We start from the raw sequence: 144,179 nt of genomic DNA, 5'->3' as shown, positions 1-144,179 counted from the left end.
AGTGTTAACAAGGTTTTTCTATTTTTAGCTCTGGTGACCTACTTTTTCATCCGAGATGACCCATGTTCGAACTCATCCAAGCTATCAACTAGATAAGCATCCTGACCAAGTTTGATGATGATTGATGCAAAAATGTGACCACTAGAGTGTTCACAAGGTTTTTCTATTTATAGCTCCGGTGACCTAGTTTTCATCCGAGATGACCCATATTCGAACTCATCCGAGCTATTATCTAAACAAGCATCCTGACAAAGTTTGATGATGATTTGTCAAAAATGTTGACCACTAGAGTGTTCACAAGGTTTTTCTATTTTTTAGCTCCTGTGACCTAGTTTTTTTCATCAGAGATGACCCATGTTCGAACTCATCCAAGCAATTGACTAGACAAGCATTCTGACCAAGTTTGATGATGATTGGTTCAAAAATGTGACCACTAGAGTGTTCACAAGGTTTTTCTATTTATAGCTCCTGTGACCTACTTTTTCATCCGAGATGACCCATGTTCGAACTCATCCGAGCTATCAACTAGACAAACATCTTGATCAAGTTTGATGATGATTGATGCAAAAATGTGACCGCTAAAGTGTTAACAAGGTTTTTCTATTTTTAGCTCTGGTGACCTACTTTTTCATCCGAGATGACCCATGTTCGAACTCATCCAAGCTATCAACTAGATAAGCATCCAGACCAAGTTTGATGATGATTGAGGCAAAAATGCGACCGCTAGAGTGTTCACAAGCAATTGTGGACGGCATGACGGACAACGGACGGACGGACGACGGACATTCACCGATCCTAAAAGCTCACCCTGAGCAAGCTCAGGTGAGCTAAAAAGTAAAGAAGTTCAAAGAGAGATAAATCTGTAAATATTGCTTCAAGAGTTATGAACCTCTTTTGGGGACCAAAACTCTGTATTTAATAATTGGACCATATCATTGTAAATTAGGAACCAAACTTTACTGGTTATACAAATGGAGTGCATATGTAGTTCAAATTAAATATGAAATTACTTCCATGCGGACATGGCAAAGCAGGCAAATAATTTGGCTATTTAAGGGGACACAACTTTATCATATATTTCATTATCAGGCTGATTTAATAAAGGAACCGCGATCATTTGAGGATGGTCCAAATTGTACACAAGTTTGGTCCAAATAATACAAACTGAAAGCTGCTTTTAAGCTGACAAATTGTGGACAACAAACTGATAGAAAAAGGATTACAGACAACAACAAGAGCACCGCTAGGCGGAGCATTATATGCCCAAAAAAGTTTTTTACTTTACTAAGGATGAAGCATTTGCAAGACATAACATAAATTAAATAAAGTATTACCTCCTTCAAATAGCAATCCTCCTATAAAGTTTGAATATTGTGGGCCAAATGGAACTTCAGTTATGCTCTGGAAACTGCTTTTAGTTTTGAGGTAATAGCTACCTTGAACATTGACCGTTTGACCCAAAAATCAATAGGGGTGTTCAACCCAATATGGACAATCATCCTATGAAGTTTCAACACTATGGGCCAAATAGAAATTAAGTTATGTTCTGGAAACTGATTTCAGTTTTAAAGTAATAGTAACCTTGATCTTTGACCGTGTGACCCAAAAATCAATAGGGTCTTTTACCCAATATGGACAATCATCCTATGAAGTTTGAACACTGTGTGCCAAATGGAACTTAAGTTACGTTCCGGGAACTGTTTTCAGTTTTAAGGTAATAGTGACCTTGACCTTTGACCTTGTGACCACAAAATCAATAGGGGTCTTCTACCCAATATGGAAAATCATTCTATAAAGTTTGAATACTGTGGGCCACATGGAACTTAAGTTATGCTCCAGAAACTGTTTTCATTTTTAAAGTAATAATGACCTTGATCTTTGACCTTGTGACCCCAAAATCAGTAGGGTTCTTCTACCCAATGTGGAAAATAATCCTATGAAGTTTGAACACTGTCTGCCAAATGGAACTTAAGTTATGCTCCGGAAACTGTTTTCAGTTTTAAGATGATAGTGACCTTGACCTTTGACCTTGTGACCCCAAAATCAATAGGGGTCTTCATCCTATGAAGTTTGAATGTTTTGGGCCAAATGGAACTAAGTTATGCTCTGGAAATCAAATTGCTAACGGACGGACGGGCGGAAGTGCCAACAATTGGGGCTTTGATCTTTATGTGGCATTTTTCCCCATAAACCAGTAAAATTACCACATAAAACAGTCGGTTTATGGGATTACCTTCTTTTTTTAACCAAAATTATGGACGGAACCAAATAATGTTCGCCAGGATAGACGGACGTACGGTGGGACGGACGGACGCCAGGGGGTATAACATAATATGCCCAAAATTCTTTAGGGCATATAAAAGTTGGCTCAATGCCCATGAGAGTTGAACACTTTCTGTGATATAAATTCTAAGGGGATAAATGTTTTGTAGACAGCATTGTCTAGTTGACCTTTACTAAAGCTACATAAAACCTAGAGTTTAGTGATCAAACTTTTTGTAATGTCATGTCTAGTATTCCATAAGATTCATTTCATACATGCATCTTGTTAACAACCTCTAAAAATCCAAAAATAGTTTCAAAACAAGTTCATAGTTGAGTTAGTTATAAAGTACATTTGTAAATACTTCTTTTTATCTTTACCTTTCTTCATCAAAATATGTAAATGTAATATATAGATCTATTCGTGATTTGTTTATTTTATTGTCTTTAATCATAAACAAACAATGTACAAGTATAGATAAATAAATCAAGTTGACTTATTGAAAGAAAGAAAAATAATAATATATAAATAATTAATAATCAATATTTTTTCATATAAATTCATCTTGGTTACATTATATAGAAGGTGTCCAAGAATTCAATAATGTAGAAGTGGCGGATTAACCCAGTGTTAAAGGCCAAATTTGCCTAAAAATCAATTAAACTTGTTCATATTTCAAAAAATCAATTAAATTTGTTCTTATTTCAAAAAATCAGTAAAATTTGTTCTTATTTAAAAATATCAATTTAGTCTAATTAAATTTGTTGTTCTTTCAAAAGGGCAAATATGAGTTTAGATATTGTTTAAAGAGCATGTTAAATATTTGTTACCCTTAAAGTAAAATTATTTGTCATAAACGTAGAAAAATGTAAACAGAGTTGTATTTTGACTTCCGTACAAAATACTTGATAATCATGATAATTATATTCATTGTCAAAAAGCAAAAAAAGCAAAATATGGTTCTGAACAATTTTTTTGGAAACTATAACAAAATGCACAAAACAAAAAGCTTTTGAGAAAGTAGAATAAAGTATTTCAGAGGAATATTGGGCCTCTTGTTATTTGTCTTTATCAAAGTTAATATGTGATCTCTACATTTGCAATGAAGGCAAATAATTCCTATTTGAACCAAATAAAGAAATTGATGAACATTTAAGAATAATTCACAAACAATGGAAACGGCATAGAAGCACCATTTCTTTCTACATGTATATGTCTTTGCAATCAAGTTTTTACACCTTCATCAACAAATTAGTTGCTAATTAAACTTACTTAAATAACAAGTTCATCAACATTTTCAAATAAAAACTGTTAAAAAATATGAATTAAAACAATGCATATAATGAAGGGTACAGTGTCAAGACACCCGTGTTATGACCAAGAACGCATATTGGGATGTTTTTTTGTTTTTTTTTAAGTCTTACAAATATCCTTCAGCAAAAAACATGATTTCTGTACTGCTTCATTTTACCAATGTGTTTACAAGAACCTGAGTGATTGATCCCAAAATGTGGGCTTTACAAGCAGAGTGAATGACTAACATAACAGATAGATAGCTGGACTCTGGCAGCCTGATGAGCAGGGGTTGTTGGTTCCCATTCCTTGAATGCTGTCGACTGTATGATATTCCTACTTTTTACAAAGGTCAAAAACCAATTAAGGTTTATTCATAAAGTGCTTTTATAAGAATGAAATATGTCCTTTATTTTCCAAAAATATATATCACTCTTAAGGCAGCTCACTTCTAAGACAGTCTTCATCATAGTGTAGATCTAACATTTATCTAATGCCACTTCTCTCAGTCTGTTATATTTTCTGTATCAACAATCTACAAACAACAAATTCAAACACTGAGGTTAATCAGAATATATAAATTATTTCACATGTACATGACTTGTAATATTAGAATCATGTGAAAAAAAAAAAACTTTTTACAAATCATACTATGAAAATGATCGGCCAAAATTGCATTTTCTATTATCATTGGTGGAAGAGAACCATAGGTGTTATAGTTGATGACTAATTTACTTTTTATTTATTTTTTTTATTTTTGTTTTTTTGTTTCTTTCAACATTGCACCAACACAGTATAGGTCATATGGCACCATTCCAGGTTTACTGGTGGAAGAAGACCTCAAGTACCCCTTCGTACATTATTTCAGGCACAAACAGACACCTAAGCCAGTTTGCTTTCTCGCATAAAGAATCCAAAGACGTTGATGCGGCTCAAACCTACAGTGGTGAGAGGTAAGTGATTTGAGGTCAACTGAAACTTTTTCCCAATTTAAAAAAGAAATCCAAAAAGCAGCCAAAAAAATCAAATTGTTTCTGTTTCTGCAAATAAACATTTTTAACTTTTTATAAAAAAAATGACACTTGTTAAAAACGTTATTCATGTAAAAGGTAGTTTATCAATTTTTTAAAGGGACTCCACTGAGTTTATTTTTATATGATGGTGCTGGAAATATTTTTTCAAGATTACTGTTCCATTTATAGAGGATATTGAATGAGTGTAAGTTCAATACTGAATTTATTGCACAAGTTGAACTTGAATAAAATTATATTATGCGAGCCTCTGGCGAGCATAATATTACTTTATTTAACAGGTGCAATAAATTCAGTAATGTACTTACACCAATTTAATATTCTATTGATCACATACCCAAAATAAAGACCGTTTAAAGTGAAATAAGAGTCATTTTTCATTGAGCGCCTAAAGTATAACGCTAACATTTAGTGTGTTTTTACACTATGTTTGTATAACGCTAATGACCTCACGTCAAAATATATGCACAGCTGTGCAATACCATTTTTACAGAGTCGCAAAATCCGCACAGGTATGTGATTAAACCCATTACTGCATGAGTTTTTTGTGAAAAACAGCTGTTTTCATTGAAAAGTCCTTCGTTACAAGTTCAAATTGCTATAAAACTATAAAAACTGCTTCAATGCTAATTAAACTTGGCACAAATGTTGACTGGACCATTGCCTTTGTAACAACATGCTCAGTCCTAATTTTCCTGTTACCATTGCAATGAGGGGACATCTCAAAATTGCCAAAAATCACTATTTCGCGTTGATTTTTTCCATCAAAATTGATTTCAATGTGCTGCAACTTCCCAATGGATTGAGACAGAGTCAAAGGCTTTACAGTGTTGGTTACACATTACTTTATGATCAATCTGGGGTCATTTTTAGCCTTTCACAAGCCCAAAATTATCTCGGCAATGAGGGGGACTCAACCGCCACCCTTCAAACCCCCCATAACAGGAGGAGGCACATCCCCCTTTTGGCAACCCCCTGATGTATCTTTTGGATAGGGCACCGCGTCGAAAAAGTGGTCACTTTTTTAAACAACATTCCTCTACCAAAAACAATTGTTGAGGGCCTAAATAAGGCATTTTTCCACCATTTGAGACAACATTAAAAGGCGTGCATATAACGTAATAGGTTAATGTACGTCTAGACCAATAACTTGTGTAGAATTTTTCAGATTATTTGCTCCCTTAGTTTTTCTAGAATGAATTTTCTAATTGTAAAAAATAGTCAAAACTTGAAAAGTGATGCAACAAATAGCCCATGAAAGAATAATTGTTAAATGGTAAACAAATGCTTACCTAAAATAGCATTATAGTATCTTATTTTGGAACATATAATTCTGTTTACATACAATATTCATGTGTGTTAAATAGCAGACACATTCTATGTGACAACTATTTCAAAAATCGACCATACAGTTATGGAAACAACACAAATTTACTATTTATAGATTTTACAAAAATATTTCATATTATTAAAGATATAGCTTTATACCCTTTAATTTAAGCTTTACATGGTCTTGAATAACTTGTATTTATCACGTACTCTTGCTGTTTATGTGAGTCTGTAAATATGGTATTGCACGGCCGTGCACATATTTTGACGTGACATCATTTATGTTATATAAACAAAGTGTTAAGACGCGGTAAATGTTAGCATTATACTGTAGGCTCATCAATGAAAGATGGATCTTTTTCACTTCAAACGGTCTTTATTTTTGATATATGATAAATAGAATATTAAATTCATGTACTGGGCAGGAACCAGTTTCCGGACAATACCAGTTTTCGGACAGGTATTATAACAGCTTAATTTTGGCTTTATCGATGATTATCTGGTTTGATTGTTTGAGAAAATAAACTAACTTCCAAGTTGATACATCATTAAAATTTCGTGAGGATTTCTTACCTGTGTTTTAAAAACAGCCTTATATCCCTTTGGGGCATGTAATCTGTTCTGCGCATGCGCAATATTTTGTTTATTTCGGGATATAATTTGGGGTAGCAATTAATGCACAATGTAGTTCATTCAAAGTTCATTGGGTGTAATTCCCCAGAGCTAAATCTGTAACTTATTTGAAAACGGTGTTAAGCTAGGTTTACTCCACTTTCGCACTTCGTTGAAGCCGTACACACAAAAATATCCATTTCACTTTTCAGTCATTCCGAGACCCATCGAGTGATCGTTATTTTTCCTATCCTAAACATTTTTCAGTAAATCAGCTTAATTATATAGGAAAGCTTATATGTGAGAAGAAATTTTTTGTTATATTAGAATAATTATCAGTTAAAAACAGATATGAATAGCAGCTTAATATATGTCCGGAAACTGGTTCTGCAAGAGTGAACAATTTACACTTTTGATGACTTAATTTAACCCTTCAGTTTGTACAATGCTTACGTCACCAGGCAGTATTAATTGTGTTATCGGACGTAGTTAGAGCTCAGGTTTTTGGTATGTTAGTTTTATTAATGCATGTTTATTATTAAAAAATAGATAATTAAAAAAACTCGAATTCTGTCCGGAAACTGGTTCCTGCCCAGTAAGTTTATTACTGAATTCACTGAACTCATTAAATAAATGAATATTATGCTCGCCAAAGGCATAATATAATTTTATTCAACTCCTTTAATAATTCAGTATTAAACCTACACTCATTCAATATCCTCTCTATAGGCTAAACTGATTCATTAATCGTGACATTACCTCTTCAAAGTCATCAGCAATGGACACAATTTTATCCCTGGTTCTGAGAAGATGTTGCTCTCTTTCTTGTACTTTATCTCTCAATAGTTTGTTCTGTGCCTCAAGGTCATTCAATGTCTGCTTTAATGCTTTCAATTTCTCTCTCTTTAACACACCTACTTCACATCTTACATCCTCCTTTACATTACCACTTGGACGCCTAAAATGAGAGAAAATATTTCATTACCACTGGGACGCCTAAAACAAGAGACAATTTTTCATTACCACTTGGACGCCTTAAATGAGAGTAAATATTTCATTACCACTTGGACGCCTTAAATGAGAGTAAATATTTCATTACCACTTGGACACCTAAAATAAGAGCAAATATTTCATTACCACTCGGATGCCTAAAATAAGAGCAATTATTTAAATATTTTTTATTACCATTTGAAATATTTCATAACACTGGACGTCTAAAATAAGAGCAAACATTTCATTACCACTTGGACACCTAAAATACTAGCAAAAATTACATTACCATTTGGATGCCTAAAAATAAGAGCAAAAACTTCAAACATGTAATGGTTAAAACTTCTTGGACATTTTAAATAAGAGCATTTACATGTATACATGCATAGTTTGTTTGTTCTGTTAGCTTTTCCCCAAGTCTCAATGACTATATTGCAGCAGATATTTACTTATCAGTGCTCTAAATTTCTGGCATTTTACTGATTTGTTTTCCTGTGAGTTATTTCAACATTCTCCACATCAACTATTTATACAAAAGACAAGGGAAAATTGGCATCAGATGATTTATCAAAATCTTTACACTTGTGCATTCAAATTTTACAGGTAACCTTAGTTATCAGGCTATGAAGTTTCTTATTTCATAAAAGAAGATTTATGTCCATAAAAAATAAATAAGCTGATGCAACATCTGTGTGGCGCAAAACATTTAAGGCTGCATGCATCCAGATGAGCCAAAATATTTCATAAAAATCAAACTTGAGGAAAATGTACCAATTATTTAAGATTTTAGGAAAATCAATTTAAGATTCAAGTTATAATTTACATGTTATGAGCAATTATTTACTGATTTTTGATCTATTATTATATTTCTACTGTGTGACTCACACAAGGTTTTTTTTAGCATATTTTGACCTCTTTTGGTAATTTACTTGGATTGTAAGTGTGGTGTACAATGTGTAAATTACATTCTTTGTTCACTTCACAATATTTCACTTCAAACTTTTCATGAAAATTAGCATGAATCTAGAGGTTAATGCTGCTTTAATGTAGAAAGTGACTTAACAATGATTTAGTTTATGCCTTAAAAATAAGCCATTATTCCTAAACAATGAAAACATAAGATGAACTTAAAACTGTTTAAATTATTTCCTTCAAAGTTTAACATACCTTATGATTAGGTTTATTGGTTTTTAAGTCGACATTTTCGGTCTAACAAGTAACTAAAAATTTCTCTGCCACTGACTTACTAGATTTTTTAATTAGCATTGAGAGACAAATGACCACTATACTCAATGTCCAGAACACAATGGTTCTTTATCTCTTACTACTGATTATTATGGGCATACTATAAGAACATAACTTTGTGAACAAACTGAACATACCATGCCACTGTGCCAGGCTGTGATGGGTTCTCAGCTATGATCTTATCAAGGCTGTTTAGTAATGTTTCCAGATTTTCCTCTTTGTACATCTGCTCTAACTCACACTATAAAACAACAATAATAGCAAAATAGTTAAATTACTCAATGCTTGTTTTGGCTCCCATTTTATGATACTGTTTACTGAATAAATACATACAAACTAGAAATTTTCCCCCAATAGGGATCATTTACTGGTCAAGACCAATGCACCTTTGAAGTTTGCAGGCCCAGGGCCCATGGTTCGTTGAATTACTGGTAAGAACCATTTATGATTTTGATATAAAAAGTCAATGTGACCTTGACCTTTGACCCCATGACCCAAAATCAATAGGGGTCACCTTCTTGCCAAGACCAATGCACTTGTGAGGTTATGAGGGCAAAGAACCCATGGGTTGTCGAGTTATTGGCTGGAAACGGTTCCAATATGACCTGTGACCTTGACCTTTGACCAAGTGACCCCAAAAACACTAGGCTTCATCTTCTGGCCATGACCAATCTCCATATAAAGTTTGAAGTTCCTAGGCCCAGGTGGTTTTAAGTTACATGTATTAATGCTAATAAATCGGAAATTGACATAGGCTACTGACCGACATATGGACTTACCAATGAGTACAAAACAAAATACCCCCTATTCTTCTAAGGGGATGCATACTTAAAAGCTTCAGGCATTTAATATTAGTGCTTTACTAAAGAACCAAAGGTTACTTCTAGACCAGAAAATCCTTTCCTTTCATGAAATGATCATAAGTACTCCATAATTATGGATTTCCAGTTGCAATTATACAAGTACATAAAATGAATGGATTTTAACTTAATATTTACGAGTGTATACTTTACCTGTATATTTGCCTCAAGCTGTGAAATAGTTTTACTATGTAGGTGTTCCAAGTGAGTGTTATCTACTCCAGTCAAAGGTGATACCAACCTGAAATTTTTCAAAACACATTTAACCCTTTGCCAGAAATGAACAAAAGCTGCGCCATTCTGACGAAAGCCCTCCCATCTAAAAATGCCATAGTGGTTATAAGCCCTAACATGATATTCCCAGGTTGGACAAAAGCCCTCCCATAAAATTTACCAGTGAGACAAAATCAGTTCCATTAAATTTACAAATAGGACAAAAGCACTCATCTGGAAATGCACATATACAAAAAATTTAATGTAAACATCAAAATAGGACTAGCTATAAAAAAAGTAGCTGCCAAAACAAATGTTTTATTATAATTAAGACAATATGAATAAATGCATCTATACATTTGCATAGAGCTGTCATTGATTTGGTACAAAGCCTTTTTAAGGATATTAACAATATTTGAATATCAGATGACAAATATCTACGATACATCAATATTTTGATAATCATTACTTATCATGACTTATCTATTATTCACCTTCATACTGGTTTATAAATGATTTCAGAATAAAACATGTTCTGTTCACAGGCCTCAAATTTTTCTAGGCTTACTTGCCCTGCAGGGAAAGGGACCCTACAAATTTTTTCTCACCCTTCATAAAATGTACTTGCTCTGCATTTTGACGGACACAATTTGTAAACATCAAACACAAAAATCAAATTTACTATTTACTCATCTGTATCCATATAACTGACTTTATTCAAATACATATTTTAAATTAGGTTTACAATACGTTTCATTCTTTCAATATTTCCTGAATTCAAATTCTAACACACTCGGCTAAAATATTAATCTCATAGCTAAGTAAGCATTACCGAACGCATTTTTGGAATGCTGTTAAGGAATCAATCCATACCATACTCGTTTGGTAAAGTTTTATACTAACTTAGTCATCAAGTCAATTTCCAGTTTTTGTTAGACAGTTTTACAATTGAAATGGGGTCTGCAGTTTGATTTTTTTTAACGAATAACTTCATTTACATTAATTGTTTAGAGAAACATCATTTGGATGGGGATAATCTTACTCGCACTGCCAGAACTTTCACTAGAAAGTGAGAGCGGGCAAGTGGATTTGTCAAGGCCCAATGAAATCACAGGTATATGGTGTATGTCAAAGACTTTAATGATTACTCCTCCCCTCTCCCACCATCCTGCATGCTGCAACCCAGTTATAACAATAATATGGGGATGTCAAAGGCTTTGACTTGCCTGGCAGGCTATAGTTTACACATGTATATTTAAAAGGAAATCAAATAAAAAAAAAAAAGCAATAAAAGAATATATAGAATTCCATAACTATTCATGAAAATTTCAGTGTAAATTCTAGTTGGGTGCAATCCTTTTCCAGTGTTAGTCATTGATAATAGGCAGGGTATTCCTATGACAGAAAATTCAAAACCTTTTGGATTAAAAATTGGAAGTGGCTAGCCCTACGGTTACCCTAAAGTTCTAGCTGTATGTGAGTCATGTACAACTAGCAAGGACACGCTGTATTGGCTAGCCGTACGACACTTTTCAAAATTATATAGAAGTCGAAAATGCGTATGTTATTATATGACTTTAAGCGAAGATTTTAACCAAGAATCAGCAATTGTCTTTGTATGTTTACTTTTTAGAGATGAATCGGCTTGTTGGCTATTGATTGTTGTAATCTCAAGATGCCGAGAAAAAATAGTGTTTGGTTGCATTTAAATAATACCAATTGAAATAGTTTACAAAATTTTGATTATTATCCATTTTTGTTTCGTTCAGTTTAATTTTCAACACCTTTAAAATGAAAAAAAAAACCACAAAAATAATTTTTGTTAAATTGGGCTCTGATAATTGCGTCAACTACCAGTGACGGTAAAGAAGTTTGTCCATCATTGAGGAAAGTTTGCATGTTCCGTGAAATGCATTCTAAAATTCTATTGTCAGTCCCTGGGTAGGCTTTAATTAAGGCTAATTAATTGATTGTGCTTTTATGTTCCATATTTATCTACTGTATTTGAAAATTACATACAATTATTTTTGCTTTTCACCGTTTTTTTTTTTTTTTTCAATGTTCTTTTTATTTATTCCACTCTGATCATTATTTATTCGATCCATGTGCTTAATTAACAAAAATGATTTAATAATTCATCTTTCATGCAAATAAAACAACAAATGATAAGCATGAAATCAACGAAGTTATAACTTATAAAATGCAACTTTGACACTTATATCAAGATAGTCCTATAAATATGACGTCGCTTTGAGATATTTTTGCTTCTGGGCAAAGCAACATCATATCGAAATTGCTCAAAAACTCATAGCATGTTCCGCCAGAAAATCGGGCGGAACGAAAAACAATTAAGACAGCGTGTATTTACATTAGTTTTGACCTATTGATGAACAAAACTAAAAAATAAATACCTTTTGTCAAAATAATTAAACTGTCACATCCGAAAAATCATGATTAAATCTTCTCATTTAAATTCCTTTTACAGCTGATAAACAAATGGCGGCCATACAGTGTGTGAAATCTGATTGGCTAATTAATTCAAATGCAAGCGTTTAACTGAGTCAGAACGGAATATTTTTTTAATGAAATAATTGCCCATGCACCGTCAGTTTTCGAAAATATTTTTCCGTTCAAAAATTTGGAATCAATCTGTAAAACACCTTGCTTAACCAGTATGGCTGATAGGCAAAAATAGATTGATTTTTATATTTTATTTTAAATTGATAACTTCATAAGTACATTGTTTGAGAGTTTTTGTGTATGAGTGCGCATGAAATTGAAAGAAAAGAAGATTAGCTTTTGAATAAGGCTAATTGAAAGGCAACACAATAAACATTTTTTGAATATTTTTTATGATGCTATGTGTTTTTGAACAATAAATATTAGACGTCAGGCTTGACCGACATAAACTATAACTAGCCTGTAACGTCTTATATATTGGACTCATATCAAGATAGATTATACAACGTTTGTTCGTTTTCATTTTTTTTACAAAAGGACGGAGCATCTTTATTAAAGTGAACACACGAGGACAAATGCGGAGACTTGATTAAAATCCTTGTTTAAAGACCCAAAATAACATAATATTATGCATTTTCGACTTCCATATAATTTTGAAAAGTGCCATACGGCTAGACAATACATTGCGTCATGGCTAGTCGTTCGTGACTCACACACGGCTAGAACTTTCGGCTAGCCGTACCGGCCAGTACAGCTAGCCACTTCCTTAAAAATAATCGTCATGTCTTCTGAGTGAAAACGGAAGCGATGCATGAAATACCGAACGACACCTTTAAAATGGAAAAGTCACAATTTTTTAACCGACTTCCTAGTTCATAGGCTTTGCCTAATAATAATATGTTTAAAATTTACAGAATGACTAACTTATTAAGTTAAGAAAACAGAATTTGAAGACTAGGCTACATAAATATATAAAAAAATCTTATAGTAATAAGTTAGTCATTCTGCAGATTTTAAACATAATATTATATTGTTATAACAGGTTTGTGGGGTGGTGGGAGAGGGGTGTTCATTATAGCGTTCTGACACATGCCGAATACCTGTCAATTAAATAACGCCATTTAATAATAAAAAAAAGTTGATTTTTTTACTTTCAATTTACATCATTAAATGTAACAAAATACGCGGTGACGTACTTCAGTTCTCCTGTAAATGACTTAATTGTTTTCAGCATTACATTTCGCAAAATTTTCATCCTCCCTACGGAACCATCTGTAGAAGATGTATTTTCCACAGAATGTTGCATTTCCTTGTTACTTTCGTCCATGGCCGCCATCTTGAATTTCCCGCGAAAATATATTTACTGACGACTCATCAAGAGGCGCTGTCGTCTATCACAAACAAAAAAACTACAACGATACAAGAAGATACAAGATACAAGATACAAGAAAATTTATTTTACGTCGGATTTAGTTTAATCATATTTTATTGCTATATACATGTATATACAATACAGATACAAATTTCATATGTATTTTAAACAGCAAAAGCAAACGGGTTGGGCCCAAGTTCTTACAACATTAGCGGTCGGCCCTCCCCGGTAAATAATGAAACGAAAAAACTATATTCAATACTTAATGGCATATAACATAAACATAGTGTATATCATGTATAATTGCTGATGGAATGAATCGTAAGAAACGATTTTTAACAATATACAATAAAGTATTCGAACAGATAGAAATCAACGTTCGTGTATTTTATAAATTTATAAATATGGATGATCTAAGGATGCAGTATAACCTACCCCCCACCCCTAAGTGTCACGGGTTTCGTTAAGGCTGTTATGTGCATTTACTTTATATTGGGTACAGGGTATTTGTAATTACTTCTTATATAATATTCTAAGTACATTTATAACTGATTACAATAAAGGTTTAATGTTTAGGTATAAGTGAATCGATTTGTATTTTTAATAGATTTATGGACAGCAGTAAATATAACTTCATTATCTTTCGATGCTAGGCTATCACTACCAAGTAACAGTAGATTTGTATTCAGTGGGTGGAACGTCCTAGTTTCTGTAAAGAGTGTTATTCTTTGCGTTTGATAACTCGGGCATTTAAAGAAAAAATGTTCAGCATTCTCAATTGCATTTCCGCAATGACATGTGGGATTTTCACTAAGATGATTTCTAACTAAGTCACCATTTAGGTCGCTGCAATTGTTTCTTATACGTGAGTGTAAAACTGATAATAGTCTGTCACCTATTAAAAAATGTTTAGGAACAATAGGAGCTTTGAACATTTCTTTCATTCTAGTTTTTAAATATGTTTAGTGATTCCGCATTACGAATACTAGCATCAAGTGAATTCCAAAGTTCAATTGCTGAAGGTAAGAAGGATCTATTATACGTTTCAGTACGACGAGCTAATGTTGCATAATTGTTATTATTTCGAAGTGGATAGTTTTATGTTTCTGAAACAGTACTTGGGAAGAGCTCTTCAAGATAATGAGGGACAAGGCCATTTTTTTTGCTTTGTAAACCGTGACTAACTTTTGAATTATACGTCTGTCAGAAAAGAGATACCCAGCCTACTTCTTTAATCAATGAATTTATCGATACAGACCTAGTTAACCCAGTAACGACGCGCGCGGCTTCGTATTGCAATTGTTCAAGTGATTGCTTTTCGTTTAATGTAAACCGTCCCACACTACTGAGGCGTATTCCAAAATCGGACGCATATAAGAGATGTATATTTTATTCATAGTAGATCGTTTAAGTTTAAATTTTAATGCACGCATTGTACTTAAAACTTTTGACGCTGATAACCATTATTTTTTTCGATATGTTCATGCCATTTGAGATCATGAGAAATTGTCAAGCCTAAATGTTTGTGATGATCAACAAAGTCAAGACGATTGTTATTAAAGAATAAAATAGGCTTAGGATTTGTGTTTGAAGAGAAAAAACATAACTTCAGTTTTATTGGGATTGAAACTCACAAAGCCATTGATTAGACCATTCATTAATGATATTAAGGTCACGATTTAAAGTTGTTTCTATGAGGCCGATATTGTTTGGAAGAAACAGCTAAAGAGCTGTCGTCTGCAAAAAGACGAGTAATAGAGAGTAAGTTTTCGGCAATATCATTGACGTAAATCAAAAAACAATAGAGGGCCCAAGGGCTGAGCCTTGAGGGACGCCTGCAGATATATTAAGGATGGAAGATAATTCAGAGCCTATAAAGACCGATTGTTTCCTTTCAGAGAGATAATCAGTAACCCAACTGAGAAGCTGGGGCCCGTCTTATCAACGATCGTACGATTTTGGAAATCTTATCGTACGATTTTGATCTACGATTGTCGTACGCTCGATCGTAAGACTGTCTTATCAACGCGGTCGTACGTTCAACCTAAAATCTTACGATTTTCATAGACGCACAGTTCTTACGCCTGCGCAGTATCACGGGTCGGTCTAAAACGCAGACGCTTATATGCAGACAATATAGGATATATAGTAAACGCAGACAATATTGATATAGAGTGTTTTCACAAAACACAGACAATATAGAATAAGAAGGTGTAAATAAGATACTTAAAAGCTGTTTAGATTTGTATGTTTAAGATCAAAAGTTTAAGATATTAGAGATTTGTAGGTATAAATATTTGATAATAGATTAGAATTTTTAAGAATAGAAATATTTGTTATGATTTTTTATTAAGATGATATAAATTAAGAAATAATAAATAGTGATATTAAAAAGATTTTTTGACACACTATGCTTGATTTGTATTAACTTTTATGAATTAAAAATAAAATGTCTAATATAAGTTTTGTTAACTTTAATAAGCAAAATTTTAATGGGGACAATAAAGTAAACTTCAAAACAAATTTAAAAAACAGAACATATTTTTATTTGATTTTTATACATAGTCCATCTACAAAGTAATCATTAAATAGTTAATAATACAATGTTACAAAGCATTTATAATTATTAAAAAACAACAACAATGTGATGTAAAAAGATAAATATAATTATCATTAAAAAAAATATATATGGACAATATCAAATCACTTTAGATATCTATATTGTCTGCGTTTCTTGCAATTACTATATACTCTATATTGTCTGCATTTTACTATATGTTCTATACTGCTAATAAACCTAGAGTAAAATGCACACGATAAAGCGTATATAGTACCTGCGAGAAACGCATACAATATAGATATATAGTGAAAATAAATTTTGCAGACATGTATATATTTTATTAACAGTATAATTATAGTAATATGCAGACAATATAGAGTATATAAAACTTGCGAGAAACGCAGACAATATAGATAAATAGTGAAAATGAATTTTGCAGACATGTATTACAAGCTAACTTGTACATGTACATGTAGTTATATTTGATTTTTTACATTATTTGTTGTTTAGTACTAAAGCAAATCAATAACAGTCTTACATTATATCTAAATGTGTTTATTGGGGCTAGATTAAAGCAATATAAAGATAAATCATCATTTACCACTTTCTAATTTCTATTTTTACATCAATTTACTGTTTCACATTTCAGAAAAAACTTCTTATCTTTCAGAAAGAAAAAGAAACGCACATGTCTTGGATGAATGACAGACTATTCTCCCCCTAACCAGTTCCTCCATCTGACAGTTCTCAATCGAACCGTTTCCATCATTTTCCTTCCCCGACAGCCCCCAACCCCCCTCAAAAAATATCATATATTTATTTTCATTTTTTTTTCTACACAGGAATTTTAGTTTTATTTATATTATTTTCTCTCATGGTGAGAATTATTGTAAGCAACATTTTTATTTTAAGAATAATATTATTAAGGAAGCAGTTTCAAAATTTGTTTATTAAAGTATAATATGCAATTAAATTGTTGAAACTTAATCAAGATCTTAAGATCATAGGTTTCTTTAATGAAAATTAACCAAGCTGATAGTCGGCCACAACTAAATGACTACTCGGGCAATCCAATAGTTGCACTTGATGCCTGAAAGGCCTACTTTTTCTACGGCCTTGAAGCATTTACAGGAAGCACGGCAGCATTATTTATATTGATCTACGACTGCTTCTCATCGATCGTAGAAAAAATGCACGATCTTACGATAATCGTACGATTATGAAAATCTGCGACGTTTGATAAGACACCGACAAAATCGTACGATCGGCGTACTACAATCGTACGATAAAAACGGTCGTACGACCGTTGATAAGACGGGCCCCAGGTCTTTAATACCATATTGTTTTAGTTTAAAAAGCAGACCTTGATGCCATACCCTGTCGAATGCTTTTGATATATCACAAAAAATAATACAGGTCGATAGCTTTTTGTCATAGGATTCGCAAATTTGGTGATAGATGTCTATTAGTTGATAAACAGTTGAATGTCCAGGGAGAAAACCTGACTGTAAGGGATATATCAAATTGTTTGAATGTAGATGGTTGTATATATGTTTGAAGATTACTCGCTCCATCACTTTACCTACACAACTAATTAATGATATTGGGCGATAATTAGAAGGACTATTTCTATTTCCTTTTTTAAAAAGGGGCATAACTTTTGCAAATTTCCATATATTAGGATAAACACCTTCTCGAAGAGATCTATTAAATAATATACATAATGGCTTACAAATAGTTAGTTTTGTTTCTTTTAAAATTTTATGACTTATATCATCCGGCCCAACCGCCTTGTTTATGGGTAATAATGACAATATATCAATTATTTCTTGGTAATTAATTGTAAAATTTTCAATATCGTTGTTTGATTTTTGAATAAATACCGGAAGTTGAGTAGAAGTTGTATCAATATGCGACACTGATATGAAATATTCGTTTAAGCAATTTGCTTTTTCGGCATCAGTTTCATATTGTTGTTCATTACCATTTTCATCTACTAATAAGGTTGGTATTGAATTAAACGCATTTGAATTTTCTTTAATTAATAACTTAACTGTTTTCCAATAAAGTTTTGGATCATTTACACTTGCTTCCTCCAACGAATACTCAAGATTATTAAAAAATTGTTCTTTAGCATGTTTTTTTAAATTATTGACTTTGTTTCTTAAATGCTTGAAAGTGTTCCAATCAAAAATCGAATTAGTTCTAACTGCTTTTTTCTTTGAGCGATCACGTTGTCTGGAAGTTCTACGAATTACTGAGTCATACCACGGTTTGTCCTTAGGTCTTATAGTTACTAATCGCGTTGGAATGCAGTTTTCGGCTAATCTAAGAATAATAGAAGTAAACAATTCGGTGGCTTCATGTACTGAGTTTAAATTTAGAAATGACCAATCATTATTTTGTATGAGATTATTAAGTTCCTGAAAATTTCCTCTATTATAATTCCATACACGTCTTTTATATGTTTTACATGATTCTTTTATAGATTTGGTAAACAGGTAGGTTCCAAAATGGTCACTGATCTCGCGCGGTGAGGGAATTATTCCAGAATCGTAAACATGAATATTATTACAAGTTGCTATTGGGTCAATTAGTGTTGAGGAGTGTGCATTTACTCGAGTCGGTTCTCTAATTATATTCTTAAGGTCGTTTAATATTAAAACATCTTTAAATTAGTGATTATTAAGGTTCAACTGATCTTCATTTACATCCCCAACTAAAATTATTCGGCTACATTGTTCAAGGGCTTTTTCTAAACAAATATTCATTTTATTCCAGAATTCGACGGGGGCATTTGGTTGTCTATAAACAGTACAAATAAGTTGCTTAGTGTGCTTGTTTCTTAATTCAAAGTGATTCTTGTAAATAGTCCTCTAATTCAAATTTTCGTTTCGAGATTAATTGGTCTGAAACATATACTAGTATACCACAAGAATGACGTGTACCGTCTTTACGGTAAAACGTGGAAAAATTATCTAGTTTAATATCGTCGTTCGACACTATATTATCAAGATGTGTCTCTGTGAAGCAGAGTATATCAAAATCAAGCCAGTTATCTTTGACATAATTTAACTTATTCCTAATGCTTCTTATATTTTGACTAAGGATAGATAGACAATCATCATTAGATTCGCCTGGACCAGGATTTTTTTCAATATCTCCACATAAGGACAACAATAGAGGAGTGACATATATTAGCTCGGGGCTAAGATAGTTATCGATAGTCGTATACATTTCCATACTGTATGTTTCAAATAGTTTACTCACGGTTACACTTGCAGCTACAGAAGAAAGGCTAACATTATTAACGGATACCATCAGAAAACTGATCAAGGAGTTTAGCGTACGTTTAAACATTAATAGAATAAGCATTAGCTTGTAATACAAAATTAAGAACGGATAACTAATTATCATTTGAGACTTTTTAATCCCTTGCGTACCATTGTAGAATAAACCAATCGCCATAAATTTTACGTCGGATACATATAAACAGAAAACATTAGTTTATGAGCTATTTTCCGACAAACAATAGTATATGAACTAAACAAAAGTAAAGCAGCTAAAAAGAAAATATAAGCATAAGCACAATTAAGTACATGGAAGTAAGATATTAAAGCAACTAAAAATTATAAGCATAAGCACATCTAAATACATGGATTTAAGTTATTATAGCACCATGCATGCTTAAAAGTTACAATAATTACAAGCAAGATAAAACAAATAACTGATAATATAAATAATGTACATTCCTGTAAAAGAGTTATATATAAGTTAAAGACAGACATGTATAAAAATAAGCATAAGCACATCTAAGAATATGAAATTAAGAAAATAAAAATTTAAGATAAGTTAAAAACTACAAAAGTTACAAGAAAAAGAGTACAAAAATAAGATATACATATACACCTATGTACATACCTGTAAAAGAAATATAATAGATATATATATAAAAAAAAAAAAGCCATACATAAGTAAAAAAAAACATAAAACAAAACAATGAAATTTCAAGGACTATCACATAATGCAAATAAAAAGTAACATTAAACATTTATTGGTATAATATTTGCAACATCTAAAGACTATACATAAAAGCACATATAAAAACATGTTAATCACATACAAACACATGTTAGACACACATGTGTTTAACAAAAGGCTACAAGCGGCACATTGAACACTTACATTTTGGGCCTGTCCAGGTGCCAACCAGCCTCCCAAATTCTTTGAAGATCCTAATGTTTGAAGCGAGGGGTTTAATTTTTTACCCTGTTTGTTTTTTTGTTCTTGTTTTTTTAAATAAAAAAACAAATTAATTTATTAATTAAATTTATCCAATTTCAAAAGCCGTTTGGAAGCTTGAATAGACGCTAAGACATAAATAATATAGAGTAATTTAATCTACCTAAATTATGGAATATAGCATTGATTAAATATAGTCTTTAAAGAATAAAATCCAAATTAACTTCTATTGCAATTCTTAGCACGGTTTTGGGTTAATCTTTATTCAAACCCTTTTGATTTTGTGGGTCATTTTTTTTTTTGCAAAAAAAAAAAATCAAATGATTTATTCCAGAAAAAAAGAATGATCGAATAAACTGTAATTATACAGAACGAAGTAAATGGTCCAACCTATATCAAATGGTACACAAATCCTGAAAAATATTTCCAGCCCTGTAATGTCAAACACCTCAATGGAGTTTCAAACTACAAAATAAATTTGATACTTTCTATTCACACAATAAAAACAACACATTTAACAAAAATAACAAAAAAATAAATGAATAAACAAAATAAAAAAATTCTCAAAATACATTAAAAGTAAAATACGTACTTGCTGTACTATATCGCAAAATTCAATATACAAAAAAAGTGGGAATTATATTTCGTTTTATTATTAGCTTAGAATAAAAAGGTCAAGATCTTTAGATCTATATGCCGTACTTTTAAAAAAAAACATTCGGTTTAATTACTTAACTGATTTTAAGTTATTGCTTTTTCGAAGTGCCTTTGAAAATTGAATGGAATATAAACGACAGGTATAGCTAATAAATATCAAATATATCGATGAGATCATAAAGGAGGATAAGTGGTGTTCATTTAGGGACATAATTTAGTTCTCTCTAAAAAGAACACCACCAACAACATATTTTTCACCTTGATTCAGCTGCAGTCTCTACGTGTATATTTACCTTTAAATAAAAACAAAATGTAAATTGTCTGTCCAACAAATAATACTCTTTTACGTCATGTTCTTGAATTAAGCTCTACAAATATTATTTACTGTATAATGAATTTATTTCAAAAAAGAAATATTTAACACTAGTTTTCGACTCAAGTGTTTGCCTTGTGGATTTTTAATATATTTCCAGTAACAATTTGATAAACTTTTCTTCATTTCTTTCTAAATATCATTGACAGTTTATCGCATCACTGATTGCATCATATTAGGTAGGATAGTGTTAATCGAGATAAAAGGTGATTTGTTTTCTTCAAAAACGTTGTTTTATAACAGTATTAACAAAAGAATAATTACATAAAGAAGGAAAGATACACACTTTAGAAATAAACAAAGCACGCATTCTTACCTTAGCCCGGCCTTCCAAGTCAACAATGACAAATGAAAAATAAACATGATTCGGAAAATTTAGAAATCGTTTTAGAAACAGTAAATGAGTCATACATTCATTTTTTACAAGCGATATTAGACTTTAACTGAAAAAAAATAATGACGATCTTAAGGGATTCCCTCAGTTTTACGAGCAATGTTTAAATAACTTTAGACAACAGCATTGGCTGTAAGTGTAGGCCTCTATCAAATTTTCAAAACAATGTTAATTGCAAATCTGTGTTTAATTTGATAAATACATAACTTATGTTTCGTTCTTCAGAAAGTTAAAAGTAAGATGCCAAAGTCATAATGTATTTTAACATTTTCTTGCTCTAACACATTGCTGTATTTCAACATTTTTTTGCTCTTACACTTTGTTCCGAGTCTTGTCTGTAACATGTAGATTCAATAATCGATTACGGCAGACTACAAACTGATCACCCTGATTGTATCTTTGAAATTAGGCTTTTATCGCTTATATTTCTGCTTCAATATCTTGCAGTTTTAGCACAAAAAAATCACGGTATTTGGCTTTGAAGTGTTTCAAAATGCATTTGTACCACCGAGGAAAAGCTGAAGATAATTAATTCATCGGTACAAATGTTGGTGTTATAATATTCTGCGAGCCAAACCACAGAGAATTTTTTACAACTTCACCCGTTGAATTTGAATAACGGAGCCGCCCTTTTTAAATTTTGAAAAGGTAATTCAAAATTTAAAGTATTTCAATATCAAAATACAAAAGATTGAGGTATCCAGATACTGGATTAGCGTATTGAGGTAAATTAAATTTATTGGCTTAATTTGAAGTCTAAAATGCTACTGTGTGTGATTTTGAAGACTTCAATTTACGGGTGTATTTGACTGTACGTTGGCAATTTTTGTAATATTTATTGGTAATTCTGACATTACATATTGTATATTTTGTATATACTGCGGTCATTTTGAGCAAATGGTTTTCCTACTCCACACATTGAATTGCTCTCTAGAGTTGTGACGTCCCGAATGTGCATTGGCGTTATAGTCATACGCATATTCAAAAGGGTAAATCATTATTCGAAATTTCTTAAAGTTACATTAAATAAATTTCATAAAAAAAGAAATAGCGACATTTCATTAATAAATTGGGTTTCATATCGACTCCAGATCTTATTTTGGTGTCCAGGAACCAAAATGAGTTTAATGAGCATACAAATGTGCAACCTCATTGTGGCGAATTCGGAAGTACAATTTCTGTTTGCATGAGAAACTCCGCCTTCAGATCATCCGTACATCAATATTAAATCAACAAACATGACTATAAGTAGCAGTCCTAATTTAACGGTATATTTCCGCATTGTAACGGATATTTTCATACAAATTTAATCTTTTTTATGAGATGATTATTTTTTCTGAACCACATGCTTAGTGCACCGTGAAGCTTAAACGGTAAAAGTGTGTTTGCACAAGAAAATCTTATATTTGCTGTGTTCCGGATAGCAATTATAACTCCGTGACGTAGCGCATACACGAGCTGATTATAGTCTTCATTTGCATGTTAAAATTCGTATACGAACTTTAGTGTTACCGTTGGGTTTTCCATTTAAAATCCTTATTTATGAACAATATTTGATGAGATTTACAACGATACTGTTAACTAGAACTGTGTCCAAAGGACACGGATGCCCCCACTGACAACATATATATGGTATATAGTGAAAAAATCAACAAAGGGCCATAATTCTGTTAAATTTGGTCGCAGCAAAAATTCCTTCCTTTACTAGCTACCATCTACACATTAAGGTTGTTCATCCCTGGAAGTTTAAGCAAAATCTGCCATCCGGTTTAAGAGGAGTTGCGTTAACAAAATTTCTATATGGTATATAGTGAAAAAATCAACAAAGGGCCATAATTCTGTTAAATTTGGTCACAGCAAAAATTCCTTCCTTTACTACCATCTACACATTAGGGTTGTTCATCCCTGGAAGTTTTAGCAAAATCTGCCATCTGGTTTAAGAGGAGTTGCGTTCACAAAATTTTTACATGGTATATAGTGAAAAAATCAACAAAGGGCCATAATTCTGTTAAATTTGGTCGCAGCAAAAATTCCTTCCTTTACTACCATCTACACATTAGGGTTGTTCATCCCTGGAAGTTTAAGCAAAATCTGCCATCCGGTTTAAGAGGAGTTGCGTTCACAAGATTTCGGGACGTACGGACAGACGGACGGACGGACGGACGGACAGACAGACGTACGGACGGACAGACGGACGGACAAGTGCAACGCTATATGCTCCCACTCTGTGGGGGCATAAAAAGGTTAATGAAACTGTAGAATGCTTGGTTTTTAGGCCGACGGCAAAAATATTTTAACATATTTATTTAATGTAACTTTAACGCATTTTACGCAAAGTATAAATTATAATGTTTATAATAAAATTAACAAAAACAATAGTTCGCTGTCTAGTGTATTCATTTTGTAATTACGCGATGGCCCTACAGGAATACAACATTACACAATCAACCAGAGTTGTACGTTTCTGTTGTATTTCGAATCAGTTATTCCTTTCAATAAACACACAGTGATATTTAAAAATATTCTTACAAAAAGCATGGCTTCTGAAAACTTCTGCCAATAACTGTACCAAAAACGTATGACTTTATCTGCATCACATGGCAAAAACTACTTAACCAACACTACAGATGCTCATGGGATATTCCACACAATAAACCGCATATACCTGTTGTTCAGATTATTATTTTTTTTTTTGAAGTGGTATTTAAATTTTCAGAGGATTAATTCTGCAAACACGGTTTTCTTTTAATGCCATATCCTGTTCGATATTAATTAATTTTTGTGTGAATTATTTTTTTTCCTGGAAATACATCAAGGGATTAATTTTCTACTACATGTACACGTTATTGAAAGTGCAACGGTACTTTTGACGACGACGTGAATTTTATAAATCGATCAAAATTGATGTATGCCAAAAAACATGTTTAATTGTTCATATTGTAATTTTTGTTTATATTTAATTTAGTATGTCAAATTGAAAGGTTTCATCTTACATCTTTAGAACCTTTGCAAAGTCCATGAATTGACGAAGTCAACCTGTTTTCTTTTATATTTGTACATATACATAAATGCAATTCAAATTCACGATTTCTGTTGACAATTCACTCAGATTTATATTTTAATTTTATGATTAAGTAGTAAATGTGTTCGAAGTACATTTTGCTATTTTAAGATTATACCCATGCGTGATAACACGTAACCATTTCAAATTTCTTTAGGACATCAAACTATTTAATGAAATAAATTTTATGTTTGGTACAGGTAAGAAATCCTGTTAGTTTTACATGTTGATAACTATAAACAAAACAAATCGAGCGCTAGGGCTTTTCGTTATATACGATGGCCACCCTTCGTAAAGACAGACATCTATGTGAACTCGGCAAAATCGATCGGCATTGCGGTAGAAATAATGAGGCTACGGTAAGCCTTGGGATAGGATAATAATTTTAATTCGCTGAATGTTATAATCGATTTGTTTAATTTTTGTAACAGTCCATTCATTAGTTTATCTAAATACAGAAATTGAACTGCCAAGATTTTGAGTATGTTCAGACTGCTCGGCTTCTTTAAACAGGCGGCAATTAAAGATTTATAACTTTGAAGTTTTCGTCCAAGCAGTTTCAGGGTTACAAATTACAAATTAAGCCAGGGAATTGAAAGTGACTGGCTGATTCCAACACTATAAAGCCATTCCAGTCTGCACATCCTTGTAGTCTGATCCAGTTCTATACCGTTGGTAGCTCAAACGTTGATATTGATCTCCCATTAATTTCGGATGACCTTTTGCAAGTTAAAAGTAGGCGACTCCATTATTCAGCGGGTTTAGGGGTAAAAATTTGTGGTTTGGCTTGCAGAATAAACCTCACACATTTGTACTGATGAATGGATTAACTTAAGCTTTCCCCAGGTGGTACAGATGCATATTGAAACACTTCAAAGCAAAATATCGTGATTTTTGTGCTATAATTGGCAGAATATTCATGCGGAAAGATCCGCGATAATTACTTTTTTTAGATACAATCGATATGATCAGCTTGTCTGTTATTGTAAATGCTTGCTACAGAAATAAACAAATTTACAAATTTGATTAACTCTAGCAAAACATAGAGTCATTCATTTATTTCATTATGACTTTGGCATTTTACTTCTAACTGCCTGAAATAAGAAATAGATAAGTTGTTCTTTTATAAGACACTAAAACGAAGTTAAATTCAATCATATAGCTTTAAAATTTACATGTTGTATTGAAAATAAATTAATATAGGCCTACACTTTCAGCAAATGGTATTGTCTTAAATTTATAACTAAATCTTGCATCTAACCTCAATCATATAAGAACTCTCAACAAAGCATTGAATTATCATTATGATTCTGATTACTTTTGTTGTTATCATTACAGTTTACTGTTATTGTTATTGTAATTAATATAGTTAATGTGAGTATAAATCGGATGAATAAATGAAGTTTTATTTATATATCTAATATCGCTTACAAAATATGTGCATTTGAATTGTTGTATGCAAAATAATTTTTGAATATTTTGAATTGTTGTAAATGTATAAATACGTTTTTGATTTAATTGATATTGTTGTCTAACTTGATTTCAAAAAGTCATGCTGAAAAATAAGTTATGATTGTTTTGCTTGTTTCTAAACATTGTACCTTACCTTCTTTACCTTTTTTAGATAAAAATCAATTTCTTGTTACGAAAACAACTGTTTTATTTATATATCTCGTTTTGCTACTTGATATGATACAAAATTGTCAGTGATTTTAATAAAGAAATTATGTAACAACCAAGAAAGTGTAACAAAAAGAAGTTTATTTTCCCACGGCGAACACTGGAATCACGAACACGTGTTTTAAAACTAATATATAAAAAATGTAATATTATTTGTAGTGCTTCATGCAAAATACTGGTGTAAAAATGTATTATTAGTTTTACAGACAGTTGATAAATTTCCTACTTTAACGTAAGTACAAACTGCTGCTGAATCATTGTAAAAACCCATAACATCGGAACCCAAAAAAAACAACATTTTTTATTTCTATATTATTGAGGACTTAATTATATGTCTAAATGAAAACCACTTATCCTCTTTCATGATCTCAACGATATGTTTGAGATTTATTATATACCTGTTGTTAATATGGCAATCAGTGTTCAAAGGCACTTCGAAAAAGCAATAACTTAAATTCAGTTAAGTAAACGGAATAATTTTATTGAAATATAGGATATAAAGATCTGAATCTTCTTATATTAGGAAGCGATAAAAAATGTGTTTCTTGCACTATTTTGCATATAATTATTTAATAGACAGCAGTAATTAGCATTGATACGAAGACATTATTGAAAGCTTTTTGTTATCGTCTTGTTATTGTGTTTATATTGTTTCATTTTTACTCTCTGGTTTTGGAAGATTTTGTCGTTTCATGTAGAAGAATTATACCTGGGATATATTGCGAAACCTATATCCCTGTAGATATTTACATATATTTTGCACTTAACCTAAAGGCTTGAAAAAATTGACTGAATTATGATGCCTTTATGACTAAAAGACTATAAATGTCAGACAATGAAGACAACCTGTGTCTGTTCAAAACTGAGAAACACTAAGGTGACTTACATAATATGAAACGTTTCTATATCAAACTTCAATAAATGTGTGCTAGGGTCAATGTCTTCTGATGTGAAAGAAACCAGCTGTTAAAATCGTTCAATGAACAGTATGTTATGTAATCTAGAGAATGGTTTAAGAATTTGTTAACTATCGTCTTACTTTATCACGTTTAGCAAATATTTTACTTAAAGAATTGAATACATGTATATATGTTTTCCTTCTCCAATTTAACAACTATTCCTTCATGGTAAGCAATAAGCCCGGGAAAATTTCTGAATGTTGTTCTATTTTTCTGGTCCTTCGGGACCATTGAGTCCAGCACTTTTAAGTGTTCAAAATCGAATACCGTTCCAAGCCGTTTCTAGGGGCGTGATGGATATTGCACTTTTCATTATCCCTCGTGTAAAGATTTTCAATTAAACCCAGTCTGCAATTTTTCATGTAATTTTGCTGTTTTAATGCTTCCGACGGCTCCCTTTTTTCCAGATATTCATTATGCATATGAAAATAAAAGAGATGTGCGATAAGAAACAGAACAATATCATGAGAGAAATGATTAAACATACAATCAATGAAGAATTGTTAAATATGACATCTTCTATTGTATGTTTCCCCCCCCCCCCGAAGAAATATCAAAGGAAGACTTTATAGGTGTATTTCTCTCCAGAAATATTTCACATTCGGGCACATATTTTTAATTTATGATTCCAATGTAACAATCATGTTAGATTTTTAATTGCAGGATGTTTTTTCTTTCTTTCTTTAAATAAAATAATTGACATAATTGAAGTTTTCTTATTCTGACAATATGAATGCGAGTAATATGATTAAAAACTAGGTAAAAATATATAATATTAAAATACTTGTATTAATACAATTATGAATCATTAATCTTTTAATTTATACAGAATTATGCATAATTGTTCTGATGAAAATATTTTAAGTACCGTTGGGGGAGGAAAAGAATTTGTTCATATTTCAAATCTGTTACTCTATTTTGAAATAATTGACAATTTATTTTTATATCAGCACAATTTTCCCTTAATACGTTAGTTTCAAGATTTGATTATGAATGTTCCGTTAAAACACATGAATTGTATTTATTGGCGTCCGCGCCGAAGCTCGGCGCCTTTTATGGAATGAAATCAGATTTTGTGAAAGGGTGACAGCAATTTCTCGAGCATTTTATAGTTGTTCATAATAAAAGCCGATCATTATGATCGGTATGAGGGTGCTTGATTATTAATTAGTCGCGATATGTATAATGAATAGCGAACTGGAGAATTTCGCAATGCAAACATTTTCAAATTAAATAACCTTTTCCGTCAATAAATCGCGCTCTTCGGGGTATTTTTATTTATCATTTTGTAGTGCACAGTGGGTTATTATGGTATGTTATTCCGAAAGCTGTAAATAGAATGATGAGTTGATGACCTAAATATTCCGAAAATCTATTTATAGAGGGATGTACTCCTGTCGGTAATTCCCGGTCTCTCCTGGTCTATTTTGACGACCGGCGAATAGTACCACACGTTTATTGTCCGGTCTCTCGCGGTTTTGGATTACATGTTTGATATCGTTTTACAGATAAACAAGCTTTTTTACAAAATGAATGTTTGTCACTTAGTTTGGTTACAATAATTAATAAACACAGATCAACTCTCAAATTTATTGATTATTATTTTACATAAACATACAATTCGAAAAAAAACCAACAACACAAATCGCATGTTTTATTTTATCTATATGAGATAAAAACAATAAATATGTACAATAATTGAGAAAAAAATACATTTTTATGGCATTAATACGACACTATCAACTTTGAAACATTTTATTTAATTTGTTATTCGTGTTTAGTAAAGATGCCGAGGAATTATTCAAAGTTACAAATCAGATTTTATGAATTATTCAATTGATTGATAATTTAAAAAATGATAAAGAAAAATACAAATGTACATGTATATGGTTTAAGAATAAACAATATTATATATTGAAAGATTAACCATAATTTACTGACTTTTTCCAGTTAAGTTTTGACTTATAATCGTCGGTCATTATGACAATTGAATTCTTAAAATAGTAGTAAACGCAAAAACTCAGTATTAAAATAGTGCATAAAACACACACAAAAAAAACAACAACAATAAACATAAAATCTGTATTTTTTTATTGAAAAAGATATTACAATTAGTGTATAATAAACATTTATGCTCAACATAATCAACATGGTAATATAACTAGTGTCATATTGTTACTAAGTGTGAACAGATACCTTAAGAGGGGGTCTTCGCTAATAGCGATACCATAATAAGGGATAATTACACAAGTGTGGTGTTGATTATGCGTTACTCATATGGATTATAAATGATTGTATACATGTATATCCGTTGCTATTAATAACCACGATCATAAAGAAATAACAAGTACGTAATATTCTAATTTCTAGCATGCCAATCAAAGTTATAAATAATGAACAATGTCTTTCGTTCGTTCATTCATAAGTGATATACAATTCTGGTAAAAACCAATAAACCATTGAACAGTTTATAAGAATATCTTATCATCATATATCTACTAGTTCGCATGCACCTGCTACATTTCTTGCTTGGACGCCCTTTGATGCTTTGCATCAATGCTTTTCTTGTATTTCTTTGCATGAACGTCAGATTCAAAAGTGCACAATATAACGAAAATATTGATCTATTATGCTTCCCCTTTACAGATTTCATTACTCATAACAGCAAGTGCCAAGTGTTGTTTCATGTATAGCAGCTAAAAAAAGTTGCCTCGGACTCTTTATAAGTGTTACATGTATTTTTTCCGGTTTCTCGGGATCATTATTACAACGTTGAAAATTGAATACTGCTTTAGCCATTAAATTGCTATATGAGCGTAACTTTTTATGATCTCTCAATAACAAACGCCTTAGAAGAAGTTCGGAGCAACTTTTTTACTACAGCAATACAGCACTGGGCACTTGATGATTCTGTAAAGGGGAAACATTATAGTTTAATATTTTCGTTATCTTGTGCACTTTTGCAACTGACGCTCGTGCCAATAAAACTATATACGAGTTTCTTAAATTGAATTCACGTCTTGAAATAAGATATGTATTTTGGCAAAAAAAAATAATTCTGCTGATGTTGGTGAATCAATTCTAGATAAATAACAGATTTGAAATATCAAATTCGTTTCCTCCCGAACGGCATTTCAACTATTTTTACATAAGCCAATGATTCATTCTTTTTTATATAAATTCTATAAAACGATTTATAAGATTTATACGAGTATAAACAAGTACAAACTGTAGTAGTATTTATATTAACTTTGTTTAATATGTTATATTTTCAAAACGTGAAAACTCCAAATGATTCAATTAAAATGTAGAAACTTCAATTGGATGAATTATTTCAAATCAAGATCGAAGAAGATTATAAACAGAGAAAGAAATATTTCTTCTTCTTCTTTTGAAATTTCATATTTTTTTGAGTTTTCAATTGATGATTTAATGTTATTATTAATCAAATAGACTAGGTATTATCATATACCAATAGAAATCAGTTAGTACAAGAATCACATGAATATTGTAATTGTATATATACAGGATATTCAAGTTTCTTTCTATAAATTTTATATGATTTTTACAATGAAAATAAGGGAAATGAAAATATACATTTTTTTATCAATATTTCTCAATATTTCATTTATAAGTATGTTACAACACAATAAAATATTATTTCCTGATACAAAGTAAAAAAAAACTATCCTCAAAAATCAGATAATGTCTTTTACGGTGTATGATGCCTTTCCATGTTTATTATAATTATTCAGAATTGCTTTTACTCCCCAAAGCATAATCTTCAAAGGCTCTTATAGATGCTAATTGCACAAACCATGAAGATCATTTGTTAAACAGGATAATGGGTCCACACAAATATAAATTCAAAGTTAAATATTTGTTAAACCGAATAAAGTACAAAAAATGTTTAGCAAATTCTTCCAACATTCTCTAGATTACATAACTGACAGTTCAGTTAACGACTTTCATGAATATCGAATCGAACAGCTGGTTTTTGTTACATCATAAGACATCGACCCCAGCAGTCAGTGGTTTATAGCATTATTTTGACGTTTGATATAGAACGTTATATATCGTACAAGAATTCCCCAAGTGTTGCTCCGTTGCGAACGCATTGTTTAAAATATCTTTAACAGACACAAGTCATAACAACTGTTCTTTAACTATAGCAATAATAACAATGCCTTCATTTTCTGACATGTATAGTTATTTAGTCATAAAGGCATCATAATTCAGTCAGATTATCCAAGCTTTTAGGTTAAGTGCAAAATGCATGTATATACCAACAGGGATACTGATTACTATATATACAACGTATTCCTGATATAATACATTCACATGAAACGACTCAATCTGCAAAGATATAATTGTTAATTCAAGAGATTTCATGTGCAAAATACGTACACCCAGTCTTCTCATCGCTCAACAAAATAAAGACGATGAAACATTTTTGAAAAGGTATAAATATTCTTTCAAAACAGTATCTTTAAGAGTGTTAACATTTCCCTGGGACTTGAGTATCACCAAGTTTCCAGATTTTTGATTGACCTCATAAGACCCATGTTTGACATTTCCAAGTTACCAGTTAATCAAGATTCCTATAACAGATTTGATCAAAATGGAAATGTCCCTAATGTCTTCTGTTTTACTGAGTGACCTTGAGCTTTACATTCAAAATAGACATTAAAATCATTAAAACAGACATTATATGCAAACTGCATAAAGAATTTGTCAAAAATAAGGTCTATAAATCGGGCAATAAAAAGGTTTTCTTCTCATAATCAGACATTGTGACCTAGTTTAGCACCTCAGCCCGACCTAACACTTAACATGTGGGGAAGGTTTACATTCTACAAAAAACGCAATTTGTAAAAAAATGTTTTAAGTAATCTCTAAATATACTGTATAGTGCGGTAGGCTATGTTTGGAGGTCTTCCGCTACCAGTAAAGCTTTAAAAGTCGCCACATGACCTATACTGTGTTGATGCGACGTAAAATTCAAGAAAAATGTTAAATCACAATTTGTACAGTTAGAATTTAACTTACTTATTTCAATTGTTATTAATTTATAAGAGTCGAAAGGAAAGGAAAAGTTGAAGAAATAAATTAGTGTTACGTGTAAATGATTACTTTAATATTGAATCATTTTACTTTTCCTAAAATCTTAGTACATTTTTCACAAGTTTGATTAATTCAAACATTTTCGCTCATCTGGATGCATGCTGCTTTAAATAAAAATGTACAACAAATAATGCTCTTTTACATCAGGATCTAGAATTAAGATCTTCAAAAATATTAATCTAAAAATAAATATTTAACACTAGTTTGTGCTTCCAGTGTTTGCCTTTTGGATTTTTTTCTGTAGTAACAATTTGATAAAGTTTCTTCATTTCTTTCTGAATATCACTGACATTTTTGTTTTGCATCACCACCTGTAAACAAATTAGGTAGGCTATATAGCTAACATTAAATCGAGATAAAAGGCGAATTTTCCTTTGTAAGTTTTTAAGTAAGATATCATGATACAAAGTTTAGAAATAAACAGAACATAATTCTTATTTTCAACACGGCCTACCTAAATAGATATAAAGAATTTATGCATATATACACAAATTAGAAAATTCAATAAACACTTTGTTGCAACCAGTAAAATATGTCATACAGATATTTTGTAAGCGATATAAGATCTATAATTAAAAATCATTTATTCAGCCAACTGGCTCTCACATTAACTATATGTATTACTATAACAATAAATCCTTATGATACCATCAACAGTACTCATAATCATAATGATTATGTAATGCTTTCTTGAGGTTTCTTAAAACATGGAAGAGGTACGTACCGTCTGTGAACAGGATCAATCAAGCCGAGTCTGCAACATTTTCAATTTTTGCTGTTTTAAACGCTCTTTAGGGATTCTTTCTTCCTCTAATTTACCAGCAATGTTTAGTTATATAATTTAGACAATACCATTGGCTGTGAGTGTAGGTGTATGTTAAATTTCCAATACAAAGTAAGTTTTAAATCTGTGGTTGAATAAATTTGAATTTTAGTTTGCTAAAATACATATCTGATCTGTTTCATTTTTCAGACGGTTAAAAGCAAGATGTCAAATTCATAATATAAAATAGAAAAGATTAAGCTAACCAGATATAGCTATCCAATGTTTGCGTTTATTGAAATGCAGTCATTTTATGAACTGACGCATCGAATTGCTCTCTATGTAGAGTCGTGACGTCACGAATGATGTGCGTTTCTTATACGCATATTCATTAAGATAAACTAATCATTCTTTTGGTATTATTCAGATTTTCTTAACGCATTTTACTCAATGTATATTGTATATAATAAAAGGAAACAAATACAATAGTGTGCTGTGTCGTGGATTAATCTTGTATTACTCGATGGATGGTCTCACAGGAGAACAACTTTACACAATCAAACCGAGTTGTGCGTTTCTTTTGTATGTCGAATCAGTTCTTCCTTTCAATAAACACACACAGTGATTACCACAATTATATTTTAAAATAAATATTCTTACGAAAAGCATATGACTTCCAATAACTGTATAAAAACGTATGCCTTTATCTGCTTCACATGGTAAAAACTAATTAACCAACACTAGAGATGCTGATGGGATATTCTACACAATAAACCGCATACACCTGTTGTTCAGATTATTTTTTATTGAAGTGGTATTTAAATTTTCATAGGATTAATTCTGCAAACACGGTTTTCTTTTAATGTTATATCCTGTTCGATATTAATTAATTTTGGTGTGAATTATTTTTTTCCTGGAAAAACATCAACGGATTAATTTACCACTACATGTACACGTTTTATAAAGTGCGACAGTACTTGTGACTACGATATCGGTCAAAATTGATGTTTTCCAGAAAACATACTTAATTGTTCATAATGTAATTTTTGTTAATATTTTAGAGATTCAACAATTTAGTACATCTTATTAAAAGGTTTCATCTTACATCTTTAGAACCTTTGCAAAGTCCACGAGTTGACGAAGTTAACCGGTTTTCTTTTATACTTGTACATGTACATAAGTGCAATTCAAATTCACAATTTATGTCGACAATTCACTCAGATTTATGGTATAATATAATGATTAAATATAGTAAACGTGTTCGAAGAATATTTTGCTATTTTTAGATTATACTCATGGTTCACTTAATCAATTCAATTTTCTTTAGGACATCAAACTATTTAATACAATAAGTTGTATGTATGGTACAGGGAAGAAAAAATGTTAGTTGTGCATGTTGATAGGGTCAGAATTAGCCAATTTGAACATATTGTACGTTAGGGCTTTCTGATAAATACGATGGCCGACCTTTGTTTAGAAAGACATCGGTCTTTTAGTTTGAATGTATTAAAGATTATTATCCTCAGGTTAAATTTTGTAACAGTCCATTCAATATTTCTGTGCTTTATCTAAATACAAAAATTGAACTGCCAAGATTTTGAGCATGTTTAGTTTGAACGGACGTGCAGACTGGCCTAGATGTTAAAAGACTTATCAGCAAGCAGTTTAAGAGTTTAGTATAAGGTGTAAACTGAAACATACCTCAGTAGCAATGGGTCGAAACCAGAAATCACGTTGAAATTGTAAACTTGGTTTTATTGAATCTGTTTATGAGTCCTTAGACTTTAAATAGCATGTTACAAATTTAAAGCAGAGCAAATCGATTCCATATCTTCATAAAACCCTATGCAACTGCATTTTAAATGGAGCCTATGTACACGTACAACAGGTGCTAGCAAGTCGTTTCCCTGTACCATAAATACAACTTATTTCATTAAATAGTTTCATGTCCTTAATAAAATTGAATTCGTTATAGTGTAGACATAAATACAATCTTGAATGACCTTCGAACACATTTACATTAATCATAATGTTATATTATAATTCTAAATGTGTAAACTGTAGAAATAAATTGTGAATTTGAATTACATTTGTGTACATTTACATATATAAAAGAACAAAGCCTGACCTCTAGAACTCGTGGACTTTGCAAAGTTTGCAAGATATAAAATGGAACCCATCAATGCAACGTACTAATTAAATTGTTGAATTCATAAAAGTTGATTATGAAAATGAAAGTGAATGTTTCACTACATTTGTCTGACATACATCAATTGTGAACGATTTATAAAATTCACTTGGCCGTTAAAAGCACCGTTACACTTTAAATATCGTGTACATGTATGAGAAAATTAATTTATTAATGTGTTTACAGAAGAAATAATTTACACACATGAATATCGAACCGGATATAGCATTAACAGAAAACAGTGTTTGTGGAATTAATCCAATGAAAATTTAAATACCACGTCAACAGGTGTATGCGGTTTATTGTGTGGAATAATTCATCAGCATCTGTAGTGTTGGTTAATTAGTTTTAACTATTTGATGCAGATGAGGTCATATGTTCTTATGCAGTAGCTGGTAGAAGTTTTCAGCAGCGATACTTTTTGGTAGAATATTTATTTTAAAATACAATTGTGATGATCACTGTGATGGTTTACCGAAAGGAATAACTAATTCGATATACAACAGAAACGTACAACTCGGTTGATTGTGTAAAGTTGTACTTCCTTGAGATAATTGAGTGATACAAAATTAATTCACATGGCAGCGCACTGTTATGTTTATTTCTTCTTATTGAAACTGCTTGCTACAGAAATAAACAAATTTACAAGTTTGATTAACTCTAGCAAAACATGGTGAAATTCATTTATTTCATTATGATCATCGATCTTACTTCAAACTGCCTGAAAAAGGAAACAGATAAGTATTGTTCTTTTATAAGACACTAAAACGAAGTTATATTCAATCAGATATTAAAAATTTACCTGTTGTATTGAAAATCTAATTTAGGCCTACGGTTGCAGCAAATGGTATTAAAATTGGCTTATTACTACATCTTACTTCTAACTCTCAATCATATGAGAACTCTAGACAAAGCATTACAATATCATTATGATTCTGATTACTTTTGTTGTTATCATTACAGTTAATTGTTATTCTTATTGTAATTAATATAGTTAATGTATAAATCGGATGAATAAATGAAGTTTTAGTTATATATCTAATATCGCTTACCAATTATGTGCATTTGAATTGTTGTATACAAAATGATTTCTGAATATTTTGAATTGTTCAGTTGTAAATATATAAATACGTTTTTGATTCATTTGTTGTTGTCTAACTTGACTTCAAAATGCCATGCTGAAAAATAAGTTATGATTGTTTTGTTTATTTCTAAACTTTGTATCTTATCTTGTTTAGGTACTTACCAATTTCTTTTTATGAAAACAACTATTTTTAGGTAATGTCACTTACCATCACAACTTACTACATGTAAATCTTAATTTGCGACTTGTTATGATAAAAAATTGTCAGTGATTTTAATAATAAAATTATGTTACATCCAATAAATTGTAAAAAAGAAGTTATTTCCCCAAGGCGAACACTGGAATCACGAACACGTGTTTTAAAACTATTTTATAAAAAAAGTAAATATTATTTGTAGTGCTTCATTCAAGATACTGGTATAAAAATGTATTTTCCTACTGAATCATGGTAAAAACACAAAACATCGGAACGAAAAAACGAAAAAAGCATTTTTTTATTTCTATATTTTTTTAGGACTTAATTATATGTCTAAACTATAACCACTTATCCTCTTTCATGATCTCAACGATATGTTTGAGATTTATTACCTATACCTGTTGTTAATATGCCAATCAGTGTTCAAAGGCACTTCGAAAAAGCAATAAATTAAAATTATGTAAAGTAAACGGAATGAATTTATTTAAACCTATGATATAAAGATCTGAATCTTCATATACTAGGAAACGATAAAAAAGGTATTTTTTGCACTATTTTGCATAGAATTATTTAATAGACAGCAGCAATTAGTATTGATACGAAGACATTATTGAAAGCTTTTTGTTATCGTCTTGTTATTGTGTTAATATTGTTTCATTTTTACTCTCTCGTTTGTGATAAAGTTTATCTCAGCCCCTTGTCATCGACCAATGATCTAGCTACTGCTGCATTTATGACAAAAAAGACTTACTGGTGTTGCAACTACCATTTGAACTAACTACTGTACCACAATATGTAAATATTCATTAATAATACTTATTTGATACACATTTGCAGATTGAGTCGTTTCATGTAGAAGAATTATACCTGGGATATATTGCGAAACCTATCTCCCTGTAGGTATTTACATATATTTAGCACTTAACCTAAAACCTTGGATAATTTGACTGAATTATGATGCCTTTATGACTAAAATACTATAAATGTCAGAAAATGAAGACGGCCTGTGTCTGTTCACAACTAACACTTGGGGAACTTACATAATATGAAACGTTTCTATATCAAACTTCAATAAATGTGTGCTAGGGTCAATGTCTTCTGACACTTTTTTCCAGCTATTCATTATGCATATGAAAATAAAAGTGCATGTGCGATCAGAAACAGAACAATATCATGTGAGAAATGATAAGACATACAATCCAGGAAGAATTGTTAAATATGGCATCTTCTTTTGCATGTTTTCCACGATGAGATATCAAAATAAGACTTTATACTTTAAGTCAAGCAGTGTATTTCCCTCCAGAAATATTTCGCATTCAGACACAAAGTTATGATTATTATGTAATAATCTTGTTAGAGCTTTGAATTACATTGTTTTTTCTTAGATAATCGACACAATTGAAGTTTTCTCATTTTGATAATATGTATACGAGTAATATAATTAAAAACGAGTTAAAAACTTTACAAATGTAAAAGTATACTTGTATTTATACGATTATGAATAGTTTCTTTTTTAATTTATACAGAATTATGCATAATTGTTCTGATGAAAATAGTTTAAGTACCGTTGGGGGAGGAAACGAACTTTGTTGATATTTCAAATCCGTTTGATTGACAATTTATTCTTATATCAGCACAATTTTTTTCTTAACATCTTAGTTTCAAGATTTGATTATAAAGGTTTAGTTAAAAATACATGAACAGTACGTATTTATATTTCTTGGCATGAACGTCAGATTCCAAAATGCACAATATAACGAAAATATTGAACTATATATAATGGTTCCCATTTACAGATTTACATACTCATAACAGCAAGTGCCCAGTGTTGCATGGCAGCTAACAAAAGTTGCCTCAGACTCTTCTAAGTGTTACATGTATTATGTCGTTGTTTTGTTTCGTTTACTCGGGATCATTATTCCAACACCTGATAGCGTTAAAATTGAATACTGCTTAAGCCATTGCTATATGAGCCTCATTTTTTATGATCTCTCAATAACAAACACCTTAGAAGAAGTACGGAGCAAATTCTTATTGCTGTCATACAGCACTGGGCACTTGCTGTTAAGATTTTTAAAGGGGAAAAATTATACTTCAATATTTTCGTTATCTTGTGCACTTTTGAAACTTGCGTTCATGCCAATACAAATAAATACGAGTTTATATATTCAACTCAAGTCTTGAAATTAGATATGTATTTTGGGAAGAATAAAAATAATTCTGCTGATGTTGGTGAATCGTTTCTAGATAAAATAACAGATTTGAAATATCAACAAAATCGTTTCCTCCTAAACGGCATTTCAACTATTTTTACACAAACCAATGATGCATTCTTGTTTTTATAAAATCTATAAAACGATATATAAGAGAATAGAAACAAGTACAAACTTTAATAATGTTTAACTTTGTATAACATGTTATATTTTCAAAACGTGAAAAACTCCAAACGATTCTATTATTTCAATTAAAACTTAGGAAACTGCAATTGGATTAATTATTTCAAATCAAGATCGAGAAGATTATAAACAGAGAATGAAATGTTTCAAGAAATTAAACAGCTTTTTTTGAAAACGGCTTAACATGATAATTTTTCAATTGATGATTAATTGTTATTATCAATTAAATAGACTACGTATTATCCTACCAATAATTAACCATTTAGTTCAGGAAGCTCGTGAATTGTACACGTATATTATATACAGGATATTCACGTTTCTTTCTATAAATACGTAATGTATTGTCATCGAGTGGTATGAAACTAAATATGATCATTTAAATACCACAAGGTGGAAATAAACATGTATTTATAGAAAAAAGAATTTTCTGTTTATAATATACTTTTTCTCTTTACCATTAAAAAGGCTTTCCCTTATTTTATGTGTATTTGCTGAATTTAGAAAAAGACACCAACTGAAATACGGAAAATATGTTTTACTGCAGTGAAAAATAATTTTAACAATGAAAATAAGAGACATGAAAATATACATTTTTATCAATATTTCTCAATATTTTATTTATAAGTATGTAAGAACATGTTCCATTTTGTTCAATACAATATTATTTCTTGATATAAAGTAGGAAAAGCATTGATTTCCTTGAATTGGAATTGCCTTTAGTTTTCCCCAGAATAATAAACAAACCGAAACTTCTAAGGCAAATTTCGCATACCATGGAGGAATATTTGTTAAACGGGACAAGCATAAAATAGGTATATTTCAAAGTCCAATCTTTGTTAAACGGGATAAAATAAAAAATGTTTAACAAATTCTTCCAAAATTCTTCAGATTACATAACAGACTGTTCAGTTAACGACTTCAGTAAAATATTGTGAATAGAGAACAGCTGGTTTTTGTTACATCATAAGACATCGACCCCAGCAGTCAGTGGTTTATAGCATTATTTTGACGTTTGATATAGAACGTTGAACAAGAATTCCCAAATTGTTACTCCGATGTGAACGAATTGTTTTAAATATCTTTAACAGATACAAGTCATAGCAACTGTTCTTTAACTATAACAATAATTACCATGCCTTCATTTTCTGACATTTATAGTTATTTAGTCATAAAGGCATCATAATTCAGTCAAATTATCCAAGTTTTTTTAGGTTAAGTGCAAAATATATGTATTTTGATTACTTTATACATGTGTACGACGTATTCCTGATATAATTCATCCACATGAAATGCAAATATGTAATTGTTAATTCAAGGGATTTCATGTGCAAAATGCTCACACCAAACGACCATGGTGGCCATTTCATCGCTTAACAAAGTAAAGACGATGAAACATTTTGAAAAATGTTATAACGATCCTTTCAAAGCATTATCTTTAAGAGTGATAACATTTTTCTTGGGACTTGAAGTGTCACCTTTTTCCAAGATTTTTGATTGACCTCATATGACCCAATTTCGACAGTTCCAAGTTACCAGTTAATCAAAATTTTTATAAAAGTTTCGATCAAAATTGAAATATCTCTAATGTCTTCTATTTTACTGGGTGACCTTGAGTTTTACACAAGATGATTGATATTCAAAATAGACATTAAAATCATTAAAACAGACATTATATGCAAACTGCAAAAAGAATTTGTCAAAAATATGGTCTGTAGTTCGGGCGATACTAGTAACAAGGTTTTCACATAATCAAACCTGTGACCTAGTTTTGCACCTCAGGTAATCAATGGTCAAATTTATCCAAAACTTCATAAAGACAACCAATCATACCAAGTTTGAATAAAACAAATGTGGCCCTCAAGAGTGTAAACAACCTCGGCATGTGGATTGCTGGCAAGTTGGCAACTGCTTGCCCATCTTTAAGCACTGCCTGCTCAATTACGCTACAAAGTTTACGGCCGACAATAAATGCTTTGTCTGATTATAATGCGTGGATGTGGTAAAATGGCTCTATAATGATGATATAGGAATGTCATGGCAATTGAAACAGTTAATGAATATTTATATCTAAATAAATTTCAACACAACAAACCAAATTTTCAGTTGAATAATCTAATGCTACATGGCTAACAAGAGGGCCATGATTGCCCTCAGGTCGCTCACCTGTATATAGCCCCCCCCCCCAACCCCCACCCCCAACGTTGCAGGGCCAATTTAACCCAAGGGCTTTTATTTGCACAAACTTGGTAGACACCCATAAGAAGATGTTTCATGCTAAACATCTAAGCTCTAGCTCATTGGGCTTTTTAAAAGAAGATTTTTTTTAAAGTTTTTACTATACACATATAGTTAAAAACAATGACAGCCCTGGGGCTGGGCCAGTTTTGACCCCAGGGCTTTTATTTGAACAAACTTTGTAGACACTTACTAGAAGATGTTTCATGCTTAATATCTAAACTCTAGCTATTTGGGTTTTTTCAAAGAAGATTTTAAGTTTTTGCTATACACATATAAAGAAAATCAATGACCCCCGGGCGGGGCCAATTTTGACCCCAGGTCTTTTATTTGAACAAACTTTGTAGACACTCATTAAAAGATGTTTCATGCTTAATATCTTAACTCTAGCTATTTGGGTTTTTTCAAAGAAGATTTTTTAAGTTTTTGCTATACACATATAAGGAAAATCAATGACCCCCGGGGCAGGGTCAACTTTGACCCCAGGGCTTTTATTTGAACAAACTTGGTAGACACTTATTAGAACATGTTTCATGCTAAATATCTTAGCTCTAACTCTTTTGGTTCTTTAAAAGAAGATTTTTTAAGTTTTTACTATATGCATATAGGGAAAATCAATGACCCCCTGGGGCGGGGCCAATTTTGACCCCAGGGCTTTTATTTGAACAAACTTGGTAGACACCTATTAGAACATGTTTGATGCTCAATATCTTAGCCAAAGCTCTTTGAGTTCTTTAAAAGAAGATTTTTTAAGTTTTTACTATATGCATATAGGGAAAATCAATGACCCCCCGGAGCGGGGCCAATTTTGACCCCAGGGCTTTTATTTGAACAAACTTGGTAGACACCCATTAGAAGATGTTCCATGCCAAATATCTTAGCTCTAGCTCTTTGTGTTCTTTAAAAGAAGATTTTTTAAGTTTTTACTATATGCATATAGGGAAAATCAATGACCCCCCCCCCCGGGGCGGGGCCAATTTTGACCCCAGGGCTTTTATTTGAACAAACTTGGTAGACACTCACTAGAAGATGTTTCATGCCAAATATCTAAGCTCTAGCTCTTATGGTTTTTTAAAAGAAGATATTTAAAGTTTTTTCTTTCGGTTGCCATGGCAACTAGAGTTCTGCATGGAATTAAACTCTTTGAACAATTTTTAAAGGTGATCACCAAAGGAACATTCCTGTGAAGTTTGGATGAAATTGGCTTAGTGGTTTATGAGGAGATGTCATTTAAAGTAAAAGTTTACGGACGGACGACGGACGGACGACGGACGGACGGACGACGGACGGACACCGGACAAAAAGCGATCACAAAAGCTCACCCTGTCACTTTGTGACAAGTGAGCTAAAAACACCTCACGTGCATACACATAATAATACAAAGAACTAATACAAAAAGTAACAACATTCTACGAAAGAAAGTAACATTTTAAAAATAAGTCCTATATATACGTATGTAAATTACAAATATATGTTATTGTTTACAATTGTTTTCCATTATTTTGTTGGAGTTTAATTAGCCTAAGACTACACTGTTCTGTACAATACAGAATGTATTTAGACATTTCATAGCTTGTGAAATCATATTGTACTCGTCCAGGCTGCTAGTCCAATATGAAAACATAAGGTGGTTATTCTAAAGATGAAATCCATTACAATACCCTGGCAGTACATCATGATAATTGAAAAATTTATTTTAGCTCAATGTCCTAGTGCTGATTATAAAATTTTAACGTAGACTATCAAGTGTGTTTGTAACCCACGTTTGTATATCAAATTACAAATTAAGCCAGGGAATTGAACGTGACTGGCTGTTTCGACCACTATTAAGCCATAGTCTGGTCAAGTTCTATACGGTTCGTAGCTCAAACGTTGATATTGCTCTCCCATTAATTTCGGATGACCTATTGCAAGTTAAAAGCTGGCGACTCCATTATAAAAAATCAGCGGGTTTAGGGGTATACATATTCTTTGTGGTTTGGCTTGCAGAATAAACCTCACACATTTGTAGGATGACTGGATTAACTTAAGTTTTTCCCAGGTGGTACAGATGCACATTAAAACACTTCAAAGCAAAATATCGTGATTTTTGTGCTATAATTGGCAGAATATTCATGCGGAAATATCCGCAATAATTGCTTTTAAGATACAATCGATGTGATAAGCTTGTCTGTTATTGAAACTGCTTGCTACAGAAATAAACAATTTACAAGTTTGATTAACTCTAGCAAAACATAGAGTTATTCATTTATTTCATTATGACTTTGACATCTTACTTCTAACTTCCTGAAAAAAGAAACAGATATGTTATGTTCTTTTATAAGACACTATAACGAATGTTCATTTAATCTTAGATTAAAAATTTACATGTTGTATGTTGTATTGAAAAAAATCTAATATAGGCCTACGGTTGCAGCAAATGGTATTGTCTTAAGTTTATATCTACATCTTGCTTCTTACTATCAATCGTATAAGAACTTTTCAACAAAGCATAACATTATCATTATAATTCTGATTACTTTTGTTGTTATCATTACAGTTTAATATTATCGTAAATAATACAGTTAATGTGAGAATCAGTCGGATGAATACATGAAGTTTAAGTTATATTATTAATATCGTTTACAAAATATTTGATATGAATTGTTGTATGCAAAATGATTTCTGAATATTTTGAATTTTTGTAAATATATAAATATATTTTTGGTTCATGCGTTATTGTTGTCTAACTTGACTTTAAAGGTCATGCTGAAATATATAAGTTATGATTGTTTTGTATATTTCTAAACTTTGTACCTTACCTTCTTTAGATAAATACGAAAACAAGTGTTTTTATTTGTTTGGGTCGTCAGACCAAACAAATAATGGTAGCGAAATTTCAGACCCTGATGTTCTTATTTGCAAATGCCGAAAGTAGTCCAAACTCCTCGAAGCGGTTACTTCCCTTCATATGTACATCAACGCCGACAAATTAAGGGGAGATCACTGCGTAAAGATTGTCAAATGACAGGCGCATTAATTTTCCTAACGAAAAGATAGTTCCCGATTGGTCGAAGATTTCTAATATTGTGTTACTCTTATAGATATACATGCTAATATTCAGCCCCATGATTATTTACTTCAGTGTTAAACAACAGGTTTACCGTGAACAAAATATATCGAAATTAATAAAGTTACAAACTCTAATTTAGAATAATATGGTATTCTTCAGGCTGCTATCTTATAACTTCCCATAGTCGAGGGGTTACACGCTCCTTTTGGAAGCGAGAGGTCTGGAGTTCAAATCCCAGTATAGGCAAATCATTTTTTTTAAATTGTTTAAGCCAAATAAGCATTGAATTGAATATCAGTGTTGCAATAAGTCTTATAGCCAATTTACTATAGTTATAAAACAGCACTGGTGACACTCTACAAACAAATTGGTTTATAATCTTACAACCTTCACCTTGTGACATTCTGAGACCCAAACAAATTCAGCGCCTTCTGTGCTTTGATTAGATAAAGTCACCTACCATCACAACTTACTACATAATACTTTAAATTGCTACTTATAAAGATAAAATCTGTCAGTGATATTAATAACGAAATTATGTAGCATCCAAGAAAATGTAAAAAGAAATAAAGTTTATTTTCCCGAGGCGAACACTGGAATCACGAACACGTGTTTTAAAACTAATTTATAAAAAATGTAATATTATTTGTAGTGCTTCATTCAAGATACTGGTGTAAAAATGTATTTTCCTACTGAATCATGGTAAAAACACAAAATATCGGAACAAAAAAGCATTTTTTATTTCTATATTTTTGAGGACTTAATTATATGTCTAAACTCTAAAGTAAAACCACTTATCCTCTTTCATGATCTCATCGATATATTTGAGATTTATTACCTATACCTGTCGTTAATATGGCAATCAATGTTCAAAGCCACTTTGAAAAAGCAATAATTTAAATTCATTTGAGTAAACTGAATGATTTTATTGAAAAATAGGATATAAAGATCTGGATCTTCTAATCCAAGCAAACGATAAAAAATGTATTTCTTGCATAGAATTATTTAAAAGACAGAAGCAATTAGCATTGGTACTAAGACATTATTGAAATCTTTTTGTTATCGTTTTGTTATTGCGTTAATATTGTTTCATTTTTACTCTCTAGTTTGTGATACCCCCATAAATAAAGTTTGCAGTAAGTCTTATCCCGGCCCCTTGTCATCGACCAACGATCTAGCTACAGCTGCATTTATGACAGAAAAGTCTTACTTGTGTTGTAACTACCATTTGAACTAACTACCACAATATGTAAATATTAATTAAAAATATTTATTTGATACAAATTTGCAGATTGTGTCGTTTCATGTAAAAGAATTATACCTGGGATATATTGCGAAACCTATATCCTTGTAGATATTTACATATATTTTGCACTCAACCTAAAGGCTTGAAAAAATTGACTGAATTATGATGCCTTTATGACTAAAAGACTATAAATGTCAGAAAATGAAGACGGCCTGTGTCTGTTCAAAACTGAGAAACACTAAGGTGACTTACATAATATGAAACGTTTCAATATCAAACTTCAATAAATGTCTGCTAGGGTCAATGTCTTCTGATGTAATAAAAATAAATAAAAACCAGCTGTTAAAATCGTTCAATGAACAGTATGCTTTGTAATATAGAGAATGGTTTAATAATTTATTCTAATCGCCTTGCTTTATCCCGTTTAGCAAACTCTGGACTTTAAAAATTGAGTATTCACGTTTTCGTTATCCAATTTAACAACTTTACCTACATGGTAGGCAATGAGTCCGGGGAAATTTCTGATTTCATTATGCTTATGGAAATAAAAGGGCATGTGCGATAAGAAGCAGAACAATATCATGAGAGAAATGATAAACCATACATTCAAGGAAGAATCAAGGAATAATTGTAAAATATGACATCTTTTACTGCATGTATTAAAATAAGACTTCATATTTTCAGTCAAGAGGTATATTTCTCCCCAGAAATATTTCACATTCAGGCACAAATTTTGAAGTTATGATTCTAGCTTGTGTAACAATCTTGTTAGATTTTTAACTGCAGTTTTCTTTTCCTTTCTTTCTTTCAATAAAATAATCGACATAATTGAAGTTGTCTCATTTTGATAATATGTATACGAGTAATATAATTAAAAGCGAGTTAAAAACTTTACAAATGTAAAAGTATACTTGTATTTATACGATTATGAATCGTTTCTTTTTCAATTTATACAGAATTATGCATAATTGTTCTGGTGAAAATAGTTTTAGTACCGTGGGGGTGACGAACTTTGTTGATATTTCAAATTTTTCCTTAATATCTTAATTTCAAGATATGATTATGAAAGTTTATTTAAAAATATGAATTGTTTATAAATGTCTTGGCATTAACGTCAGTTTATAAAAGTGCACAAGATAACGAAAATATTGAAGTACAATGTTTCCCCTTTACAGATTTCCAGTACTCATAACAGCAATTAAGTGCCAAGTGTTGTATCATGTATGGCAGCTAAAAAAAGTTGCCTCGGACTCTTTGTAAGTGTTACATGTATTTTTTTCCGGTTTCTCGGGATCATTATTCCAACACCTGATAGCGTTGAAAATTGAATACTGCTTTAGCCATTGCTATATGAGCGTAACTTTTTATGATCTCTAAATAACAAACGCCTTAGACGAAGTACGGAGCAACTTTTTTACTACTGCAATACAGCACTGGGTACTTGCTGTTATGATTCTGTAAAGGGGAAACATTATAGTTTAATATTTTCGTTATCTTGTGCACTTTTGTAACTGACTCTCGTGCCAATAAAACTAAATACGAGTTTCTTAAATTGAATGCACGTCTTGAAATAAGATATGTATTTTGGGAAGAAAAAATAATTCTGCTGATGTTGGTGAATCATTTCTAGATAAATAACAGATTTGAAATATCAACAAATTCGTTTCCTCCCGAACGGCATTTCAACTATTTTTACATAAGCCAATGATTCATCCTTTTTTATATAAATTCTATAAAACGATTTATTAGAGTATATAAACAAGTTCAAACTGTAGTAGTGTTTATATTAACTTTGTTTAATATGTTATATTTTCAAAACGTGAAAACTCCAAATGATTCAATTAAAATCTAGAAAACTTCAATTGGATGAATTATTTCAAATCAAGATCGAAGAAGATTATAAACAGAGAAAGAAATATTTCAAGAAATTAAACAGCTCTTCTTCTTCTTCTTTTGAAATTTCATATTTTTTTTAGTTTTCAATTGATGATTAAATGGTATTATTAATCAAATAGACTAAGTATTATCATATACCAATAGTAATCAATTAGAACAAGAATCACATGAATATTGTAATTGTAAAAATACATGATATACAAGTTTCTTTCTATAAATTTTATAAGATTTTAACAATGAAAATAAGGGAAATGAAAATATACATTTTTTATCAATATTTCTCAATATTTCATTTATAAGTATGTTATAACACAATAAAATATTATTTCTTGATACAAAGTAAAAAAACTATCCTTTAACCAGAAATCAGATAATGTCTTTTACGGTGTATGATGCCCTTCCATGTTTATCATAATTATTCAGAATTGCTTTTAGTCCCCCAAGCATAATCTTCTAATTAAGGCTCTTATAGATGTTAATTCCACAAACCATGAAGATCATTTGTTAAACAGGATAATGGGTCCACACAAATATATTTCAAATTTAAAGTTAAATATTTGTTAAACCGAATAAAGTACAAAAAAATGTTTCGCAAACTCTTCCAGCATTCTCTAGATTACATAACTGATAGTTAACGACTTCCGTGAATATCGAACAGCTGGTTTTTGTTACATCATAAGACATCGACCCCAGCAGTCAGTGGTTTATAGCGTTATTTTGACGTTTGATATAAAACGTTATTTATTGTACAAGAATTTCCCAAGTGTTACTCCATTGTGAACGCATTGTTTTAAATATCTTTAACAGACACAAGTCATAACAACTGTTCTTTAACTATAGCAATAATAATAATGCCTTCATTTTCTGACATTTATAGTTATTTAGTCATAAAGGCATCATAATTCAGTCAAATTATCCAAATTTTAAGGATAAGTGCAAAATGCATGTATATACCAAAAGGGATATTAATTAATATATATACAACGTATTCCTGATATAATCCATCTACATGAAACGACTCAATCTGCAAATAAGTAATTGTTAATTCAAGAGATTTCATGTGCAAAATACGTACACCCAACAACCATGGTAGCTCTTTCATCGCTCAACAAAGTAAAGACGATGGAACATTTTGTAAGTCGGGTTGATTGTGTAAAGTTGTACTCCTGCGAAATACAATCAAGTGGTACACAATTAATACAAAAGACAGCGCAATTTTTGTTAGTAATTCTATCTACACACCAAATGATGTTTGGACGACTATTTTGCAAAACTTTAACTATAAGAATTAACAATTTTGTATGAGCTGAATGTCCAGGAGCTGAATATACAGTTTTGAATCTAGACCATCAAGTGTGCTTGGAATTTACGTTTGCATATCAATTTACAAATTAAGCCAGGGAAGGCTGATCAAGTTCATAACCGTTGGCAGCTCAAACGTTGATAATGGTCTCCCATTAATTTCGGATGACCTATCGCAAGTTTAAAGCAGGCTATAACATTACTCAAATTCAGCGGGTTTAGGGGTATAAGAATTATTTGTGGTTTGGCTTGCAGAATAAACCTAACACATTTGTACTGATGAATGGATTAACTTAAGTTTTCCCCAGGTGGTACAGATGCATATTGAAACACTTCAAAGCAAAATATCGTGATTTTTGTGCTATAATTGGCAAAATATTCAGACGGAAATATCCGCGATAATTGCTTTTTAGATACAATGGATGTGATCAGCTTGTCTGTTATTGTAACTGCTTGCTACAGAAATAAACAAATTTACAAGTTTGATTAACTCTAGCAAAACATAGTGTAATTCATTTATTTCATTATGACTTTGGCATTTTACTTCTAACTGCCTGAAAAAAGAAACAGATAAGTCATGTTCTTTTATAAGACACTAAAAGTTATATTCAATCGTAAATTTAAAATTTACATGTTGTATTTTGTATTGAAAATTTAATGTAGGCCTACAGTTGCAGCAAATGGTATTGTCTTAAGTTAATAACTACATCTTTCTTCTAACTCTCAATAATATAATAACTCTAAACAAAGCATTACCTTATCATTATGATTCTGATTACTTTTGTTGTTATCATTAAAGTTTATTGTTATTTTTATTGTAATTGACATAGTTAATGTGAATATCAGTAACATAAATAAATGAAGTTTTAGATATATATCTATTATCGATTACAAAATGTGTGCATATGAATTGTTGTATACAAAATGATTTCTGAATATTTTGAATTGTTGTAAATATTTAAATACGTTTTTTGATTCATTTGCTATTGTTGTCTAACTTGACTTCAAAGGTCATGCTGAAAAATAATGTATGCTTGTTCTGTTAATCTTTAAACTTTGTATCTTATCTTGTTTAGATACTTACCAATTTCTTGTTATGAAAACAACTGTTTTTTAATTTGTCACTTCCTATCACAACTTACTACATATATATCTTAATTTGCTACTTGTTAGGATAAAAACTGCCAGTGATATTAACAACGAAACTATTTTTTAACAACCAAGAAAGTGTAACAAAAAGAAGTTTATTTCCCCAAGGCGAACACTGAAATCACAGACACGTGTTTTAAAACTATTTTATTAAAAACAGTAATTAATATTTGTACTGCTTCATTCAAGATACTGCTTAAATTGTATGATTAGTTTTACAGACAATTGATAAATTTCCTACTGAATTATGGTAAAAAACACAAAACATCGGAACAAAAATGCATTTTTTATTTCTATATTTTTTAGGATTTAATTATAAATTATGTCTAAATGAAAACCACTTATCCTCTTTCATGATCTCACCGATATGTTTGAGATTTATTACCTATACCTGTTGGTTATATGGCAACCAATGTTAAAGGCACTTTAAAAAAGCAATAATTTTAATTCAGTTAAGTTAACGGAATGATTTTATTAAAACATAGGATATAAAGATCTGAATCTTCTTATACTAGGAAACGATAAAACATGTACATTGTATTTTCTTGCACTATTTTGCATAGAATTATTTAATAGACAGCAGCAATTAGTATTGATACGAAGACATTATTGAAAGCTTTTTGTTATCGTCCTGTTATTGTGTTAATATTGTTTCATTTTTACTCTCTCGTTTGTGATAAAGTTTATCTCAGCCCCTTGTCACGACCAATGATCTAGCTACTGCTGCATTTATGACAAAAAAGTCTTACTGGTGTTATAACTACCATTTGAACTAACTACTGTACCACAATATGTAAATATTTAAATAAAAATATTTATTTGATACACATTTGCAGATTGAGTCGTTTCATGTAGAAGGGATTATACCTGGGATATATTGCGGAACCTATCTCGATGTAGGTATTTACATAAATTTTTCACTTAACCTAAAACCTTGGATAATTTGACTAAATTATGATGCCTTTATGACTTAAAGACTGTAAATGTCAGAAACTGAAAACGACCTGTGTCTGTTCACAACTAACACTTGGGGAACTTACATAATATGAAACGTTTCTATATCAAACTTCAATAAATGTCTACTAGGGTCAATGCCTTCTGATGTAATAAAAACCAGCTGTTAAAGTCGTTCAATGAACAGTATGTTATGTAATCTAGAGAATGGTTTATGAATTTGTTAACTATCGTCTTGCTTTATCCAGTTTAGCAAATGCTTGACTTTCAAAATTGAGTTTATATGTTTTCCTTATCTCATTTAACAAAAAATCCTACATGGTAGGCACTGAGTCCGAGAAAATTTCTGATTTCATTATGCTTATGGAAATAAAAGGGCATGTGCGATAAGAAGCAGAACAATATCATGACAGAAATGATAAAACATACAATAAAGGAAAAATCAAGGAATAATTGTAAAATATCTTCTATTGCATGTATCAAAAGAAAACGTCAAGAGGTGTATTTCCAGAAATATTCCACATTCGGGCACAAATTATTATTATTATTATTATTATCATTATCATGATTATTATTATTAAATAAGATAATCGACACAATCAAAGTTTTCTCATTTTGATAATATGTATACGAGTAACATAATTAAAACTAGTTACATACTATCTAATATTACACTTGTCTTTATACGATTATGAGTCGTTTTATTTTAATTTATAAATACATGTATAGAATAAAGTATAATTTTAACTTTAAGCATAATAATAAATTTAAGTAACATTTGGGAGAAGAGAAACGAATTTTGTTCATATTTAAAATCAGTCACTCTAATTTGAAATAATTGACAATTTATTTTTATATCAGCAAAATGGTTTTCCTAAAAGTCTTATTTCAAGATTTGATTATGAAGGTTCAGTTGAAATTATGAATTGTATTTATATTTCTTGGCATGAACGTCAGTTTCAAAAAGTGCACAAGATAACGAAAATATTTAACTTTGCATGTTTCCATACCCATTTATAACAGCAAGTGTCCAGTGTTGTATGGCAGCTCGTACTCCTTCAAAGTGTTATTATGTTTTTTTCCGATTCTGCGGAATAATTGGTTCCAACATCTGATAGCGTTGAAAATTTAATACTTCTTTAGCCATTGCTATATGAGCGTAACTTTATTATGATCTTTCATTAACAAACTAATTAGAAGAAGTAAGGAGCAACTTCTTATTGCTGCTATACAGCACTGGGCAGTTGCTGTTATGATTCTGTAAAGGGAAAACATTAAAGTTCAATATTTTCGTTATCTTGTGCACTTTTGAAACTTGCGTTCATGCCAATACAAATAAATACCAGTTTATATATTCAACTGACGTCTTGAAATAAGATATGTACGTATTTTGAGAAGAAGAAAAATTCTGTTGATGTTGGTGAATCATTTCCAGATAAAATAACAGATTTGAAATATCAACAAAATCGTTTCCTCCCGAACGGCATTTCAACTATTTTTTTTACCAAAGCCAGTGATGTATTCTTTTTTATAAATTCTATAAAACAATTTATAAGAATATATAAACAAGAACAAAATGCTATAGTTTTCAACTAGGTTTAATATGTTATAAAACGTGAAAACAACAAATGATTCAATTATTTCAATTAAACCCTAGGAAACTGCAATTGGATGAATTATTGCAAATCAAGATCGAAGATTATAAAAAGAGAAAGAAATATTTCAAGAAATTAAACAGCTTTTCTTCTTTTGAAATTTCTTCGGAAAAACACGGCTTACCATGATAATTTTGCTTAGTTTTCAATTGATGATTAAATGTTAGTTATCAATCAAATAGACTATGTATTATCCTACCAATATTAATCATTTAGTTCTAGAAGCAAATGAATTATACAATTGTATATATTTAGGGTATTCTAGTTTCTTTCTATTAATACGTAATTTATTGTCATCTTGTCATCGAGTGGTATGAAACTAAATACAAATGAAATATGATCATTTGAAAACCACAAGATGGAAATAAACTTGTATTTATAGAACAAAATAAAAATTTCTGTTTATAATATACTTTTTCTCTTTACCATTAAAACGACTTTCCGTTATTTTATGTGTATTTGCTGAATTTAGAAGAAGACACCAACTGAAACACGGAAAATATGTTTTATTGCAGTGAAAAATATGTTTTAACAATGAAAATAAGGGAAATGAAAATATGCATTTTTTATCAATATTTCTCAATGTTTGATTTATAAGTATGTAATAACACGTTCAAACTTGTTAAATAAAATATTATTTTGTGATACAAAGTAGGAAAAGCTTGTTTTTTTTAATAGAAATTGTGTTTTAGTTTTCCCTAGAATAATAAACAAATCGAAGCTTCTAAGGCAAATTTCGCATACCATGAAAGAATATTTGTTAAAACAGGATAAGGAAAAAATGTATATTTCAAAGTTGAATCTTTGTTAAACGGGATAAAGTAAAAAGATGTTTAGAAAATTCTTCCAACATTCTCTAAATTACATAACAGACTGTTCAGTGAACGACTTCAGTAAAATATTGTGAATATATGGAACAGCTGGTTTTTGTTACATCATAAGACATCGACCCCAGCAGTCAGTGGTTAATAGCATTATTTTGACGTTCGGTATTGAACGTTCAACAAGAATTCTCAAAGTGTTACTCAGTTTTATATATCTTTAACACATACAAGTCATAACTACTGTTCTTTAACTATAACAATAATAACTATGCCTTCATTTTCTGACATTTATACTTATTAAGTCATAAAGGCATCATAATTCAGTCAAATTATCCAAGGTTTTAGGTTAAGTGCAAAATATATGAATATACCAGCACATGTGTACGACGTTTTCCTGATATAATCCACCTACATGAAACGACTAAATCTGCAAAGATGTAATTATTTATTCAAGGGATTTCATGAGCAAAATACTCACACCAAACGACCATGGTGGCCATTTCATCGCTCAAAAAAGTAAAGACGATGAAACATTTTGAAAAGTGTTATAACGATCCTTTCAAAGCATTATCTGTAAGTGTTTACATTTTCTTGGGACTTGAAGTATCACCCTTTCCCAGATTTTTGATTGACCTCATATGACCCATTTTTGACATTTCCAAGTTATCAGTTAATGAAGATTCCTATAAAAGATTTAATTAAAATTGAAATGTCCCTAATGTATTCTGTTTTACTGAGTGACCTTGAGTTTAACACTAGATAATATTCAAAAAAGACATTAGAATCATTTAGACATTATATGCAAACCGCATAATGAATTTGTCAAAAAAGTTCGGGCGTTACTAGTAACAAGGTTTTCACATAATCAAACCTGTGACCTAGTTTTGCACCTCAGGTAATCAATGTTCCAACTTATCTAAAATTTCATTAAGACTAACATTGGGACCAAGTTTGAATAAAACAAATGTGGCCCTCAAGAGTGTTAACAACCTGGGCATGTGAATTGCTGACAACTGCTTGCCCATCTTTAAGCTCTGTCTGCTAAATTACGCTACAAAGTGTATGGCAGAAAATAAATGCTTTGTCTGATAATAATGCGTGGATGTGATAAAATGGCTTTATAATGATGATATAGGAATGTCAAGGCAATTGAAACAGTTAATGAATATGTATATCTAAATAAATTTAAACACAACAAACCACATTTTCAGTTGTAAAATCTAATGTTACATGGCTAAAAACACCTCACGTGCACACACATAATAATACGAAGAACTAATACAAAAAGTAACAACATTCTATGAAAGAACGTAAAATTTTAAAAATAAATCCTATATATACGTATGTAAATTACAAATATATGTTATTGTATACAATTGTTTTCCATTATTTTGTTGGAGTTTTATTACCCTAAGACTATTATGTCCATATGGTGACTTCCCAGCTTTGCACCAGGAACCTAGCTGTCAATGTATTATTTCAATCATGCATTAGCAGGCACCTGAATTTAACGACCAATCCCCCATAAGCTCACTGGATAGCCGCTGCCCATGAAAGTAACCAACATCTCTATCATGACTTAGATTGACACTGATGAAGAGCACGTGGTATGAAATGAGGTTAGCAGGTTACAAAGACATGGAAGGACAAGTACATGTTTCTGTTGTCTTCCCAGCAAAGATCCAACATACATTAGGTTGAATTTATAAACACAAATACTAACTGCTTTTATATCAATATTTTTTAGGAACAGCAAGTGGTTTGCAGTCAGCAACATTAATCACCAACAAAGCACCATATACCCCTTTTGAACAAACATTTTTGTATCTGTTAACATAATTGCTACATGAGTCAGTTATGCATTTCTATTCTGTTTAATTCATATATGCTACTCTAGCATTTAAAACCAAAAACAACAAACACAATCTATTTAAAGGGACTGCACACTGACTGGTGTGCAAAATTTAAGATCATTCCCACAGACTCGCCAGATTGACCATTTTATTATTGTGCAAAGTGACCCAAAACCAAAAAGCATTGCAATACTTTTCACTCAAATCAATCTTCAATTGAACTCTAGTAAATTGTTGCTTTTTTATTTTTTATGTTAAGTGCATTATGATCATTGCAAGAATTTCAAATTTAATGTTTTAAGGCTCCTTTAAATTATAAGTAACAAATATATAGTTAAAAATAATGTAAGAAAATCCATCCAGTAAATAGAGGATATTAAATGAGTGTAAATTCAATACTGAATTTATTGAACAAGTTCAACAACAAAATTACATTATGCCAGCCTCTGGCAAGCATAATATTACATTATTCAACAAGTTCAATAAATTTAGTAATGAACCTACAGGAATATAATATTCTATTTATCGCATACCCAAATTATAGACTGTTTAAAGTTAATAAGATTTCTTTTCATTGACAAGCCTCGAGTGTAACATTTAGCACGCTAACTTTTAGCGCGTTTTTACACAATGTTTGTATAATGCAATTGACATCATGGCAAAATATATGCACCGCCATGCTTTACCATTTTCAAATAGTCCCACAAGCATCGCGGGTATGTGATAAAAAAGGATAATCTGATTTTATTCAAAATAAAAAAAATTCATTTTTCTTCTATAAACAAGCAAAGTTTAGACAAAAAGTATTAACATCTTATCGTAAGAATTCAAACATTCATCAAATCTATTCATTATGGCAAAAACAAAAACAACCATGAATTTATCACATTTGTCTTCAAACAACTAAATAGTGTACATGTATATTGGAAAACAGTAGAATGAATCTTAGAGGTATAAGCTTTGTGAACTAAAGCAGAAAATAATGCTGAGTCTAGAACTAGATTGTCGTGTTTTAAAATAATATATAAAGAAAATTGTCAAACAAATATTATATAACAAATCGCACACACAAAAAAAATAAACGAAATTATATTCAATGAAGTTCTTGAAATTTTAATTATTGACAGATGTATTATACACTGATGAATAAAATATTGTGAAATATTGATGAAATAAAATGCATATTTTTTTCTTCGTATTTTTACAAGAAAAATCTATTTTTCACTGCAGTGAAAAAATCTTTTTCGTATTTTCACTGGTGTCTTGCCGCAATACTTAGCCAAAACACAAATTTTACTGGGTAGTCTTTCATATTAAAATGTCTAAAGAGAAAAATGTATAAAATAAACAGAAAATTCCAAGTTTTTTTTTCTATTAATACAGAATTTATTTTCATTGAGTGGTATGCAAATAAATGTTTCTTGAGTGGTAGTAGTATCACAATGCATACAAAGGTAACAAACATGTTGTAATAATAAAATATAAGAAAAACATGCCCTGCAACTCAGCACCAAGGATAATAAAAAAAAGACAATGAACCCTTATTTCCATTGTGGTCCTTAGAATTTAAGAATCTGTTTACTTAAAAAACATATAAAAATCCAAAATATTATCACATACAACCTATATCAAAACTATTACAAATTTTAAGCTATCAAAAAAACAAAATTCTGGGAAATAGAAAAAATGTAGGCTCTGTTTCACAGACAGATCTTCAAAATAAAAAACATAACAATAAAATAAAATTTCATTTAGCACTTTTTTCTTAGAGTAGTGTATGACTTTACAACTTCATTCATAAAGGGAATGTGACGTCATTCTAAGAACATAAACGAGGGGGTACAATACAGAATATATCATTATCTGAAGAAAGTAGTGATAAATGTCAAACATTTTTTCATAAATGTAGCAAAATGTAAATGTAAGTACTTTGTCTTTCATACAAAATACTAATTCACTGTAACTGTACTTATCGCAAAAAAGCAACAAATGAAAAAGATGGTTCCATTAAAAAAGCCAGTCAGTAAATTTTTATATACTTTAAAAGTACACCAACATTTTAAAGCTTTTGAGAAATAATAATAAAAGCATTTCTCATTGATACATGTAATGGGCCTTTAAGGAAGAATGTTCATCTTTAAAACCAAAGCTATAAAAGAGTCACAAATTTATGGGTCTTCAAAATGTTTCTTGATTACATTGATATAATAGTTGTTTAATTACATGTATTTTTTACCAGAATAAAACTATCTATCTATCTAGATGGCAATAACTTTGGCAGGGTAAATGAAATTTTGTACTATTCATAAATACAATGTTTCCACTACTCCTCTCTAGTGTTTCATGAAATATGTGTACACTATTTGACTGAAACTTCAGAGCACAATGAAGTTTCTTAATAACAAATAACAATGTGAGATGATCTTAATGTCACCATAGTGCAATAACTAGTTACTTCTATTAAATTTTGAAGGACTAAACCCATTACTAAGGTGACATTATGTGAATTGTATTGTAAAGAAAAAGGGACATATCAATGCCAGCAAACAATTATTCTCTTTTCTTATAAACCAAGGTCTCACAAAATGTTCAACACTGTCTGATGATATGCTGGTCTAAAAAAATGTATTACAAGTTGAGATATTGTATTCTTTGGTATACAGGCATTATCTCAACTCAACATAAAAATTCGGATGCAAAACATAATATGCTCAAGATGTAGCACTATTTTCACAGTTAGATATCCCAGCATTAACACTGTTGTCCATTCCAATGATTTTTATGTTAAACCGAGATGTTTATTAACTTAATTAAGCAAAAGGTCTTTGTCATCTGCATCTTCATTGATCAACTTGTCAGAAGCTGGATCCGTCACAGCACCGGCGGTTAGCTGACGTAAAACTAGCCGCTTATATACACCATTTCTGTCTAATAACTCTTCATGGGTACCCTGTTCAGCTATTTCACCTTTATCTATCACTACAACCTAAAATATGAAACATTAATAACTTACATTTATAGAAAATTTTTACCTCAGTAGACAAAGAGCAGCATTGAAAAAAAATTTTTTTTGCAGAAAATGACTTTTAATTGATAATTTACTCCTTTTAGCTTGATAACGATGAAGGCAACCACTTATCTGTGATATGCAGGCTTTATTACATTTAATCCCCTTTCAAAAGTACAATTCATTTAGCTCCGCCCATTGTTTTCTCGTTTAGGGCAAAAACTTATTCCTAACTCTAGTTTATGTCAAGACTAACTGACAAACAGACTCCTATATACACCCCTCATTTGTGGGAGTAAAATGGTAACTTTACCTGTCCTTGCAATAAATGAAGTGTAAAATTATATATAAATGCTAAAGTTGACATTTTCTAAAAGCATCACTTCTAATGAAAGTGTGCAAACCTTTGATGCATTTCTAACTGTTGACAGTCTATGAGCTATAATAACTACTGTACGACCCTTCATCGCCCTGTCTATAGCTTCCTGTACAAGATGTTCTGATTCAGCATCTAATGCACTTGTTGCCTAAAATTACATGTACAAGTTTTAAATGAACTTCATTCATTGAAATTTAACAAAATGTTTCTGATATATGTACAAGTACAATGTTGCATTGAATTTCTACCTTTTGATGAGTGTTACATATCAGAACCTTGTTTATATCCCAGTTTGTGACCTAAGACCCCAACTTTGTTTACATTTTTCTATTTCAATGGCAAATAATTTCACTCTTCATGTAAAAGCATCTAACATTCTCTTAAACCAATATTTAAATGTTTTAAAACAAAAGTTTGCCCTTTTTAAAGAAATTAAATCCATTCAATTCTGAGGCATATTCCGCTTTTAAATGGACTTGTCAATCTTTCAATCTGGACAAAACCATTCTTCAATATTTTCAAAAAGTTTTCAATAAAAGCATAGAATAGTGAACAGTGTAGACCATGATCAGACAACATGGATGTGCAGACCGATCTTGGTCTGCACTAATAGCATAGGTACAATCTGTTGCCGCTAACAGACTAAAGGTTAAAGTACCGTTCAATATCAATAAAAGACTTATCTGTTGAATCAAAACAGGCTTAACCCAGACAAGATTTGCACAGCATGGAAACTTATACTATCTGACAGATTCTAGCCTACAGATTCTGAAAACACGAAGTTTCCCCTCAAGAAACTCCAAAATCCAAGATGGCTGCAATCAAGATGTACATGATACACATTTAAATAACCTATCACTGCTATATAACATACCTCATCTAGCAGTAGTATCTTTGGGTTCATTATTAAAGCTCTAGCTATAGCTACCCTCTGTTTCTGCCCTCCAGAAAGTCTTACACCACGTTCACCTACTAACGTGTCATAACCCTCTTCAAATGTTGTAATAAACTCATGGGCATTAGCTTCCTTTGCTACAGCAATCACCTGTTAGAATATAAATAATTTTTTTATTTATTTATTTTTTTTTTGGTTTTAAAATCGCACCAACACATTATAGTTCATATGGCAACTTTTCTGCTTTACTGAAGGAGGAAGACCTCAGGTTCACATCTGCTCATTATTTCAGGCACAAATGGGCACCTGAGTAGAACCACCGATGTTCCATAAGCTTAAGCTGGAAAGCTTTCTAGTACAAAGAGTCCGAAGACCATGGCACAGCTCGAACCTACAGCAGTGAGAGGCAAGTAGTTTTAAGTCAACGACCTTAACCATTCAGCTATGGAAGCCAACAAAAATGTGTATGCTGAAAGATATACTATGCTCATCCTTTAGTAAAATATTTAAATCACAGAAATTTATGTAAATCCATATATATATTGAACTGAATATGGTTAATGTGAATAAAAGAATGACTAAACTACAATGTATGTATAGGAAGCTGCAAAATGTCTGGAATTTTGAAATTCGCTAATTTTTCCGCCCTGTGGAAATATCAAACTGTACTGTAATATTAATAGCTAACCTCTTCCATTGATGCCTCCCTGCCATATGCAATATTCTCCTTTATAGAGCAGGCAAATAAGGTAGGTTCCTGGCTCACCATTGATATCTTTTGTCTAAGCCATTCTTGATCTAGTTCACGAAGGTCAATGCCACCTAGAAAATTTGAATTTGATAAGTAAAACCGCCAGTCTATGAATGCTGGCAATTGACTGGTACTAGCATGTCAATAACATGGCAATGGAATGATTATAGTATGACAATGACATGGCAATGGAATGGTTATAGTATAACAATAACATGGCAATGGAATGGTTATAGTATGGCAATGACATGGCAATGGAAAGGAAATATCATGACAATAACATGGCAATGAAATGGTAAAAGTATAACAATTATATGGCAATGGAAAGGTAATATCATGACAATAACATGGCAATGGAATGGTAATATCAGGACAATAACATGGCAATGGAATGGTAATATCAGGACAATAACATGGCAATGGAATGGTAATATCAGGACAATAACATGGCAATGGAATGGTAATATCAGGACAATAACATGGCAATGGAAAGGAAATATCATGACAATAACATGGCAATGGAATGGTAATATCAGGACAATAACATGGCAATGGAATGGTAATATCAGGACAATAACATGGCAATAGAATGGTAATATCATGACAATAACATGGCAATGGAAAGGAAATATCATGACAATAAAATGACAATGGAAAGGTAATATCATGACAATAACATGACAATGGAAAGGAAATATCATGGCAATAACATGGCAATGAAATGGTAAAAGTATAACAATTATATGGCAATGGAAAGGTAAAAGTATAACAATAGCATGGCAATGGAAAGGAAATATCATGACAATAACATGGCAATGGAATGGTAATATCAGGACAATAACATGGCATGGAAAGGAAATATCATGACAATAACATGGCAATGGAATGGTAATATCATGACAATAACATGACGATGGAATGGTAATATCATGACAATAACATGGTAATATCATGACAATAACATGGCAATAGAATGGTAATATCATGACAATAAATTTACAATGTAGGAACATGGCAATGGAACTAAAACAGAGACACAGCAACTTACAGTCAGACCATTCTAACTTCTGATTGATACTTTAAATGTTAAATTATAAAAAATACTTGTACTTTGTAACAATTAATCAACTTGATGAAAAAATGGAACAGTAAGCCATATAGGACAATTCGGAATTAACAGCAAGGGCAATACAATTTTACAAAATTGGGTAATAACTCACTCTTACCTATTGATATATATCCAGCATCGGGATCATAAAAGCGCTCTATAAGGGTAACGAGGGTAGATTTACCTCCCCCTGAGGGACCGACCAAGGCAACCATCTGTCCTGGCTCTACCTTTAATGATAAACCCTACAAAACACAGGCAATTGTATGTAAAAGCCTTAAAAGCGTCAAAAATGCAAATAAACCGTCAGGTAAGCTCAATACAGTATATCAGGCATATTTTGACCACTTTCGGTAATTAATGAAGATTGTAAGAGCCGTTTGCAATGTGTAAATTACTTATTTTGGTCAATTCACAAAAGTTTACTTTTAAATAAATTTTTTAAATGTTGATGAATATTATCATGAATCTGGAGGCCTGCCACTTTAAATTTAAGACTGATTTATAAGAGGTGTACAAATAACTTTATACCAATTTTTCCATGTTTCATTTTGATGAGAAATGCTATGATGAAAGATATGTAGAAAATTTATCACTTTAGTTAACTTACTTTCACAACCTTTGTTTCAGGTCTGGACGGATATGTGAACTCTACTGACTTAAATTCTATTCCTGTGAATACAAAATAAGCAATTTTTAGAACTACATGGATGCAAACAAGCAGAGTAGCATCGAGGCCAAGTGGTTAACAAGTTAGACTAGTAATCTAAGGAATGCTGATCAAGTGGGTTCAAACCCTGTCAGGGACAAGCTGTTGTTTCCTTCATTGCTTCGTACTGGTTGGTTATGGGAACAGATTAAGTGCTTCAATAAGCTCATAGCTTTGAACACAATGTAACTAAAATAAATTTGTATAAACTAAAAGAGCAGACAAATACGAGGGCTGTCCGGAAAGTTCGTAGACAAGGCTATAAAATTATTATAAGCAGTCATATCAATATGATGAGTAAATATTTTGCTTTAGTATTTATTCTGCTACAAATTTCTAAATTAAAAAACTTGATAAAAGTTGTATTCGCAAATCGCCAATCACCATGGCAACATGATCAACGAATCACGGAGCACTTTGATTTCATGACAATAGCTACTCGAATAAAAAGTTGCTAAAAGTTGTAATTTTAACGCAAACTCTTGTTTTAATGTTGTGACATCAAAGGGTACTATTGCTTGATATTTAGTGCAAATAACGACGTCATACGCTAGGAAACAACTTGTTAACGACGATTATAGGCAATGAAGTTGCGTAAGTTTTGTGTCGCAAAAATGACGTCAAATTCAAGGACGGAGCAACGTAATGTTATTTAACTTCACAGCAACGCTAATAATGGCACCAATTGAGATTATAATATTTTCTTTAAAAACAAAATCAACCATAAATTGTTCAGGGAAACTTGTGTTTAATTGTCAAACACTATTAAGAAGCGGTAATGACAGTATTTTGTATAAGAAACATATGAGGTGACCAAAAGTAGCATGGCCGAAATGTCGCAGATTGCGTTACAACAATCCTTGAAAAAGACAGACATCTCACACACTGTATGGGAACCAGTGACACCTTTGTTGTTTTTTTTTAAATGTAGTATATGAAATTCATAAAGTAATAGCAAGGAAACATAACATGTATAAATTATACGCCAGACAGGTTCCATGGCTGTTTAAATCGGAAGAAGTTGAATAGTAGATAAACATGAAGTTAAATTGACGCCGTTGACGTTGTCAAAGTGCTCCATGACGATGTATATATGTTGTATGTAAATACTGTAAAAATACAAACGTAAGTCACAATTCAGTAATTTTTGGTAAATGTGTTTGCTAGATATGTATATTTTTGCTGACAAAATTTGTACAACGTATGTATTGTTATACAATAAAAAATTAAAAAGTATATGAACTTTCCGGACATCCCTCGTATGATTAATATTATACAGTTGCATCATTTTAGGGCATTTTATGCATGAATTAAGTTAAAATGATGTCATTTTGGTATATTTTAATACATGTACATATAAATTATGTACCTAAGATGATGTCATTTCACCATAATAAAACTTTAGATTCATGTGCTATTGCATGAAAACAATTACAGATGAAAGGACATTAATTTCAATGAAAAAATAACTTATTGAGGTAAACCATTTTAAATGTGATAAAATATGGCAGAATATTCAAGAAAAATATCTGACGTGTGTGTGGTTCAGATTGGAATATCCGTCCCTGGGGACGGAATATCGATCCAAACCCTTTCATATGACAGATATTATTATTCTGTCCTAAATTATTGTTCAGTAAACAAGCTAAATATCTGTCTTCCTGAAATCATCGTGAAATAATTCAACAACGTCATAGAAATTAAATCACATAAAGAGGTTGATCATCAGCAATAAGAAACATCTATCGTCAAAATTTCAGATCAATAATCAAATCAATACATTATCTCTGCCATAAAAATACACCTTACTGTTGGCAGAAATGGAACCATCATAAAAATTTACTTACGGCCATCAAGGTCGGGGACTTGTTTTCCGCCATCTTCCGTTGAAACTTTTGGTTTATTATCCATCAGATCAAATACTCTTACAGAAGCACCTACTGCCTGCACAAAGAAAAGAAATATATCAATGATACATGGGAATATTTGTATTAATTCAGCGTTTTTTTTTTAAAGATTGCAGGCAACAATGTATCATAAAACTCAACCATGAAAAATTCAACCGATACCAGTTGGCACAGATGTGCAGGCTGATCTTGGTTTGCACTGATGCATGTTACCATTAGCATACTAAACAAGACCAAGTCTAGCATTACATAAATTAAGGTTGGTAATGTATTCTTTTTAAGCTAAGTGTCTTCACTAAGAGAAGCAATTTCCTAATTTATAACATAGATAACTATTAGTATATTAATTCTAATTAAAGATATTAAAGCTGCACACCTCCAGATGAGCTGAAATATTTCAAGAAAATTAAATTTGGGAAAAATGTGCTAAAATTTTAAGAAAAGTAAAATGTTTCAAGATTTAAGTAATGATTTACATGTTATTTGAGATGAAGGGCTGATTTTGCAGTATTTTTAAACACCTGATAATATTCCTACTGCCTTACTAACACTGTGAGTAAGGGCTAATTTTGCTTATTTTGACCTCATTTTGGTAATTTACGAGGATTGCAAGAGTTGTTTGCAATGTGTAAATTATTTTCTTTGTTCACTTCACAATATTTTACTTTTAAATACATTTTTAAAATTTTAATGAAAATTAACATGCTGCTTTAAAAAAACAAATTCATATTTTAAAGGCATGTTATGCCTCAGAAATCCATAATTTTTAATTCTTTAGAATGTCAAACATGCGCTAAATAATATAATGTTTAAATAAAGGATAAGTGCAAGTTAGAATTGTTTTACAACTGGAAAAAGTACCGCTGAACAAGTTGTTACGTGTCATAAAGGTGGCAAAATGTAAACATAGTAGTTTTTTACTTCCATACAAAATACTAGTTCACTATAATTATATCAATTGCCAGCAGAACTTATGGTGTAAAAGTTATTTCATGTATATAGGAAACAAGTAAACAAAATATTTTTTTGGAAACTATAATAAGATACCAAAAATATACAGTTTTTTAGAAATAAAAATGATAGCATTTCTGAGGCATAATGAGCCTTTAAATGGAACTTTTATATATTTTTTTAAGAAAACCTTTAGACACAATAATTAAGTATCATAAAAATTATAAATATTCTAATACAACAAAAACAATAAATAGTAGTATATTTATGCTAAACTTATTTGTATAACAAGTATTTTACTAATTACTTTTAATTGAACCTGTTCGATAAACAGTCTTAAACTGGATTTTTCAATTATTATTTAAGACCATCACTTTCGATATAATCATTTCTAATTCATTTTAAATCTGCAAGATTTATCCATGTAATTTCATTTAAATAGGTGTGCCTAAATAAGAAATAATATGTTTTTGATGCTTTTGAGTACACTGTACAGACTTGAGTATTAAAGGGACTCCACTGAGGTTTTTTGATAGGATGGGACTGAAAATATTTTTTCAAGATAAATGTACCACTTGATGTAGGTTTAGACCACTGATCTTTGTGCAAAATTTCAGATCATTCGCGCTCTTCGTTTTTTCCAGAATAATGATTCAAACTGTAAAAAAATGACCCAAAATGGGCTAAGAAAAGCATAAAAATATGACTTTCAATTTATTTCAAAGTATATTTCTTAACTATCTTTGCATATACATGTATTTCTGTTTAAAGTGCTCCAGCTCATTTAGGTAAGAAATTCAAATGTTATGTTTTAAGGCTTTTAAACCTAAGTGGAGTCCCTTTAAAGATACTTGTGTAGAATTTATCACCTTAGAAATGTATGTTCAAAACTCACAGTGTTAGTGAAAATCATTATTACTACATGTATTTGTGATTTTCGTGGGTAAGTCAATCCATGAATTTCAGATACAACAAATTTCATTTTGTCAGCTGTAAAATTATTATATTGTTTGCATTTTTTGACAATCCACAAATTTAAGAAGCCAAGAAAATGTCTCTTGTGACAAAACCACGAAACTTCATGCCCATGAAATTAAATAAATTCACAGTAATTAGTTGCCTATGATGTAACCATCATAGACCAAAGTACTTCAGTGCAATCATGTCCAACTTTGTACTCCTTGTTGTTATTTGGTAAACAGATATATATTTTGAGGAGTTGTTATACAAAAATGCCATTTAATGTTAAAATGCTCAGGAATATAATCATAAAGGCCAAAAGGCCTTAGTGATTAACTACAAAGCATTTGAATGATAAATCATGCATTATAATGCACGTACAACCCAAGAAGAAATAACATCTATTCAATTCTAATATGCTGATATGATTGATTTCAATATGTGGAACTACTTTGAGGGGAGAAGTAATTTTCCTGACATCATATGGTTTACTGACTTCACATGTGATGTCATAATTATGACGTGTGAGCATTCCTTTTTTTATGCCATGCATATATAGTATAATGCTGCACTCAACATTTAACAAACCGTATTAATATAATCCTTAGACTTTTAACATTATCTTTGTTTCTTTCTAACAAGATTTGCCATTTTGTTGTACCCAAAATGATTACAAGACATATCCAAATATGGAGTAACTATTTCCGCTAGGTTTGTACCGTATTTGATCAGATCGAAAAAATACATTGTTGAGTACAACTAAAACACAAACAATTGTCATATCTTGTGGTTATATTTAAAATCAATTTAAAACTTTTCTGCCCCTTAGTCAAATACTAACCTCAGCTATCGGTTATTAAATTTTCTGACTGGTTTTTAGCTAAAAACCAACCATACCTGTTTAAACAGATAAATGTGACACCCGTTAATAAAAATGATTTTGTATGACCAGCGATTTCTTTTTGGAATTTTGGGAATGGATCCGGTCCATTTTTGGAAAAAAATATGCACAGTGATGCAAAATATGTGATTTATTTTTTAAGTTAACACATTTGGTTTTCAGGTAAAATTTGCTATTGTGACTCCTAATGGTCAAAATTGGTGTGCTTGATTATCTTATCATTACTATGTGAACATGTTCCATAGGCATGTTCTAATTTTAATCGAGAATTTTTCACGTACTGATTACTCGGCAAATATGATATCTAAAGCTGAAATAATTTTTTTTTTTAAATTGAGAATTGGATTTTCAATTGGGAAGGGTCCGAGTAACAAAGAAGGAAAGAAATCGCTGATGACACACTACAAGAAAGAGAATAAGAGGTCTACCTTCATAAAGTCCCCATACAATGATGACATCGTAGCAAAGGAAATGGCAACTTGTAAAGTGTACAACAAAAAAGCTGAAAAAGGAATTTGATTTCTTATAAAATTAGAAGAAAAAAATAAACAGAAGCTAATAGGCTCATAACATTTGTTATTACAGAATGAGAAAACAGTTTCAGAGGATGTAAGCACAAGAGATGTACATAGCATAAAATAATTTAAAGTATTATACAAACAGAAAATTAGATTAGATTAGAAAATGCGCAAATGTGAAAAATAAATTTTTGAAAGACTTCTTTAGCATTATGAAGTATTCACTATGTATGCTTCTTCATGTACAATATTTGTTACATCTTTAGCACAATATTCAGTTCTCTTTTTATGGCCAATATATGGGCCGAAATTTGCCCCAATTCTCGTATATATATATTTCTCGTCTATTTCTTTAAAATATTCCCCTCCAAAAGTAATTTTTTTTTCGGAGATCCATTTTATCAACTGGGCCATAGTGAGAAAGAGATGGGCATTGAGGTATGAAACAATGATAGTATTAAACTACAAATTGACTTAAAATGGACTGTAAAATCTGCTACTGAATTTTTACCATTTTCCCCTCAGCACCACAATTTTCCCCTCTAAATAATGGCCCTGCCTCCATTCCCCTAAAAGTGAAAAAGAGCACTGATATTCCATTTTTCATTCAGTAAATAGCCATTGTTTCAATAAACTTTATATTCAATACTACTATACAGTCCAGTGGCGGCAAAATTAATTGTCTGTATTGCCCAGGTTGTCCCACAGCCTGTACAGACAAGTGGAAAATTTTAAGAATTTACTATATTACACCATACGGACAAGTTAAGAAATGTCTCAGATAAAAGTGGACAATTATTAGTTAAAGTCAGATTTTGTCAGCCCTGTACACTATATTATATTTGTAAAAAATATACATGTAAAAATGCCGGGGGATATCCCTTTGGTTGAATCTTTGGCATTCTCGTGAACAAGCTTTCCTCCATACCATAGCACCAAAGTTATCGCACCATAAACAACAATACCTATTCCACCTTCAAACATACCTGAAATATACATTTTTACATTGCACGTTTGTAATGTCGCTTTTCGTTGGATAACTTTGATGTTTATAATTATAATTTTATATGCATGACTGCTGTCAATTCAAAACAGACAAGTGATAATTATGACCCATATAACAATATGTATTTATCTAAATGTTTCAAACTCTGGCAAGAGTTTCTTTTTTGTGTTGGAAGCTATAAGCTTATTGAAACACTATTTTCCTGAAACCAACCAGTACTAAGCAATGAATGTAAAGCTTCTTACTCAAGGTAACACCCGGCGAGCAATCCTTTGATTACCAATTCTACGTGGTAACCACTTGGCCTGACCGTCACTCATGTATACTTACCCCCCAATGCTGCCAGTTTGGCTCCAATAGCGTAGCTTTTGTCAATATCTTTTCCATACAAGTCACACGATTTTTTCTCTGCAGAAAATGTACGCACAGTACGTATGCTGGACAAACTTTCCTCTGCCTGACTTCCAGCGTCTCCTAACCGTGCTTGGAACTTTACATACTGGTTTTTCATAAACATGCCTGCGTAAAATAGCAACCTATTGGTATGCATATCATCATCTTGTATTTACATAGAACAATATCAAATACATTTGTATAGAAATGATCAATTACACTTAATCTTAGATTTTAAAGCTGCATTTTTCAATTTCATAAAAAGGAAAATAGCTATATTTTGGAAGACACCTCTCTAAATATCATTTTAGATAGCATCAAGCCTTCTATGTACATCAAACTTTCATGTAAAAGATAATTAGTAAGACCAGTGTCACAGAGGTACAAAGAACAATTCCCCAATAAGTAACACATTAATGCGGCCTTCAGCTTTTCTAGAGGTATAATACATTGTATATACTTTTTAGATAAATTGTTTCAAACAAATGATAAATAAAAGGAATATAGATAGAAAATGAAATTTTCTGCCAATACAATACATAAACACTCATGGAAACCCCTCGATATCTCTAAACTGCCAGTCAGCATAATTCCTGTCCTGATAATTATTCTAATTTTAGAAACAAACTTCACTGACACCTTATAAATAGCTCTCTCGATGATGTTTTAAGGAAGGCTTACAGTGTTATAACGCACTTTTCAAAGATATATTTGCTCAATTACTTAGTTTTAAACTACACAATTTTTTTTTTGTGGAGAAAATAAAAGCTTAAGGTTGCTTTAATAACATACCATACTGTACAGCCCCAATAGCAATAATTGGTACCACGGATAACAGGACACCAGTCAATGAAGGGTTTAATGAGAACATCAGAACCAGCGAGCCAATAATCTGTAGCAAATTACGCACCAGCATTGAAATATTCACCGTTACTGCATTCTGAAGAACCTGTGTGTCCGAAGAAAGCCTATTACATAACTCTCCAGTCCTGAAAATAAAGAAAGCCTATTACATAACTCTTCAGTCCTGAAAATAAAGAAAGCCTATTACATAACTCTTCAGGCCTGAAAATAAAGAAAGCCTATTACATAACTCTTCAGTCCTGAAAATAAAGAAAGCCTATTACATAGCTCTTCAGGCCTGAAAATAAAGAAAGCCTATTACATAACTCTTCAGGCCTGAAAATAAAGAAAGCCTATTACATTTCTCTTCAGTCCTGAAAATCAAAAAAGAGTAATACATAACTCTCAAATTCTGAAAATTGAATGAGTGTAGATTTAATACTTTACTTATTGAATTATAAAATAAAATCATATTATGCTGGCCTCTAGTGAGCATAATATTGTTTCACTCAACAAGTTCAATAAATTTAGTTTTAAATCCACATAAGACAAAAGTACTCTTTACCAAAAAGCAAATTAAAAGAGTTTTGACTAAAATATTTAACTAATTACAAGAAAATAAGAATAAATATTACCTATTTGTATCAAAGAATGCAATATCCTGCTTTATGATTGACCGAAACAGATTTTTCCGGAGCCTGGCAACAACTCGATGTCCGGACAATGTGTACAGCCAAGATCTACCCATACCAAACACACCACCGCCAATATATATAATCAGTAGTGTCAACACAGTCTTGTTTAGTTCATCTGAAAATCATATATAATACAATTGTGTACATCTGTCAGTGACAATAAACATTCATCTGTAAGTAATATATAATACAAATGTGTACATCTGTCAGTGACAATAAACATTCATCTGTAAGTAATATATAATACAAATGTGTACATCTGCCAGTGACAATAAACATTCATCTGTAAGTAATATATAATACAAATGTGTACATCTGTCAAAGTGACAATAAACATTCATCTGTAAATCATATATAATACAAATGTGTACATCTGCAAGTGACAATAAACATTCATCTGTAAGAAATATATAATACAAATGTGTACATCTGTCAGTGACAATAACCATTCATCTGTAAGTAATATTATGATACAATTGTGAACATCTGCCAGTGACAATTAAACATTCATCTGTAAGTAATATATAACTAGAAATGTGTCATCATGCCACGGATGCCCCCGCATGCAGCCAAAATTTCAAATGTTATAATATTTAGTTCCAAATTTGTTTGCACAAATTATTTTTTTCATTCTAAGTTCAAAGCCCTTAAAACTTTTCAATGTTAACACAAACCATTTTTATACAATGTTCAAGGCACTGAAATTATTCAGTCTTAACCTTTTAAAAATAGCATATTGCATATTTGTAGCCAACATAATGGCTATATACATTTCCACAAAAGTATGAGTGCTGAAACTGAAAGTTCAAAATTTTTCCAACATTCAGGAAAGATAAGTTTGTCTAAAATCATTGAACCACGACCAAATTCAAACTTAAACTGCTTATTCCTAAGATGTATCTATATTATTTTCAAAGTGAAAGGGACATAACTCTGCCAAAAAATCATCGAACCATGACCAAATTCTAACTTGACCTGCGCATTCCTTTGACATATCCATATGTCAATTTTGAGTTGAATATGTAACACTGTTGGGTTGATAATGAACAGAAACTGTAAATTTCATATCATTTTCAAAGTGAAAGGGGCATTACTCTGCCAAAAATCATTGAACCATGACCAGATTCAAACTTGGTCTGTGCATTCCAAAAACATATCCATATGTCAAATTTGAGTTGAATGTGTAATATTGTTGGGGAGATAATAAACGGAAACTGAAAATTTCATATTATTTTTAAAGTGAAAGGGGCATAACTCTGCCAAAAATCATCGAACCATGACCAAATTTGAACTTGACCTGCGCATTCCTTTGACGCATCAATATGTCAAATTTGAGTTGAATGTTTAATACTGTTGGGGAGATAATAAACAGAAACTGAAAATTTCATATTATTTTTAAAGTGAAAGGGGCATAACTCTGCCAAAAATCATTGAACCATGACCAAATTTGAACTTGATCTGCGCATTCCTTTGACGTATCCATATGTCAAGTTTGAGTTGAATGTGTTGTACCATTGGGGAGTTAATGAACGGAAACTGAAAATTTCATATTGTTTTCAAAGTAAAAGGGGCATAACTCTGCTAAAAATCATCGAACCATGACCAAATTTGAACTTGACCTGTATTTTCTAATGACATATCAATATGTCAAGTTTGAGTTGAATGTGTTGTACCATTGGGGAGATAATGAACGGAAACTGAAAATTTCATATTATTTTCAAAGTAAAAGGGGCATAACTCTGCCAAAAATCATCGAACCATGACCAATTTCGAACTTGACCTGTATTTTCTCATGACATATCCATATGTCAATTTTGAATTGAATGTTTTGAATCGTTTGGGAGATAATGAACGGAAACTGAAAATTTCATATTATTTTCAATGTAAAAGGGGCATAACTCTGCCAAAAATCATCGAACCATGACCAATTTCGAACTTAACCTGTATTTTCTCATGACATATCCATATGTCAAATTTGAGTTCAATATGTGCAAGGGTTATTAAGATAATGAACGGAAACTGATGATGACGGAAGGACGGAAGGACGGAATGACGGAATGACGGAACAGGGTAACACTATATGCCCCTGCCATTATATGGCGGGGGCATAATAAAAATGTGTATATCTCCCAGTGACATAAACCTTCAACTGTTAGTAACATATAATACAAATGTGTACATCTGCCAAAGTGACAATAAATATTCATCTGCAAGTCATATATAATACAAATGTGTAAATCTGTCAAAGTGACAATAAAGATTCATCTGTAAATTATATATAGAAATTCCATCTGTAAATCAGATATTGTACAGCTGCCAAATTTATAATAATCAACAGTCATTCTGTAAATCAGATACAAAAGTTTATCTGTATCTGATATAGTATATCCTGTTAAAATTGATAAAGAGCATTTATCTCTTAATTGGATGTAGTACATTTAAGTTATATAGAAATTTCATCTGAAAATCAAATACATGTATGGTTCATATAGAAACTCTCAGGAAGTTAATTTGTCAAAGTAATGAAGATCATATATCTGTAAATCATGTATAGTACATCTGTCAAAGAGATAAAAATATGTATCTTTAGATCTAAATCAGATACAGAAAAATCATCTCTAAAACTAATGATTATATAGTACATCTGTAAACCTGCTATAAAACATTTATCTGTAAATCATATTGTAATACTACATCTGTCTGTAAATCATATTTAGAAACTCATCTGTAAATCTGATATTGTGCATTGGCAAAGTGCTATATAACATTTATCTGTTAATCATACATAGTACATCTGTCAAAGAGATGAAGTGTATTCATCTTTAGATCAGATATAGAATACTCATCTGTAAAACTGACTGTAATAGCAATACAGAACAGAGGTTCAACAACCCTCACATACAATTTTTACAACATTTTGGCATCTGATGATCCAAAGAATGAACTAAAATACTACACCTTGGCCAATTCTTATGATAAACCAATGAACTCACCCATACTCTTCTGGGCAGCATCCACAACTTTACCAAAATACAGTGGCGCCACCATCTGACTTCCACTAGATACCAAGAGGCAAAGGGAGGCAACTGACAATAGATGCAGTTCCTATAAAACAAAACCAATATTTCATATTCTATTTATAATGGCTGACCTGATTGGCTGATTAGGGATGATGTCATGAATCCACAAAGAGTCATGTAGACTGCCAAAAGATGTGCAGACACGATGGCATTAATCATTATGAGTGTGCTACTCTTACTGACAAAAGTAAAACAGCTTCCGAAATAGAGTAAATTACAATATCAGCAGACGAAATTGAAAATTTAAATGAAATATCACTTCTCAGAACAGTTACCCTGGCCCAGTGTTCACAAAGATTTAAGGATCAAGATCAGGATCAAATTTAAAAACTCAAATAGTCTCCATTATTTATCCTCATAGATTAGATATCAAGTGTTAACTTGATAAAACTGGACTTGAAATAGCATGTTTATGAAATTTTAGAATAAATTTATTGTTATTTTTACAAGATACGGGCATTTTACATTTGATCCAAATTTTGCTCCGATCATTTTTATATTTGTTTTGTTATTTGTTGATTTTATCCCAAAATAGGTTGGTTTCTTTGCAAATAAGCAATTATTTATATTTCAAACTCATACCATTTGATTCTAGCATTATACGATCAGTTTTAGTTTTATAAAACAATGAAAACAAAATCAGGATCATCTGATCCTTATCTTTTCTTTGTGAACACGAGGCCTGTAGCTTGATATTCCGGTCTGTACCGACAGCCAGTGTGAGATCCCTATGATATAACAATTGTAGACCTATGTTAAGGTGAAGATAAGTATTCAACTTACTGATAAATGTAATATCCACTGAGTAAGATACATAAGTATATTGCATAATATATCATCTAAGCATTGCTTTAAATAAAGTTTGGTTGGTTGGTTGGTCCCTATGTTAGTTGATTTGTTTTGTAACTTAATTTTTTATGCATTATTCAGTGAGTGAGAGTTCTTAGTGAGTAAGTTACTTTTGGTCAGTCAGACACAATGTGATGCTTGTTGGCCAACTGTTGATATGTTAAAATCGAATTGTTTACAATACACAACTAAAGTTAAATACAATATATTATACATTAGCATAAAATAACATCAAATGTTGCCTACTTACAGGTTTTGCAAGGGCGAATACTCTTCTAATATTAACTTTTTTCTTTACTGGATTACCTTCCTTGTCAATTTCTATGCCATTTTCGTCATAAATATGACAGATTCTGATTGACTGTAAAAATAAGTTGTACCAATATAACAACAATATAGACATTTGCTCTTTTCACTAAAATTATAAAGAACAAACATCAGCAACATTATATAAATTGACACTTATTTAAAGTCATCATGTACACTTTTAAATTAATAAACCTATTTCAGCCGCCATACATTGATACTTCACCCCTTTTTCAGTTGTTTAACTGTGTGTTCTCACTGCCGATCAGATCAACTCAATCAAGCACGATCAAGCGATCTGCTACCTGTCTAGCTCGGTCTGCATGTGTGATCAGGGTTGGTTGGAGCGGTCTACCTAATGGTCAGCATGGCTGGAACTTCCTACCCAAATTGTTTTGACATGATTGTGTAGGGTCAACTTGAGGTCATGTAGGAGTCATGAATGTGCATTTAATCAAGCTTCATCACGAGAATTTATGTGATAGTGACAATCAAGTTGATCTGATTGCCAGTGACCCAAAGCTTTTAAATCTGAAGAGTTCAATAATAAGTCTCTACCCTTTTTACAAAGAAAATTATGTTACCATCACTTGTTTAAATCATTTATTATTTAATCTTCAAAGTATGTGTAAAATATTTAATCTTATTACATATTTACATATTCTTTATACATATAATTACCTCAAGGTTCTTCATTGCCTTCACTCCATACAGGAATGCCCCAAATTCGATCAGAGAGAAAGCTACAGCACAAATCAAGAGGACATTGTACGTAGAGTGCATGCGCTCATACGTCTCCTCGTGTAAAATCTCATTGAGTACAAATCCTCCTTTAACCGCAGTGTAAACTAATGACCCAAAACTCAGAACAATATGTAAAAAATGAAGAAGTTTTGAGGTTGTGTGTAAACTGCCTTTCAAGGGAAAGTCGATCAGTTTCAAGGTCACTGATTCTAAAATTGACAGTGCTAGTGAATGGATAATGACCTTGACAAATGCCAAAAGGGCAAGGTCAAACACAGAGTGCTTTATTTTAAAGTTTTTAATGCTGTCTATGAAATAGTCCGAATCTCCACCTGAAATGGCAGAAAATAAAAATAAACTACAATTTTCTACATAATCGTACACATTTTAAAGGGACTCCACTGTGTTCCTTTGACACAACGGAAATGGAAATAATTTTTCAAGATAAATGTGCAATTTGAAGGGGGATATAATTAAGTAATGTGTGTGCAAAATTTTGAGTCATTTGCTCACTCTGTTTTTTTAAGAATAATTATTCCATAGTGAACAAGAACTTAAAAAGTTTGGCAACACCAAAGTGGCTATAACAATACCTCTATTATTTTTTGTTTCTTTTAAGTCGAAGAATGAAAAAAAATGGATAAGCATTGCAACGCTTTTCACTCAAACTGGACCAAGAAAAGCTGAAAAATATGATTTTCAATATTTTTCAGAGTAAATTTCTTAATTATCTTTTGCATCTCATTTTGTTTAAACTGTTCCCATTGATCTATGTTAGAAATTCAATTTTTTTAAATCTGTAGGCTTTTGAACCTCAGTGGAGTTCCTTTAATAATATAAAGTGTATAGTTATAACTCTACTGCCTGCAGTCCACATAAAAAAAAACGTGTTTTTGATCTGACAAAGAATGATGAAAAAATGCCTGTATGAAAGAATGTATGTTGGTGTATTCCCTCAAATGTAAATAACACATGCATGAAATCATTACTAAACAGTTAACACCCTTCTAAAAACTGCAGCCAAAACATTTTATTCTCTTATACAGAAACAATCTTATTGTTAAAACTCAAGTCAAAAGTCAAAAATACTACTTTGTTTACATTTTGCTAATTTTATCATATGACTAATGATTTCACATTTAACTATAAATTATTCAGCTTACAAGCATCTAACATGTTCTAAAACCATTATGTAAATTTTATAGATTTTATGTTTGCTCTTTATAAAGGGGCAAAATTTCTTCATTTCTGAGGCATGATCTGGTCAATAATTTGGTCAATAACCAAATGTTATTGACCAGGCTCTATACTGTTGGTAGCTTTTGATATTGAAATCCTTTAACCTCTTTGCTGTTCCACAAATTCAGCAGGATAAGGGTTAATTAAAGAGTGACTATACAAATTTATACCAACTTTAAACAACCTTATTAATGCTGGATATTTGTGTAAAGTAACCACATTTACCTGTAAGCCATAATGTGACGGAAACAATTCCATCAATCAACAGTATAACAATGGCAACATGTAGAAATCTCAGCGTTGGCAGTGTGTACATACGTCTTCTGCCTAACAACTCCACATCATCATCACGATCCATCGAGGAACTTTGTTGCATCATTCTTGAACTTTCTTATAACTTCAAAATAGAAAAGAATCTTAGTAAGTAAACACTGACTACATGATAGGTGAGTTACAAACTGTTAATGATTCTAAATTAATATATGTATTGTAAAGTGTATAAAAAAAGGCCTTTAGGGTAATAAAGTTATCAATATTTTCTCTCTGTAATATTTTCATTTAATAATTATACAAGCTTAAATTTCCCCCACCTGCATTGAAACATCAATACTAAAATATCAGGAACTTAAAATTCTATCAATATTAACGATAATATGCAAAATACACACCCATATATATAAAAAGTGTTTATATATACTACATTGTATATAGGGGGTATTTTTGGATATTATCATTAATATTGGTTATTTGATAGAATTTCAAGTTCCTGTGCTGGGACGTAGACATGTGTTTAGTTACTTTTACCTTTTCCATTGATGTAACATGTATATGATTTTTTTTTTATAAAGTTTTCATGATTACTGTTGATCGTAATAATCTCTATGAAATATTCAACTATACATGCATTATAAAGTCAAAACTATTTGTTTAGATCTAGTGCTGTTTAATATTAGAAATCACATTACATGTATTCTGTGGTTTAATTAGTACTCCACATGACATTAATTATTTAGTCTTCATTTAGCTTGATTTTAATTAAGGTATTATAAGTTGAGATAAACTAATCTATATATACAAGACAAAAGAAAGAAAAATAAGTACCTGAATAAGCAGTCTTGAACTGCTGATAAGCCTAATTACTACTGTGGTAATTTTATGAGTAACGCCAGGTATGTACCTGGTAACGCGTTTTTAAATTTTAATAATGAATGATGTGCCAGTAAATGCTGCTGACACACGAATGTTTCATTAAAAAAATAATCATGACTAATAGGTGACGCATGCTTCAGTATAAAAAATAGCTATGATACATTTAAAGAAAATGGGTTAAAATAAAGAACATTACTGTATTATAGTCCATTGTAATTAACATAGTGCTTGATTGACCATGCACAAACGTGACAAAGTACACATGTTACATAACCAACCTTGAAATCTAAATGAAACAGCAACATAAATGATATCGAAACAACCAGAAACAGTTTATTAAGATTAGATTATTTCATCCAAATGACAGGGAATCAAACTTTATGCAGAGTCAACAATTCTCTCAATTCTCCTAGCCCTTGTTTGAGCTACTTATTGACCCACGCAATGCACAACAGATATTTATTTTTATATTGCACAACCGAACATATATAAAATACTCATAACCTAATTTCATTTTAAAGAACTGACATTTATTTTCAGCAAAGTTAGGTCTATTAATTTTGAAAATAATTATTTTCTCTAAAACTTACGTGCATTGAAAATAATGAAAACAACCTTCACCTTTGACGTTTTTGCGGGAAGATTGAAAACAGCTGATTTATATGCTTTGCGTTTTAGTGCGCCGAACAAATTGATGCGCACGGGTAAATAGTGTTAAATTACATTTCACCAAACCTATTTATTAAGCCTTTTAATTAAATTGATAAAATTGTAAGCTGTGACGAGGGATTCAATGAAGTTATTTGATCGTTTGTGGAAAAATCTAACTGTCTAAGTGTCATTAAGTGTGAGTGCACATGTAGCCTGGTACATGTAGATTTACATTTTTGTTTTTGTATATTTTAACAGCAAAGGTTTTAATTTCTATTTTAACAGCGACATATATAACAGATCTACATATCTGATTTTAATAAAATCTACATAATATGATGCAGTAAGGTCAGGAAAAAAATATTTGGAAGACAACCAAAAAGTTAACCAGTTTTCTAATATCCAATGATTTGAACTTTATTTTATAAAATTGTGATAATTGTCCGTGTGTCTGTTAGTGTCATTGAATCACCAATTAACATGAGTGAGTAGAGAGATAGAACCAATATGATTTTCATGAAAATTAAAATATTGTCAAGAAAACACAGAAAGTCACTCACACATTGCAAACAGTACTTAAAATTTATGAAACTTACTAAAAACAGGTCAGAAAATGCCAAAATAGCCCTTACTCCTTACATAGAACATGGTAGAACAGTAGAAATATGGTGATAAATACTGCAAAATCAGTCAAAATGATAAATGCATATAACATGAAAGGCATTTGTTGAATCTTGAATCTTTACTGTTCCTAAGATCTTAGATCTTAAATTTTTCCCAAGTTAGGTTTTCTTGAAATATTTTGGCCCATCTGGAGGTATGCAGCTTTAATGTCAGACATTAAAGTCAAGTAAATTTGTGAAAGGAATTACAGGTCGTATTTTTAAACTTTTCAAATCAATTGTCAATTTTATTATCTTTGCAAATATTAAATAATTTTATTGTGTGTAACTGTGCATTATATACATACATGTATACATGTGTATGCAGGTACAGTCATCAAATTTAGCACTGGCCTGGTGGCCCATGGCCAGTGAAAAATAGTTCGAGCCAGTGAAAATTTTATGAAAATTTAGTTAATTAAATATATAGTAGAATAAATTCAAAACTGGAATTCAGACTAGTTAATTCAAAATCTTAAATTCATTGACTGCATGTATATAACTTCACTGTCAGATACATTTACAGAAATACAGGAATAGTTTATATGATGGAGATGATATTGTTGGTCAGTGTTGGGACTGGTTTGGTTTTCATCACCTTGATTTTTGGTTGCATGTAAGTAAAGCTATGAATTTATCTTGTTTTTCTTCTTGATGTATATTGATAATGAAAAGCAATAATGTAACTATAAAAAGGCTGCAAACTGCACTGACTAGAGATGCAGAGATACATTAGCAATATGGTGTCAAGGGGGCAAATGATCGGATGCTAGCAAACTTCACCACGCTGATAATGCTTCTTTCTTGCAACATGATTTACCATTTACATATTAACCAAGTGGTTAAAGTCATTTATTTCAAACCATTTGCCCCTCACTGCTGTTGTCTTTAATCCCGAATCAGACTCTGGATTCTTTTATGTGAAGAAGCTATCCAGGTAACCTGTGGAGCATCGGTGGTTCTACGTCTGCAAGTGAAACAATGCACAAATGGGCACCTTAGATCTTTCTTAACCAATAAAGCTGGAATCTACGATGTTAGTACCACTGAAACAAAATACCATTTGACTTACATAAAATTACAGATTTACAAACACTAAGATGTCATAAATACATTATTGCACTTACGCTCATTCAATATCCTCTATTAATTAAGCTACATTAGGTTGTTGAAATGATAACAAATAAATGTTTATCTAAATGATAACACTGACTTTTACTGTATATGTGGTGAAGTAAATGATGCAAAAATATTTGCAAATTTCCATATTGACAAAAATCACTAAAATTTTCTTTAGCATAATATTATATATCGACCAATATATTTTCTCATTAAATTCTACCCTGGCAAGATATGCTAATATTGACAAATTTGGGAAATGTCTGGAATTTTAAATTCTGTAACTTTTGACACTCAGAAATATCCACTTATACAGTAATTGCTATCTTTGGAATTTTTCAGGAGTTGCAGACGGAAATTAACAGATGAGGAGATTCAACAGAAATACTTCAGGAAGTTCAGCAAACGTCATATAATCAACAGAGTGGATTATGTGCGGTCAGTTGCAGAGGTAATATTTTTTGATATTCACATAAACAAAATGTTCCTAAACCTTATCAGTTATGATAGGATTAACATTTTATCATGCAACAGTTGCTGTGGCAACTGTCCGATAACACTTTTCTGATAGCTTTTTTTAAAGATCAAAATAGTAATCTGATATTGAAAAGTAAGCCCCTTAAATAACAACAGACTTTTTTCAATAGCTAATAGATGTATAAAGAGCTAGATAATAAGACATGACAAAGTAGGGCCAGAAGGTAATAACTGTCCTGCAGAATAAATAATGGCCTGGAGGGCTTAATTTAGCTCAAGGATGTTATTTATTTCAGGGCTGTTTATCACATTCCAACCTGCCTTTAATCTACAGTAACAGTATACAGAGTTGCCTCCCTTTAATACAAAGTGTACAGTAACATATACAGAGTTGCCTCCCTTTAACACAAAGTGTTCAGTAACATATACAGACTTGCCTCCCTTCAACACAAAGTGTACAGAAACATATACAGAGTTGCCCCCTTTAACACAAAGTTCACTGGAAAAAAGCTAGTTTTATTTTCTCAAAATAAAATTGTTGTTTTTGCCCTGGGCTACAAAATCTCATAATCAGTCATGTGACATTCATAATCTGGTCATTTGATTACTATTTTAATCTACAGGCTGAAAATGCAACCAATTTTAACAGCATAACAACCGATGATATGGATCGCCAAACTCTTACAATGTAAACTCTGGTCTGCTATTTATAGCTGAAAAGTTTTCACCAATTAATAGTTTAAACATTTTTTATTGCTAATAAATAAATAAATATATAAAAAAAAACAGTAAGTTTTCGGGGGGAAAATAGCAATAGGGTAGGTCTGGTTGTGTTCTTATAACATAAGCAATCCGCTTACTACCACCCCCTAAAATAGTTATGGTATTGTATCAATATGAAAAAAATAAAAGTACAATGTTTTATAAGAAATAATTAAAACTGTTGAAAGATTGAATGCCAATAAAACATCATGTATTTGAAAGGAAATATTTTAAATTTGTAGATGAAGCAAAAATCTCAGAGAAATGATGAGAATTGTCAAACGAAAGATGAAAGGTCCACACTAGCAGATCCCCACCCACCTGTTGTCAATGGTAATCTATTCTGTATTTATTGTTACAACAGATTTTGCATTAAAATAAAAGAAAAGTTACTTAAACAGTACATGAAAATTTGTATATAATTTGAAGAGGAAAAAAATTGATTGTCGCCAAAGACTAAGCTCTGTGCTGTTGGCTTAACTGAGGAGTTTATATATGGCTTAACTTAGGAGTTTATATATGGCTTAACTTAGGAGTTTATATATGGCTTAACTTAGGAGTTTATATATGGCTTAACTTCTGAAATCCCATTAAGTAATACATTCAAACTGTGATCAAAGGCCACCCAAGTGTGAAATAAATATACTAAAAGTGGTCTTTATTGACAAGTAATCTTCATTTAGAGGTTACTGTATTCAATTTTATCATTGAAAAGTTATCAAAAGTGGCCATTATTTGCAGGGTTATCTTGAATCAGAGGTGGTCTTTCAGGACAGGTTAAACTGTTATGAACTGTTTCATGTCCATAATGCTCAAATTCATAAAACGAAATGTAAATTTCAGTATAAATAATGATTATAAATGAACCTCTTGTAATAAATACTCATGGTTCTTAACCTATCAATAAGGCCTTTGTGAGGCTTTGTAATGGCATGATATCAGCTGTGCTAAGTCATCTGTTATCCATGATTTATACTATCCTGCTAGCTTACGCAACATAGCTGGTTCAATTTAGGTGCCCATTTGTGCCTGAAATAATACATAGAAGGGAACTTGAGTTATTTCTCCACCAGTAAAGCTGGAATATCGCCATATGACCTATACTGATTTGGTGTGAAGTAAAACCCAATTAAACAAACAAACAAATCCATAATTTAAACAAAATCTCTTTCTAGCTATTACTAGACTTGAGGTGAGCTATGTAGACCAAGGTCATCCTTAAAAAAATGTTTGTTTGCAGTAACGCGACCGACTCACAAAATTTGCCCCTACTCAAAAATTTTTTTCATGGTCTGGATAAAAAAAAAATTTTTTTTGAATCAGAAAATTATGCCTTGTGCTTTGTTTTCGTTCTTTTAAAGGTTAATAGAAGAAATAAAATGTAGGTCTTATTAAATTAGAATTCAGTTATCAATTTATTTTTTCCAGCATTTTTAAATTCCATGTTTATTTGGGAGTACAGTTCAATAAAAAAAAAAATCGACCTACCTACCCACCTTGAAAATTCTAGGTCGGTTAATGCAAACAAACATTTTTTTAAGGATTGCCCCATTGTGTAGTTCTCTTGTTACCTGATAATCCTATGTTTATTTTTTCAGTTGAAGGACCAACTTCTCCACTGAGGAGTGACTACAGTTTCTTTGATGATTCATTTCAGACAGTGATAGAGGTATACATTCTATCTTAATTCATAACCACTATTATTAATATTTATAATGCCTAAATTTAGGTTGAATATTATTTGGAGTTGCAGAAGAGACTAATAGATATATAAACTAGTACAGATAAATTTTGTGACACTGAAATATTAAAGTTTGAAGCTGAGCATCTATTCCGAAGAAAAATTTGAGATATTACGATGGCTGGGTCATCGTTGTTGTCGTAGTGCAAAAATAAAATTAAATACAGCCCATCATTCAAACATTTTAGAAGTTATCATCATGAAACTTGGAACACTTGCTTATCATGACAAGGTCCAGTTGTTTAACTTACGGTATCATTCTTAAAGCTATATTTTTGGTGTCAGCCCCTGTTTTACTTTCGTCTTTTAATTAATAATGGTTATTGATAGCTGTTACCCTTTACACTTGAGCGTTAACGCCACATGTGGTGATCTTGAATTCTTTTCTTTAGGTATCCAGTAGCAACGGGACCAGTATGAGTAACGGAGACAGCCAGAATCAGCTGATGGTATCAAAGGACCCTTTCGCCTCCTACCTCTCCCTTCACAATAGTGAGTCACAACCGTGTCTCGGAAACGGGACATCATCTCATCACGTTGTGTCAGAAACTGAAGGTAACTCGCCCTCTAACCTCATTATTTTCTGAATTGGACTTGTCCATCTTCCATTTTGGGACTGTCCATTATCAGTTTTTAGCGAAATCAAGATGTAAATTCTGTCAGCTCACTGGTTTGGAAATATTCCAGACTGTCTGGCGTATTTCCATACTGTTAGCGGTTTTTCCTTTTAAAACTGGGGGCCAAAGTTAAATAAAAATTTTGGTTCAGAAAGTTTAAAGGCAAGGGTTAATTTTTATTTTAAAGAAAATTTTTAAATCCTTTTTAAAAAATATTTTATCTGCTGATTTAAAGGGTAATGTGATTTTTCTAAAACCCAAGTGTTTTTTTTCCCTGCCCTGGCATGACTTGATGTATATATACACTTGTATAGGAAAACACCCAAAAGTCTTCTTGTGTGAATCTTCAAAGCCCAGAGCTTAGATATTTCATATTTGGTATGTAGCATCAAAACACATGAACCTGACACTGATGCACCGCTTAGTCTTACTGACAGTGCTATATCGAGTTTGAGTTATACTAATGAGGGGACTGAATTACATTCAAAAAGACTGCGCAACCTAAATACCTTGATGATTATATTACATAGACATATACTTAATTAATGTTTTAGTTACCATGTTTGTATTGTTGTTTTGTTAAAAGTTTATTGGTTTGATTATTAAGAGTGTCTCAATTATAAGACTATATTTCATTAATTGGTTTATCTTAAAAGGATAATTATGTATATGTTATTAAGTTAAATTTCAAAAAGAAAGAAAGGTAAGCGCCATAGTGTATTCAGGTACGGTTTGTCAGCGTACGGAATGGTACGGACATATACAGAACATTATTGAAAAAGAGTTGTTCCCCTTTGTCTTACATGTACGCCATTTATCACACACCCGTGCCGATTTTGCGACTCCGTAAATATGGTATTGCACGGCCGTGCATATATTTTGACGTGACGTCATTAGCGTTATACAAACATATAGTAAAGACGCGCTAAATGTTAGCGTTATACTATAGGCGCGTCAATGAAAAATGACTCTTATTTCACTTAAAACGGTCTTATTTGGGTATGTGATAAATAGAATATTAAATTTGTGTAAGTTCATTACTGAATTTATTCAATATTGAACTTACCTCATTCAATATCCTCTATTTATTGCCGAATCTTTAGGCAATATTATTAAACTACAAAACTCATACATTTGTGTGTTTCTATACCGTTAAGCCTTACTGGCGCTCTATATTATGCATATAGCATTGTCTAGTAGACCTCTACAAAAGTTTTATGAATTATGCATGTAGGGTCAAAAAATGCCTCCACCTTGGCGGTCATATAGTTTCATAAGGATAATTAAGATAAAACAATTTTCAAATTTGACAAATTTCTTGATTGGGTTTCTACTCTTAGAGTCTTGAATTGAAAGATTTTCTATGATTACTCAAATTTACATTCAGACGTAATATTGCCCCAATTATGCAGTATGCTTGTTGTTGTTTTGGGGTTTTTTATAAATAAATTTTATTAAATTTCCAGGGGAAGTGAATGCAGCCTTTTCAGATAGACCAAACAGTTCATCTTGTAATTCAGGATCAACTTGCTCCCTGTTTGACTCTTACATAGTGTGTAACACTGGACCAAAAATACACATCATTCAACCCAGTATTAAGAGAACGATGGATTATGAAATCCCTGCTGTAACCAAAGAAACTGATAAAACAAGTGTGCTTCGGCTCAATGTGGGTTTGTTAGGAGAGAAATGCCCCCCGGGTCTGAAACCCGGCCCAAAGCGTTAAATTTATATTTCAAATTTCTGAAACCGGGCTTCAGGAAATAAACCCGAGAATTTGGGAAAATGACAAAATGGGTGGAAATTTAATTCAAAAATTTTTGAAGGAAAATGAAAATATGAAAAGGGAAAAGGGTTTTCAAAAAAAAATTTTTAGTTGGGAAGGGCAAAAAACAATTTAAAAAAAAGCCCTTTTCAAAAACCCCATTTGAAAATTTCCCCAGTTTTAAGGGGTGAAAAATAAATGTTAAAAAATTTATTAAAAAAGGAAAGTCTTTTTTGTTTGCCAGGAAAACCAAAAGGGTGTGTTCACCCATAGTTAAACCCCTTTCAAGGTCCCCGAATTTGTAACCCCCCGGCAAAGGGGCAAGGTTGTTTCTCCTGCAGGGCAAAGGGCAATTTGGCCTTCCCCAAAAAAAGGTTTAAAATCAAAGTTTTTTTTTAAAAGGATCGGGTACTCTGACCAAAACTTAGACAGTATAAATGTGAAAATTTTCCGGTTTAAATCAAAAAGTTGAGATTTTTGCCCCCAGTGTTGAAAGTGACTATGACACAACATCAGTAAAATGAATTTTTTACGGTATTTTTAACACTCCCCGGGACACCCAGGTGTTCACTGATAAAAAAATGATTTAAGGCTCGTGTCCGGACAACATATGAAAGTTTAAACAACCCCTTTTCAGTAGATAGGGGGGAACCCAGAACCTGGAAAAATTTTGCTTTTAAAAATTGGGGCCCTGAAATCTTGATAAAAAAACATTTCTCCAACAGAATCCAGAACAAGTTCAAACAGAAAAGACAAGAAGAAACCACAAACCAGTCTATGAAAATGTTGGCGGTAGGTAAAGATAGTGGAGATAGATACAGTCCATTCCCAGTCGCTAAAAAGCTTGCTTTTAAACCTGCTTTTAAACAAGTGTCCTCACCAAGGTTCTCAATGATCCAGACTGTGACTGAAAATGTAACCAGTCAGTTAGGGTACCCACCAAAAATGTTCCTTGATGACCTGAACATTAAAACGCCTGAAATAAAGGTAGATAACAACTCACAATTCTTTGACGATACAGCTTTTATATCTCAAGATGTGCTGAATGCAAACACAGTCAATAAAAATGAAAAATGTATAAACATAGAAGATTTTGTCGCACCTCTGTGTAAATTCTTGTACCAGTCTGTGGAAAGTGATATACAGTCTAAAGTGGGCTGGTCCAATCTAAAAACAAGTCATGCGGAAAAAAATATGTATTGTAATAAAAGTTTGCCTTCACTCTCTGATCATTTAGAGGAAGAATTTGAACTACACTGCAACTCCAACATATACACAAGGTCGACACCATGTGATCTTGACACTGAAAACTGTAATTTCTTCTGAGGCATTAGTTACTGCAAATATTACAACTTTGTTTAAAATTGAGCCAAGTCATGACAAAACCAACATAATGGGTTTGCGACCAGCATGGATCCAGACCAGCCTGCGCATCCGCGCAGTCTGATCAGGATCCATGCTGTTCGCTTATCAACTCTATTACAAGTGGAGAAACTGACAGCGAACAGCGGATGCGCAGGCTGGTCTGGATCCATGCTGGTCGCAAACCCATTATGTTGGTTTTGTCATGACGCGGCTCATTTTTTGGTCAAATATCTTTGGTTGAAGTGCTATCAAAATTGCTAGTATATATTCAAATTATGAACTACCTCATACTTGTTTAAGTTGCTTTTATAATGATATAATTTTTGTAACTGGATGATCACACAGTTGTTTGTAGTCGGTGCATCGTGTACATACTATATTTCCAAGTAAATCCTACTGATTTTAACCTGTTTCTTAAAATTTACGACTAGTAAAAACTTCTGATAGCTGTGTAATTTTGTTACTGTCTAGCACTCTAGGTACACTACAAGTTTAAGCCAAATAAAATGGTTATCGGGACTGAAACATCTACCAAATTATAAAGCTGTCCAATTGACAGCTGATCAATTAAGATAAGCATATACTTATGCCATTATTGTTAAAAAAAATACTTTAATAAATTGTTATAAAATCATGTACACTAAATGTATGTTAAAATCTTACACCAGTTGTATGATATTTCTCTAATTATAACTTACATTTCTATACAGAGAAAAATATACCCTTTCACAATGATCAACTGGATAAAATGGTGGTGTGTGCTGAATAAATCTACCTGTGCTTGCCCCGTTACATGTACCGGTATATAATGTCCCAGGATTACAGTCTTAATAATGTTAATATATTTCTACACGTTTAGGCAGGATCAGGAAATCCTGTGATTTTTTCAGGACAAATTCTCAAGACTTCTCAGGATTTTCCGGGATAGTCACAGGATTTATTGTTCAGTTTTTTGCATTGGTCATTTTGAATATTTAAACATAACCTTGACCCCAAAAAATGACCTGCAGTTTCAAGGTCAAATTTTCAATGACAAGGACATTCCACATTAACTTAGTTATCATGTAACAAGTTTAGAATGGAGGCATTTTGTATGATAATTACGTTTTTGAATGCCTTTTTTATTATTTATCTCTTATGCTAGCTTAACTAAATCATTAATAATAGAAATATGCTAGATTTTATTTGATTTAAAAATTTGCATATGTCTTGTCAGTTCCTATAAAGCAGCATGCCTCAAGATTTATGCTAATTTTCATAAAAAAAATTTAAAATATATCAAAAAATATTGTCATGTGAACAAAGAAAGTAATTTACACATTACAAACTGCACTTAAAATCTACGAATTTTGCCACCAAACATAGGTCAAAATATGCAAATGCAGTAGAAATATGGTGATAACTAGTCATTAATGGCATATAAAATGTAAATTATTTCTTGAATTGTGAATATTTTGCCGTTTATTAAAATCTTATTACATTTTTCTCAAGATTAGTTTTATTGAAATATGTCGACTCATCTGGAGGTATGCTGTTTAACAAAATCATTTATAATGGACATCATTGTGCTTGAATATATTCTATTTCAAAAATGTGCCTAATCTGGTCAGTTCATTTGAAGTGTATCAAGCTATTATCTGATAAATAATTTTGTAGAAAAATTTAAGACAGTAAAATTGTGTTGTTTTCATGAAGTTGTGGTGAATTCTTGAATGATTTGTAACATTGGTTGTCTATATAATTCAATATACATGAATATTGTACAAAAAACAGAATGAAATATGCTGGAACAAAATATTCCACTGCTATTTTTGAAGGTTTAGCCTGTCCCTTTTGCTTTCAATGAAATACACTGACAAATTTCTTTCATTCCAGGTATTCTGTAATCTTTTTAATCACAAAATAAACAATATTTTTACAATAATTTATACAGTCATCAAAAATTGATATATAGCTTTATTTGCTTTAAAATGTATTGAAGTTTATATTAAAAGCCCATTATGCTCCAGAAATGCTTTCAGTTTTATTTCTCAAAATGTTTTTATTTTTGATATATTATTCTATAGTTTACATGAAGTTCTTCAGTGGCCAATTACATGAGCTGTCTTCTTTTTCTGTTGCTTTTTGGCAATTAGTATGTTTATAGTAATTAAATATTTTGTATGGAAGTCAAAATAATGTTTTGTTTACATTTTGCTGATTTTATGACAATATTTTACATTTAGCACTACTTTTTTCAGATAACATTAGCATTTAACTTGCTCTAAAACCATTATTCAAACGTTACAAAACTAATGTTTGACCTTTCTAAACAAGTAATTATTTATTCATTTTTGAAGGATAATAATAATTTATTATTTATAATAACACCTTTAATAATTGATGAACTATTCACATTCAGATGCATACACACTTGTACATTGATAGTCTATGTTATATTATTTAGATGAAATTTTATTCATATTGTAGACTTTAGCTCTAGTATAAAGATTATACAAAGTATATGGAGAGCTGTCCTACAAAGTTTTTGTGCAATAAAATATTGTTGGCTCACCTGAGCCCAAAGTGCTCAGAAATGAGTTTCCATGATGGCAGTGTGTCAGTTACAAATGCTCAAAAACCATTATTTAAATGTTTTCTTTTTCTAAGGAAATAAACATTTATTTGTTAAAGGGACTCCACTGAGGTTTTTTGGCTTGACGTGACTGGCAACAATGTATCGTGATTAATGTTCCATTTTATGAGGGGGTAGAACAATAACTTGTGTGCAAAATTTCAGATCATTTAATTACTCTGTTTTTCCGAAATAATCATTGTTATCGTAAAAAATGACCGAAAAATTGAAAATGCTTTTCACTCGAATTGGGCTTAGAATAACGCAAAAATAAGATTAACAATTTATTTCTGAGTATATTTCGTAATTATCTTCTGCATATCGTTATGTGTTAAGTACCCCAGCTGATCTTTGGAAAAAAATATTTTATTGTTTTAGGCTTTTAAACCTCAGTGGAGTTCCTTTAAATCTTTCAGTATTGTTTCTCAGGTAACTCAGGTTACTGTTTCTGTAATTACCATAATGTGCTAATCAGTTTATATCAACATTTATTATTATAAAATTCAAAACATTTCATCACCTTTGTGCAGTAATGGTTTCACTCCAATTAACTTTTAAAGGGAGTTGACCCATTTCTGCACTTTGGTGACAATTTTATCATTCATAATATATTATGTGATTATGTAGAATTTGTGAGTTGTTATAAATTTTATTGTCTTTGTGTAAAGTAAATGTATTAACATTTTAAAAAAATAAAGATATTTATTTCTTCAAAAGAAATTTTGCATTACTTGATCTGTATAATATTACTATCCTGTACAAAATGTTCTGCCCAGAAATAGAACGGAATTACCACACAGATTCATTCCTGGAATTACGATAATCTGGTCAAACTTTACCAGTACTGTTCTAACCACACGGATTCTTTCCAGAATTATGGTAATCTGGTCAAACTTTACATGCTTACTTACAAAGACAAAGGCCATGATCCTCTTATGTAACACATTTGAGGCATCTATTGTTTTCTAAGTTATCTGCCCTTTATACACTTGAAATTGATATGGTTAACCTTTTTTGGTAACTTGGAGATATTCTATGTTCTAAATAGAATGATATCTTCAAACTTTATACACTTATTATCTAAGAAACAGGCCATGCCAGATCCAGACAAGTTGTATGACTTTTTCATAGTTATCTTCCCTTTGAATACTTTGAAATAAGATATGGTAAACCTGTTTTTGCAAAATGATATATCTAACGCTGTGCTTGATTCCTGTTTTTGCAAAATGATATATCTAACGCTGTGCTTGATTCCTGTTTTTGCAAAATGATATATCTAACGCTGTGCTTGATTCCTGTTTTTGCAAAATGATATATCTAACGCTGTGCTTGATTCCTGTTTTTGCAAAATGATATATCTAACGCTGTGCTTGATTCCTGTTTTTGCAAAATGATATATCTAAAGCTGTGCTTGATTCAATGGCTATATGATTTATACTTTTCAAATCCACGATTATGATAAGTTCTTTTACTGTGTCATATTTTCCCTTAGTTATTTCCACTTTGGAAAAAGGGCAGGCTAACTCTATTTTGGCAAGTCTGAACACTATAGCTTCACTATGTACAGCTTTATTTGTAATTCTTTTATTCATTACTGAGGGCTCGTGCATCCTTTTTCCATAGTTAGCTCCCTTTTTATACATTTAGAAAGTAGATGTAGGTAAAATATACCTACTAAATCTTTTATCTTATCTATCTTCTTTTCCTGTCAAAACTTCCGACAAGGTTGAACTCAGTCAGCATGTCCAGCTCCTATAAAAGTTTCTAAAAATGAAAAAAAGATTAAAAAAATCTTATTACATTTAAAATAAACAGTGGGAAAATGTAAAGATTTGGTTAAAAGTAAAAACATTCGATAATCGGAAACAGCAATACTGAACTGTGTTATTAAGACTGGGCAATACAACAATATTAGGGGTAGACTATCCCAGTTGACGGCCCTGATTGTGGTAACTGGGATAACCCCGAGTATAGCTCAGCATGTGGACATGTTGAAAGGCTCTCCCTAATGATGTAAGTTAACCTTTTAACTACGAAATGCCGTTAGGGCCATCGCCTATGAATGTGTTGATCTGAAACGCGATAGTCAATAGTACGATGGTGAAAACGCGAAATCACGAAACTACAATGGTGAAAACGCGAAATCACGATGATGAAAACGCGAAGGTATGATGATGAAAACGCGCCAGTACGATACTACGATGATGAAAACGCGATAAACTATCGTGTTTTCACCATCGTACTGTCGCGTTTTCACCATCGTAGTTTCGTGATTTCGCGTTTTCATCATCATACTGTCGTGTTTTCATCATCGTACTATCGCGTTTTCACCATCGTACTATCGCGTTTTCATCATCGTACTGTCGTGGTTTTCATCATGGTACTATCGCGTTTTCACCATCGTACTGTCGTGTTTTCATCATCGTACTATCGCGTTTTCATCATCGTACTATCGCGTTTTCATCATCGTATTATCGCGTTTTCACCATCGTAGTTTCGTGTTTTCACCATCGTACTATCGACTATCGCGTTTCAGATTAACACATTCATAAGCGATGGCCCTAACGGCATTCCGGAATGCCGTTAGGGCCATCGCCTATGAATGGTTTGATCTGAAACACGATACTCGACAGTACGATGATGAAAACGCGAAATCACGAAACTACGATGGTGAAAACGCAACAGTACGATGGTGAAAACACGATAGTTTATCGCGTTTTCATCATCGTATTATCGTACTGGCGCGTTTTCATCATCGTACTATCGCGTTTTCATCATCGTGCTTTCGCGTTTTCACCATCGTAGTTTCGTGATTTCGCGTTTTCACCATCGTACTATCGACTATCGCGTTTTAGATCAACACATTCATAGGCGATGGCCCTAACGGCATTCCGTATTTAACCCATTACTTCATGAGCATTTTGTGAAAAATGGCTGTTTTCATTGAAAAGTCTCCCGTTACAAGTTCAAATTGCTATAATACTATAAAAACTGCTTCAACACTAATCAAACTTGGCACAAATGTTGACTGGACCATTGCCCTTGCAACAACATGCTCAGGCTTACATTTTCTGTTACCATGGCAACGAGGGGACATCTCAAAATTGCCAAAAATCACTATTTTGCGTTGATTTTTTCCATCACAATTGATTTCAAAGTGCTGCAACTTCTCAATGGATTGAGATAGAGTCAAATGCTTTTCAGCGTTGGTTACACGTTACCTTATGATCAATCTGGGGTCATTTACAGCCTCTCACAAGTCCAAAATTTTCTTGGCGATGAGGGGGACTCCGCCCCCCCCCCCCCTCAAACCCCCCAAACAGAAGGGGGCACATCCTCCTTCTGGCAACCCCCTGATGTATCTTTTGGTTGGGGGGGCCGCGCCGAAAAAGAGGTCACTTTTTTAACAACATTTCTCAAACAAAAACAAGTGTTTGGGGCCTAAATAAGGCATTTTTTCATCATTTGAGACAACAAAAAAGGGGGGGGGGTGAAAAAGGCGTTAAAAGGCGTGTATATGAAGTAATGGGTTAACAGAAAATGATGAAAATACTTGAAATTACCCTTAATCGCGTTTTTTCATGTTTAAACATGGCCTGTCATATAAATTTGAAGAAAAATTGTTGTTTTGTAGATTCTTTTATTTTTTCATTAAGGGGATGACAATAATTATCAGTGATTTTGAACATTACGGAGAGTCTATGTACAGTCAAAACGATGAAAATCATTTAAGAGTCTAGCATCTGGGTAACACTGGATGTGCGTCCAATTTTGACCGATTTGACTCATTGCGAAGATCTTGTTTGGACAGATTCTATATCTGATCAATTTGAGTTTGACTGTAAGGGGAGTACAGATTTCAGATACATGGATATTTTAGCTGTGGTCAAACCAGGGTCTTATATATCATGGTCTGGTTCCGAGTTTATATTAAATTAATATTACGTACGGCATATGAAACAAATTAAGGGTTTGAAATGCCTTAAATTCTTTCGTTGACCTGTAAGCTTTTATGTGCTCGTCCCCTTCTTTTGATGTATGAAAACCCCGTTAATTTGCCAATGGTGTAGCCTCTAAATTAAGTAGTTCAATGAAGAGGAGAATTCGTTGGTATAGGAGTTTTCTTTCTTGTGACAATATACTTGACATTTGGATGGGTTGAACTATACCGGGACACTGCATGCATGTCCCAATACAACTCCCTCTTTTCTGAGGTAGTAAAGTCTTTTTTAAGAGTATCCGTTTGCTAGGGTTATAGGTTTATAGCAGTATCATCTATCATACATCAGCAAAGATTAGACGTCCTATGGGAGGTCATTTATTTTAAAATGTTTTTAATAGTTTTTCATTGAGAAATAATTCCATTTCAAATCTTTCTGCATTAGAAAACACTAGATCTAATAACAGTGCTTTGATATTTAGGCATTTTCTTTTTTACTGTGTTATTTTGACATTTTATGGTTGTCATGGCAACATATAACTCGTGCAATTGCCCCTTTCCCGCAAAAATAGAACTGCACACGTATGCATACAATCATTGATGCCGAAAGCCGTACCATTATTTTGACCGCCGTGTAAAGGAAGAAAATATGCAAAAAAAATGTTACTATTTTTTTATATTTTATTTTTCTTCAAAATTTATATTGAAAATAAAATTATTTGCCATTAAAACGATACGTGTGTTTTTATTTGATTTATATGACCAATGGACGTAAACATTGCAGGTCCGCAGGGAAATAATTGGTTGGGGGAAAATGGCGACAGGTAAATCTAAGCTCACAACTGGAAGATTTAAATGCCTTTCCACCGTAATTTTAGGTGGAAATGAGATCAGATTTGTTGGGATGAACGAAGAAAACAATGGTGTACATTTTCCCAAGGATGTCAATTACGTAAGTACGGCTGATGTTGATAATTTCGTCAAAAAACATTTTGTTTACTGCTTTTTTGAAGGCAAGACGAGTCCAAATGAACTAAAGGCAAGACTCGGAAACAAATGTGCCGAGTTAAATAAACTCATGAACAGTCCTGTCCATTCTGATTTTGAGCTGGATAAAATATTGGAAATTGTTATTCTAAAACCTAATGCAAGAATGGACATCTGCCTATAGCTCATCTGTTTGTCCGTCCATCCATCCATCCAGTCATCTATCCTGCATCACTTCTCTTTGGCTAAAGAAGACTTGGCTCTTACTTATTATTACAAAAATGATTTGTAAGAGGACTCCTTACCATTATATTCTTCCTCAAATGCGTTTTACTTTAGAAATAAGAAAAAGTCGAATGGGGCACCCTCTAGGCAGTGACTCTTGTTGTTCATTTGCACAGTTGTCAAAATTTTGAAAAAGAACACATTTAAGTAATTTCACTTAATCTGTATTTTGTTTACATTCACAGTGTCCAGGAAGATTGCTGTTTGTCGCTTCAGATGTGATGCGAAGCTCAAAAATAAATAGGAAAAACTTTACAAGAGTCATCACAAGATTTTCCAAAATCGGATTTGCTGTAAAAATGAGACTATTAGGTACACATTTACAATTTTTGTTAAGTTTTCAAGTTTCTTTTCAGGCTGACAAGTGTGCCTTATGAAATTTATAATTTTTAGCCCAACTATTTGAAGAATACGGACATGTTTTTGTGTGCAAATTGGCATCTACATAATTACTGAATGGAATGGTTTGAAACTTAAAACACATTTTTTGAGAGCATGATACAAGTCCATTATTCAAGGACCATAACTCTTTAACATGAATTTTGACAGAATAATGGCCCTTTTTAAACTCTTGTTCTACTATCAATAAGCTCCGAGAATACTAGTAGTGTAGCATGCTGCCCTACCAACAGTTCTTGTTATTAGACTTATGTATGAATTGAATATTCGTATAATAAATGATAATCAAATATGGGATGACTTCAATACACTTATTATAAATTTTTTATCTGCAGGTTTCAAGATAGATGGTATTAACAATGGTGGAGTTATCTGGTTCTTCAGTATTCAAGGACTGTTTCGTGTTGCCTTTAATTTGGGTAACATGGCTTTTCAGAAGGACTGTTTGTCCAAGCTACAGGTCAGTATAAATAAAATCTCTCCAAGCTGTGAAATGGTTATATAAAAAAAAACATCACTCTAAAACTGTCATTTTTACATATATGCATAATGTTCGCAGTTCGTTAAAGAAGTCACAGTATCTTGCAAGCCTTTAATATTCCATGTGTACCAGGTCTTGCGATTACCAGCACTTGCTACTTCAGATCACTGTACCTTTCTTGGGAGCATTATACTATGTACATTTCAACTTGTACTGTTCTTGCTATAACTGGGAGTAGATTTGTTTATACACTGTTATTGATATAAAGCAGCGCAGGATATTAACAAGTGAGAAGTTTCATTTTAATTCATTTGGCATAAAATTTCAGTTGACTGTACATGTATGATTTAATTTTACTTAGAAAGCAGTGTTGTTTTTAATTTTTATGTTGACAATTGAATTAATTCCACTTCCTCATTAATTCCAATTTTCTTTGGGAATTTTGATATTGTTTAGATGATCATGAAGAAAATTTTACGACTTTAATTTCAGGAGGTTTGGTTGAAACGTTATCATGATCCTGCCTTGCCTTCAAACGGCGTTCTTAAATTCAATAAGCGGTTCAAGGAAATACCTCATGACTGTGTCCTGTCAAATGTTTACCATCCACAAAATATGGAGCTGGAAAATGAAGCCAGAACACTTCAGGGTAGAGCATGCTCGAGCACCAGTATTGTTGTAGCAAATAAAAGTTGGTCTCTTCAGAGACCCGACGAAGACTATTCAGACGAGATTGCCGATACAGAAAGTATGTGTAGGTGTGTAGAGAACTGTAATTGCAGCCCAGGGTTTACTATAGGAGAAACAGTGACAAGGGCAGAAACATCTGAGTCTGGGATTAAGTCGGTTACGAGTGATACTAGTTTAGACTTCAACTCGGATACACCTCATCACAGACAGAATTGTGACCCGCCTAGTGCAGGAAAATTTCGCCAAAAACTAGTTCATCTCATTAAAACGTCATATTTTGAGGAAGTTTCATGTCCATTTGCTCATCAATTGTTGCTAGTTTATGATTATCTTAACTATTTCATGAATTCAGAAGAAACAGATTTATTTGAAAACTTTGGAAGTGTTTTATTTAAGATAATGGAGGAGTTTTTGTTATTAGTCACTATGGATGACGAGTTACCGGATGCGTTTAAGAACACGAGTAGAATGCCTCAAGAAAGATTTATCCTACTGCATTTGCTCAGCGACTGGGTTGGAAAGGAATTTCATGATCTTGAGGGCGTGATTAAAGAAAATGTTGAAACATTCAAGAAAGATAATATCACTTGTATAGACAGTTTGCCATCGGCTGAAACTATTACTAAAACTTTATTTCCGTCATTTATGAGAATATTTGTTACTAATTGGCTCGGATTTCAGAACGAGGATTCTTTATTGCATCAAAATTCTGAAACTTCATCAATGTCCGACCATTGTTATACACAGGTTGAAAAGGTGAAAGGTCAAGGTAGTATAAACTACCAATTGGTTCAGTTGATTCTAGAATTTGGGTCAAACTGTCTTATATCTGGGATAGGTCACGTGGTCTTTTCAAGGTTACAAATTGAAAATAATGCAGATGCTTAAAAATTATGCATAAGCTGTGGGAAAGACCAGAGGAAGGTTCAATCAGGCAATAGATACAGGTTGATCAATACGTTTGTAAACTTTGAATTACCGGCCTTTTTAGCTCACCTGTCACAAAGTGACAGGGTGAGCTTTTGTGATCGCTTTACGTCCGGCGTCCGTCCGGCCGTCCGTCCGTAAACTTTTGCTTTAAATGACATCTCCTCATAAACCACTGAGCCAATTTCATCCAAACTTCACAGGAATGTTCCTTTGGTGGTCACCTTTAAAAATTGTTCAAAGAATTTAATTCCATGCAGAACTCTGGTTGCCATGGCAACCGAAAGAAAAATCTTTAAATATCTTCTTTTAAACAACCCTAAGAGCTAGAGCTTAGATATTTGGCATGAAACATCTTCTAATGAGTGTCTACCAAGTTTGTTCAAATAAAAGCCCTGGGGTCAAAATTGGCCCCGCCCCGGGGGGTCATTGATTTTCCCTATATGCATATAGTAAAAACTTAAAAAATCTTCTTTTAAAGAACTGTAAGAGCTAGAGCTAAGATATTTGGCATGGAACATCTTCTAGTGAGTGTCTACCAAGTTTGTTCAAATAAAAGCCCTGGTGTCAAAATTGGCCCTGCCCCAGGGGGTCATTGAATTTCCCTATATGCATATAGTAAAAACTTTAAAAATCTTCTTTTAAAGAACTGTAAGAGCTAGAGCTTAGATATTTGGCATGAAACATCTTCTAGTGAATGTCTACCAAGTATGTTCAAATAAAAGCCCTGGGGTCAAAATTGGCCCCGCCCCAGGGGGTCATTGATTTTCCCTATATGCATATAGTAAAAACTTAAAAATCTTCTTTTAAAGAACCCAAAAAGCTAGAGCTAAGATATATGGCATGAAACATCTTCTAGTGAATGTCTACCAAGTTTGTTCAAATAAAAGCCCTGGGGTCAAAATTGGCCCCGCCCTGGGGGGTAATTGATTTTCCCTATATGCATATAGTAAAAACTTAAAAATCTTCTTTTAAAGAACCGTAAAAGCTAGAGCTTAGATATTTGGCATAAAACATCTTCTAGTGAATGTCTACCAAGTTTGTTCAAATAAAAGCCCTGGGGTCAAAATTGGCCCCGCCCCAGGGGGTCATTGATTTTCCCTATATGCATATAGTAAAAACTTAAAAAATCTTCTTTTAAAGAACTGTAAGAGCTAGAGCTTAGATATTTGGCATGAAACATCTTCTAGTGAATGTCTACCAAGTTTGTTCAAATAAAAGCCCTGGGGTCCAATTTGGCCCCGCCCCAGGGGGTCATTGATTTTCCCTATATGCATAAAGTAAAAACTTAAAAAATCTTCTTTTAAAGAACCCAAGGAGCTAGAGCTAAGATATTTGGCATGAAACATCTTCTAGTGAATTTCTACCAAGTTTGTTCAAATAAAAGCCCTGGGGGTCATTGATTTTCCTTATATGCATATAGTAAAAACTTAAAAAATCTTCTTTTAAAGAACCCAAAGAGCTAGAGCTAAGATATTTAGCATGAGACATGTTCTAATGGGTGTCTACCAAGTATGTTCAAATAAAAGCCCTGGGGTCAAAACTGGCCCCGCCCCGGGGGTCATTGATTTTCCTTATATACATAGCAAAAACTTAAAATTCTTCTTTGAAAAAACCCAAATAACTAGAGTTTAGATATTAAGCATGAAACATCTTTAAGTAAATATCTACAAAGTTTGTTCAAATAAAAGCCCAGGGGTCAAAACTGGCCCTGCCCGAGGGGTGTCATTGTTTTTAACTATATGTGTATAGTAAAAACTTAAAAAATCTTCTTTTAAAAAACCCAATGAGCTAGAACTTAGATGATTTGCATGAAACATCTTCTTATGGGTGTCTACCAAGTCTGTTCAAATAAAAGCCCTTGGGTAAAAATTGGGCCGGGGAGGGGGGGGGGGGGCTTTATACAGGTGAGCGACCTCAGGGCCATCATGGCCCTCTTGTTTCTCATTAGCTTGCAATGTTTTTTATATCAACCAATTATTCATAATGAATTATGTATATGAAATATTTATAAAAGACCTATTTTTCTACAATTCAATAGTCTTTCCTTTTTGATTGCCATGAATTGAGAGAAATTTAACTCCTCTTTTTTTCTTGGCAGAATGTCTTGGAACATTTTCTGCAAATGTCACATATCAGCCCACTTTACCTAAAAAAACACACAACTTGTTTTAACGCCAATTTCAACATTATCTCCTAACCTGCTTTCCTGGATAACTAACCAGTAATTACTAATCTTTCCCAGTGAAAATTATTTCTTATCCCATATGATTTCTGAATACACTAGATGTCCCCGATCAATTGTCACGAGAATTGTTTCTTAATTGGCGACAGGTGGATAACAAATCCGATACTTTTCCTATTAAAAGGACTGCACTGGGTTTTTTTTTGGACATGATGGGGCTGGTAATATTTTTCAGATAAATGTTCTTATGAAAGTTTTTTTCCAATTATCTTTTGTGCAAAACTGGAAAGAGTTGCAACACTTCACCCAAATCAGGGAAAGAAAATCACAAAAATATAATTTTCAATCGGGCTAAGAAAAGCACAAAAAAAAAAGAGTTTTGATTTATTTCCCAGTTTATTGCTTTGCTATATCTTGCAGAACTTTCGCTTTTAAAAGCCACAGTTGATCTATGTAAGAAATTTAAATTTCATATTTTTTGGCTATTAGACCTCAGTGGAGTTCCTTTAAAATAAGCCAGAGATCTGAAAATATTTCAATACTAATAGTCCGTCCATAAATAATGACAAAGAGCCAAAACCATATTTTAATATGTTTTATTTGTTCAGAGTTGACAATGAAGTAGACAACATTACTACAGATAGAGGATATGATATAGATGTATCATCACTTTCAGGAATGTAGACATTTTTATGACGTAAACACAATTTATGCAACACTTAAAATAGCGTTAATGCAAACCAAATAATCATTTGAATCTGCATTATCATTAAAGATATTATAACCCTGATGAAATGGTCTCACTAAAAAACAGCTAATAGTTGGACAGCATATATCATTAAACTTGCAGCCTAGTTACAGCAGTGCAAGAGTTTTCATTTAACTCCCTTGCTTAAGTGAACTGTCAAGGTTTTGTATACATATGATATATAGCAATTATTATCATGTAAAAGATTTTTATCAGTTTTCATGAAGATAATATAACTGAGAGATATTTATCTTATCTTAGTCATATAAAATATTGGGAATGACCCTCAAAATGGTGGCCAGGGGAAATAATAATTGGTATGTGAAAAGCATCTATTCCGACTGAATTATTGCATCCACTACCTAAGACACAGAAACTTTAATAAGCAAGTCATTATTGTGTCCACTTCCTATGATCTGGAAACTTTAATCAGTAAGCCTAGCACTGAATAGTCTTCTTAGTAACAGTGTCTAAGCAAGTGTCTTTTCTTTTTAATCAGCGAAACGTATTCTTATTTACCGTATGTCTTTATGATCCATTAACAAAAGCAGTTAACCTACAGACAACAATACATGCTTTAATATAAAACAATTTTTTTCAATATATAAAATAAATATGCTGCATTGGTCAGGAATCATCCATAAATATGTCATCTTCTTTTCTTATAGCCTCCCTACTAGCCTTTATAATTGCACGAACACGATTCAACATATACTGAAAAAAAAAGTATACAAATTTACAAAAATACTTAAGGTGCTTTGAATTTGAAACAGTCTGTGGTCAATATTAATGGACTTGAAAAGTAGTAAAATTCAACAGACAAAAAGGACAGCCAAAGTGCATGGTTGTGCATCTAGCTAGGTGGCACTGGTGAACTAGTCAAGGTTTTATTTCATCACAATGGGAGTGTTAAGTACTTAAACTTCAAACAGTAAAGTTAAGCTAGTATCATGCCAGCGAGTTTTGTTACTCGAGAGCACCGCATGCCCTGTTAGTGCATGCTCGTTGTTAAGGGCAAAGAATATCAATAACTCAATTTTGACAAAAAAATTAAAATGTGACACAACTCCGAATATATAGCTTTCAGAATTATGTCCTTTGTCTAACAAAATAAGCAAGTGTTCTAAGGTTCATGTTGATAAGTTTAAAAATGTTTGAATAATAAGCTATATTGAAATGTTTGCACAACCACTAAGCAGCAATCATAATAGCTCAACTTTTTCTCCGAAACTTATGAAATATAAGATCAAGAATCTTATTCATGTTCAGACTTAACCTGCTCCATTCTGGATAAACAGGCATATGCATTACAGACACAAATATTCGTAAAATTAAAATATTGATTTAAAGCTGAACGCCTCCAGATGAGCCAAAATATCTCAAGAAAATCAATATTGAGAAAAATGTACTAGAATTTTCAGAAAGGTAAAGACAATCAAGATCCAAATTAAATTTTGCATGTAATGTGCAGTTTAAGACTGATTTTGCAGTATTTTATCCCCATATTTCTACTGCCTTACTAACGCAGTAATGGCCGTTTTTTCACATGTGGACCTCTTTTTGGTAATTCTCTTGGATTGTGAATGCCAATTGCAATACAAAAATTACTTTATTTGCTCACCTCACAATATTTTAATTTTAAATACATTTCCAAAATTTTCATGAAAATTTACATGAATCTGGAGGCGTGCTGCTTAAGCTGAGAAAATGCGATATTCCATCAATTGTGATGTTTTTGCTTTTATTTCTTTGAGTGCAATTAAATATTATATTACACTTGAAATGAAACCTTACATAAAAGCAACCAGCATTGCATCTGTAAGGTATAGAATAAAATGAAGATACTCACTGAAGAAACATTTTTCTGATTTTGTGTATTTTCTGTATCTCCACCTCCATTCACGTCCCCAGTTGATGAGCTTGGTTCTACTGGCGGTCCAGTTGTCTCCCCTCCTATCAAACTTGGTTCTCCAGACGCCAAGTCCCCTGGTCCCGGAGTTCCTTCCCTTGACATACTGTCATTTCTCAAGGGGGTTAAATGACTTTTTGCTGGAGATTGGACAAATCTTGAGCTCGATCTTGACCTTGATCTAGATTTTGACCTTGTAGGGGAGTTAGATTTTGATGCCACTGACCTAGTTTCTGGAGACAATGACCTAGATCTTGACCTTCGAGGTGTAAATGAGCCGCTACTGCTGACAGAGACGGATCTACTATGTTTGCGTTTGCGAGGCGATTGTTCAGACGACCTTGAGGTCACTTCAGGGTCAATATCAGGAGGCCTCTGTGGAGATCTGCATTGAAAAAATATATTCATCATGTATATAAGGTATTTCAGTAATTACTTCAGAGGGTCCGTACTCTCAATGCCTGAAAAGGCCGCTGGACCCTTGTTTAGCCTAAAATCATCAGTAAAAGTTTCCGGGATTACTAATGAATTTCAGGATTTTCAGTCTCCTGAAAGCCTTCTATTTCCTATGTAAAACTATAGAAGAAACTGCTTAATTCAGAATTTTCAGGATTTTTAAAATTTCCAACTTTTACCCATGCCTAAAATACATACAATCACTTCAGAGTTTTCTCCTGAAATATACACCTATAGCATCAGAATTACATAACACGTCACCAATATGTAAATAACATTTGAATAACTCTTGCTCATTTAACAAAAATTGTAACGGCTTTAAAAATAATATTCAAAGTGATAAAAATCATATAATACACACCTGGATGGAGATTCCTTGCCTGCTGTATCTGTATCACTAATTTGACCCGGCTCTGGAGTACTGTCCCTTGTCTCGCCTTCCTCTAGTGTATCCATGCATTCTTCCTCTATACCAGCAGGGGAGCTAACTCTTGGATCTGTAACTTCAGGTTCAGTAACTTCGTCTTCAATAATAATTGGCATATCTGCAGGCCCAATTTCTTTATTCTCTCTAGACCTGAATGAATTTTTAAAAGTGTATAAAGCTATATATCTATATCTGCTGCAAACATTATTGTTTGAATTTTAAAAAAACGAATGTTTCCAAAATGCTTGTTATGAAATATAAATGGAAGTATTTTGCCTAAAAAGTGAACAGCGCATGCATGGACTCATTGCTAAACAATGAAAACCCTACTTAAAATAGCAGAATGACATTTAATTCAAATTACATCCAATATCCATGTGTGTTAAATAACTGAGATATTCTATGTTACAACTCTCAAAAATTGACTATAAGATTATGAAAACAATACAATTTTACTGTAAACTGATTAATGAAATTATGAAAGTCATTCCAATGTTTACCATAATTACATTCTTTTTTTCATTCAAGTTCTCTAGTTAACACTCATTTAACAAATAAGACATAATGTAGTTAATTCAAAGTAAAAGACTTGATTTACATGATTTATATCTATAAATCTGTTAATATTACCAAGTCCAAATATCAAACCATTCACTAATATGTGTATTTAGATGTATATAGTGTGTCACCTAACTACAATAGTACTAAGATTTTGGTAGTTTAAATCAAAGTTCTCGCCTTCCATGCTATTTTAAAGTGTCATCATGGGTCAGATTACCAGACCCATTCCCAATGTTTTTTTTTCACCAATCTTTTAAAAAATTTAGAATTGAAATTCCTGATATCAAAATTTGCTGGAGTTCATTCCAGTATGATATCAGACAGATCTTTCCACACCTTTTATTGTCAAATTTAAAATGTTTCTCTCTATTTTGTTTGTTTGTTTGGATTTTTACGACACATCAACACATAACTGGCCAGTTTCTCACTATGCTTTGAATGATATTTGTATTGGTTCGAATCAATTTTGCACAATTCAAAATAATACGCCAGTACCAAATATTTTTCCAATTAAGCAATTTTCGACATAAAAGAAATCAAAGTAGTTATCCACTTTAATAAAGATAAAACATAACAATTTACTAACCTAGATCTAGATCTTTTCTTCTTTTTCTTAGAACTTTTTTTATGACTAGAATGTTCTTTCTTTGACTTTGGTGACCTTGACCTTTTCTTTTTTTTCGATTTTGACTTGGATGGTGACCTTGAGCGTGACCTTTGTCTTGTGCTTCTGTCCTTTGACCTTGACCTTCGTCTTGAACTTCCCCCTTTTGAAGGTGATCTGGAGTATCTACTTCTACCGAGGTCCATATATCTAGGAGGGGGAGGTGGTGGAGGAAATCTTAGTGGAGACCTGGAAAAAAAGAAGATAAAATATTAAATTCTAAAACTTAAAATCTAAGCTATATGGTTGATTTTAGCCTGAAAAAGTATCACTACTCCACAATCAGAACTTATTTTTAATGGCTGTATTTTTCTACTAAAGTTAAAATTAAAGGACAAGAAAACTTCAACAAACCACATTCATTTAGAATTTTAAGTTAAGTAAGCCGCACTCATCGAAAATAAACACCTATGTACATTTGTATATGACTTTTTCATTTTTTTATGTTAGAAAAATTGAATGTGTCTTTTTATTCTAAACATTACTTCATTCAATAGCACAACAAAAGGGAAAAGTTTGAAAAATGTAAACTATTCATGATAAATCTTGTAAGGTGACCTACATTGTACAATCATGACCCAGAAGAAACTTGTAAAATTTCAGTAAAAAACATTTAGTAGTAACTAAGATTATGAAGTTACATGCAAAACCTTATGTATAGAGTCACTATTTTTTTTTTACTTTTACCTTGCTAAATATTGTAAATGGACCTGTCCATCTTTCAATCTGAACAAAACCATTTGACATTTTAGGGAAAAATTTCAAAGTACTATAAGAATAGCCAACTGTGCAGACTATGATCAGACGTCAGTATGATAGGGAAGCATGGAAGAATTGCATGGACTGCATCTGTTATGGAAAAAAGACTAACAGATTAAAGCTGCATCTCAATCACCTACCTTCTCGAGACATTGTAAGCGCTTGGGGGAGTAGGTGATCTATTTCTTTTCTTCTTCTTTGACCTTGACCTAGATCTTGATCTCCGTGATCTTGAACTTCTGTCTCTTGACCTTGACCGTTTGTCTCTTGACCTGTGTTTAGACTTGTGGTGTGAAGATTTCTCCTCCTCCATCTTAACAGGTGAGCTTCTTTCACTGATAGCTGGTGTTGCTTGATTGGGTACTAAAAATGAATTAGACATAAATGTAAGTTTGTTTTTAAAATGTTTGTCTCCCCTAGGTTCCCCAAATCGCAATGGTATGACATACCTGATAATCTGAAGTGGTTATGCTGCGATTATAAGGCCATGAAAATAGCACCATGGTAACTGTAATATTAGTCAGTAGAACCACGAACATTCTGTAAGCTATCTAGATAGCTTGCTCACATAAAAGAATTCAAAGTTCCTGTTGGGATTCAAACTCACAGTGACAATGGGCAAGTGGTTCAAAGTCAATAAACAATTTCTTTTAAAAGCATTTATATCTTTCTGTTATTTTTAAGAAAAAAAGACCTCCACATACCTGTTGTTTTATCTTCCTCAGTGGCTGTATCAGTTTGAGACTTTAGCAGATTAATAAACATAGCTGCCTTCTTCTTACGTTCGGCTTTAATCTGTTTCTCTTTGTCGACTTGTGACAGTTTCTCCCGGGCTGATGCTGCTAACCTATCTTTTAAACGCTGCTCAGCTAAAAATATACAATTTTTCAATTTTTATCGACACTGTCAAACTTCTAATGTGTTAATCAGTTATCAATAAAATAAACTTAACTTGACCTTTAGCATTTCATAAAATTTTTCAATGCTGCTCAGCTACAAAAAAAAAGTCCTCAATTTTCAACATTACCAATATCACTATAACATTGATTTATATAACCAATAAAAAAGGTACTTCATGACAGTTTTTCCATTGAGCTAAATGTTTTATTTCTATAATATGATAATGATACAAGAAAACCATGAATACACGCCATTTTATTATAAATTTCTATCAGGACAGTAGAAGCCTTCTAAATATTTATTTTTTATAATATATATCTTACAACTCATGACTGAGTGTCTAATGCATCTGACTAGTAATCTAAGGATCCCTAGCTGCCTCGTTTCAAGCTCTGTCATGGACAAGTAATTGTTTCCTTGAACAAGAAACTTAACACTTATTGCTCTGTACAGGTTTCCAGGGATGGATTCGATAGTGTGTCTGTAAGTTTAAAGCTTCCTTTACAATCAGACTAAAATAAATTCTTTATAAACTGCAACTCAAGTGTCAAAGGCCCAGGGATTATTTATGAGGGTGAAAACAGTTTGAATCAGAATAATAATTAAACACTTATAATATATATGTATATGTATATAATGTATATTGAGTATAATACTGTATGCTTCAACATGATGAAAAAATATTACATACCAAGTTTCCTTTCAAGTTGTTCAGCACTTCTAGAATCTGTGGAGATGTCACGCACTGGGGTACTTGTGCCAGAGGCATTGTTTGACTTGGATCGCTTTGCTTCTCGAGTACTGTCCGAATCACCTGTTAAAAGGACAAAAGAGTTTTAATTTATTTTTGTTTCAAAATAACAATATGGTCATTGAAATTTAGTTACAGTCTCGTTAGATATATATGTAACAAGTATTGTGTTACTACTTATATCCATGTGAAAATATTTAAACCAATATTTGTAATGGTCTTATGAATTTAGAGACAGGTTGTACATTGTGTTTTGAATAAAGAAACTGAACATTTAAAAGTGTACTGAACAAAAATTATACTTGATTTTTTTTTTGCAAAATGCATCATCCAATCTGATGGGGGATTAGACATAATCCGAGCAATTTTTTTCTTTTTCTTGTTTATTTTGGTTGGGTTTAAAGCCACTAAATTACGGTAAACTCCAATTTTGTTGGCTGAGGAAGTCCTCATGTTCAGCTATTCATTACATTTTAGCAACAGCAGGTACTAAAGTATAACCACTGACCTTATTGAACTTCACAGGATGACACAACCACATGGTATAACTAATCATCTCTAAAAAGATTTGAAATCAGTCACCTTTACTACTGCCAAAGAAGCACAACTTTCATGAATATTAAAGTTTAATATATTTTTATATGAAAATTTCTTTAAATTACGTACCATTTTCATCATCTGACTCATCATATTCAAACACTGGTTTCTTCTCTATAGTTGTAGAGTCTTGTTCTTTAATAGCTTTCTTTAGCTTAAATTTGACTCCTTTGGCTAAAACTTCTGCCTTTTCTTGTTCTCTTTTACTCTCTTCCACCTCCTTTATCTTTCTTTCTCTCTCTATCTCCTGAAAATAGGGATTCATTTAAATAGATAGTTCAGGGTGTCCATTTGACCCTTGAAATGACTTTGACTCTTCAAATTTCTAAAAGGCCTGATTTGACCCTCAGAATATTAACTGGAGGGTCAAATTTTGTTAAAATCATGAGGATTTTGCATTGTAATTGGAAAGACTGCCCATACTGGTCAAAATGACCCTCAGAATTCCATGGCTAGTGGAACCCCTGATAGTTCCCGATTTTAATATTTTACAATATTTATCTCTCTTTTCAATAGTGGCAGCCATTTTGGGGGTCAATATCCTATATAATATAATTGACAAAATTTAAATGTGAACAGTTTGTTTTGGTGAATTGTCAAATTCTTTTATACAGATGAAGATTAATATTATTATAGCACCAATATGTAAAAGAATTTTATCAGTTTTCATGAAGATGATCAAATTATGAGTGAATTTTATCTGATCTTAAGCATATGATATATTTGGAATGATCTTCAAAATATCACAATGGGGAACCAATAATTGGTTAACCCTTAAAGTGGTGACCAGAGGAGGTAATTATTGTTGTGTAAAAAGCATTCATACCCATTTCACATAGTATGATCACTTTATTTATTATTGATTTGATCTTTATATGGTGCTATTATGTTTTGAGAACACTTTTTCATTTAAATATCTAATAACCAAATAAAATGTCACTGACTTGATCATCATGTCAGAAAATTGCACAGTGTCATCCCGGGATTATATCTTTATACCAAGTAAAGAAACCATTTAACTTACTTCTTGGAACAGATGTCTTTTAAAATCATAGTAAGGATAATGTGTGTGCCATGACTCCAAAAACTGGAATCTTTGATCTTTCTTTGACTTAACAACAATGGAAAACTCCTCCCCATTCTTCGCAACATACATTGCCATCCTATCGATGATTGGCTGGACATCTGGAGGGGGCGGGACTATCTGTGGGGGAGGGGAAGTTGATCTGTGAGAGGAGCTGAAATTTCAAAACCATATGTTATGAGAACTGTTTTGTATCCTCAATCTTCATAGTTAAGTCTTCAGTCATTAATCTAAATACAAATAAATTTAAATTTTTGATTATTTTATAAAATAATACTGCACAAATTCAAATCAATCTGTAAGCATATAGGCCAGACTGAGAATGATAAATTTCATAGCATGATTAAGTTAAGTTAACATTATTTTTCTCGGACCTTACAGTTTTATTTTTTTTCTTAGCATCTCTGTATATGATTTTGTTTGTATATTACAATTTTTGTTTGATCATCAACAATATAATTAGTTATAGCAGCTACACAACCAAGGAACACTGGTTTATAAATAGAAGGGCAACCAAGCACAAACAATCTTGGGGACAACTTATTGATATTTTAACTAAATTAGCATATAAGCATTTGAAAAGAGTATGTTTTTTATCAATACCACAACCCTCCTTACACTAGGCAGACAATAATTGACCACATACCCATCTCCCGGCTCCTCTTTAATCTGTTTTGAACTGGTCTGGTCTCCATTGGCTTTGGGTAACTGGACAGGTTCAATACCTGGAGGAGGAGGCATTGAGGACCCATAAACAGGCTGTGCCACACATGCTGGTAGTGAGGATTCCTCGGGCTCAGACTTGATCGTTTTCTTCATCCTGCCTTCCCTTTCTCTGCACATACATAGATAATAGATAATATATTAAAGCCACAGCCAAGGAAAAACACAAGAAATGTATAAAAATAAGTACACAGTAACTCAGCTTAAACAACTAACCTTTTCTGTACTATTTTATAAAACACATAATACATATAAACACATATATAACACATGCAACAAATTAACTGTCAAAACTACTTGTTTTCATGTTTCTTCCAATTTCCAACATTGCTCATGCAAATAGAATATTTACAATGTATATGAATTAAAAACAAAACCACAACAACTCACACATTTTGCAAAAACACACTTCAATTAACTATCCTCTTTTCAAAACAACAAAAATTCAAAATTGATTTCTTACCATTAATATAGCATATTCAAAGCAAAACATAGTCTGGTATTTTATTTCCAAATAATATACCTATCAATTTCCTAGTAAATCATTAATCAATCTTTAAAAAGTATGAAAATAAATTTTCCTGAAGTTAAACAAGATAGGAAAGATTAAGATGTACATTCAAACATAACTATAACAAAGTTATTATTACTAGAATGTTACAATGGCTGGATAACAGATGATATGTTTCTACCAATCAATAAACTCAACAGCTGGTTAATACCAGCATATGGACAGACAAACTTTGAATAATAAACAGCCTTCAATCAGACACGAACAGATATCAGACAGATTAACAAACTTTTCACCAGCTAGTTGCTATAGCTGTTGTATATCTGTCTTTGACATCCCTGTAAGGATATGAATCTACAGCAGGGTGTCATTCTGGCCAGGAATGCTACTGAAAGGATTTTCTCTTTAATACTTGGCTTACTTAAATCATTATGAGAGAATTTAAGATTTATTTTTAAGAGTTAAATTTCCAGGACAAGCAATACCAAAGCATGGCATGCCAAATGCCTTAATACTGTTTTTAGCCAATCACCTCCTAAAATGCATTTTATAACTCCAAGAATATTCAAACAAGTGACCATCTTACAATTTTTATGGTATGTCACACAGCTGTTTCATTTATGTTTAGAGGACTTATTATATCAGTAAATGCATTTATTTTTTTTAAATAATTAACAGCAAGTAAAATTAATTAGATTTTAATAAAGGACCTGTGAAAAAATATGTACACATGTCTCTAAGAAAATGTCTTTCAAACAATCAAATAATTCAAATCGGCATTAGCAAAATAAAATAAACACCTAAAAAAACACTGATTGAATATGCTGTGTCACATGTATTAAACACTAATTAAACATCACTCAACAGACTACCTCCATTGCAATCAACTAGATTTTTTCCATATTTATTTATGAGGCATAAAAATAAACAAGCATGGACCTCACTGTTCAAACACTCACAGCTGATATTTCCAGAATGCAAATGATAAGGGGATATGGAAACAGATCATCAATATTACTTAGTAGATGAAATGGAACATTTTCTAGTATTTTACCATTTCAAATGTGATTTTATTGATTATTGCGCAACAAACTGCGAAAAATCAACAATTAGAATATTCCCTATCACTGAGATGGAAAGACCAGTGTTTGAAAGTCAGTGACCTTAGGTACTTACAGTGACATAATGCCAATCCTAATGTTGAACAGGTAAAAATAAAAATAACTTGACATTGATAATTATGTTTATTTTATATTTGACTTTGAAGATATAATCTAAAGTACGCTTTTCCCAATGAAAATTTCTATACATATCTTTCAGAATGTATCGGTAGGACCGCTTGCTAAAACATCTCATTGCTCGATAGTAAAACAAGAGCCTGGAAAATGTATAATTTTTGTTAAGTAAATTTCAAAAAGGGCCTAATTTTGTCAAATCCAACGCAAGAGTTATGGACCCTGGATAGTGACCTCCTATTATGTTTTCCAAAAAGGGCATGAAGTTTCAACCAATTCCCTACAGTAGTTTCAGAGATACCAATCTACACCCAAAACTTCACTAAAGTTTGACATTGATGCCTTGATGAGTACAATAGTTCTCCCTACTATTCAAATAGTCAAGCTAAAAATAAATTTGCATGAAAATTTACCTTTTCTTATCTTCTACTTCCTTGTTGACCTTTGACATTGACTGAAGTAGCTGACCATATGATGTCTCATGTATGGAAACTTTTGGCATTGGTACAGGCTTATATACCTGTAATATAAATTTCATTTGTTAAAATTATTATTTACAATGTTCAATGTTATGATATTCAATGAACTATTAAACAAAAGAAAAAGAAAAAAATTAAATTAAAAAACGAAATTGTCCTTGTAAAATACAAAGTATCATGTGCTGCAGGGCCTCAAAATCTGATTTTGACTTACTTGTCCATTTTATTTGATTTATTTGTTAGTCACATTTTATTTCTGAATGAAATGCTGACAAATTTTTACTTGTCCACCCTGGCTGTGGGACTACCTGGGCAAATTAGACAATCGATTTTGCTGTGCCTGTGCTGGGACATTAAGACTTGGTTTTGGCAATTTGACTGCAAATGAATAGATTAATCTACTGATTGCAATTTGACTGCAAATAAATAGATTAATCTACTGATTCAGGAGAGAATTTTAATCACATTTTAAATACATGTAGATAAACAATCCATATTAATAGATAAACAGTTTATTTCAATAGATAAACAATCTTTTTTCATAGATAAACAATTTTTTTTGATAGATAAACAATATATTTCAATAGATAAACAATCTATTTTAAAGGGACTCCACTGAGGGTTTTGACATGACGGGACTGAAAGTTATTTTTTGAGATTATTACTCCATTTGATGTAGATCTATACCAATACCTTATGTGCAAAATTTCAGATCATTAGCTTGCTCCGTTGTTCCAGAATAATTATTATAATAGTGAAAAATGACCCAAAATTGAAAAGCGTTTAAACGCTTTTCACTCAAATCGGACTATAGCACAAATGTACAGTTTTCAATATATTTCTTAATTATATCTTATTTATATTTCTGTTTTGAGTGCTCATGTTTATCTATGTGAAAAATTAAAATTTTATGTTTTTTAGGCTTATAAACCTCAGTGCAGTTCCTTTAATAGATAAACAATCTTTTTAACAGATTAATGATCTACATGTATATTTATAGATAAACAATTTTTTGATAGATAAACGATCTATATAAGTAGATCAACAATATTTTTAATAGATTTACAATATATTTCAATTGATAAACAATCTGTTTACCTCCTGGGGTACAGGTGAAGCTCTATTTGTTGTCATTAATGTTGGATGTAGGTAACCATGACCTCCGTCATCACCTTCTCCACCTGATTAAACAATAAAAAATAATTCAAAATTATTCAAATTTATTTTTCTCGTTAAGTTAGTCTCATTGGCACGTTGGAAACTTGGCCAATTTACAGCCCACTCTTAAAAACAAATTATAAATATGCTAAACCTTTGTTTAATATTTCTATTTGACCATGAAAGCAGTAACTGAAGTCTTAAATATTTTGATAAGGAGTAAAATAAATTACCCAAAATAGAAGTCAATTACAGGTGTTGCTTTTTTTTAAACATTTATTAATTAACAACAATGAAAACAGCCAAATTCAAAGCAGATTATGTCCATCATACAAACTGAACTGGGTAAGAGTTAAATCACAGTGACTTCAAGTACAAAACCAGTATGAAATCATTGAGTCAAAGAAGACACATTCAGCATCTCTTTTTTTTTTTTGTTTGGTTTTACGGCACACCAACACAGTAAAGGTCACACATTCAGCATAAATCATTGACTAAATCAAAAGAATGCAACCAGCATCAAATCATTGACCAAATCAAAGGGACACTACCAGTATAAAATCATTGACTAAATCAAGCATCATATCATTGACTCATTCAAAGGGACACAGCTGCTATAAAATGTTAACTTAAATCAAAATATAAAATTTTGACTAAATCAAAGGGACACAACCAACACAAAATCATTAACTAAATTCAAGGAACACAACCTGTATAAAATCATTGACTAAATCAAAGGGACACAAGTGGTATAAAATCATTGACAAAATCAAAGGGAGACAACCTATACTTACTGTCATTGTGATAATCAGGCTCCTCCTTTACAGGTGACTTTGGGATATATTTCTTAGTCTTTATCATTTTAATGAGATGTTTATAGTAGGGATGAAGGACGTTTTCAAAGTGCATAAACATGAACTGTGGGTTTTTGGCTTGCTTTGTCTTCATAACAATCTCCATCTGTGTTCCGTGTTCGGCAATAAACTTGGCCGTCTTCTCTATGATGGCATTCTCTTTGATAGTTGCCGGCTAAAATAAACATTAATTCAGAATGTGTTCTATAAAATAAGGAGGGAGCCTTGGACTGATGGTTTAAAAGTGGGAAAAAAATATGGTAACTAAGGTAGCAGACTTGAAAATGATTCATAAAATTAGTTATATGAAAATAATCAAACACAATGATTAAACTGTAACTTATCAAAATCCAACCCATACATGTTTTGTTTTTGACTGATTTTGCAGAATCTATCACCATGTTTCTACTGCAAGACTAATGCAGTAAGGGGAATTTTGGCATATTTTGACCGTTTTTTTGATTAATTAAATGGATTTTAAGTGCTGTTTGCAATGTGTAAATCACTTTAATTTTCCTACTTCACTTTACAATAATTTACTTTTAAGTACAATTTCAAAGTTTTCATAAATTTTTTTCATGAAAATTTGCATGCATGATGCTTTAAACAAAAATGTCTGTCACTTACTATAGCAACCCCTACAGGTACTTGTAATTCTTTAGGTGGAACAAAAACAGCCTCTTCTGGATTTGGTTTGGCTTCTTCTGAAACTGATTTTTTTTTAAATTTATACAGCTACTCAATCACATTGAAAGATCAATTATACCAAAGTTGACTTTTTACATGTTCAGACCAAGTTAGAATGTATTTCTGTTGCATCAGATAAAGTGATAAGCATTCTTTTCCAAAACAGTAAAAACTCAATATGGGATGTAATGTTATGATACTTTAGTATGAAATACTTGTGTTACTGATCTTATGTCATTTTCTATGTATGTATTCAATAATTCATGGATGACAACTGAACACGGTGTTTTGGTCCTGACCATGACACATTGTATTAATTTAAGTAGTTCACTGTCTGTCCTACAAAACTTGTACCTTCTGGTTAGCTCGTTAGGTAGAGCGTTGGACTGTGAATCAGGCGACTCGCGTTCGCTTTCCAGACAGCGAAGGTCAGTGGTCAGTTTCATTGTGATTGAATATGAAATCCTTTCATGGTCATTCACACTGAACCCCTGCTTTGGCATGTACACAAGTTATCAGTCCCTTGTGAAAGTGAAGGCAATTAGTACTTGTAAACTGCTTGACAGCCTACTCAGGAACAATGCAGTGGCTGAACTATGCTCTGGTTAATTCAATTTGGCATACTGTCGTGATCCAGAGGATAAACTACCTACAAAACTTTATGTTACAATGAAAAGTACTGTATTTTACCTGGTTGAGCCTGTGGCTGGCCAAACGCATCATAACTGAAGCCTACAGCTTGATATCCTTCTGACAAAGACTCGTAATACCTCTTCCACTCCTCCTCTGAAAACAGAAATAGAAAAATTCATGCAAGTTATATCAATATTTATGTTTGAAATTATGATTTCCCTGTGATAAAGACTTAAAACCTATAAAGATATTACCAATAATTTACAAATGTTGGCATGTAGTCAGTTTTTTTATTGTTCATTTACAAATAGGTGTAACCTTGTTAATTCTAATCTTTATTCTTTTCCAATTGCAATATATGTACAGGAACAATAACATGACAATCATAATTTATTACAGATTAATCCAGAAGTAACTTAGATAATATCTTTTTACCTTCATACATATTTTTCTCAGCAATATCAGTGTGGAGTTCAAGATAACGTTCCTCGTCACAAAGTTGCTCAACATGTTTCTCATCTTCAGTCAGAACAGGTGCAGGTAACCCCTTCAAGTTGTCTGCATCATAAGGTCGCAGGTCATATAAGTGACCTCGCCCATCATACCTGCAGACAAGAACCTAGCAGTTAGTAACTATGAAAAATTATCATTCTTAATTAAGTAAAACATTGACAATCTGTGTGGATTTTCCCTGCAATTAAAATATTCATCATTTTATGAAGATATTAAAACTGCTCTTAATTTACAAATGACATTACATTTACACATCATAACTATAAATGTGAGCAGGGAACATGAAATAATATTCTGTATTCAACAATCTTTCCAAAGATAGTCTCCCCAAATAACCTCTTTCACTTTGCTCTAGTGTTGATTGTACCTGTAAAAACCTGGAAAGATAAAGGCTAAACATATGTGGCATTAAGATTTACAAGGCAAAAGAAAAATGCAGGAATTCATTTACACTTACAGGCTGATAAACCTTTCCATTTTAAACTTAGTGCATTAAATTTTATGAATAACTTAAAAAAACATTTGTAAAATTTAAACCGTAAGTTCCAATAAAACACTGTACCTGAAAAAAATTTCTACAAAAACTTGATTTACAAATGGGCCTTTTTTAATTTTTTGGGGGTGTTGCAAATGGGGAAAATCCATGTAGTACACCAAAGGGGAAGTAATCGTTCTGTCCTTGAAACTGTCCTTACTTTCTCAAGCTCATCATACATGTCGCTGTTATCTTCAGATACCTGTATGAACTAAAATCTGCATTAGAGCAATCGACAATCGCGAGATATTAAACCTTTTGCGTAAACAATCGAGAGTAATCCAATCCATGTTGAAGAGAACACCGACCTGTCTATCTTCAGCTTTTCATCCCCCATCCATGGGATCATGTAGGTTCCAGAGTCCACCATATTAGCTTGCTCATCGTCTCTGAAAAGTTTGCAGTGATAGCCAAACACAAAAAGTTCCTCGTTTCTACTCTTCTCGCTAGAATCTTCATTTTGTCCGTCCGTCGGAAAGAGCAGCTCGCTCGCCATTTTTGTTGTACGGTGCCGTTTTACTTACGTTTCATGACAATGACTTAAAATCACGGCGGGCAATTGCTCGGTAATCGAGCTGCTTACGATAACTTTGGCTTTCATGACGTAAACTTAAATTTTATGTTGATATCTCGAGCTTTATTTATTTATTATACTGCTAACATTGATTGCATTGCTAAATTACAGTACATCCTAACACTCAAACGGGTTTTTTATTTGTATCCGTACACAATGCAAGCTACTAACGTTTTCAGTAGCGTAAAATGTCATAAATGCACGTTCATCACGTGCACAGATTATAATACAGTACCAGTAGATTATTGCTTATTCTGCCTACTTTTACAAAATTGGCATTATTTCATCATAAGTATGTGTTATTACACTTAAAGAATTTGGTAAAGACGCTCGCACATTATTCTGCATACATACGTTTGAATTTGATCAAAATGTCAGCTTATCAGCTTAAACTTTTAAAAGGTTAAACGTGATTTTTACTATCTGCAGAATATATAGAATTTTACAATTATTTCATCGTTCTTTCCGGTTTTGTTAAAACTCTAAAAATAAACATGTTAGCTTGTACCTTTATATGTATATATACCGTATATAGCTTGTTAATAGTGTCAAGGTTAATACAATGTCTACACAAGATTAATCTGCAGAGAGATTCGGGGTCACCTACATATCATGAATGTTAAAGGTAAACAATTTAAAAAAACGGATTTGTTTTAAATGTATACGTTTTTTAGTTATGTTTAAAAAGAAATATAATCATTTGCTGATAAATATTACACAATTATTGGCTATTGATCTGTCATTGAATATGGTGTGATATTCATCGGTTTATTAATGTCAATATGACATTTTACTGGTGAATATCAGACCATATTCAATGGATCATTAGTAAATAATTGTTTTATTATATGATAAAACTTTGTTTAAAAAATCGCAAAAGCAAAGCCTATAGAATAAAAGGATAACAAAACAGAGGCTTTGGATTGTTTTCACTGAAGCACGAAAAAAAAAGACGCACATAAAAAGTTGACATCAGACAATCAATGGCTACATGAACGCTGCACAAACAAAAGTAAAAAAAATGTAGTCAATTTATATTACCATTGTGGTTTAACTCTTAACTTTTATTGTGAAATAGTTACATTTGAATCGAGAAAATTAATATGCAATAAAAGTTCAATAACTATTTTTATGCATATGTGTTTAATAGTCTATTCTAAATGGTCACTGAATATTAGTCTGATTCTATTTCTAAATAGGGAAATTCCTATTCAGCCAGTGAAGATCATTTTACACCAAGTGAATATGATTTTATTATTTGTTCTGTTGACTACAGTAACTGTTTGGACCAATGATATTGAGGCTATGTTTAGATCATATAATAATAAATATTAAAAGCTGCATACACCAGGAAGCCAAATTATTTCAGGAAAACCAAACTTGAGAAAAATGTACTAAGATTTTAAGAAAAGAAAAAAAATTATGTTTAAAGTAATAATTTATATGCAATATGCAATTCATGACTGATTTTCAGAATAGTATATTTATTATCATACACGTGCTATTTCTACTGCGTGACAAACAGTAAGAACATCATAAAAGAAGAAAAAAACACAACAGAACAACGACAAAAAAAAAACACACACACAATAACCCTTGAATCTAGATCAGTAGATGCATGCTGCATTTAATGCATAGGGTAATATTTAGAACATTTAACCACAAAGCTATATCTAAATAATAATATAAGTCTCTGGCTTTACATATTGACAGTTTGATATTGAAGCAAGAATTTCACAGATCATTAAAGAATGTCTTGACAAATTTTAAGACTATGTTAAAACAAGCTTTCTACTTTCTGATTAAAGTGACATTATGCTCATGTTTTCATAATTAGGCTGAGTTGAAACGACTACATATTATTTCAAAAGATTGACTGTTCTAATGATGATTGAACAACAATTGATATTTGAAAAAGTTTAGGAAAATTATAAATCTGCCTAAAAAATACAAAAAGACTGCCCCACTTTTTATAAAATGGACATTACAGGTAAATACCGGTGGATATTTACATATATTTCTTTTGGCTACACGAGTTTTGTTAACGTTCATGCGAAGTATACTTTGAAAGGAATTATGGCAAATACTGCATTATTTAACTTTCACCTGTTCATGCACTATATAATTATTTACCTTGGATGGGGATAATTTCGCAGTTTTTTTTTATCTATAGCCCCATAACACCTTAATATTTGGTTAAAACTTTGTTTAATTCTGTGTCTATATCCCCGAGAGTGTTCTTAGACGTTACACTGATAAATCTTGAACGGAGCTTTTTCAAAATTTGCTCAGCCTCTATCAATGTCATGTAAACTAAAAATGCTACTAATGGAAAGATGTTTTCAATGACAATAAAGTATTCACTACCATATACATTTTCACGTATAACGTTACGGTTGCGTAATAATTTTAAATTTGCCATTTTTACAGGTAGCCAACTAATAAAAAACCAACAGCAGAAGTCTCTAAATTATAGAAAATTTCGTGTACATAAACAGGCCACGTAATGACTTATAAAATAATACTTTTTATATTTGACCCTAACATAAAAAGTGAACGACTCGATAATTAAATATGTTGTTGTTTCTTTTAGAAATGTGATTCACATATAAAGTTTCTGTTCAAATCGTATTATAAATGTTAATGAAAGTGAACTGGTATACAAGGGGCACATTTTCAATAAATATTTCAAATACTGATACAAACAAAATCTTCATCTGAAATGTATCATTTTGAGATTCTTACAGTGTAAAGTATTTTTTTCTTTTTTATTTCTTTTTACAAAATTATAGCTAAATCAAATCTTTGAACTAAATTTATGAATGAGAAAGATGCATCACTCGCGTTAAAATGTTAAACGTTCCTAAAGAATTAACAAAGGCTGAGCAAGGACGGGTACTGTAACGGTCCTCTTTTTGAATTTCTGTTTTCAGTGAAAGGGAAGTACATTTATCCATACCCTTCCAAAAATAATTTATTGCGTAATGTTCTAAAAATAACCATTTCGCTGGTTCCCACTAAAACCTATAAATAACGTCAATGTCATGCAAAAAAAGGCAAAAAGGCAGGAATTCGCAGAGGGAACACGCTGTAAAGCATAAAAGGTAATTTTAGCTAGATGAATATTGTTTTTAGAGTGAATTACATGTATGAATTTCTATTTACATCAAAATTTAAATATTTATCGATAAAAATATTTAATTTTGATATAGTAAAATGTGATTTCTACTTTCAGTTCAATATCATATTTTTTGAAAACTACAAGGTGAAATGTTACTTAGACACTTGAGAAAATAAATAAACAATATATAACATTGCTAGATTGATCAAGAACTATTGGTAGGGTGCATTAAAATAAAATTATAGTAATATCTATAATTACAACAGTTACAAATCTAAATAATTAACACTGAATCTAATAATATTCATTTTCAGGCTTTAACTTTTTGAAAATTTTTACACAATTTTCCAAAATGCACAATTCCTGCCTAAAATACTTGTGAGACTCGACTACATATGTACATGTAGCTGAATCGAAAAAAATTCAGCTTATTTCTTAGACCTTGGGGTTGTAAATGTAAGGCAAGATTGAATGATAGAATATATAAATACGATATATTGAGCAAATTGCATGGATAAAAAGTAACTTAAATTTGTATTCATCGAATCATGTGAAGCTAGCTAGGCCCAACTTGCAATGAAAAAACCCATATTTTTCCCATTTTAAAAAAAAAAACAAAAAAGAAGTCAGTTGATAATTGAGCTAGCTGAGTTTTTAATGATTTTTTTCAAAAGTTATATATGATGATATACATCATAACTTGAATAAAACTTACAAGATTTTTCAGTTTTTTTTTTATTTAAATGTCTCAGACTTTTTAAAATGCCACTTAATTTTTCCAAAATAGCAACAGGGGGAATTTTTCCAAAAAAGCCTGAATCTGTAAGACTGGGTATTTACTGTGAACTCAGCTAAAGGTTTTAGTGGCTGTGTACAAGCAGGTATTTTGGAAACAAATCAAAACACCTACATTATGGTGCTTGGATAGACAAAAAGTATACAATCATCTCTCCATTTCCGTTTTGTTACATAATTTTATATGCTATTATATCTAACATAGCACATCCTTTTTAAAATGCCTTAATTATTTTTCAATTATAAATAAATCTAAATAATTTCAATATTCAAATTTTAACTTTAGAATTTTGATTTAAAAAAGAGCTTTAATAAGTTTTTTTTTTCAAGTTTCAATTAAGTTTATTGAATATTCATTATCCAAGTTTAAATACATGTATAAGTATATCCCAATACAAAAACATGAGACAAATTTATACATTTCAAGGATTTTTTGGGCTTATTTTATAGCCGTTTTTGGGTCATATTCCCAATTGAAAATAGTTACTATATTATTTTCCCAATCTACAGGAATAAATTCCCAATTGAAAGTTACAAAATAAAAATATTGAATAAAAATTCTAAAATCTTTGAAAATAAGGGTTTTTTTCACTGTAATAGTGCTTAAATGTTTGAAGATGCCATCCTAGACAGTGATTGTTTGCATTCATTTAAACATTGCAAAATTTTAATGCATTTTTCCCCCCAATTTTTAACAAAACACCACTGAAATTCCCATTTCCATGGGTATGGGTCATGTTCCCAAAATCCTGAAAAAAATCCCTGCATTTGAACTGTTAAATAAATAATATAACAGTCACATGAACATGTTAGGGCAACACTCGGTATGAATATATTAGATGTAAAGATATATTTGGGCTTATCCATAATGACCTACTATAATTCAAGAAAAACAATTTAATCTGTGTCTTGTCGGGGACACTAAAATTGAAAAATTGGCCTGATTATTATTGTTGTTGTGGTGTAATCTATTTTTAATCATGTTAAGGAAATATTTTAATACTAATCAGCTTTAGATTTATAAACATATCATAATAATATGTACTTACAAGCATGTCAAAGTTGTCTAAGGATATTAAAAAGTATCAACTTTTGATTTTAATAGGTTCCGACTTGGTTAAGGCTGATTATCAATTTCCTAGTCTTTTAATCAAACAAACCATACATTATTTCTTATGAGAAGTAATACTCAATATGGCTTTAAGCATAATTGGTATGAAAACGTATCTTTTTTCTTAAAAAAATTCATTTTAAAATCAGTCATATTACTAATATATACTTTATATGAAATACATTTAACTTTGAACAAGAAGCATCAGTCAGTAAGTCTTATTGTATATTTTAGACTTAAGTAACATCAAGACCAATTATTATCTTAAAACAAACAACATATAACATACATGTAAGCAAAGTTCAGGTGCTAGCTGGGAAACTATTTATGTGAACAATAAATATTATTTTTCTGTATTTGAGGATTTTTAATTCCATCACTGTGAAAATAAATGAAATAGCAGGCATTTTCCTAGTCATTTTGGGGAAAAAGGTAACTTGAGAGAGTAAGTATAATTTTGATTTTGAAGAGACGTTTCTGTTTATTATGAAAATGGATATTCTATGCTTCTAATTTTCTTAAAGGATTTGTTTTTTTTTTAAAGAAGAAAATTTTCATTTTTATCAAAAGTGTATTATTAAAAGTGTACTGTAGAAAAAAATCAGTTAAACACCAGTCCATTTGTCTGTTTTAGCCTTCAAATGTTCTATGTAAATCAATAAATTGTTATTACAACATATTGCGCAATTTCAAAGCAACCAGTCTATATACATTTACTGTTCTTAATACAAAATGTAGTTGATATTGATTAATCTGTTGGGTTGCCAGTTTGTAAATCAATATTCACACAGGAAACTTTATCTTAAATGTTAATCAATGAACTGTTACAGTGAAGTTTACGTGTTAAATAAATCGTTAAGAATTTTTCAATTATAGTATCGAAATAATATCCTGGTCGGTATTAAAACTTTACTTCCCTTTCGTAGAAAATATTTTGTTCCTTTCGTAGAAAATATTTTGTTCAGTGTAAATCAATTCATAATAAGGATTGTTAAAAATTTTTTGTCAGGTAAGTTAGCTTGAATATTATTTAAATTTTTCGTTTTCAAAAGGAAGTATGTTACATTATTTAATATGTTTTCTTTTTAAAAATATATAACTTTTCAATGTACATGTAATAGGCCAGCTTTAAAATTATCTTTGTTTCCCCTAACTGTTTAGGTAGGGTAGGTAGATTTTTTTTTATTCAATTTTTTTTATTGAACATAATTTATATCAGATTCATAATTTTGAAAAAAAAAGAGAATTCTTAGCATCTTTTTAGAATCAAAGTTTCAAAGTTCTAGTATAGTTACAAAGCAAAGACATTTGATATGAAGATGGGCATATCATAATTGTCACACAGACACACAGATTTTGCTAAATGTCATATTGCATATATTGAAATATGCCTCTGACATTTGATTTTTGTTGTTCAGGAACAGATGGATGGGAATGTTTTGAATGCTAAGTATCATTTATCTGTCTGTTTTAAATTGTTTCATTTTCTCCCAATTTATATTCTTTTATCTGTTTTGTGTCATCCACCCAATCAGTAATCTATCTGTTTTTTGTCATTATCCTCCCAATTATGTCATTATCTACAAAATTTTATTTACGCTATCAGATTTATGTCATTATCCTCCCAAAGCTCATTACTCAGTAATATCTGTTTTATCATAAACCATTATCTGCCCAATCTCATAACTCTATCTGTTTTGTGTCATTAACCTCCCAATAACATTACTTCATCTGTTATGTGTGTCATTATCTTCCCAATCACATTACTCTGTTTTTGTGTCATTATCTTCCCAATCACAATACTCTGTTTTGTGTCATTATCTTCCCAATCACATTACTCTGTTTTTGTGTCATTATCTTCCCAATCACAATACTCTGTTTTGTGTCATTATCTTCCCAATCACATTACTCTGTTTTTGTGTCATTATCTTCCCAATCACTTTACTCTGTTTTTGTGTCATTATCTTCCCAATCACAATACTCTGTTTTGTGTCATTATCTTCCCAATCACTTTACTCTGTTTTTGTGTCATTATCTTCCCAATCACAATACTCTGTTTTGTGTCATTATCTTCCAAATCACATTACTCTGTTTTTGTGTCATTATCTTCCCAATCACAATACTCTGTTTTGTGTCATTATCTTCCCAATCACATTACTCTGTTTTTGTGTCATTATCTTCCCAATCACAATACTCTGTTTTTGTGTCATTATCTTCCAAATCACTTTACTCTGTTTTTGTGTCATTATCTTCCCAATCACAATACTCTGTTTTGTGTCATTATCTTCCCAATCACATTACTCTGTTTTTGTGTCATTATCTTCCCAAACACAATACTCTGTTTTGTGTCATTATCTTCCCAATCACATTACTCTGTTTTTGTGGCATTATCTTCCCAATCACAATACTCTGTTTTGTGTCATTATCTTCCCAATCACATTACTCTGTTTTTGTGTCATTATCTTCCCAATCACTTTACTCTGTTTTGTGTCATTATCTTCCCAATCACTGTACTCTGTTTTTGTGTCATTATCTTCCCAATCACATTACTCTGTTTTGATTCATTATCCACCAAATCTCATGACATCTGTTTTGTGTCATTATCCACATGTTTTTGTTTTGTGTCATAATGTCCTCTCAAACTCAATACTCTTATCTATTTTGTGTCATTATCCACCTATCCATTATCCTTTAGTTTATCAAGGCACTTTGCAATAAACAAGACTTGTTAAATAAGAATGAGAAATAAAGTGAAACCATTTTAAATTGTAATGTCAGCCAATATCACAGGTGTCTTATTTGCATACATTTTGTATTTTATTGATTTTACAAAACATTGCCACACTGTGAGATTGCATTAACTTTATAATAACATTTTTATAGCAATATCAATATTTTATAGAAATATTAATATTTTATATAGCACAATATACAAATGTAAATACAATAATGCATATTGCTATAAGAACAATAGACTGCCTTTTAATTGAAATACTTATCAATCTGCCATTTAAATAGATAAAAAATTTTTTTTATCACAAACACAAATTATTATTTGAAAAATGTCAAGGCTTTTGTGTACATGATAAAAATGAAAACATCTTGTAAGGACTTGCATAAAAGGTCAGATTTTTGTTTTTCTGTATTAAGGTAAATACATACTTTAAAGCTTGTCTCTTAAGAAATTTAAGATTGTTTTTCTTGATTTCACATCTGACACCAGTCTTACCTTGAATTTTCAAGGGTGTAAAGTGGGAAGCAAGCTTATATAGTCAAAGGAGTTTAAAAAAATGTTCTTGCTTGCCAAGCAAATAAAAATCACGCTGAGGATCTGTTACTCCTGCTGAGTATGAACAATATCTGATTGAGACACTTCGTTTGTGAACCCATCCTCCACTTAATATCAAATATGAACTTGCCCATCCTTTAAATCTGGGCAAGTCCATTAATGATTTTTAGGGAAAATTGCAAAATATATACTAAATTTACTAAAGCATAGACTATTAAATATGTGTGTAAATCTGCATAATATTCACTGGCTGAATTGGATTTGCCCTATCTAGAAATAGAACCAGATTAATATTCAATGACCATAGGCCTACAGCATAGACTATTAATTATGCGTATGCATAAAATAATTGTAGCATTTTGTTCTTTATGTCATATTTCTCAGTTCAAATCTCATTACTTCACAATAATAGTAAAAGATTGCACCACAAAAGTAAGTACTTGAATTACTTTTATTTGTGTATCCATATGATATTGAGATCTGACATCATCTATTAAAAATAATTTACATAATAACAATTATGGTCTTGGAAGATATTCTAGGCACTTTGTCAACCATTGTTGTATATGCAGATTTTTTCTTGCATATTAGATTTTTGTTTCCTTTAGTTATTCCAGTGTGCCTGTCGGTACGCCGCCCAATGGACACGGTACCCAATCCAAACCGCATCATATGACCGATTTTGTAAATCTCAAACAATGATATCAACATTTTTTATTTTCAGATTTTCCCTCAGATATTTAAAGTAATAAACTGCAAAAATGAAAGTTCAGATTGAGGTACTACTTTCTCAGCTTGGGAATCCAGGGCGTTATCAAGTCTTCATATTCCTACTCCTGTGTCTGAACTACTTTCCTTTAGTTTTCAATCATGTGATCATGGCATTTTTTGGATCCAGACCAAAGCATCAGTGTCATTCAAGTGCTTACTTGGCTGGCTATATGACAAACAGTATATCAAACTTTAATGATGTACAGCTTAATTATACAGTGCTGGGAACCAATGCCTCAGATGTTGGTAAGTTATTACAGTCTTAATGTCAAACTCCTTACAGTGATTACCTCCCTCTACAGATTATAGTCACTGCCTTCACAGACGTCTCACATGATGATGAAAGTCACATGACGTAAAGTCGAAATTCAAATGTAAATATCGACCGTTACATAGAAAATCTAACGTCATTTTTCTCTTTCTGTTTTATTTTTAACTTTTTGTACCTACGTCCGTTATATTTAATCAAAAAATTATCAAAAGTATACAAAATAATGAAAAATGAATTAAAAAGCTATAAAATATAAAATATCCAAATATTGATATTTCAATGTTTGTAATGGCAGAGATCTCTGTACTGATAAGGGGAGATCACTGCATAGGAGATTGTCTTAATGTAGTAATAAAAAAAGCTGGTAGCTTGAATTGCTTGACCCTTATTAGCATTATTTTGTTTTGGCATTTTTAAACAGACAGTGGAATGGTTACGTATTTAAGAATTTTTCCCAATTTAAAAGTCCATCAGATTGTAACTGACTAAAAAAGTTTTATTTTCATGCATAAAATGTTTGGGCTAGCAAATTTTTTGTCTGCAAATTGCTACTTTACACTAAAGATGTAAATAAGTCTTGAAGATGAAGATGTTTCCATAATAAGTAACCCTTATCTTAGTGACTAGTGAGTGTGAAAATGATTAGCCATTTGTAACCATCAATATAGAGCCAGGCCGGCCTGAATATACATGTAGTCTGACCAGGCTTTATACTATTGGCAAACAAACTTAAAATTTTCATTGGGATTTCAACCAATTTAATAATTGACTGTTCCAAAAGGTTGAAAAATCCATATAGGTTTAAAGGCCCATTATGCCTCAGAAACAAATAAATTTTTACTTCTTTAGAAAGGGCAAACATGAATTTCATAATGTTTAAATGATAGTTTTAGAAAATGTTAGATATTTTTGCCTGAAGAAAGTAGTGATAAATATGAATAGTGTGTCATAAAAGAAGCAGATTGTAAATTTCTATACAAAATACTAGTCACTATAACTGCACTTATTGCCAAAAAGCAACAGAACAAAAAAAGATGATTCAAGTAATTGGCATATGAGTATAGCTTATTGGATTCTATAAAAGTACATCAAACTTTAAAAAAGCTGTTGAGAAATAGAAATTATACATTTCTGAGACATAATGGGCCTTTAAAGAAAAATAAAATCATGTTTTTATGGTTGCAGGTCATTTTGAAAGCTGCAGTGCGAGCTATTTGTATGCCGGGAACCAGAGTATGTCAATAGTTTGTCCAGAGAGTGATGAGAGTTTTCTGATATACCAGAAAAGGGAACAAGAGTCTACAATAGTTACTGAGGTAAGTAACACACAATCTGTGAATAGAAAGCAACATAATTGATGGGCGTTTTAAGTTATGATTTTATTCTATTATTATTGCATTTGTTTTGCCTATTATAATGTTTGTGGTTTTGAAAATTTGTTTCTAGGCTAAGCTGACACATGGCAATATTTTGAATTTGGTAATTAAGTTTTTTTAAAAATGCTGTTTCTTTATTTTTTTGGTCACACTAAAACTGTTAAGGTCATATGACCACTTTCCAGTCTTACTGATGGAGGAAGACTTCAAGTGCCCCTCTGTGCATTATTTCAGACACAAGCGAGCACTTGAGTAGAACCATAGATATTCCGACTATTTTTATTGAATAAGTATAAGTGGTTCAATTATGAGGGAATATTATAATGTCATTCTTGTGTGGTAAATGTGTGATAAAGTTTAATATGGTTATATTTTCAGTGGGACTTGGTGTGTGGTAAAGCATATTTATCATCTGTGGCAACAACAATCTATTTCTGCGGAGTCATGGTGGGTGGGGTACTGTTTGGACATCTTGCGGACAAGTTTGGCAGGAAGCCTGTCATGATGATATCCCTGATTATGCCAGTTGTTGTTGGAGTTGCTACGTCCTATGCACCATGGTACTCAGTGTTTGTGACACTGAGATTTGTTCAAGGTGTTTTGATGCAGGTAAATGCTTATTATGAGTTGATGACAAGGATTTTACGTTTATACCTTTTAAACAAGTCAGATTTTAGTGAAGAACCTGTTATTAACCTACATAAGAATAAGACAAAATGCTTAAAAAGTTTTAAATTAAAGTATTCTAAACATTACTTTAGTTTTTCATAGCAAGATATGACATTTTATTCATATTTTAGTTGTACCTTTGCATGCTTTGATTGCTATGTTCCCAATCCATTCAAAGTTTAAAGCAGCTTGCCTCCAGATTCATGCTGAGTTTCGTGAAATTTTTTAAAATGTATTAAAAAGTAAAATATTGTAAAGTGAACAAAGAAAATAATTTTTACAATGCGATAGCCATTAAAACCCATGTAAATAACAAAAATCTTGGTAAAAATATGTTAAAATAGCCCTTACTGCGTTAGTAACGCAGGAGAAATATTGTTAAAAATATTGGAAAATCTGTCATAAATCGCACATAACATGGCAATTATTACTTTTATCTTAAATCATTTTACTTTTCTTAAAATGTCAGTACTTTTTCTCTAGTTTGATTTTCTAGAAATATTTCGGTTAATCTGGAGGCATGCAGCTTTAAAGGATTTCAGTATCAGAATTATAAAATTGATTTATTATCAAAGAGCTTGGTCAGGTTTCAATGAAGTGTATGCTGGTACTACTATTGTATGTCAGTTTATTTATGCAATCACATATGACTTTCTGCAGTTGGCTACACAATTTAAGCCTTTTGACATATAAACCCTGCAAAATAATCAATCACCAGGACAAGTCCATGAAATTTACATAAAGTATGGTAAATTTAATGTACATATTGTTATGGTGTATATTTTATTATTGTTCTTCATATGTAGGGTTTACAAACTTCAACATACACTCTAGCCATGGAATTATTCCTGCCGCAATACAGAAGTTACGCAGGGGCTATCCTCGAGTGTTTCTGGGGACTGTCCGTCATGACTGTTCCGTTTCTAGCGTACCTGATTCCCAACTGGCGCCATCTACAACTTGTAATTTCACTTCCAAGTGTTGTGGCCGTGTTCTATTTTTTGTGAGTATGAATTTGACAAAAGAAAAAGATCTTGTATATTAAAGAAAATCATAAAAACAAATTAAAAGTATAATTTAGATATTTTGAAGAAAACAAAACATAGGGTCTTGCATATTGAGAACAGTATTCTGAAGGTCCCAGGCTTGACCTAGTTTACCTTTGGCTTTGTAGCAAAGTTCAATTCTTCAAGCCTGATTTAAAGACATTTCAAGGAGAAAATATCATAATAGGGTCATGTTTGGGAATTATTGCTAGTGTATTTCTGAGAACTTTGAAATTCTTTTCATTATAGAACCATGTAACTGTTGCACAGTTTAATTTGATTTATTATGAAATTTTGTAAGAATTGTAGAATGTTATTTGAATTTTTTTTGTTCATAATTGCCATTTCATTGTATATTATTGATATAACTTAAATTTATCTAAGGATCAGTAACAATGTTTTCAATCCTCAATATTTACTGAATCCAAAAATATTTTCCAGATTGGAAAGGTATGTAGAGATATTTCAGTTTTACACATTTTTTGACCCTGATGAAGGCTATTGAATAGCTGAAACATAGGTCTAAAATAATTTGACTGAAACATGCCCAACTTTATTTTGTCTGTTTCACATCCTTTATTCTTTACTTTTCTTGCAGTGTAATCCCAGAATCTTTGAGATGGCTGATCCTGAAGAATAAAGTAGAAAAAGTTGAGGCTCAGCTCAGTACGATATCAGCCTGGAACCGGATCGATTTTCCGCACAATGCCTGGGAGGATTTGAAACTTCAGCTGGGTACCATGATAAAAGATGTAAAACAGTATTCAATGCTTGACTTGCTGAAAACACCCAAGTTAAGAAAGAGAAGTCTTGTATTGTTCTATCTATGGTAAGATATTTATTTGTCTTTATTAAAATATTGTAGGGACCTATACAACTCAGTTTGGGTGAAGGGGCCACTGTGGCTATTTGGTTATGGTTGCCTACTTTAAAACATTGGCCCCTCACTGCTGATAGTTCAGATCCCATCTCTAAGTGAGGAAGCTAACCAGCTAGTTAACAGTAGGTTGGTTGTTCTACTAAGGTGCCTGCTTTTAAAGAGGCACCAGAGTTCTTCCTCCACCAGTAAAACTGGGAAGATATTGTATGACCTTTCTAGAGTTGATGTGACTTAAAATCCATCAAAAACAAGCAAACAATCTGGGTGGCAGCAATTGTGTAACACTCGATAAAAGGTTTGTCTATACCACCACTGATAACTTTATACTTGTATTTTAAGAAGTACTTTTTACTTGCTAATTAAGCAAGATCTATAACTCTAGCTGTAAGTTTTGCTAAATTATGCCCCTTTTTGAAATTCCTGTATGACTTTTGTTTTACAATAGAATATTCAGCTGTGCTGTTCATATTTAATTAGGACTGTTATTTGTTTATAATACAATATAATTGTTATGTTGCTTTTCATTGGATAAGCATGACTTGTATATAATCTATATACAACTGTTGCCAATTTATGAATTTATTTCATTTTTTCCTCAAAGAAGTTTGCTGTATTATGAAATTGATATAAAGATGCTTGTTTGTATGTATGTATTCTTGGCCTCATGAGGGTCCATCCGCCCTTTCAGGCACTGAGAGTACGGACCCCAGACATGTCACCATGCCCTTTAATTTTATTATAAACCAAAAGACTAAAATTCCTAAAAAAACATGAAAAATTCAAAGGGAATTTCTAAAAATGACCTATTTTTTCAGGTTTGCTATATCAATTGGTTACTATGGTTTGACATGGCAACTGACAAGTCTCCCTGGAAACAAGTATTTGAATTTCTTCATCGCTGGTTGTGTGGAGTTTGTGGCATATACTCTTGTTATTTACATCACAAAAAGGTAGAATATTTTTTATAATAATTATGCATGTGTTAGACGTTGTTATAACACATAGGTGTACTAAATATTATTAATCTTGTTATTGTATGATGCTGGTCTTTCTTTATGGAAAAACATGTCCAGAAAAAAAGGAAAATAAACTCTTATACATCTAATCTAGAGCATGAAATGCAAAAATTCTGGCTCAAATTAAAATGTTTGGTGAAAAGAGTGAAGATATATTAATGGTGTTATTGCAATAAAGGGAGATAATTTTCCACAATAGCTTGTATACTATCCAAGTTTTCAAAGACCTTGTTTAAGAAATTGATGTTGTTATTTGTTGTGCATCTGTTAATTCAGTTTAAGATGTGTATTAATATTCTAAATTCATGGCAACCGTTACAATGTGAAAAAAATGATAGACTTTTTTGTAGTGATAGGAAAGAATTGATATTTAAAGGAAAGGCAAATTCATATACATGTATCTATATTTTTAGGTTTTTATTATTTTATTTTTAAGCTGAAATCTATCACTTAACTTTAACTTAGTTTCTCTTTGGAAAAGAGAATCATAAACAAGCCTAACAGTACAACTTGTATATAAAAGCCTAACTTGTAAAACTTGTATATAAAAGCCACCCAAGGGAGAGACAAAATATGGCCTTGATAGGCAAGTGGTCTGTATTTGGATGTTATTTATTCCATTTTATCAATGAAGGGTTATCAGAATGTGGCTTTTTTGCAGTGTTATATTTATTCAGAGGTGGCCTTCAACACAGGCTTTACTGTGCTTTAGAATTTGGAATAGAAATATTTTTGTATTGATCAAAATTTTGGTGAAGAAAAAGTTATGGAACTTTGTTAATTTGCAATTATGTTGTTTCAGGTTTGGACGTAAAAGGCCTCTTCTTATATACTTTATGTTGGCCTCCTTATTCATGATCAGTGCAGGAGTTATCCCCTTTGCTTTCGCTGACGTCAATGTGTACATTACCAGTGGTCTTGCTATCGCTGGAAAGTTTGCTATGGGGGGTCTGTTTAGTGTTATATTTCTATACACATCAGAGCTGTACCCTACTATTGTAAGGTAAGTAATAATGAAGCTTTGCATCTTAGAATATCTTGTCACCTTGGTGAAGTAATGGGTTAAATCCTTCTAAATTTAATAGGAGTTAACCAGTTATTGCACATAGATGATGATCTGTCATTTTTTCTAAATTTATTAGTTAAATTGACACTGTTATAGTGATTGGAGTATTTTCAACAAACCTCCAGATGTCACCCAGTAGCCTTTTTCTGAGACACAAACATTTTCACATGATCATGAATAACAATTAGTCAGCTGGGAAGATTTCTCACTAGAAAACATTCTGTGTTTGCTGCAGGATTAAAATCTACAATATTTTGAATTATTTTGTTGTACTGTTAGTACAGGATGTGCACAGGGCCTGAAAGGTCGTTGAATTTTATAGGAAACTGGTTGAATTTTGTTTAGTTATCTATGATTTCCTCTAACAACTTGTATGTTTTTAAACAACATTGACTTGTGGTTTAAACCAGAATGTTTGAAAATTCTTATTGTAGAATTTGGTTTCTGGGTTTAAGCTTGGGTTACACCAATACAATACAATACAAATTTGTACAAATTTGAAAACTATATGTTGAATTCATATCACCTTTTAAAGTCCTCTTACAATATGACTGATACAGAATAGATTATTTCTGCTTCTTGGACCTAGAAGTAAGTGGCGAACTGAAAAATTGTTTTAAAGAAAACACTGTATTACGAATATATGGTTATGTTTTGTTTTTAGAAATATTGGAATGGGTAGCTGTGCTTTCTGGACCAGAGTAGGTGGAGTAATTGCACCTCAAATTATTGTTCTGGTAAGTTTTTTACTGTGAAATATGAGCAATAAAATATCAGCTAAATGCATAGAAAGTTAGTTGGAGTTATAATGTCCATATTGGTTTTTGATTCCAGTTTCTAAGTCAAATTATTATGAAATAATACAAAAAAAACCTATTTCTAGTTTCTTTTACGAGTAAATTTTGTTTGTTGTAGACTTAATTTTTTGATTTGAAGATTGCAATACCTCTTTATTTTCAGTTTAATTGAAGTATTTCCATATTAGGTAAAAAAATTTATGTTTTTTTTTTTGTAGAATCACTTTAGCAACAAATCTATGCCCCTCATTCTTTTTGGATTGGTTACACTGGTTGGTGGATTTCTCAAAATTCTTTTTCCCAGAGACGTTTGGCCCGGAAAGGGTTTCCTGAAAACCCTTAAAAAGATGTAGGGGCAGTCGGGTTTCCCTTTAAAAAACAACATGGGCCAGGGGAAAAGGAAATAAAGTCGTTAAACCCTTCAACTCCAGGCTCTGAGATTAAACATGAAAATGTTTAAAATTTATAAAAAGAGACAGAAGAAAAATAAAAATAAAGCTTAACAGGTTTTATCTTAATTATTTATCAAGTATTTCAAATGAAAAAAATTATGGACAGTAAATATTTTATGGAAAGCTTGTGTCTTTATAGGGTGTCAACAATTATGTAGTGGAAGTCTGTTTTAAGAAATACTATAAATAGTGAAGATAATACTTGTTATTTTATGTTAAAAGGTTTTACAAAGGAAGTGTAAGGTAAAAATCACTGTTATGAATGGTGTGAGGTGTACTAATGAGATGGGTGGGGTAACCTTTTCCAAAGTTACTGTGTATAGAAGGTATATGATAAATGTAACTTGGACTAAATAGGTATATCACAAAAAATCCTTACTTTGATGGCTGCAAACATACAAACAAATCTGTAACTATGTTGATCCCACAAAACACCCTAGGATCAATTAGAAGAAATTCAAAAATGGAACATTTGCTTGAAGTGTTACAAGATGAAATTGAAATGAAGTACATTTACTACAAATTAAGAATTGCACTGATTGTTCTGCTGAATTATCTTTAACTTTTTGAAATTTTGGTATTCTGATTTTGTGAAATTTTCTGGATCCATTCATTTTCCACTACTAATATACCTGACTGTACTAAAGTTATATGGTAGAAAGTTAGTCGAAGTAAGTACATCTTGTATGTGATAAAAAGCATGGAGCATTTATAAGAGTCAATATGGTATTTGAATTATGTATACATTGCTTGCCCGGTATTAATACCGTATTTGTTTCGTAACAACAAAGGGGCTTTGATTTTTACCTTACACTTCATTTGTAAAATGGTAGTATCAGTTGCGCTGTTTTGGGGACATTATTCCTATATCGAGTATTTGATAGCGGAAATATCAGGGATAATGTCTTTATAAAAACAAAAGATAAATTAAAATAAAAAAAATAAAATCTTCTAAAATGAAGATAGAAATAGTTAGATGTTGGTAGAAGTTACATTTGGTAGTTATGTTGGCGACTGCAATATTTGTTTGATAGCATAACTTCAAAATGTTTCATTTAAATCACACAAATGTGTGCTCTATTGGTCAAGTGATTTTTTTTTTTTTAGTTCATTATTTTAGATGATAGTACACATTAAATTTAGAAATGGGGCTCCTCATAAAATCAGTTATAAGTATTTGAAAGTTGTGCTTGCTTGCTCATATCTTCACATTTGAAGGGGGTGGGGGGTGCAGATTTTCATTGCTGAATTTGTGATTATAGACAGTTCAGTCAGCAGGGAAAAGGCCTGTTGTGGTCCGGTCCAATAGTTAATGCAAAATATATCAATCACTGTTAATTTCATATATCCTATTATTTCATATATTTTACAATTAGGCAGAATTTATTATTATATACATGTATTATTAAAAGCAGGCAAGTGTTTGCATTTACCCTCCAAAATTTTATATAATAGACTTGTCTACTATGGAACAGTCTATTTTGATTACCAGGGATTTTAAACATGACAAATTGATGAAAATAAGCAGACGGCAGTATTGGTTTTGGTCAGACAGCACAAATATGCAGAGATTTTGGTCTCTATACCATGTATACTGTTGGCATAGATAAATCCATATTTCCAATGTTCTATGATTAATTAAAACACGTAGATGTATAGTATTTTTTGTGTGATTCATCTAGTTTTAATTGTTTCGACTTCCACTTTTGTATATTTTGCATGTTCAAATAACAAGCATGTTTGTAATTATGCAAATACAGTCAAACTTTGTTCGGTCGAACTCTGAGGGCCTGTGCAAATTTGTTTGAGAGATCGGTATTTCGAGCCAACAGAATACATCATTGCTTGTTCAAAAGTATGTTTGTACTTATGCAAGTACTGCATATATGGACTTTTGTTGCCATGGCAACATATGCTAAAAATCAATAAGAGACTTAATTTTTGGTATTTCCATAAATTACTTTGTATTAATTAATAAAAAAATCACAAGGGTCCTGCAGACAGCTTGTTACTGTCACAGTAAATTTATTCAGTTAAATTTACATTTAAATTGGTCTGGTTTTTAAATTGGTACAGAAAGTAACAAATAAGTCGGTCATTAAATGTATAAAAGTGAAAAGATTTGACCTTTTATATGGTGAGTTTATCATGTATGGTGGGGAATTGGTGCCAACTTTTTGTAGTGATAAAAAAATATGAATTTTAGAAAAAAAATGTTTAGTACAAATAAGTTTAAATTTATGACCAATGGAGCACACAGGGAAGAGGTTGTAGAAAAAAAATCTGCGACCATGTGAAAACTAAAAAATAAAAAGTAAAGTTTGTCATTTACATGAATATGTCCCTGTGGATGAAATGTCCAAACAGAAAAATGGACACTGTAGTATAATCTTTGCATTTCATTTTAGGCCACTCATGGTTTTTAACCTGATAAAATGATTTTATTGTCTGTGAAATATACAGGTGCAAACATTTTTGTAAATGACAAACAGTACATATAAAATATGCCAGCATTTAACTAGTTGAATTATACCAAAACAGTGTAATGATACTTTTGTTGTAAATAGATTTTTGAGTCTTTAATAATGTTTAAGAAGACTTTCTTTTGTTTTTCTTGTCTTCTGTAGGTCTAAAAAATATTGTGTATTTAATTTGTGTATCTAATTGTGTAATTTGTGTATCTAATTTGTGTATCATATTTGGGTATCTAATTTGAATTCTGTTGGGTCTAAAATAATATAGTATAATTACGTGTATTTTCTTTTTTTTTTTAATTTTGGCTCACCTCACTATTTTTAGTTCCAAATTTTAAGAGCAATTTGGTTTGCTGCTTTTAGCAGTGCATGACATTTGTGTCGTACTATATAATAAATACAAATATACATGTAATACTATATTTTATATTTATATATTTTATTTTAACTTACATAAAAAAAACTAATTACTATAACTATACATATTGCTGACAAAGCAAAATTAGTTTATGTATATGGAAAATGATTCATAATTTTGGAACTGTAATAAGATGTCAAATATAAAAGGTTTGTAAGAAATAAAATTGATGACAATTCTCGGACATAATGGACCTTTAAATGCTCATGAATCAATAGTTGTTTAGACCACAACCATTCCATCAAATTTCAACATTTCCACAATATATTTTTGTGAAATCGTCAGAGTTACATGTTTTACATTATTTTTCTTCTGTAATTTTGTTAGCAATATAAAATATATATTTTGCTAAATTTAAGACTTTTAATTAAAGTTTCTATGACAACTAAATACCGGTACTGATAACATTTTTGATGTTATGAGAAATATTTTATTATTTTATTTGCATATATTTTATTATTTTATATACTGTACATGTATTACAGAATGAACAATAGTTTATCATGAACTAATATCACCATTATTATATATGTTTGGACTGTTTTGCACTGAATCTCACTATAGCATTGTTATTTATGTCCACATTTTTGTTTGTGGCATTTTTGTTTCAAAATCTGTGATTATAAGAAACACATTTTGTTTTTAACAAAAAATGTTACATAATATTAAAGGGACTCGACTGAGGGTTATTTTAACATGAAGGGACTTGAAATATTTTTTAGAAATGATTTGTATTCCATTTGATGTAGGTTTGTATAAACAACTTTTTATGCAAAATTTTAAGTCAATTTTATCGCACTCAATTTCCCCAGAGTAATTATTTTTATTCTGCAAAATAACCTAAAAATGAAAAACACTTTTCACTAAATCAAACTAAAAATTGTGCAAAAGAATCGATTTTCAATTTAACTCATAGTGTATTTTTCATTATTATCTTATTTAGATTTTTCTATTTTAAGTGCATAAGTTGATCTATGCAAAAATTTCAAATGTTATGTTTCCAGGCTTTTAGACCTCAGTGAAGTTCCTTTAAAGACAAGCTTTTAACTACATGTACATTATAGATTCAGATAAAATCCTGAAACATGGATCATACATATTAACATTATATGAGAAAAACGGTTGGTTTTATAGTTTTAAATGTGAAAAAAAGTTTTATGATTATCTCTTCAGATCTGTGGTTTTGAGTTTCTAATAAAACATTTGCATCTATAGTTTCTGTTTTCTCTTCAGTAGTGTAAAAGGTACAGTTTGTCTCTGATTTAATAGTGTAACAAATTGGAACAGAGAATGAGAAGTATTAATTATCTAAATTTTAACATAATATTTTTACTAAATAAAGATAATTTTAGATTTTTTTTATCACAACTGTTCATTAATCGGTCAAGTTAAAAAATATTGGGACGAATATAAAAAGAGAAATACATCCGTACAGTGACTTACCTTTGGCTCAAAATTCAATCTTTGGCTAATACTCCGGTGGACATTGCATTGATGTAAATTATCACCAATTTGTGCTTCAACATTAATTCTTTAAGATAGTTAAATCTTTAATTGCACTACTTGTATCTCCTTCTATCCCACACTTCCATGAACAAAAATCTCATTTGATTTATTGAAACCTTTGTTTTACAAAGTGCCATAATTCAATTATCACATGGGGTTATCGATTCATGCCGATATTGATGTGCAATGCTAGGTTATCAATACAACACAGTGCACGCTTTCTTTATCAAAGTTACAGACGGACACACAGACGGACAGACATATTCAACATGCAAATAACACAAATTAAACAATATGCAGTACGGTTCCGGTAGAGATCTGTAAAAAAGCCGGCTCCGTGGTCGAGGGGTTAGAGTCGATGACTTCTAATCCAGTTACCTCTCTGGCGTGGGTTCGATCCCCGTGAGATGCTTTGGTAGTTTAGTGCGGAGGAAGGTAGTCTAGTACTGGTGTAACTCTCCAGGAACGATGGTTAGGAAACTACCCGCCTGTATGACTGAAATACTGTTGGAAAAAAGGCGTAAAATGAAACAAACAAACAAACAAACAAACAAAAGATCTGTAAAGCGTCTTTAATGCGTTCAGTGTCACGTATCATGGTATAATGGGGGGGGGGGGGGGACTCACTCCATAAACGCGTGCTTACACTATATAGTAATAAAACAAGTACATATGTACTGAAATAGTAAAAAAACAGTGAAGCGTCAAATGTCATTCTAAATTTAGACATTGACAAAGTTCACCTGACCAAATGAAATTCACATAAATTCAGGTACATACATGTATTTATAATATAGTATAATTATAGTATTGAATAAAGAATTCTAATCTTATCTTGTATTTTAGACATAGTTGTTGGTATTGTGAAATTCTGGCAGGACTTGAACTGCTTATTGTGGTTTTAAAAAAATAGAATAGAATAAAATAGAAAAATTCTAAAGGTAAAAATAGTATGATTTACCAAATTTATTTTCTTTCGCGGATTATTCATGATTTGCGTAGTTCGGTCAATTGAAAATACAGGACGAAAAAAGGGAGAAAGTGTGTTTTCAATTCTAAATATAGACAGCATAGCAACAATGAAAAAGTGGATGTTACCATGTTAAGGTGAGAAATAGTACTTAAAGTATTTGCCAATCGGGCGACATTGCTTTTTTTTAAATTTGGAATTTACTTAATATAGGTCTTATAAATTTGCATAGATTCGATAAATTTACTTCATCTGTTGTCTGCATAAGGTTAATATAAGAGTGATCATTATCTCTAAAATGGTAATTTTCTAAATAGTTATTTCTCTCATCGCTGAAATACTCGCAGTACAACAGATGATGTGGTTCGTTACCTACAGAATTATAGTTACAAAGAGTGCACGTTCGTGCGATCTTTATACCGTGTTCCATCGTAACGTCCTGTTTCGGTTGAAAGTCGATGGTTACCTGTTCGGAATTTAAAAAAGTTAAATGGTTTGGAAATTTTACTCAAAACTACCAGATTTTAAACAAGAGGCAATGAGAAATGATCTATGAATTAATTTTTGACATATAATACAAGATGTAAGGCAAACTTAATCAGTAAAGTTTAATTTAGCACTTTTTTTTTTAGATATGAAAATTACCATTTTAACAAGCGTTTTTGTAGTATATATAAAAGGTTTCCGACGAACTCCGTGATAGTTATAACAAGAACTCCTGACAAGTTATCTTAGGAACCCCATCCATCGACCACGTGAGTCAGTATGTTTTTAAAGTATTTTTTATATTCCACTTAGTGTTTGAAGTTATTGTACTCGTATAACAAACCTTTGTTTGAAAGCTGCATTTGGTCGTGCCAGGTTTTTTTGAATTGGTCTATTAACGTCAATTTAATAACTTTATGGATAGATTTGTTTTTGTTTTGGTCTACCTACCGAGTTTAGAATTTCTTTAATTTTTGAGATTCATTTAGAAAACATAACATATATTTGTATAGTAATGAAGAAATTTTATGCTCTTTCCCCAGGAATAATATAGTTCAATACGAAAGCATAGTAGTTTTTTTACAATTTTTGATACGGTTAGTGTGCCTCGAAGCGTGTAAGGTGACGTGCTTTTACGCGCATTTGTTATTCTTCTTAGAAAATCATTTTTTTCCAAGTATGTCCCTTTTTTCAAAGCCGAACATTTCTGATTCATAAGTTAAAACAGGGAAACCGTATGTTGATAAAGTTTATTTGTCAGGTCAACAGATCAGGTCTGCATGCAGAAAACAATAACCATGGTTGAAATATAGAAAATACATTTTAATTTTTTTTAAAAATCACCTGTAGATAAGTAAAACATGTTCATGTATCAATAATTAATCTATTGCCGCTGACGTGTATTTTATGCATTTTTTATCATTCTTTAGTCTCTTGAAAAAAAAGATAATGATGAATTACTTATTACTTATAATTGCGATTTAGCTTTACATGTTTTTTTTTGGTGGGAGGGAGGGGGGGGGTATAAAAACAAATTTGCAATTTCGATACAAACAGCCATAATAAGATAATGACTGTTGGTGTATGCAGGTCGAATTTAGACGTTAAATACCTCTGAAACAGGTAGATATCTATTAAATAATGACAATGGGCTTATTATGCCACACAAATGAATAAATGTTTACTTCTTTAGAAAGGCATCTATGTATTTGATAACGTTCAAATAATGTTTTAAAAGCTATTAGATTATTGTTGCTTAGAAAAGTAGCGCTAAATGTGAGCTAAATACCAAATCTCTATCACGATTTGTCAAAAGCAACGGAAGGAAAAATTGGTTTAGGTCATTGGTCAATGAGTTACTATTTCGAAACTATAACATGTATGATTACACCAAAAAGGCCTTTGAAACATAAAATAAGAGCAGTAGTGAAGCAAACTTGGTCTTCACAGCTTTTTATTTTCTTCGGTTATCATTTATTGAGTGTTACTTTGATTTTATTTCCTCTTCAAATTTCGGATTTCGTGATAAACATGGAATTCCTCATTTTTACGGTCCCGATACATCAGAAGTGGCTCACTATTTATTGCTCTTATGCTTTTTTCCTTTTTAGGCACTATCAGCCGTCTCAAACTCTCTGTGTATTGCAGCTAAACATTCCTCCGTCTAAGTGATCGCATTGGTCTTCTTGCCTGTTGAAATTTGACAAACAAGACAAACAAATTGTTTGACTTTTATATCTTCGAAAAAAGACAAACAAAATTAACACACTTAAAACTTAATAAAAATATAATAAAACTATCAACTATAAATAAGCAAAAAATCAACAAACCATGATACAATTATCATTTATTTTTGAACATATTTTAACTTTTTAAGTGTATAATAGCTGCAGCACTTATATATATTTTTTAAAAATAAATTTCAGTCTTCATTTTCCACATTTATGCGTGGAATAAAATGATATTTTTTACATCGGCGGGTGGGTGGCGATGTTGTAATATATATTCGTTTTTCATGTGAATGCCATGTGTTTAGTAGAAGGTCGTCATTAAACAAAGTATGTACGGAATATATACCGTGGGTAACCGACGATGGCGTTAATTATGACGATAGGTCATCACGATATTGAAAAAAGGCGTGGAATGATCCTGGTGTATTTCCGACCATTTTCATGTTTGTACTATTCTTAGTTTTCTTTAGGCTGCTAGACTGCCAACTTCAGGCTTCTAGGCTGCTAGGCTGCCAACTTCAGGCTGTTAGGCTTTCAAAGTCTGGCTGCCAGGCTGCCAACTTCACGAACATTAAAAGTTCACTGTCACAGTAAACTTGTCTACTGTCTTTTGGGGGCTGGTAGTTGATATAACTAATTGTTTGCCTTAAGGAGGGTTATATTATTATGATTAACAAACACTTCTCAATTTCAAAGAAATAATCTAGTCCATTTTTTCAAGACAAATCCACAATAATGGTCAGCATATCAAATTTGTTATCACATATTTGTTCAAAAGAAACTGCAGCAACAGGCATTTTTATTTTATCATTGTGCCTTTGAAATAAAGAATGCTGCATTAGGTAATTATACATTGCCTAGAACAATAGTATACAGAATATAGTGGACAAGTACACCGCTGTCAAACAGTCATCCTTGCTGTATACTACAGTACATAAATAGCGCAACGAGAGCGGCTGCTTAACCCTAGATCCTTATAATAAAGACTGATTTTCTTACTTCATAAACTGCTCCGATAACACTTACTAATGAGGACCTTCTGAAACTTGGGAATATCATTCCACACAACTGTCAAGATCAAATTACAACTATCCTAACAGATGCTGATGCTGTTGAGCGTTTTGTCAAAAAAGTCAACAATAGACTAGAAGACTCGAGTTTTAAAGTAAACACTTCCAAGTGTTAATATATAATTCGACTGCTGACAATTCATAATTTTATATAGCTGTATTAACATTAAATAGAAATAGTTCCTTAAAGATATTTCATTCATAAACTTAATATGTTCATAATTGAGAATTGATTAATAGATTATTGTTTATTTAAATTATCTTGGTTTGTATTTAATCCTATTAACAAATCCACAGAATACCATTATAAGTACGGCCAAAAAGTGATCATCTTGTCGGACTGCCCATTAGGTGCTTCTTAACAGATGTTTGAAAGAAGATAACATGTTAATGATAATACAGCTGGCAAAGTATTCCAACTCGAACAACTCACAAAGCAGACGGAACCAAAACATGTTACCTTTGGACTTGCAATGCACCCTTGTTACTTAACCTAGTCTTGCAAAAATGATGAAATATTCATCCATGTAATCTGGAGCCAGACATATTTTTTTACTTTAAAACATGACAAAGGATGATTTACACGTGTATTGACTGATAACCAGTTGAGCGAGCTAAAGTGATTTGGACCAATATGTGACCTTGCATTTAGATAGGGACAAATCTAATCAGCTTATTCTGAATAACTTGTAGTTTATTTTTTTAGGAATTTGGACAGACCGGCTACCATATTGAACAGTAGAAATAATACTGAAATTGGATTATGGGCATAACTTGAAGTTTCCTAGTATGATGAGTGAGGTTATCCTTATTGCAATATAAATATCTCACACGTGCATTAGCCTTCTGCAACACTGACCTAGCCATTGATCTAAAGATAATAATTGATCAATAATATATTTGGTTTGTATGTCAGTACAAATGTATATTACAAGAAGTTGCCATTACATTTAATATTAAGGAATGAATTTGACCTAAGTCTGTGTTTAGTCTCAAATAAGATTGACTCAGTCTTGCCCAATTTTAGTGATAAATTTTTATCCACCAGCCGATGGCTAACAAGATGTAAATCTCTTTCCAGGAATCCTAAATAGTCAATTGTTATCGAGTAATACGTAAATACCTCATCAGTAAAAGAAATTTTCTTATCCACAATCAACCTTTTTGTTTACATCAAATATCCCCATAGTGTATTAAACCTTTAATTCCAGAGCATAGTGATATTTGAATAACAATTCTTTGACCTCAAAATATAAGACCATTTTCATAACTTAGTTTAACCCTATGATACTAGAACTCAAGTATATCAGATAGGCATCTTGACTTTTCCCCTTGGCAACCTTCAATGAAAGTTTGTTTTAATATGTCCATTCACCACAACTACTTATTTCTGAGATAATTACAATCTTTGATCAGTGATGTGGAGTAGTTTACGGACAGTGTGCACATGTGTGTCAAGTCATGAACTACTTCTGATTGCAAATCTGATAAACATTGTCATGATAAGCCGGTTTTTCTGGCCTGGATAATGGATAACTGTTATGATGTGTTTTTGCAATTGTAACAACATATTTAGAGTCAATGTAGCGCAGTTTAAGTTAAACTTTTACGCGTATTCAAACGGTCAACCATTTTGTATGTGCCTGCGCCGTCCAATGATCTATCACAATCTTATGTAAGTGGCGCTTTCTGGTCACAATAATCTATTGTTGTTTGGGCCACAACACATTCCGTTTTAACACAGTAATGAGAATGTAAACTAGTACTCACCGTATTAGATTGAGAGTATCTACCAACTGCATAACACAATTGTTCTTCAATATCACTATTGTCCCATATTTTATTGACACAGCGTTTTTCTGAGATTTACAATGCCTTAAAAATGATTTAGTTTGTTACACTTGTATCATGTATACTCTTTGCAAGACAGTTTAGTTTGCTCGCTGGTCATGTCGAGTGCCACAACGTCCACAAACGTTTTGCAATGCATGTATTGACATTCCCTTCTTAGTTGGTCCATTTGTTGATTTTTTTCGCAATGTTGCCTCTGGATTCTTAAAGCGACAACTGTTTGGCGCGCGACCCCCCCCCCACCTGATTACCACTTATGGAATGCCACTAGGATCCATTGTGATTATTTCTCTAAATCAATGATAATTATATATTACATAATATTATTAACCTAGTAATCCAGTGCAATATACCTGGGACCATTAAGTATTAGGTGGTTTTGTATATCAATATATTGCAAGAAAACAACGTATACATTTAATGAGAAATGAGTATGATGGCTGATTTGAAACACTTATGTGTGTCGTGTTATCGCTAGCGACAGCACGACAAAGTGCCAAACGGCGCGTTGTCAGACTTTCCTTTTGTGGTCCTGTCGCTTACGATGCATGTCAAACGGCGCGTTGTCGCGATTTCACAATGTCGCTCGGCTCAAATCGAAGAATTGGCTATATATATAAATAGAAGCAAAGCGACAGGGCGACAACGCGCCGCACGACAACGCGCAGTTTGGCGTGCTTCGCTAGTT

General features: G+C 31.7%; 6 protein-coding genes across 7 annotated transcripts; 3 read left to right on the top strand and 3 right to left on the bottom strand.

Annotated features, from left to right (window-relative positions):
• Window positions 1-3,681: 3,681 nt before the first annotated feature.
• Window positions 3,682-13,654, bottom strand: LOC132723554 (uncharacterized). Its single transcript, XM_060708294.1, has 5 exons — window positions 13,493-13,654; window positions 9,777-9,864; window positions 8,901-9,004; window positions 7,288-7,486; window positions 3,682-4,091 (listed from the first exon to the last, which is right to left on the bottom strand). Exons 1-5 carry the CDS (start codon window positions 13,630-13,632, stop codon window positions 4,062-4,064), a joined length of 561 nt encoding a protein of 186 aa, XP_060564277.1. The 5' UTR covers window positions 13,633-13,654; the 3' UTR covers window positions 3,682-4,061.
• A 41,158-nt stretch (window positions 13,655-54,812) lies between these two features.
• On the bottom strand, window positions 54,813-77,928 carry LOC132723544 (uncharacterized). The gene is made up of 17 exons (XM_060708284.1): window positions 77,854-77,928; window positions 76,978-77,149; window positions 75,451-75,845; window positions 74,714-74,824; window positions 73,528-73,639; window positions 70,475-70,649; window positions 69,789-69,985; window positions 68,934-69,122; window positions 68,455-68,583; window positions 67,508-67,581; window positions 64,208-64,304; window positions 62,262-62,323; window positions 61,770-61,896; window positions 60,481-60,614; window positions 59,772-59,942; window positions 58,923-59,045; window positions 54,813-58,497 (listed from the first exon to the last, which is right to left on the bottom strand). Exons 2-17 carry the CDS (start codon window positions 77,129-77,131, stop codon window positions 58,318-58,320), a joined length of 2,430 nt encoding a protein of 809 aa, XP_060564267.1. The 5' UTR covers window positions 77,132-77,149; window positions 77,854-77,928; the 3' UTR covers window positions 54,813-58,317.
• A 568-nt stretch (window positions 77,929-78,496) lies between these two features.
• LOC132723564 (uncharacterized) lies at window positions 78,497-87,021 on the top strand. Its single transcript, XM_060708305.1, has 8 exons — window positions 78,497-78,605; window positions 79,741-79,830; window positions 80,676-80,784; window positions 81,815-81,905; window positions 83,171-83,241; window positions 83,706-83,868; window positions 85,397-85,607; window positions 86,421-87,021. Exons 2-8 carry the CDS (start codon window positions 79,760-79,762, stop codon window positions 87,019-87,021), a joined length of 1,317 nt encoding a protein of 438 aa, XP_060564288.1. The 5' UTR covers window positions 78,497-78,605; window positions 79,741-79,759.
• Window positions 87,022-94,387: 7,366 nt separating this feature from the next.
• LOC132723537 (uncharacterized) lies at window positions 94,388-98,984 on the top strand. Its single transcript, XM_060708275.1, has 4 exons — window positions 94,388-94,566; window positions 95,072-95,198; window positions 95,621-95,745; window positions 96,259-98,984. The coding sequence occupies exons 1-4, from the start codon at window positions 94,429-94,431 to the stop codon at window positions 97,342-97,344; spliced, it is 1,476 nt and encodes a 491-aa protein (XP_060564258.1). The 5' UTR covers window positions 94,388-94,428; the 3' UTR covers window positions 97,345-98,984.
• A 1,815-nt stretch (window positions 98,985-100,799) lies between these two features.
• On the bottom strand, window positions 100,800-116,285 carry LOC132723526 (splicing factor, suppressor of white-apricot homolog). Of its 2 annotated transcripts, none has more exons than XM_060708252.1 (17): window positions 116,061-116,285; window positions 115,140-115,309; window positions 114,762-114,857; window positions 114,012-114,094; window positions 113,325-113,559; window positions 112,471-112,553; window positions 111,307-111,413; window positions 109,071-109,259; window positions 108,365-108,578; window positions 107,410-107,587; window positions 106,684-106,806; window positions 105,797-105,961; window positions 105,233-105,455; window positions 104,256-104,522; window positions 103,043-103,258; window positions 102,166-102,610; window positions 100,800-101,030 (listed from the first exon to the last, which is right to left on the bottom strand). In XM_060708252.1, the coding sequence occupies exons 1-17, from the start codon at window positions 116,246-116,248 to the stop codon at window positions 100,944-100,946; spliced, it is 3,069 nt and encodes a 1,022-aa protein (XP_060564235.1). In that variant the 5' UTR covers window positions 116,249-116,285; the 3' UTR covers window positions 100,800-100,943. The 2 variants fall into 2 exon arrangements, with proteins under 2 accessions (XP_060564235.1, XP_060564245.1); XM_060708262.1 differs by having other exon boundaries at window positions 116,008-116,204.
• A 3,038-nt stretch (window positions 116,286-119,323) lies between these two features.
• LOC132723480 (organic cation transporter protein-like) lies at window positions 119,324-132,887 on the top strand. The gene is made up of 10 exons (XM_060708210.1): window positions 119,324-119,430; window positions 125,367-125,659; window positions 126,870-127,000; window positions 127,439-127,669; window positions 128,536-128,732; window positions 129,374-129,604; window positions 130,471-130,605; window positions 131,474-131,674; window positions 132,402-132,474; window positions 132,753-132,887. Exons 2-10 carry the CDS (start codon window positions 125,404-125,406, stop codon window positions 132,885-132,887), a joined length of 1,590 nt encoding a protein of 529 aa, XP_060564193.1. The 5' UTR covers window positions 119,324-119,430; window positions 125,367-125,403.
• The last annotated feature ends 11,292 nt before the right edge of the window (window positions 132,888-144,179 follow it).

The sequence above is a fragment of the Ruditapes philippinarum genome, unplaced genomic scaffold, assembly GCF_026571515.1.
Source record: "Ruditapes philippinarum isolate M1 unplaced genomic scaffold, ASM2657151v2 ctg588_1_1_1_1, whole genome shotgun sequence".
Classification (NCBI taxonomy): domain Eukaryota; kingdom Metazoa; phylum Mollusca; class Bivalvia; order Venerida; family Veneridae; genus Ruditapes; species Ruditapes philippinarum.
Note: the sequence above shows the minus strand (reverse complement) of the source record. Positions and strands in the feature narration are given on the sequence as shown.

Coding starts and splice junctions, on each gene's coding strand:
- LOC132723554 (XM_060708294.1), bottom strand. CDS start 13,632: ATGGCGGCCATGGACGAAAGTAACAAGGAAATGCAACATTCTGTGGAA. Junction 9,005..9,776: donor AGCTTGAGGCAAATATACAG/GTAAAGTATACA, acceptor GTTGTTTTATAG/TGTGAGTTAGAGCAGATGTA. Junction 4,092..7,287: donor TTGCTGATGACTTTGAAGAG/GTAATGTCACGA, acceptor TGTTGTTTGTAG/ATTGTTGATACAGAAAATAT.
- LOC132723544 (XM_060708284.1), bottom strand. CDS start 77,131: ATGATGCAACAAAGTTCCTCGATGGATCGTGATGATGATGTGGAGTTG. Junction 69,986..70,474: donor GCATTCTTTGATACAAATAG/GTAATATTTATT, acceptor CTTTATTTTCAG/GACTGGAGAGTTATGTAATA. Junction 67,582..68,454: donor ATCCCCCGGCATTTTTACAT/GTATATTTTTTA, acceptor TTCCTTTTTCAG/CTTTTTTGTTGTACACTTTA.
- LOC132723564 (XM_060708305.1), top strand. CDS start 79,760: ATGATGGAGATGATATTGTTGGTCAGTGTTGGGACTGGTTTGGTTTTC. Junction 80,785..81,814: donor ATGTGCGGTCAGTTGCAGAG/GTAATATTTTTT, acceptor TTAAATTTGTAG/ATGAAGCAAAAATCTCAGAG. Junction 83,869..85,396: donor CGTTGTGTCAGAAACTGAAG/GTAACTCGCCCT, acceptor TTAAATTTCCAG/GGGAAGTGAATGCAGCCTTT.
- LOC132723537 (XM_060708275.1), top strand. CDS start 94,429: ATGGCGACAGGTAAATCTAAGCTCACAACTGGAAGATTTAAATGCCTT. Junction 94,567..95,071: donor TTCCCAAGGATGTCAATTAC/GTAAGTACGGCT, acceptor TTACATTCACAG/TGTCCAGGAAGATTGCTGTT. Junction 95,746..96,258: donor ACTGTTTGTCCAAGCTACAG/GTCAGTATAAAT, acceptor CTTTAATTTCAG/GAGGTTTGGTTGAAACGTTA.
- LOC132723526 (XM_060708252.1), bottom strand. CDS start 116,248: ATGGCGAGCGAGCTGCTCTTTCCGACGGACGGACAAAATGAAGATTCT. Junction 113,560..114,011: donor TACCTGTAGGGGTTGCTATA/GTAAGTGACAGA, acceptor TGTTTATTTTAG/CCGGCAACTATCAAAGAGAA. Junction 103,259..104,255: donor AAGAAAAGATCTAGATCTAG/GTTAGTAAATTG, acceptor AAATTCATTCAG/GTCTAGAGAGAATAAAGAAA.
- LOC132723480 (XM_060708210.1), top strand. CDS start 125,404: ATGAAAGTTCAGATTGAGGTACTACTTTCTCAGCTTGGGAATCCAGGG. Junction 125,660..126,869: donor AACCAATGCCTCAGATGTTG/GTAAGTTATTAC, acceptor TTATGGTTGCAG/GTCATTTTGAAAGCTGCAGT. Junction 131,675..132,401: donor CTGTACCCTACTATTGTAAG/GTAAGTAATAAT, acceptor TTTTGTTTTTAG/AAATATTGGAATGGGTAGCT.